General features: G+C 36.7%; 6 protein-coding genes and 1 long non-coding RNA gene across 13 annotated transcripts in view; 4 read left to right on the plus strand and 3 right to left on the minus strand.

The window, feature by feature from the left end:
- Positions 1–1,459, plus strand: part of LOC131529043 (cation channel sperm-associated protein 1-like) — a 9,087-nt gene extending 7,628 nt beyond the window's left edge. For all 5 annotated transcript variants that reach the window (XM_058758552.1, XM_058758550.1, XM_058758555.1 and 2 more), the window contains one exon: positions 696–1,459. In XM_058758552.1, the coding sequence (XP_058614535.1) occupies positions 696–767 (72 nt within the window). In that variant the 3' untranslated portion in view covers positions 768–1,459. The remainder of the gene's footprint in view (positions 1–695) is intronic.
- Positions 1,460–9,047: 7,588 nt separating this feature from the next.
- On the plus strand, positions 9,048–61,578 carry ammecr1 (AMMECR nuclear protein 1). The gene is made up of 6 exons (XM_058759019.1): positions 9,048–10,616; positions 24,966–25,076; positions 36,959–37,073; positions 47,212–47,302; positions 47,806–47,902; positions 57,209–61,578. Exons 1-6 carry the CDS (start codon positions 10,171–10,173, stop codon positions 57,321–57,323), a joined length of 975 nt encoding a protein of 324 aa, XP_058615002.1. The 5' UTR covers positions 9,048–10,170; the 3' UTR covers positions 57,324–61,578.
- Positions 61,579–61,610: 32 nt separating this feature from the next.
- On the minus strand, positions 61,611–82,266 carry LOC131529358 (transmembrane protein 164). The gene is given in 7 exon segments (XM_058759020.1): positions 61,611–63,212; positions 65,544–65,644; positions 67,551–67,629; positions 67,765–67,831; positions 74,938–74,987; positions 81,245–81,297; positions 81,300–82,266. Coding segments are annotated over 7 exon segments (939 nt in total). The 5' UTR covers positions 81,682–82,266; the 3' UTR covers positions 61,611–63,005.
- Positions 82,267–95,287: 13,021 nt separating this feature from the next.
- On the plus strand, positions 95,288–99,857 carry fundc2 (fun14 domain containing 2). 2 transcript variants are annotated; one of them, XM_058758827.1, is made up of 5 exons: positions 95,288–95,419; positions 97,171–97,318; positions 97,399–97,474; positions 97,572–97,700; positions 99,046–99,857. In XM_058758827.1, exons 1-5 carry the CDS (start codon positions 95,407–95,409, stop codon positions 99,121–99,123), a joined length of 444 nt encoding a protein of 147 aa, XP_058614810.1. In that variant the 5' UTR covers positions 95,288–95,406; the 3' UTR covers positions 99,124–99,857. The 2 variants fall into 2 exon arrangements, with proteins under 2 accessions (XP_058614810.1, XP_058614811.1); XM_058758828.1 differs by lacking the exon at positions 95,288–95,419 and adding an exon at positions 96,272–96,417.
- On the minus strand, positions 99,858–101,790 carry cmc4 (C-x(9)-C motif containing 4 homolog (S. cerevisiae)). Its single transcript, XM_058758829.1, has 2 exons — positions 100,270–101,790; positions 99,858–100,174 (listed from the first exon to the last, which is right to left on the minus strand). The coding sequence occupies exons 1-2, from the start codon at positions 100,325–100,327 to the stop codon at positions 100,032–100,034; spliced, it is 201 nt and encodes a 66-aa protein (XP_058614812.1). The 5' UTR covers positions 100,328–101,790; the 3' UTR covers positions 99,858–100,031.
- Positions 101,791–102,093: 303 nt separating this feature from the next.
- On the plus strand, positions 102,094–105,999 carry brcc3 (BRCA1/BRCA2-containing complex, subunit 3). Of its 2 annotated transcripts, none has more exons than XM_058758826.1 (8): positions 102,094–102,331; positions 102,425–102,544; positions 103,846–103,933; positions 104,028–104,116; positions 104,210–104,265; positions 104,576–104,707; positions 104,798–104,841; positions 105,165–105,275. In XM_058758826.1, exons 1-8 carry the CDS (start codon positions 102,227–102,229, stop codon positions 105,176–105,178), a joined length of 648 nt encoding a protein of 215 aa, XP_058614809.1. In that variant the 5' UTR covers positions 102,094–102,226; the 3' UTR covers positions 105,179–105,275. The 2 variants fall into 2 exon arrangements, with proteins under 2 accessions (XP_058614809.1, XP_058614808.1); XM_058758825.1 differs by having other exon boundaries at positions 102,095–102,331; positions 105,203–105,999.
- Positions 106,000–138,635: 32,636 nt separating this feature from the next.
- The window catches only part of LOC131529166 (uncharacterized), a 10,735-nt gene continuing 5,191 nt past the window's right edge, over positions 138,636–144,179 (minus strand). Inside the window, exons 2-3 of the long non-coding RNA XR_009268016.1 lie at positions 138,961–139,019; positions 138,636–138,869 (exon numbers count right to left, since the gene is read on the minus strand). This is a non-coding gene — a long non-coding RNA (uncharacterized LOC131529166). The remainder of the gene's footprint in view (positions 138,870–138,960; positions 139,020–144,179) is intronic.

Genomic DNA, 144,179 nt, shown 5'->3' on the forward strand with positions numbered 1-144,179 from the left:
CACTCCTTTGTTGCTTTGGCCGTGTGTTTTGGGTCATTGTCATGCTGGAATACCCATCCATGACCCATTTTCAATGCCCTGGGCCTGACGGTACATGGCCCCATCCATCGTCCCTTTGATGCGGTGCAGTTGTCCTGTCCCCTTCGCTGAAAAACACCCCCAAAGCATAATGTTTCCACCTCCATGTTTGACGGTGGGGATGGTGTTCTTGGGGTCATAGGCAGCATTCCTCCTCCTCCAAACACGGCGAGTTGAGTTGATGCCAAAGAGCTGGATTTTGGTCTCATCTGAACACAACACTTTCACCCAGTTCTCCTCTGAATCAGACGGGCTGCAGGATTTCAGTCCTTCACGGCGTAGTGTTACCAATTGTTTTCTTGGTGACTATGGTCCCAGCTGCCTTGAGATCATTGACGAGATCCTTCCGTGTAGTTCTGGGCTGATTCCTCACCGTTCTCATGATCATTGAAACTCCACGAGGCGAGATCTTGCATGGAGCCCCAGTCCGCTTTAAAGCTTTATTTAGTAAAAAAAGGTAAAAGCAGGTAGCAGGTAAAATGAGCCACAAATGTTCACAAAGGTTCAGCATTGCTATTTTAGAGACACTTGCATTTGATTTAATACTGTTACTCTACACAAATACAATAGTACTATGAAGAAATCATCCAGACAACAAGTTGTTTTTTTGTGTTTAGGGACCTTCCTTTTACCATAGAAAGGAAGCAGATGAGGATGAAGATGAGGATGAGCAACATGACAGCCAGTGAGAAGATGGTCTCAATATAATTTAGTACATGTGTAATATATTCTTTATCTCCATTATAATATAGCATGTGAGTGTATATATATTATTTATCTCCATTAAAATATAGCATATGTGTATATACTCCTTATCACCATTAAAATATAGTATATGTGTGTCCATATATTCTTTTTTAGTATATATGGGATTTTGAAAATTGTGTTTATATAACAGTTAATGTGACTGAATTTGTGTGTTTGAAATAATTAAAAATAATCTGTTCTATTTGTGTTTAGTAAGTTAATGAGATTAAAATCATCTGTTTGAAATGATCAAAAGTAGTCAGTTCTGTTTGTGTTTGTTCTCCTCTTTTGGCCTAATGTAACGTTTTGCACAAAATAGCTCAAATATCCCCTAATGTTAAACCTGGTCTTTCTGGATCTTTATACATAATAAAAATAGTTCATCTAATGAACAAAGTTCATTCATTTCCAAAAATGCTCAGTTTTTCTTCCGCTGGCTTTTTCATTTAGATGGTTAAATGTGTGTTTGTGTGTGTATCTTTCATGGCTCTCCAAACAGGAAATGCTGTCAACGGAGAGCTTGTGTTTATGCGAGTGATGAGCGTTTAGCGTGTTTGCTGCTCTACATCAGTATGTGGGAAGCATTGATTTCAAGAGAGTCAGCATCATTCATATATATCTTCACAATATCTTACAACCCTGTAAAAATGGAGTTAAAGGACTGATTTGACTGCATTATTACTGAGATCACCTGATCACATATCAAATTATGAAATTAGTATGTTATTGTATAAACTTTATTGTCAGATGAAGTCAATAAAATTGTATTTTATTTATTCATTATTTTCTGTGTGTGTGTGTGAGACAAAAGCCAGGCTTACATTACAGGAGCTTTGGGCCGATTTATGCCCGATTTGCTTGATCTGTTACCAGGGGTGTTTCTAGGTCTTGAAAACAAGGGCTGTAATTCTGTGAAACTTTATCTTATTCACATATGTTCATATTTATACGCCAAACAGGGACTGTACATTTACTATTAATTGTTATACTATTATTATAAATAATAATTATTATGATGCCTGTATTAAAAACCTAATTGATTCAATGCAATTAACCAAAAATCACAGTATAAGAAATTGTAACCATTGCAAATAGCAAACATATCAAATTATTATAACAAAATTATGACTAAAAATACATTACACAAATAAAACAATAAATAGGAGAACATATGAAAAGTACACCTGTATTTATTTTTTTCTAATTGTATTCAATATTTCTTGAGTCTTTGGAGATGGATATTTACTATCCCTAATTAGGCTCATTATTTTAAGCAATAATTTTGAGCAATTATGTGCCTTCTGCAAATGTAATTGCAGAATTGTTGAATAATTGTTTAGTTGTTTCTTTTTTACATACAGGGTGTACTTTTACATATGAACTTTGGGTAACGTTAAAAACCCTGTTCAAGCCCTGCATATGGCAAAGAGTAGGATTATTGGTTAGTTCATGCTATAATCTTAAGTGTAATAAATCACCTGGCAATGATGGCTCTGCAGTAGAAATCTATAAGCAATTTACAGACATTTTTGCCTCTTTTCTTCTAAATATCTTTATTTTTGGCAATTGGCACCCAATAAGTTTATTAAATAACAATTATAAAATTCTGGCTCTTATACCTTCCAAATGAAATTCAGGAAGTTACGTTTGGATCACAAATGTTATTCTAATTTAAGAAGACTGAATTCGATGATTGAAACCAAAATATAAAACAACTGTTTGAGAAAACTACACCGCAAACCTCTCTCAAAATCAAAAAATTATTCCAAAACACTAACAAATGTTCTCTTCCAACAGGAACATTAAGCCAATCATAGCACAATGTCATAAATACACTAACATCAGACGGAATTACAGAAACTGCATTATTTTATGTCAGTGCCCTTATGGACAGTATATATTGTATTGTGTTTTGCACTGCATCTTCCTCTACATTTTTGTTTTGTTGGATTTAGTAAATGCATGCATTGTTTCTTTTGCTGCAGAAATTCAATACAAAAAATTAATGACCCATCTCAGATAGCTTTATAGAATGTACGGTTTATGAAAAAAAGAAGACAGAGATAGAAATGCTGCAGTAAAGAATTTATTGGATAACAAAGATACGCAATACAGTTGTCATTTATTATGTGAAAATATAAAATATACAAACAGGAAAAAGCCACAGAAGAATAAAAAATACTTCTAATCTGCCCAGTCTTCTGGATTTGATGAAAGATGAAACAAACATTTAGTCATATAATCTCTATTATGATCAAATGTGAGGATAAGAATAAAACATCTGAAAGAAATGATGGAGATGGTATTTTAAGTTTGTACCATGTGCCTGTCATTCATGTTGTAATAAAGGCTAATAAAAGTCTTTTATGGGTCTGGTGAAGGTGCACAGATATGCTTCCCTTTCACCACCACCTGGAGCACATGAACATTTCAACTCTGTAAAATTAGTGACATAGATGCACAGTAAATATAATCATAAGATGTAGCAAATGACAGAAAATTATGAGATGGACATACAATGACAAGTAAACCCTAAAACGCCCCTTGTCATTTTCTTTTTCATCTTTTAATCTTTCCCCAGTTTAAAATGCAAGTTGTTTTTCTTCCTTTTTGACAGGAGACAAGTATTTAACAGAGATTGATATCGTAACTGAACATACGACCTCATTATCATAAAGTGTGATACAATTTCAATATTTTTTTTTCTAGCCATATATATGAAAGGTTTTACGTAATTTATGTAACTTTGTTACCTGATATTATGTTCCCTCCAGTTCTCTAGGGTGAGTAAGGAAGAAGCACTTCCATGACAGGGACAGGGCAGGGAACTCTGGTCCCATGACTGTGATTTTTAACTGTAAAAAACTGTGAAAAGCTACGGTAAAAACCTGTTAAATGGTTAACGGTAAGTTCCCCTAATATATACGGTGAAAAACTGTAATAGACATTTCAGACAATTTTACGGTGAAATACCGCTTTTGGAAGTGAAAAAGAATGTAAAATTTACAGGGGAAAACCATAAATTGACGTTCCCAGAATTCCCTGCTTTGCATTTCAAATTTTGTTTGAATTTGATGTTTTTTCTTTGAAATAACTAGGTTTCTTCTTAGTTTTTTCTTATCAGTTATGTTTATTATGGTTGTATGTTACATATAATGTTGTTAAATTAATGTTTATTGCATATTTCAGTTTAATGAGTCTCACCATGATGGTGTTTAGTGTTTGTGTGAATGACACTTTGCACCTTCTATATATGTTATTATTTAAAATCTGCTTGTGATGGGCTTTGGTTCATCATGTGACTTTCTCATCACCTTCTGCATTTGGTGGTTATCAGTGTATTTCAAAGGTACAAAACAGATTTCAGTACTTCAATAGGTTGGTATATTTAACATTATATCAGTTAATGAAATTACGGTATTTAACTGTAAATTTAAGTTAAAACCTAAAACGTTGCTACTGTATATTTTACGGTAGAATTCCGGCAACCACAGCTGCCGGTTTTTTACCGTAAATTTTACGGAATTTTTTTTACAGTGCAGGGCAGCTGATACAGGAGCACTGGAACAACGTCTTATGTAGTGACCTGGAAAAAAATAAGTACATTCTATCAAAAATAAACAACACAAAAAAACTAATAATGCAAAAAAAAAAAAAAAAAAAAAAGGAAACATTTTTAGTCAGAGAATTTTTAGAAAATGTATTTCATAAGGTTTTAACATTTTTTATTTGCACCCCTTTCATGATTGGAACACAAAAGGGAATTCTGGAACTAACGCAGCCAAAACAAGGAGCTCTGGCACAGAGAGCACTGGGACAGGCATGACAGGAGCCTGTGGGAACCAAGCACATATCACTAGGAGCTCAACCTCTGGACAGACATTGCAGGAACCTTTGGGATGTTCATGGCAGGAACTTTTTGGGACCTCTTGTATTGGTGCAGCCGAGAGTTCTGGAACTGCTCTGGAGCAGTGCAGATGAGACAGGGACCTCTTGGACTGATGAAGTCATGCTGTGAAGGCAGAAATGGGACAGTGACATACACATCCTCAAGTGAGCAGTACCGCCAGACGCAAGTACTGCTGCTTCAGGGCATGGCGCAAAGACACAACCATGGCCTGCCGGCCCCGCAAGACGCAGAGGCTTCAACGGAGGGATGGAAAGTCTCAGCCTGCAAGACGCAAAGCTGACAGGAGACTGGGGAAATGTCTGGGGTCGGAGCTCCTTTTCTCCATGACTTTTATGGAGACCTGAGACAACACACCAAACAAAACATTAGCCTAATTGTGGCTGATCTTAGGCTCAGTTCCTGAAACCAGACTGAGCCGCTGCTTAAGTTTATGCTGCAGGAGGCTACAGATCAAACGGCAGCAGACTGTGCAGAAACACAGAAGCAGTATCTGATTATGGCCTGAAGATTGAGCATTTGTATGATAATTGGATTCAGATTTCTTTTCTTGCTACGAAGAGCTCACTTTTTGACAATCCAGGCTCTGACCAAAGGTTTAGTTCAGTCTTGGGCAGGTTGGAAAACGGCCACACAGCATCATGAACAAGATGACCTCAAGAGACCACGGCACTGCAGACTTTGCATGGTACTTGCCCTTGACTCTGTTCTCAGGAGGGTAGTACTCCACGGTGCCTGGAGGAAAGAGATTTCATCTCGTATGCAAGTTTGCATTACCAAAGCATTTTCTCTGTCAGCTTTGAGGAATAATACATAGCATACAATGTTGCGTAGGCAGACTTTCTCATGAGATCTCCACACCCAAAGTCAGTCAATCTGACCTGCTGGGTGTCCTTGCTCACGTTGAAGCTTTCCAACTTTATGTCACCACGGAGACAACATGTGCAGACCGCCTGCTTTGCCTGCCGCATGATGTGCTGAACTAAACCTTCATCGAGCCTGCCTCTGTGGCCCTCCAAGGAACTAACTAAGTTCTCGCAGGCTGACGGACACTCGAGGAACATGACAGCTGTCCCACAGCTTTATAATCTCTGGTGCGCTGGGTCCCTTGTTGGCCAGGAGTGTAAGGGCGATCTCCACAGGTAGGAGGATTGGATGATCAGGCTAGAAGATGGACAGTTTTTCTATAGAAAAACCATTTGTAGTCTGCGATTAAAGTTAATTTGAGATGAAAATAGTGATTGAGTGCACATGACTTACTATAGTTCTTATAGGAAACTAGATTTTAAAAAAGCTTCACGCTATTATCATAAAAAAAATATTATCAATATATATATATTTTTTAAATATTTAGTTTTTGAAAATCATCCTAAGGGACAGTATTTATTTATGCAATAATTAATTATGCAATTAATGGATACTCGTGTCAAGGTTTGTTTTTTTTTTTTTCTCACACATCTCACACGGTTTTATCATTTACCATCACTCCTCTGGGCGGCTCATCTCGCGGGTGAGCATGTTGCTCCGCCGGGTGTTGGGGGTATACAATAATGACTGTACACCTCGCCATCAATCACCGGGATAACTAGAGAAATTCGCTGTCTCATCACTCTGAAAAACGCTAACTCTCGTCTTCGACCACTAATGTCACAAACCCACAACATGTTTCACAGAATTTCCCGCCTTTACCGCGCGCGCCTTTCAACTGCGCTCTGTGGCGATACTGCACTGTCTTAATGATGATGATTTCCTGTCAGGAGAAATTTCTATTAAAAGTATATTTTAAAAGATATTAAAATTATTATTATTATTATTCATTTTTTTCCTGGCACAAATACATTTTAAAGTTGAAAGTCTATGCTATGATATGTATATTTGCTTCTCCCTGCAAAATTAATAGGATAGTCCGCTCATTATTTAAGAAGGATATTGTTATACCAGTGCTTATGGAGTAATGCAGGAATTTTTCTAATTTTTTTAATTTTTTCTTAACCAACAAAGTAAAACATTTCTTACAAAATAATTTACAAATAGAAAAGTTTAAAAACGATATTTCTTCTTTTCTCTTTTGTGATGATTCTTGTTGATCATTTTTTAGAGCTGTCCGTTTATCAAAAGTTTTTGGCTTGATATTTTAGGTTTCCGAATGAAATTCATATAGCCTATTGTTTTGGAGTATTATGGGGCATATTACAGCTAAAATGGCGATTTATCCGATATATCCTACAGCTTAATAATGAGAGGTAAAATCTGGAAATCATCTCAAAAACGATTACTATATGCATGATAGCGCTGTATGTATCTATAAGGGATCTGCAGCCTTCTAGTGGTTAAACAATGACATTACGTTTGACTTTGAATTTTATTTCCCCACCAGATGGCACCATTCTGCCTCTTACGATGTACATTTGGCATGTTTTAAAACTTAAATAATGCATTAAGTATTAACGATACATCTTTAAACATATTTTAATAATTTTAAATACAATTATAAAAGCTTCACTGAACACATTTGTTTATCACTGTACAACTCCCTTAGCAACATAATCCATGTATAGGCTACTGTCAAAACTGTTTATTTGTATTATGTATTTCAGTAAAAGCTCACTGTTCGTTACTTATTTGATGAAGTATGAGTGACCGCTGCTGGTGTTTTGTCTGCGTCATTCACCTTTAATTTTGAGGCTGTGTGAAAGCCCACAGTTGTGTAGTTTAGAGGTTAATATAGTCTAAATACCATAATTGTTGTAGTTACATATTACATTTTTTTTTTTAATTATAGTTTCGAGTTATATTTAGCCACAAACAATACATGTGATTTCTAAACACAGATTATAATACTTAACAGATTGTTAGTTTTCATAAGATTTCATTATTCATAATTTCATGGCTATTCATTTTGGATGTTCATGAACTATTTAATATAATGCATCATGGGTTAAATTATTAATTGTAATTTACAAAAACAGAAATATCTTTTTTGAAACATGCATGTATTTTCTGATGTTTTCTTTATTTTAACATTTTGGGAATAGCTAAGTATTTAGATCTTGACCACATTTAGTGACAGAATAAAAGTATTTTTTTCATATCAAGTATTTGCTTATTTTCTTTCTTTCTTTTAATTATTATTTATTTAAGAAAACAAATATCACAGGTTTCTGGACCAATTCATGGCTGTCTGTGTTTTCTGATTTTACAGTCTGTGCAACTCAGCTTCACAAAACAACACTGTCATCAAGAAATGACTCCTACAATGACAGGACATCTGCATAATGCTTTCTTAATGCTTTAAATGTCTTTCCTTGTCAGCATTTTCAAAAAATGTCAGATAGCTCAGTTTCATTAGCCTGTTTTGTTTGTGCTTTGCTGCTTTCATACAACAAAAATAATTTTACAGCCTACATATAAGATATAACATTCTCTTCTTCTTCTTCTTCTTCTTCTTATTATTATTTTTATTTTATTTTTTTGCTCTAGCAGTAATTATGCATTTATTTATAAATGGTCTACATATAGACTGTTGTGATCACGGAAAACCACCACATCCTCCCTTCTTCATCGTCACTTTCATAATATAATCAATGTAATAAACAGTGACAAATGTTTGCATACATTTTGGGCATAAAAAACAAGTCACTTCAACATTAAATAGCAGTGTGCCAAATGATTTTTAATAGGCTACAAATATAGCTTATCTAGGTGTCCAAGCGCAGAAGATGCAGAAAACCATTTTTGTGTTTGTCCTGATTTTCTTAATTATATTTTCTGCCAGGTGTTTGATAAAAACAAATGTGACCCTGGATCTTAAGTTGCTGGGGTATATTTATAGCAATAGCCAAAAATACATTGTATGGGTCAAAATTGAGTTTTCTTTTATGCCAAACATCATTAGGATATTATGAAGATATTTTGTAAGTTTCCTACCATAAATATATCAAAACCCAATTTTTGATGAGTAATATGCATGTCTAAGGACTTCATTTGGACAATTTTATCAATATTTTTTTTGCATTCTCAGATTCAAGATTCAAATATATCTGCCAAATATTGTCCTATCCTAACAAACCATACATCAATGGAAAGCTTATTCAGCTTTCAGATTATGTATAAATCTCAAATTCTAAAAAAATGACCCTTATGGCTGGATTTGGGGTCCAGGGTCACAAATGCACTAGAAAAAATAAAGACATTTTGACTTGAAATTAAATTCCATTATTTTTCTGGAAAAGTAGTCGTCATTTGAAAATCCCCTAATATTCCTAGGGTTTCCATTGGCGTGGGTGTACGCGTTTAGACAGGGTGAGGACATTCCTATTGTCTGGTGAGTTTGGAAATAAAAAAAAAAAAAAAAAAACAACACAATGAGTGCAGAGACATCACTTCGGCTTGTTCGGTGACTAGAACATACGCGGTTCGGTCACAGACGGGATGCTGGGTCACGGTGCTCTCTAACGGCTCCATTCTTTCTCCATCAGGTCGAAGACTAGAACGAAGGATGACGAGACCATAAACGGATTTATGCGAATAACAAATGCGGGATGTCTGCGTCCCTCGGCGGAGAAACGGCGCCGTGATAACGTAGTTCGTGAATAGGGAGAAATGCGTATGACACGCAGGAATCTGTCGTAAACTACGTCCTGGGCTCTGTACTCCGGCGTGAAAGTAGAGAATACTAGTCTGAACGCTTCAGATGATCGCATAGGATATTTTCTCCACCGCAGCCGAGCTAATGTTAGCAGCCGCGAGCGCAACACTCAGCGAGACCGGGGGAATCCGCGCCTGACGGAGGCCATGCTATCATGCCGCGCCAAAATGCACCCAAATAATCGGATGACAGCGCTCCGATCCGTCGAAGGAAAACTTTTGGGCTCGGTTTACGCGGCGGGCTTGCATTAAAGCAGGTCGTGTGGCTATGGTGCTATCACGCACGCAGCCGAACCGCATCGACTGAAAGCCGCTCTGACTGCGTCGCTTCTCGGGTGAGGCGTGTATGGGTCCTGCGTACTCGAGGTCCCCACTCCCTCAGAGGGAGACCTGACTCTACAGGCCATATATTTGCCTAGGCTGACTGTCGTTTCATGTATGGATGGACGCGTGCATGCTTTGACAGAATCCTGCGTGCATCGTTGCAGTTGGCACAGCGCATCCCAAGGAGGGGCTGTTACTCTAGCAAACACACATTGGGTCCGTCGAAGCCTTTAATTTGTCTCCCTAAGAACATTACGTAAGGCTGCAGCGTACGCTACGTCTTTTCGAAGGAAAAACATCGGGTGACATTGCAGTCTCTCCCCTCGGAGAGATATAACGTAAGCTCCTCTCGGTTATTACGTCCGTCAAAGCAAGGGAAGGTGGAGCATTGTCCGTCGTACGTGCTGACGCAGTGGGATTTCTACGTGTGGTCTGCGTTTCGGCCCGCCCTTCCCGCGGTGACGGTGATGGGTCGGAAGCGGTGTGTCGGTGCAGATTGTTCGAAGATGGCGGCAGGGTGCTGCGGGGTGAAGAAGCAGAAGTTGTCGGGATCCCCCGGGGCTGGGGGTCCCGGCGGGGCGGGCAGCGGAGTAGCCGGGACCGGACATTGTGGATCGGAATTGGGGATCGGGTCGTCGTCGACTGTTGTGGCCGGGAACGTGAATCGGGTGAACGGCCTGGGGGGTCCGGGGGGTAGTAGTAGTAGCAGCAGCAACAACACCAATGCTCTGTCCCCAGCTCCAGGAGGCTACAACTCCACCGGCCTCTCCCCGACTCTCAGCCCCGGCCCCGGCTCCGGAGCCAGGAAAATGGTCGTTTCGGCGGAGATGTGTTGCTTTTGCTTCGACGTGCTTTATTGCCATCTATACGGATACCAGCCTCCTCGAACACCCAGGTTTACAAACGACCCCTAGTAAGTAGCAAGATGGCTATTTTGACCCGCTTTGCTACAACAACAGACGGTGTGTTTCCCGTCCGCTGTGCTCGAACCGTGAAGTTTGGTCTTCGCGATCACGGGCGAAGTTTTGCTCGTGTCGGTCTAATGCCGCCGTTGTCACGATAATGACTTTGTTTTTGTGTCCATATTAAATGCAGTAAATAATTGTTGACTCGCTAACCTAACGTTAGCTTAATCCAAGCCCTCTCGGTTGAAAAAAAAAAAAAATAAATATATGTGTATATATATATAACTTATATATAAAAAGCGCTAATGTCATGTTTCCAAACTCAAAATTTCTAATATTTTCTGTAAAATAAATGCTGTCAATTAATACATACTCTCAAATATAATTGTTTATATTAATTTTATTAATAGCTGAATTACTGTAGACGGTATACATATTCGATTAAAAAAAATATATATTATGTGGGCTTAAAAGTTTTTTTAAATGTATAATTTCATAGTCTGAGTATAAAATTAATGCGTTCGTTAATTGGGTAAAGCTGCGGTGTGTTTTTTTTCTCTGAAAGAGATTAAATGGGTGTTAGCCTGCTCTTCTTTATTCAGAAAGAGCTTTATTCAAGCTTCTCTGCAAGCTAACATGCTAACCGACGCTAGCCAACAAACAAGATTCTCATTCGTCGAATATTTGCCTTTTTTCCTATTAAGCTCTCAGTTCTCTTTCTTTTCCTATTTAGTTAGATTTTTTTCCCCCAAAAACACCGAGTGATATTTCTTTTTGATTCATTTGAAGCTGCTTTCAATGGTTAGCTGAGCTAGTAAGCTAACAAAGCCCAAGAGTTGTTTACTTTTCCCACCGATATTTTCATTCGAAACCTCTTACACAACTGTTCATTTAATTTGCAGTCACAAGCTTATGTGAAGGTACAACAGTAAAGTGATGTCGGGACACGAAATAATATTTACATGTTAAGTGCTAAAAATACAACGGTTTAATATTCTGTTATTTTGTCGCTCGCTATACACTGAATCTTTGTTATCTAGGACATTTTCAGGTAAGCTTTCTCAATGACAACTGGTGTGTTGTAAATGATTATGTATTTGTACGGACAAACAAAGCGATTTACTCGAGCCACAGTTTGAGTGCTGGGTTATAAGAGCGTTAAAGGGATCTTTATCTTATCCGGTTAGTCAAGGTTCGTCGAACTAGGCGATGAATGAATGTCTTCACTGCAGTTCCTCACTCTGCTTATAGTAACACTGCCCCTATTTGGACTGTGCTCACACACACACACACACATACACACACACACACACATACTCATACACACACACACACATACTCATACACATACACACACACACACACACACACACACATATACACATACATATATTTAGGCAATGTATACAAAAATATGACGTTGTTTTGTTAACACAGTGGTGTTGGCCATTTATGGACCACTGCCATGTTCTATACTGTGCCTTTTTTGTTTGTTTTCACAAGTAACATTGATAATTTTACATTTATTAATGTAGCTCACACTTTTATTCAACATGTTTTTCATGAAAAATGTCATATTTGATAGAAATTTTGTCCAAGAGCCAATGATATGCATTCCAACTTACAAGCAATATCACTTCCCATACATTAAAATAAAAGTAGCTATAAAAACGTAGCGCGTTATAATAACTTCATTGATAATTCATTAACAAACATTGTGTAATGTTTAACAGATTGTTAGTTAATATAAATTAAAATTGCTACAAGTATGAAATAATATGCATGTAAATGTTTACACAATTATCAAATTATTTACAGTTTTCATGAACAAACATTATATAATGCCTTACATATCACTAGTTAATATATCCAAGTAGCTACAAATATGAAATTGTTTGTAAAGCTTTATTAATTGGACTTTAATAAACTGTAACTAAGCTACTGTAACTAAGTTTAAGTAAAAGATGATTAAGAATATGTATATTCTTGATAAAAAGACACCAACTAAGCAACCACACACAATAGTAATTTGGGTGCCAGTATCGATTTATTGCCTCAACACTTACAGTATACTGTAAACAGAGGATATTCTTTTCATCATACAGCAATATGAAAAAAAATGAGAGAAAGAAAATACTTGTATGTAACAATATTGAAAAAATGCATTACATAATATAGGCTATAAATCATTTTAATCCATTTAGACAACCAGTTTAATGGAGTTTGTAATGCATTCAAATGTACATTAGTAAGCTGTTAATTGGGTGTATAAAATCAGTTAAAAATATTTTTTCATAAAGTGTATGATCATAAATGAAAGTTTAATAACATTTGTATGCATTTTAATAAAAAAATGATCTGTTAGTCATTGTAATGCTCAATAAATTCATTATTAAAAATGTATAAGCACATTTCATATTTGTAGCTATTTGAATATATACTAACTAATGATCTGTTATGCATTATATGATGTTTATTAATGGTGTATAAATAAGCTATTCTAAAGTTCTTAATGCCCTCTGTAAAAATTTTTACTGTTGTAAGATATGTGATCTTAGTACATGTGGCGTATGTGTGGACTAAATTTAAATTTAAATAAATGTTGTCATAGGACAATTTTAAATCAATGCGATTTTATTTGCAGATCAAAACTTTATTTGTCTGAAGCTTTTATGTTTTAGTTGAAATGCCTGTTAGTTTATCTTAAATATTAGATATAACATGTTAAGGTTTAAAGCAAGTCTGTTTGATAGGCTTTTTCTCAATATGCATTCCATTCTTAAGCGATCCTTCATCCTTAATATTAATTGATTAATTTAATATTAATATTAAATACCAGAAGTGGCGCATTCCACGGACGAGAATCCATGAAATGCATTATTAGACTGTCTTCCAAGGCTGCATGATATATTAATCCCATTTAAAAAAAATCATACTAAAGTGTAATGCTATTGTGAATTCACAAACGCTACGATTCAGTAAATAAATAATATTTACATGTGTGTATGTTACGTACATGCGTGTACGTGCTCCACACGAACTGTTATCATTTACATGTGTGGAGCGTCTCAAGTCTGCAGTCATTTGTTATATGGTATGCGTAATGTTTATTAGCTCTATTGTTCATAATACATTATGTATGTAATAATTTTGTTCAATAAAACAAAATGATAACTTGCTTTTGATACTTTATTTGAACTAATTATTAATACCTAATTTCTATTATATATGTATTTTAGTCATTTTAAAGGCTATTGTTTGCTTAGGTCTATTGTTTGTACCACGAAAAAATTAATTATAATTATCTGATTACTCGATTAATCGTCAGAATAATCGGCTGATTACTCGATTACCAAAATAATCGTTAGTGACAGCCCTAATATCGAGGATGCATCAAATGCAGACTAGGGCTGCACGATATATCGTTTCAGCATCGATATCGTGATATGCACATCCGCGATAGTCACATCGCAGGATGTGCGATTTTTAGTATACTGACCGTTATATTTATACTGATCGTTTTCGCGACAGCTATTGCATCACGCCACCCGCGACGCACTGTCTTCACTGGACGCGGCGACCGTTGCAAATCCTTTGAACTTTGTGTCAGTACGTCATAAAAAGAATGAGGGATTTACTCGCAAGGATTTGCCGTGTCGCGCTGCATCCAGTGTAGACGGCATCACTGATTATAATGGGTTCTATTGTATTTTGTCAGCGCCCTTTGTAGACACGGTGAGAGTCACTCAGATATATGTGAACACTGAATTCCATTCAGTTCCGTGTCTATTTGTGCCTGAAATGACACACAGGCGCGAAACTGTCAAAATGCATGTCTCTGCAAGTAACCTTGTAAACACAGTTGCTTATGGCTTAGGTGAAGGTAAAAAATTTATAAAGAAAATGGATAGTATAGGCTCACAGCAGTTTAATGTTCCTAAGGCTTTCAGTGTCATGAATGTTAATCAAACAGCAAAACACAGAGAAAAATCACTTTTGTAGCTTTAACAGATTTATTAGATTTAATTTATACAGTGTTATTTTACATTTGATTATTCAACCAGTATACCTGAATACTGTTAGACTTACTGGAAAAAATATAAAGCACTGTTATATCTTTGTTCTATTATATTTATCTATGTTTGTAATTTGTTCATTTTTCTATGCTGATTTACTCATCTACAATATTTTTTTTCCAAATAGAGCTTTTCAAGTCATCTGGAGTTTTTTTTTTTTTTTTCATATCGCAATATATATCGCAGAAATACAAAATATCGCAATGTGAGTTTTTTCCAATATCGTGCAGCCCTAATGCAGACTGGAGACAATCGAAATCTATAATTTCAGTAATATGAAATGTTTTATTAACTTTTGTGACAATATCAAGTATTTGTGCATTGGTTGCCGTTTATCATGTACTCCGATGGCTCAATTCTCACAAAGATGCGTCTTCACATCCTTCTGAGTTTATTCTTTCAAGGTAGCCTGACAAGACCAGTCTCCATGAGAGTGCAAGTCCATTCTTTGCGTTCTTGGAATTGAAATTTAATTTTTAGCCCTTAGGGTTCCAAAGTTATGATCCAAAAAAACTAAACAAATTGCTTCATTTTTGTGCCTGCTAATGTCAGACAGAGTTAGGTTGACAGTGTTAGAGTTTGTTTCAGATTGTTTATTTTAAATTAAATGTTAAAATGCTCTCAGAGCAGCTCTGAAGATGAAGTTGTGATGGGATGATGAGATGGCTGATGCTGAAAACACCACAAGTATCGTGTGCTTAAGTATGTGTAGTAGACAACTGTGCCACTAAAGTTCAAAGTTCACTTCAGTTTTTCCGCTTACGCAAGAGTCCCCGTACAGTGTGAGCGACGCAGATTTCATCACCAGAATATTATGTGTGTACTGTACGCACACCACCTGATTTTTGCAACCGTGCATATTTTGTACATGCGCATTGAATTTGTTTTGCACCAATCAGTGGTTCCACAAGGGGGCAGCATTGTCGCGGGCCAGTGTTTTACAGTAGAAAATTTAACTAAAGAGACAGAACAACAAAGAAATAGGGGCGACCGCAACAACAACGGATGTGCACACTATCAAATGAAGTGTACTTTCAAAGGCTACATGTTCGACTGTACGCATACAAAAACAAAGTATACTTTGAGATTAATTCACCCTGACACGCAGAACTTCATATAGCAAATCATAGCATTTTCAAGCTTAGTATCTAATGCCAAGCATTCTCTTGTTTCAGTCTACAATCTTATATATATATATATATATATATGTATGTGTATATAATCTTTTTTTTTTTTTTTTTTTTTTAGATTTATTTTTGCAGTTTGCTTTATTATGATAGAACAGTATAGTTGACAGGAAGTGAAGTGGGTGGGTGGGAGGGAGGGAGGGTGGGGCGGGATCAGAAAAGAGCTGGGATTCAAACTCGTGATTTACAGTGTTGCCAACTTAGCAATTTTGTTGCTAAATTTAGCAACTTTTCACACTACCCTAGCAACTTATTCTTCCAAAAGCACCTAGCAACAAATTTAGCTATTTAAAAAATTTATTTGGCCATTTTTAGCAACTTTTGATAAGTGACTCAAAAACGATAAAAAGGCACACAATTTCCATCTAAATTACACAAAATGAAGAAAACAGAAATGCCTAGCGGTACACACACATCATGTGAATTAAGTTAGCTGCTATTTGCAATTATTCAATTTTTTTATAATAATAACTGAATAATTGAATAATTGTTCATTTATGATAACCTTAGCTTGTACCTGTGATTGTTGATCTGTTGGTACACTGTAAGAAAAACATCTAGGAAAATGGAAAAGCTAGTAATTTTTCAGGACATTATCCGTTATCCATTATCCAAAAAAATGTGAAAAATCAATACGGAAAACTACATAGTAGATTATTGTGCCCTATTTTTACAGACTTTTCTTAGAGTGTAGCATACGAATTACTAATATACTGCTTAAAACTATAAATGTTCAGAATGTGTAGTTTTACTAGTTTATTAGCTAATAAAAAAATAAATCTAATGGTTCAAAACTGTGTAAGTGTTCGATAATTCAATGTTGTATTTAAAAAATAGTTAGAATAGTTATTTACATTTTAATAATATATAATGTATTTATATTATTTTACAAACAAATCTAAATTAACATATAATAAAATTTGATGTAGTGACATTTTTGCGTCGTAATAACGCAATGACGTCATCGTGCAATGACATCACAATGTCATTTAGCAACAAATCGACCTTCCTTTAGCAACTTCCCCTGAAAATTAGTTGGTAACACTGCTCGCGAAGCCCGAGACATAACGGTGCTATGTGTCGGCGTGCTGCCCACAGTGCTTATTGCACACATAAAGGTTTAGTTCAACCAAAAAAAAAAAAAGAAAAAAAGAAGGAATCAGTGTTCAGGGGGTTCCTGTGTGGAAAGATCAAGGAACTGCACATATGACCTGTATTGAGATCTTCACAGAACGGAGTGTATAATCTAAAACATCATGTTTAGCATATCATTGAAAAAATAAAGGCTAAAATTCCCCATTGCTGATTTTCCTCATTTTATTCTCCATATTTAGTGACGGGCTCAAACACATGCCTTCATGAGCATTATGATATTGATATATACCTGTCGTTAAATATTTCATTCACAATATTCCCCCTTTCAAACTGGTATAACATTTTATAATGATATTGGCCCTCATAATCTGTTATTACCTGAAATGTGTAAAAGTCTCCATCCCTGGTGATAGTCGCAATATGAGAGTAATGCTGGACCTTAAAGTATTTTATTGCTACCTGACCTCAACATGCATTTATCATTCTTGTAATGACCATAAAAATGCTCACCTTCACCTTGAACCTAAAGGATTTTATATGACTTCAACACTCAACATAATGCCTCATGAAATGCAATTCATTTCTAACACAAATTGATAAGAACACAGTGGAAATTATTACAGCTCAGACATAAAAGGAAAGCTAATATCTTCTGTTGGTTTAAGGCCAATTAAGTAAATTCAAAACAAAGCAAACAAACCTTAAACATTTCAATAATTAAAGCTAACAGATTGTAGGATATTGCATGAAGTACAGCCAAACTGAACATTGTATTTTGTTATTCAGTGTTATCTCTGCCTGGTTTGGGGTGGGTAGTTGATTGTGATGGTTACCCCAATTTCATTTCCCACCACTAGAGGTTGTTCATTTGGGAAAGTGCCTATATTATACATTCTATTAAAGAGAAAAAAGCATCCTGAACTAAGGGGGCTGGTAGCAAGCACGGTCAGAAGTATTTTACAAATTGACATTTAATTAAGTTGCATTTTCAGATGCTTAACTGAAGTGTTATGCTTCTGTTTTTCTGAGGAAAACAAAAAAATCTTGTTTGGAGCTTGCACACTACCTTCAAGGCACTTTAATTAAGTGTTGTAAAAGCAAAGTGTTAAAAAGAGCCAAAAGGACTTTCAAAGTCTGAGGAGGTGATGATAGGATTTCACCACATGCCTTACCTTTCTTTCTTTTCTTTTTTTTTCGTTTTGTGAATTTTCCGTGTCATTGCATTCCACAGGCTGTGTATTGCTTTCTACATGTTTAACATTTTTTATTTGTCATTCCATTGGTTTTGTCACTACTCAGTTGCTACAAATACAATGCATTTATTGTTTCCCGCAGGCTCATATACTCATTGACGTTTTGTGTGTTCATACCAATGCATAAAAAAGAATGGGCTGAATGAAAATACAGATTCACTCGCTGTCAGTGGGGCGCTTACAGAAAAGCAGAAATACCCCGGGTTGCTACCTTAAATAAAGCTGTATGTAACTTTCCAATTCTAACATCTGCTTGCGCGACAGATTAAAGTGGAAAAGTAATTACATGTTTTCAAACAGCTGTTCTTTCTTTTTTTTTTTTGCTCAAACAACAGCACATATGAAATGGTCACCGGTTTGAAGACAAACCACGATAAAAAGTCTAAACGGAGTTAGTTTTACTTTTTCAATTTTAAATGATCATTAAAAACAGTATTTGATTATCGCAATTTGAAAAAACTTAAATAGGCTACTGCTCAAGGTTAAACTTTGTAGGAAATTGGCCCCCGAGGGCCAGAGTTAAGAACCTGCTTATTTGTGTTTAGTGTGTGTAATGGATAGTGCTAATTGAATTAATACACACAGAAGGAATATTGTAGGGTATTTTTGTTTTGCAGCATGCTGGAGTGTTTCTGAGGAACTGTCACTGATCCTCTACTAGTTCTTGTTGTTTCCATGACAGCAGTGGCTTTAGTCTGACAACTGTTCCTATGAAAATACTACCTTTTAGACCTTTTGTCTCTCTCCAGAATTTGTATGGCTATTTGTCTATTTAGCACAATGTCTTCAAGGCAGCCATGACATTTTCACTGTATTTTCACTCAAATGTTTTTGTGTACTGCTGCTGTTTTCCAAACTTTAACAAAGGTTGTTATTTAAAAAATATATATTTCAAACTAAAAATGACTAAAAAGTCATAAAGGCCTGTTCACACCAAGGACGATAACGATAAAGATATAGCTCTAAAAATTTGTTCTCCCATAAAAACAGTTTCTCCCATTCATAAGTATAGGAGTGAACCGTCTTTGTATTTCTATAGTCTTTGATTTGCACCTTCAGTTCTTGGCTCCTAACTAGTGGTCAAAGGTCAGAGAGTGGAATTTGACACTCTGAAATGGTCAGGGTGAGAGCTTTTGAAATGTTTACTATAGCAATTCAGTTGCTATCCATCTTTTTTCTACACTCCATGGTACTTTGTGCGAATTATGGGAGTAACTTGTTATACTGTAAACAATCAGAGAAAAGTTTGCAGTATGAATGTGATAATAAAACACATTCAAAAACTGGGCTCAATGAGGTGACGGTTTTTGGTGTTCTGTCCCCAACTAGAGCTGTCCCTGTTTTACTAATATAATGCAAAACAATCCTGACAAACATAAGCGGCTTGTTACCAGAGCAAATGTGTAGTGATTATTTTCACCAACAGAGGGCTGTTACGCTGATTACTTGTCCACAAAGAACATGGAAAAAAGTCTATTATCATCATAGTCTGTTATCATATGTGACCCTGGACTACAAAACCAGTCATTAAGGGTCAATTTGTCGATTCAGAATATAGAAGCTTTCCATTGATGTATGGTTTGCTGTGATTGGGCAATATTTGGCCGAGATACAACTATTTGAAAATCTGGAATTTGAGGGTGCAAAAAAACTCAAAATACTGCGAAAATCACCTTTAAAGTTGTTCAAATGAAGTTCTTGGCAATGCATATTACTTAATCAAATATTAAGTTTTGATATATTTATAGTAGGAAATTTACAAAATATCTTCATGGAACATGATCTTTATTTAATGTCCTAATGATTTTTGGCATAAAAGAAAAATCAATAATTTTGACCTATACAATGTATTTTTGGCCCAGCGACTTAAGACTGGTTTTGTGGTCCAGGGTCACATATTATCATGCCATTTATCATCAGTTATCAAAAGAGACACCGTTAACTGTTTGAAGGTAGCCATATACTAACTAGCCACCTTAAATTAAATAATAGGCCTACTGTTTGTATGTAATGTATAACAGAGCTTGAACAGGGTGCGTGGATTGTTTTGTACATAATTTTTAACGTTATCTAAAGTTCATGGGTAAAAGTACACCCTGTATAAAAAAACAAACAAAACTAAATTACAAACTGTAAAAAATTGCTGATTATCGCAACGTAAAACAAGTAATAATGCCTTGTTTTAACTTAGTGTTCATGCTTGACTTAAAATTATTAGTTATCTTAGTTAAGTTATAATTTTGTTGTTTTTTTGGTCTAATTTGAAGTTAACTAATTGCAGCAGCATTTTTTACAGTGCACAAGCAACAATTCTGCAGTTACATTTGTAGAAAGCTTGGAACTTTTTTTTTATTGTCATGGACACACCCTTGTACACAACTACAAATAAATATATACCTTTATATCTGCAATAAAACACGCTTATAGATGGCAAACTTAAAACTTGTTTTGCATGTCACCAATACTTTTAATTTCCTCAGTTATGCCCACTGATTCAGAATAAATGCTTGGGATGTCCAGGAAAAAGTGCTTCTCAGAGTTGCTTTGATACAACCTCATCTTTTTATCTGTATGATGTGTCACTGTCCCTGGATTTAAGGGTCAGGAGAGAATGCCTGATGCTGGCAAATGTGACTGAAATCCAAGTGTGGATAGCAGATGGTTAGGTGGGATTGTGTTTATGCAACAAAACTCCTCTTTCCACCCAAAGGAAACATTTTCATGGATTCATTCTGCTATTCTTTGATTTTTTTAAAATATGCTAAATAGGTAAAAACTGATTTTAGTAGTTGTTTGCGTATTTGTGTGCATGTAAATGTGCTCACTGAGTTTAGCCTTTACCCTGATTTTTCCAGCACATTAAAAGACTGTTGCCATTTTGTTCCTGGCCAAAGGGCTTAGTCCTTAAATTTCCATCATGATCAACTGATATTCAACTGGTGCTTTAAACAGCGGCCTAAATGTTCTGTCATGGGAGCAGTTAAATATTGACAGCGACCGCAGGCCATATATTGTTAATCCTTTTTCTCATTAACTCCACTTTAATGTTAAAGGTAAGATTAGAAGTCTTGCTAGGATAGTAACCATTGGATAGATTGTAAATTTACAGAAGATGGACAAGTTGGAGAAAAATGTCTGCGCCAACACCCTGTACTTAATATTTCATACCAAAGCAAGAGAAATGAAAACAAACAGAATGCTTTAACATAAAAATGGTGTCTTAAGAAGAGTGAGTTAGAATCAGTTGCTTATGTTTAAGATCAGTAGTTCAAGTATGCATCTCCTGAAAGCATTGTGAGGTACATATAGACTGATATGCAGATGGAATTATAGCTCGATAGGGAAAGTGACCGGTAAGTCAACAGCCTGTTGGGCCTGGTGCATACAATCATCTTGGCTAATATAATCAATAATATTGTAAAAGTAATATCCTTCTATATGGTGCTTTTTTTAACATACTTTTAGAAGTTAATGAGCTGCATCAAAATGTACAGAATTTTTAGACGTTTAAATTTTGTGATATACAAAAATTGCATTTAAAACATTTACATTTTTCTGTTGTTAAAAGGGTCATGAATTGCATTTTTCTGTATTTTGTAATGTTCCCTGAGGTTCACCTCAAGATTCTTTGGGTCACACTTTAAGGTCCGATTCTGACTACTAACTATTAACTATGACCTTGCCTCAATAATAAACTCTTATGCATGCTAATAAGCAACTAGTTAGAAGTGAGAAGTGGTCCCTTTTTTTTTTTTTGCTGTTGTTTACCACGTTACCGCCGTCTTTCAATACTATACCCTGTTACGTCTCAGGGTTGGTTGAGTTCAGCAGATAACAGTAGAGACGTTGAAGTCAGATAGTGAAAGATGGAAACTGGAGAGCCACAGGGCTAGGGCTGAGCCTGTTAGCATAAGTCGCACCGGCAGTTTGTACTCCTTTTGCAAAAAAAACACATTTTTGCACATAATGTTTTTATTTTTTTATTTTTTGCACTAATCTTAGGACGCCAGTGAAGTACAAAGCTTTGTTTACAATATAATTGGTTAGCAGCCAAATGTTACATTGTGGCCATGGAAACATTTCGATTTTTGCCAAAGAAAAGCAGTATGTGAGCACATACGTTTTAATTAAGTCATACACTACTTTGTTCTGTTTTCAGAACAATGCACTCATTGTTACAGAAAACGCTGTTAGCCAAACTTTTTTTTCCTTCAGTAAGTTTCAGCCTATTCAATTAATTTGTTGACACATTAGACCTTAATGTTCACACTATTCACAGGAACTGATACCTTGTCTCATTGGTTTCAGTCTTTATCTCTTGAGACTAGAGGTCGACCGATAGTGGATATTACCGATAGCTAGGTTGGACCACACTGGCCGATACCGATTAATCAACCGATAGTTTTCAAAATGGATACTGAAAGAAAGTATCTAGTAGCTAGTGCTTTACTATTTTTTTTAAAAAAAAGCACTAACAGTACTGAGCCATACTTTGTAAATGAATAAAAATATTAATATTTACTATATTGATCATTAAAGTTATTTCATAGCAAAAAAAAAAAAAACGGGAGTGGGAGGGAATGGGAATAATTCTTCCGGGAGTGGGACGGGACGGGATTTTCCCCCGTTTTTTCGTGGGATTGGGACGGGATGAGATTTTTTTTTGTGGGAGTGGGACGGGAGAGGTTTCAAAATGCACTCCCGTGTCACCCTCTATTCTACAGTTTTCATTAATGCTACTAATGGACTCTTATTGTTAAGTGTTACCATTTAATTTCAACAGTCATGCTTAAAGATGGCCATTTTTAAATATCTACACAAGGCCATAGCATTAAAATTACATACATATGGATATTGTATGTGTACTAACACACTTTATTTGCTTCTATTTTTTCACACTTGATGATTATCTAATCGAAAAAAAAAAAAAAAGGTTAGTCACACACCAGGCAAAAGCGCAGCGCCGCATCTAGGAGAACTCAAGAGATATCACACACACACACACACATCAGACGCTTTGCGTTCAATTCAAGTGGCGGTCTAAAACAATTTATTTAATCGCCAAATGGACATAAGTTTGCTTCAAGAATGAACAATGTGGCATAAATGAGTTTGAAGTTCGGTGTTTAAAAAAACAGAGAAAGCGCGATCTATTACAGCTCTCTATATGAAGCATACAGACTCTATTAGAGCCACAGAAAGACAAACGTTTTGCTGAAAAATGCACAATACATAATTTATAGCCTAGGGTGAAGTCATTATGTACATTCACAACGATTTGGGACAAATATAATGTGATTTAATAGAAAACTATGTGAATGTCGCTCTGTTCCGCGGCAGGCTTTTCTGTCGGCTGTATTTAAACGCGCGTCTGGAGTTTACTGCTCTGTGCAGCACGCAGTGTCACGTGTCAAAATAAACAACACGTGCTGACAGTGATTTCCGCCTCTAGAGGCCGCTCTCGTACTGTATAATGCCAGCGGACCCTTCTCAGCCGCTCCAGAAACGGTTGCAAACCGGAAAACTATCGGCATGGATTTTTGCAGATAACTGATAGTTACCGATTAATCGGCAAAACCGATGAATCGGTCGACCTCTACTTGAGACATTCATAGTTTGTGCTTGTTAAGCCCGAAACACACTGCACGATTTTCTGCTGTCCCATACGAAAGATTGGCATCGTGAAACAATTGTGACAATTTCTGTGATCGTGGCTCCTAATCGGTGGCCCTGTGTCGTACAGTGTACAGCATGACCATCACACTGTGTTTGCTGGTACAACCCACGTTTAGTGACCAGCCAATAAAAATGCAATATGAAATCAATGCGACATGGCGCTAAAACATAAAACGGCTTATCTCAAGCTCTTATGCCTTCCTCTTTTGCTGCTTCCACTTTTTTCATCACACAAAAACTACAGCAGCTAGAGTGTGATTCGTCATGCTCTTTTTTTAATTTAAATTTTTTTACCTCTAGTGCATGCTGATGTTTTATTCTTCTATAGAAACGTGCGTCGTATCGTCTGAGTCAGTAGGGGTCATCATCGTACAGTCTACACACATGTCGTAGCCAAGTTTATTAGATCCATGTCGCACAGTGTGACATGCAGTGATCTTATAGGATTGCTAAAATCGTGCAGTGTATCTCGGGCTTTAGACAAGGTAAGGCAGTCAAGTTTATTTGTACGGAGCCCTGGACATGACGTGGGGGGAAAATGAAAGATAATGTGGCCACGGATTAAGAACTTGTTCCCTCATTTTATTTAAATCATGGTCGAACTATGAATTAGAAATTTCCACAAGGATGCGACGAGAATGCGTTTTTGGATGCAGCCCCTGTCTTTATGAATGGATCACTAAATCATTGGCTCGCTCAATTAGTTCAAAAACAGATTAATTTAGGATCAAAACACCAAAGTGTTTCCCTGAGATGCACAAATGCTCTGCTTTATTTTGTTTGAAACTATTTCCATTGGCGAAACAGCGAGAAGGAAAAAAAACACACACACACACAATATTGTGCTTAAAATGTAACTCAATCAATATTAACTACTTGTTTGGTGAACTGTTATACTCACGCTTCTATTTAGGAAAACTGCACTCTTGCTTGTATGATAGTACTTAATTATATCATATCTAATAAATATAAAATACAAAAACCTATACAGGGATATTTTTTCTTTCATAACTTGAACTATATGCGCATTCTAACTGCTTTCTAATAGATGTTCTTTTCTTTTCCAACAGCCCACTGTTTGTCACTTGGAAAATCGGCCGGGACAAGCGGTTAAGGGGTTGTATAGGTACATTTTCTGCCATGAACCTGCACTCAGGACTCAGGGAGTACACCCTTACCAGGTTTGCCACATCCCTCTTTGAAATTCTGCTTTTCTCTTTCTAATGTGTCTTCTAATGTGATATTATGTATGATAATATTTATTGCCAAAATATGAGGATTTCCTGTTTTAACACCACATTACTACATCTTGAGTTCACTTTTCTTGAAAAAAACTTCACTGAAAAAAATAAAAATAAATTTAAAGTAGTTTTTTACTGCACCTCTAGTGGCACCAAATAGAATTGCAATAAATAATATAAATACATTTAAAAAAATAATAATAAATAACAATAAAAAATAATAATTAAAGTGTCTCTGAACAAGTTTCCTACACCCCCATCTATCTCCCTTTCTATTATTCAGTTAACACATTGTCCCACCCCAAACTCACACCAATGGTTGATCCAGAATTTTATTTTTAAAATATGTTTTGAAGGCACCACAGTGTCTATACCAGGGCTGTTAAAGGCTGTGTTCAGACTGCAGGAACAGGTGGCCCAAATCTGAATTTTGTGAGTCACAAATGTGACTCGGATAAATGTGAAGAGCACAAACCACATGAAATCTGACATTTTATTTTCTTTCGATTAGTTAGAATTTTAAACCTAAATTTAACATGCAACACAGCTACGTGATTTTTGTTTGTTTTGTTTTGAGGTTTGAGTCTACTTTAAATTTTTCAGGTTAAGGTGTTAAACTTGACAATGTTTTGGTGGTAAACTCGATTTAAAACAATTGCGAGTCTCGCATCCAGCATGCCATTTGGTTGTTTTTTGCTTTTTTGTAATTTGAGCAAAATTGCAGTCTGTACTGGACTGACACCATTTTACACTTTTCAGGAAGAAGTCAGCCCTGCTTGAAGTTGCCTATGCATTTTAACACTTGTACATGCATTGCCTGTTAAGAACATCTTAGACGTCTCTTTCTCAAGCAGTCGCTTGACCTTGCTTCCAAGCTAGTCATCCATCTCTAGAACTACAGCCACATTCTTCCCTCAGCAGGAACGGAGACACCAGAACAGATGCTTGTGTCTTGGCTCGGCTCAGCCCAGCATTTGCTGCCAAATTCCCACTTCTCCATCCTCTTGTTAACTTTGAAGCAGCTTATATAACCAATAACAATGTTGTTAACCTCCAGGCTTCCACATTCGGTTTGTGAATCAGTCTGGTGTCAGAGGTGGCAATGAGTAAAGTAATGAGTATAGTAATGCGTTGTTGTGTATAGAATTAAGCATCACAGGTGCTGCTGCCATACACTTTTTAATCCATACAATAATATTTTGGTGCGTGCAAATAAAATGTTGAAGTTCTCTATGTATAATAATGATAATTTACAAAATAAACTCCATGAGGCCATCGATTGGCCAATCCGAACTAAGTATTATAACAAGTCTTGCACAAGCTCATGCATGTTTTCGTCACCTAGCATTAACATCCATTTCATATCTGGATAGTATTTAGATATTTTTATTTAGGATGACTTTAATGTGGTCTTATTTGATCCGATCACAAAAATGCATGATAATTCCAGCTGCAAATGAGGCCAATAAGTGCAATGCCAAGTTCAATTCAATTTTCAAATTCTTAGAATTTTTCCCCCATATTTTTTCCAAGCCCTATTGGATATTTTTGGTCAGTCATTCATGAGGGAATGTTTTGTTTTTATATCCTGCATGCCTATTTCCTGAATATGCCTAAATGTGCCAAGAGCTTACCAAACAGTCTACAAAAACTGAAAAACTGTGTTGTGGATCGTTTTACATTTTAGTGCTGTATGTCATGTTCTTTGCACACACTGATGGAGAAATAGTGAAGCTTTAATCAGCTTAATTGCTTCTCATGGGTAATGAAGTAGTGGTGAAAAACACAAGCAACAGTTGACATCTGGGAAATGTTCTCATGGGATCTGTCAGCATCAGGAAAGCTACATGGAGTAGGGAGCATGTGATTTGAAAGTACGTGTGTTTTGTCTGTGATGTTACGAGGAGAACAGAGCACTCAAAGGCAGAGGATTAGATGCAAACAGTAGGTTTATTTTCCAAAGGTGAACAAAACAAATAAAACTAACAAAAATCAGGGAGCAAATCTCTGGGGTAATCCAGCTACGGTCGGCAGTGAGATGCGGACCCAACGAGCTGATTACTGCCCAAGACCAAGCACTCGCACAGGACCAACCACCTAATACCGTGTCCTAACTACATGCGACATGACAAGATTCCAGCGACAAGCAATTTGGGTGTCCACACCAGACGTGACGCGACACAACAGAATCAATTAAATATCACCGCCAATCAGAAGCGTGTGTGGGCACACTGCTCTCGCAACGAAATGGATACATTTATAATGAATTCATAAATATTAAACCTTTTTAACATCATTAAATATACATACTGAGTGACTGATAACGTCTTGTCATGTAATACGCTTGGTTCGCAGTGAGTCACGGTTTTAACGTACATCTTTGCTCAATATTCTCAAGATCTGAGGTAAATTTATCTATTGTTGCTTTCAATATGGCTATAAGGTCATGCAATATGATATTTAAACTAGGGGTCGACCGATATGTGTTTTTCAGGGCCGATACCGATTATTACAGACCAAGTGGACCGATAACCGATATTTTTAACCAATATATTATGTCTGATGTAAAAATGAAAATTAATGACAAAATTAAGAATAACAAGCTAGGGCTCTGACAAAAACTACCTTCCCTGGTGTTGATTGCACTTCTTACTCTTGTCATCCTCCATGCATCCATCTACAATAAGGGTAATATAAAGAGAGAGTTAAAAGTGGGGCCACTGCATGCTTCATGATTAAGCCTATGAATACTGTACTACAGCTAAACAGCTTGGGAAATGTAAGTATTTGGCTTCAATAATTTACATGTTAGAAATGTATGTGTAATAGCATAACCTCTCATAATTATAATATAAGTGTAAATAATTTAATTGTCTTCATAGCTCCATTGTAGAAGTTGTGAAGAAGTTATATTAAACTATAACACTAATAGCCTGTTATAGGCACACTTTGTTCAATAGCATATTGAAATGTCACAATTTATGTCGTCCTAATCTTGGCCTATGTGACAGTATCTTAATCTTGGCCTATGTGACAGTAATTTCGATTAGTTTTAATTTACAGTGCAGTGCTAATGAAGCCATCAAACATTAATTTCAGTTATCTTTTAATCAAATGAGTTAAACTCAATTTTTTGGCAAACAAATGGGTTTACCATTAAAATTAAAACATGGAAGAAATAGCGTATTGTGTGATTATTCTTTTAAACAAAAGTTGTTGTTGTAGTAGTAGATAAACCAAACTTTTATTTTGACAGGTTGCCATGAGGACCTCTTAAGTTTCTGTGTATGATATGACGATCGTTTTACTCAAATGAAATGGTCAAATGCTCATGAAGCAACTCTCAGAGCTGTTCTAGGGATGTTGTTCATGTATTTATGTCCTCATTTAGTGAGACGGCAGATGCTGAAAACACCGCGAGCATTGCACGCTTCAGTGTGTGTGTGTGTGTATAATAAAAACCGCGCGTCTGTGCCATTCACATATACAGACACGCAGAACATGCAGAATTCATATTTAAATGAGTCTTTTTGCAGCTTAATATTAACAGATACTAGTCCATAGCGCGAGTCGATTTAAGTGTACTGACCTACTTTTGATTAATTCATCCAAACTTTGACGAACTCCGTGACTCCGCGTTATACAGTAAATTCCCTTTATATGACTGGATTCCGCGATTCCGTTTGCGTTTTCCCCATCGCGGAAATCATAAATAGATAATATTGAAGTGCTTTGCAACTTCAGTGTAGTGGATTGTGATTTATTGCAACTTGAGCAACGTCTGCTGCTTCCTTTGAGAGACAACTGATACGTGATCACTGAAACTGTAGCAAGCGCTTTCAGTGTGAGAGTGCCTTAGTCTTCCACATTGATTGGTCTGACTCGTGACTCCCAACAAATCAGATGCGCGGTGGGCAGAGACTGCTCTAGGCCACAGAGTGGTGAGTTCTGACAGGCTGAATAGGGCGTTTCAAAATTAAGTAATTTTATCGGCACATCGGTTTTGAAAATGACCGATACCGATAATCATAAAAATGCTTAATATCGGTGCCTAATTTAAACTCATATTGGACACGTTTAATTTTGAGTAAAGCACATAATCAGCTGAGATTATCTACTGTCATATACTTTGTATGTTGTTCCAGCCTAAATTAGAAATTTTGTGTGTCGCCATCGCGGCTAGTTAGGACAAAAACTCAGATTAACATGGAAAAGATGCCTTTTATCGCGCATCGTTGCGCCACGTCGCTTGTAGTTAGGACACGGTGTAAGAGTGGAGGGAGGCAGAGAGTGGCAGTCCTTCTCTCTACGCGTCCTGGGGTACAGACAAACAGACGTGAGTGTAACACCAGAGCACAGAACACAAAACGATCTACTCCCAACAAGGACTAGTCAGAAGAGAAATATAAAGGAAAGGGTAATGAGCGACAGGTGGAATAGAAATAGCTCGTGATATTCGCAGCCCCACTGCCAGATCAGCGCTGATTGCACCTGTCACGAGCTCCCGAAAAAGACATGACAACACAGACAGCAGAGGCAGCCAGGAAGGCACCCTGACCCGTGACAGTACCCCTCCCCTCAGGGATGCCCCCTGGCGTCCCCGGAGGACTCACCATGACACTGCTGGAACTGGTCGATGAGAGTGCGATCCAGAATGTTGTGAGCCGGAACCCAGCATCTCTCCTCTGGACCATGACCCTCCCAGTCTATCAGGTATTGGTGATCTCTACCACTATGCCTCACATCGATTAGCCGCCATACCGTATAAGCCGGCAACCCCTCGATGAGGCGGGGGGAAGAGGTCTGGGACTGAATGGGGGAGAGAAGAACGGGCTTGATCTTAGATATGTGAAAAACCGGGTGAATATTCTTAAAAGGAGGGGTTAACTTGAGTCGCACCGACACCGGACTGAGCACCTTAGAAATGATGTATGGTCCAACGAATTTGGGTCCCAGTTTACGTGAGGGGAGTCTGATGTGAAGGTCCTGAGAAGACAACCAGACCTTCTGACCGCACGCGTAAAGTGGGGGCCTAGTACAGTGACGATCCGCCGACGCCTTGTTCCTCTAGCCAGTCCGGGTGAGGGCTTCTCTGGCGATCCTCCAAGTACGGAGGCATCTCTGAATAAACCCATGCGCGGACAGAACAACAGCGTTGGATTCTTGGGAGGGGAATAATGGTGGCTGGTAGCCTAAACAGCACTGGAAGGGAGACAAACCCATAGACGAGACCGGAAGGGAGTTATGTGCGTACTCGACCATGGTTAATCTGGAACTCCAAGACGACGGTTTGGCAGACGCCACACAGCATAGAACCCTGTCCAAGTCCTGGTTAGCACGCTCGGCCTGCCTGTTAGTCTGCGGGTGATTAACCTGAGGATAAACTCGCAGTTGCCCCCAGCTGTCGACAGAATTCTGTCCAAAACCTAGACACAAACTGGGGACCTCTGTCAGAAACCACGTTTACCGGGAGGCTATGAATACGGAAAACGTGATCTAAGACAACAGTCGCTGTATCCCTTGCTGAAGGTAATTTGGGGAGGGGAATGAAATGAGCCGCCTTACAGAACCTGTCCACCACAGTGAGGACTACCGTCATGCCACTAGACGGGGGTAGGCCAGTGACGAAGTCCATCACTATGTGTGACCAGGGCCGCGAAGGGACCGACAGTGGCTGGAGTAGCCCTGCTGGGGGTCGATTGGAGCCCTTCCCTGCAGCGCAAACCGGACAGGCCGACATGAACAAACGGGCATCCCATGCCACGGACGGCCACCAAAACTGCTGCTTGATCAACATTCAGGTACGAGTTGCTCCTGGGTGGCAAGCTAGTTCGGACGAGTGGCCCCACTGTAGGATGCTAGTTCGGACTGACTCAGGCACAAATAACAGACCCTCTGGGCATCCCGCGGGAATAGTAGTGCCACGTAGCACTATGCGGACCTTGAACTCCACCCCCCCAGGTGACCGCCACCACCACCACACATTCGGGAGGCAGAATGGGCACCGGGAGGGTGGGAGTAGCCTCAGTCTCAAAGATCCGCGACAATGCATCAGGTTTACCGTTCTTGGACCTCCTGCACCTCCTGCAACAGAGAACAAGACATCACAGGGGAAAATGCAGCACCCAAACATTGAGCTAAACAGAAAGGGCTCCAAGCCAACATGGATTTAAGAGCCCAGTCAATGTGGGGGTTGTGCTTAACCAGCCAGGTGTGTCCCAAAACCACAGGAGTGGTGGGTGAATGGATGAGGAGGAAACTAATCTCCTCAGCATGATTGCCGGAAAGTGTGAGTGTGGCAAACTTAGTGGCATGAGTAATCCTGGTGAGAAGGGTGCCGCAAAGTGTTCTAGCTGATGTAGGCTCAGCCAGGGCAACAGATGGAAGTCCCAAGCGTGTGGCCAGCCCAGAATCCATGAAATCGCCCTCCGCTCCCGAGTCAATCAAAGCCAAAACCTGATAAACACCCCCATTGAACAGTAACGAGGCTTGGAACTCACAACGACCACCAGAGGGCAGTTAAGTACTAGTGACGCTCACCGTACGTGCTCCCTTGAGCGGGGAGCGCCGCCTTGCTACAGGGCACGACGCTGCCACGTGACCTGCTTCCCCGCAGTAGAGACATAGTTGGTTGTCCAGGCGATAACACTGCTCTCTTACAGTCAACCGTGCTCTCCCAACCTGCATCGGGAGAGACCGTGGAGAAAGTGATCCCAAAGAGCCTTGTCGTTCCAGCCACAGGACGCCACGAACGTGCGAAACTCGGTTGAGTTACTGGAAACTGAACCCTCTCTCTGCCAAAGCTCATGCCGCCTCAGTTCCTTGAGCCGAGCGATCAAACACCTTGCGTAGTTCCTCCTAGAAACTCTCAAAGGAGGAACAGCAGTTCTGCTTGTTATCCCAAATGGCCGTTCCCTACTCTCTCGCTTGCCCCACCAAGAGTGTGATGGTGAAAGCTACCTTAGACTACTCCGTGGGTAAACAGCACGGCTGCAGCGAGAAAGTCAGAGAGCACTAGGACAAAAAGGAGCGACGTGTTGGGCTCACCCGAGTAAGGGGCAGGAGGATTGAGCCGTGGTTCAGCGCGACGGTTACTCGTTCCATCGGGATCAGGAGGAGGGGTTGCCGTAGGAGCCGTGGGGGGGCTGGTGTGCAGCTGATCAAACCGTTCAACCAGCTGGTTGAGCTGGAGAGAGATCTCGGAGTAAGCGCGACAGGAAGCTGCAATCTCCTCCTAATGACGACCCAGAAGAACGCCCTGCTGCATAAGGGCTCGGCGCATCTCCTCCTCCTCTGCTGTGTCCATGATTTGGTGAGTAGATTCTGTGACGGGACGAGGAGAACAGAGGACTCAAAGGCAGAGGTTTAGATGCAAACAGTAGGTTTATTTTCCAAAGGTGAACAAAACAAATAAAACTGTAACAAAAATCAGCGAGCAAGTCTCTGGGGTAATCCAGCTACGGTCGGCAGTGAGATGCGGACTCAACGAGCTGATCACTGCCCAAGACCAAATGCTCGCACAGGACCAACCACCTAAGAGTGGAGCGAAGCAGAGAGTGGCAGTCCTGCTCTCTACGCGTCTTCGGGTACAGACAGACAGACGTGAGTGTAACACCAGAACACAAAACAATCTACTCTCAAACTTTGACAACAAGATAAACTTTGCTGTCATCCGTTCAAAACTTCTGAAAATTATACCATTTTAAGTTGAGTGATATTTGTATCTCCCCTATTGCAATACTCAACTGTTTTTTTTTTTTTTTAAAGATATTTTGAGATAAAAACAAATGTGGTAGGGGTGTGCCATATCATACCGTCCACGATAATAACGGTATAAATTTTTACATGATTAAAAAAAGTGTCATATTGCAATATAAATGATATAATGACGCAATGACATATTTACTAGGGATGCACCGAAATGAGCAAAAAGACCGAATAAATGGTACCGAACAATGACCTGACACGATCAATGCTGCAAACATGACAGCAGTGTGGAAGCATTTAAAACTGTCTGAGAAAGATGCAAAAATCACTACAAGCACCGACAGTGAGAGACTGCTTAGCGCTGCATCTCATGTCTCCGATGAGAAGAGGAAGGGGTGGTTGTTGCTGGCTATTGTATGATGATTAAAATCACGAAATGGCCTTAAACAATTAAATACATTGCAGAACGTTATGTTTTCTAATACACGCATGAATCGCACGATCTCGAGGCGCTGTCTCGTTAGCCAGGGTTCAAAGTCCAAACCGCGAGGCAAATCTGAGCTGAAACTGTGTTACTCGTCATAACATTTATACTCGTAGTAATAACATTTATGAATTTTTACAAGGCATGTGACAATGTGATGCGTGTATCTTCCCAAATTAGTAATGAGAATAATTTACAAATCTGCTGCTGTCAACAAAAAGAAGCACTGATGACTTCCTGCGGGTTTCCATCAAAATAAAAGCTCCATCAACATTCAGAAATGTTAGTATTGTAATATTACTGTTGTTCTGTTAAATAAAATTAAAGACAATAATAATAATTGCAACAGCTCTATATTAATACATTTATTATAATGTTCACACATAGTGTTCAAATTGGGATCTAATATTTTCTAATGTTTTAAAATAATTCCCTTCTGCTCAGCAAGGCTGCATTTATTTGCAAGCCTGATTCAAGAAGGGGGTCTCAAAAATGGCCTCAAAATATTATTTTACTAACTTATTAATTTTAAGTTAAATTGTGCTTTGTTGGTATAATGTCTGCTAGAATGTTAAAAAACGTTCAGTGTTAAAGTATTTTTGAATTTTGTATTAGTGTACAATGTTTAAAAATAATAATTTATTCCATGTAGTGTCCATTTCATTCATTTAACATTTAATATTGGAGGCATCCAATTAGGTAGTCTGTCATCAATGACGGTAGCTCATTGGAAAAGGATGGAAAATGCCCTTCATTGTGTTTGCACTAATAAGTGCTATTGCCTGCCAGCTGCAATCACCAATAAAATGTTGTTCCATATTTTTTTTGCATATCGTCATAAATATCATTATCGCAAATATTCTTGAAATATCATGATATAATTTTGAGGCTATATCGCCCAACCCTAATCTGTGGTTCTTTTATTTGTGTCACACAATAGGACATTACGTCCCACTGAAGGATAGAAATGGTAGTTATTAAAGTATTTCTATTTAACTTTGAACATGTCAAAGGAGAAAGAAAGTTTAATTTTGATATAAACATCAACATGTTTTTTAAACAAAACAAAATCATTTGCATCATCAAAATTCAGTCTCTTTCAATCAGTATGTTACTAAAACCTTTATAGCCCCCCTGCATGTGCGGCACAGCTAAATATGATTGATATTCAAACTATCTTCATTAAGATGTGAATTAATTTTTGAAAAACTATATAGCTATTCATTTTAAGGCATCATTTTTATTTGCTTTATGCATTGTTCTCTTAAGATCTCCTCCTTTCTGGTGGATCCCTGTTAATTTTCTGTCTATATTTCTGTGTCCTCTTTCTTTCACTAATTTCTCTCCCTCAATTCTTTCTGTTTCAAAAACATAGGATCACATTTTATACTTATTTTCATGACACTTCATAACATTACAAGTTTTCTGTAAAATAAATAGTTTAATTAATGTAATTATTGCATTTAAGAACACTGAAAATGATCAAAAAAGAATAAAAAGGAGTTAAATCTTATTTAACTTTTTAAAATGCTTTTTAAAGAGACTTTGTCCTGTGGTGTGACATCTTTGTCTTGTAGTGTGACAGTGCAGGACTTCAAACCGGAGGACATTTTCTGTTACACCATAGGACGGTTTCAGCCTTTTTCTGTCAATTAACCTGTCATTAGCGGTTTGCAAGACACGTCTGCATCATTTTACATGATTATGTAGCTTAACATACATTTTTTAATTTAAAAAATATATAATTTAGGGGTGTCACACCTAAGGACAACAAAATGTAAGACTTTTGTACTGGTTCCAAAAAAGTTAAATATTTGAACAATTCTGAGACAAAATTTGACCATGTGCACATGTCATGGGCTTCACAGGGGGCTTCAGTAACATGATCATGAATGGGGTCCTTCGGCAATTCCAGAAAAAACTGTAATTAGTTGATTTAAAATCAGGAAATGGTGTCACACCATAGGACATGGTTTTCAAAAATGTATTAAGTTCCTACACTTTCAGAAATATATAGATGAAAAAAATGATTGCCATTTACTAAAACAGACACTTGTACAATTATGCCAGGAATATTTATTAACATTTTTATGCTTTTCTTTTTAATTTATAAAAATTGTAATTTACTGAACCATGCTTGAGGCAGTCATGCCATAGGACAATTTTGACATTTGGCTCAAAAATTAAAAAAATCAAATAACACTGCAGCTTTTTTTAACAACAGTTCCATGTAGGACGAAGAAATGTTTAATGATTTACAGCATTTTAAATAATGACAATATTAATTATACTTATTTTTATCCTGTAGGACAGTGAAAATGCCATGTCACGTCAACAACCCATATGTGTACAATAGTAGTAGTTAATAATAATAATAATAATAATAATAATAATAATAATAATAATAGTAGTAAATTAATAATTAATGATTTCAAACAAGTACTTCATTTATTTATTTATTTTAATTTTAGTTTTTTCAACAATCAATCCTGGAATATATTTCAGAAAAATGTATAAAATATGCTGTCACAATGTTTTTTTCCCGTATCCTACAATATTGTTATTTATCAAGATATTACTTTATCATTAATGGGAAAGAAATGCTTTCCACATGTTGGTTTGAACTTGAGAATGAAGGTAAACATAACTAATGGTGTCTAATGAAATGAATTAACACTTTACCAATTTAATCAATCATTTAGGCCTAAATGAAAATCAGTTTACAACAAAACATTGCATTTTTATTTTGTCAGATAAGATGCTGCACAACAGAACTGTATAAATTCATAATAATAAAAAAAATAACTTGGTTGTCGTGAAGGTCTTTCAGTTTTACTTTAAGTTTTAGTGTGTGTTTGAAGGTGGTGTTTCTAAAATGAGATGGTGTAAAGCTGTTAAAATGACTTTCAGAGCAGCTGTGGAGATGAAGTTCATGTGTTCATATCCTCATATATTATGACACTGAAATCACAGCGAGTGACGTGTGTTTTAGTTTGTGTATCAGTCCAAACCGCGCCATTCATTCACATGCAGAACATGCAGACTTATTACCGTCAAGCACTGACTGGCTGCTGTCGTGTTTGTTTCTGCTGTGTGATAGGATGTTAGGATTGATCCATACAGTTATTGAGTAAAAATGTCATAGTTTATCATAGTTATCATAGTTATCCACATAAATTTTTATTGTGATCTTGATATGACATTGTTTATCGCCCAGCACTAATTCAGACTATTTATAGAACGTGCTTGGCGGCCGACTCAGAGACTCCAGGCAGGCTACCTGATTTACAAAGTTTTCCAAAGGAAACCCACTTCCTTATTCCTTCTCTCAATTTAGATTTTTCTTTGGTGATGGGTTTTCCTTATGGAGTCTTCTCTTTCTGAGACATTATCACCTCGTCTTTTGTGTCTGCCAGTTTTTGTCTATGAATCTAGATCAACTCACTAGTCAGCATCACAACTAGTCATTCTGACCAATACCTGTTCATACTCATAAATACTTGTTCATTGCAATTTTTTATGCTAGATTTATACCTCAATTTTTTTTTTTTTTTTTTTTATTGAATGGTGTTTCACACTGTACCCATGGGATGGCTTTGTCCTAAATCTTGCCTTCATGTCGTCTTCACAGTGCCCTTAAAGACAGTCGCTTTCCCCCCATGACGAGGGACGAGCTGCCGCGCCTCTTCTGCTCAGTGTCTCTGCTCACCAACTTTGAGGATGTTGGTGATTACCTAGACTGGGAGGTAAGAGCGCAGAAGCTATTACCATCTGTTATTTACAAAATTAAACTCTCTGTACACTTCAGGTTTTTTTTTCCCTGCAAACGTTTTAGTTATAAATGCCACTTACCACTAAATCACTGTTCCCTGAAGGGGTAAATAGGTATCTGTTCACTGAATTATTTGCATGGGTTTTTAGGTGTTGCCAGTTTAAACATTTACGGTTGGTCTTATGTGGTCCACCATTTGAAATGGGAAGTCTGAACCGCTAACCTGACCAGGTCACTAGAAAAAAATATTTAGCGTTAAACCCTAACATGGAATTTCACAGGGCTGGGTGATTCTTCTGATTACCGATTAATTTGAATTTAATATAATTAACATTAATATGTTAATTATAACAGTTAAGAGAAAACAATGATCCGACCTCATGACGGTGCACGAGATTTGAGTGCAACGGTCAAACGCTTCCATCATGCACATTTTCACATGATGGAAAAAGCAGCACAGTGGAATAAAAAAAAGTCCGATATTTCATGTTTGCATGATAGTAACAGGCTGAAACTGTTTGAGTCATTCTGAAATTGAATTTCCTTTACTTTTGAGGCTTTTTTTAGCATTCTATTATTATTTCTGAACATATGTTTGACAAGTTTGAACAATATGTGCCTTCATATTGCATGAATCTTTTCTGCTAAATATTTAACAAGTGAGTCGAGTTACATTTAGACCATGTTGAGCACTTCATGTGTGCTGCACTTGGAAAAGAAGTTTCTTCAACTAGATGGTTAATAAAGAAAGTGTTAATTGAATAATGCTGTAATTGCATTTTTTAGTTGACTAGATAAATGTAAAAAAAAAAAACCGCTAATTGAAATCTGTTAAATGTTCTATTTTTTTAATTAAATAAAAGCTGCTTAGTTGAACAAGTGTGACACTTGCAAATGTTATGCTGATTTAAAGAGTCATAAATGAAAAAATAGCTGCAAGCAGCAATGATGGGCACAAGCATGGCTTTAGGAAAACAATGCACAGTGGGCACATGCATTTAACCCTCTGCTAGTTTTTGGTTGGTATTGATGAAAAAACATTTAGTTTACATTTTTCTAATAATCAGAATGGTTTGATACTTCATGATTGTAGTCACACTTGGGAAAAGGCTAATTGGTCTTAAAAAGCCAGGTAGCCATACCTGTATTCTCATAAGTCTAACATAACACCAGTAGGAAATGAAAGGAAATGTATAAACATATGTATAAACATATGTTTAAACATATGTTTAAACATATAAACAAATCAAGTGTTCACCACAGAGTACACCGCAGCTCAGTCTGGAGCTCAAAACAACTTCAGAGGTGAGACCCTTTCAAGATCTGCCCACATACACACAAGCGCAGCCCTCAGCCTACAATGTCAACAAATGGTCTGGCCACTGCAGGACAGCTTGCAAATCTGGGATGTGCAGAATTAGCTACTCACCGCATACTCGCTTTCAAGCGAAGCACAAGCTCACAGATTTAGCCTGGCTTTATACTGTGCAAGCTTGATGATTCAGGCTGTGCAAACATACACATGGGCACATACTGTCCTTAGTGACCTACAACAGTGCAGACAGAAATGCGCCCTGGGTGAGGAGTGACGATGATGTCTTGTGTATTGTGTGTGTGTGTGTGTGTCTTTTTTGTAGTGTTAGCAGTGTTTTTCCTTACTGTTAGCTGACTGAGACTCTCATGCACGTACTGACTGAGAGACTCATGCATGTATTTGGCTTGCAGGCATTTAACAGCCACATCCAGATAATAGACAGTCCCACCTTAGGGTCACACTTTAGTTGTTTAGAAAAACTAATCTGGCTTTCGCTGCATCTTTCTCTTAAAATAGTTTGATAGGATGTTTCATTCAGAGAGCAGTCACTAATTCTCTTGCCACATCTATTCTGCGTTCTTTTCCTGTCTGTTCACACAACCATCTTTTGTTCAGATCCTGGAGATCAGATAGCAGGTCTTCATATTATGTAGTTCTGCTGCCATTCTATGTGTATTCATCCCTTTTGTCAGCAGTGACCCAGTTCGTAGCTAGACTGTGTTTACACAAGCCCAGAGGCAAAGTAGTGAACCGGAAGTGTATCTCTGCTTTAGGAATCCTTCACTAGTGGTTTGTCAGTGCAAGCATCACTATTGCTCATACCTAGGGTTAGGGATTTAAACAGTCTGATTTCTTTAAGTGATGAAACAGACGAAAAATCGTCTTGCACAAGAATACCCTGGAATTATTCTGAACTCTTCATTATTCTGATTATGTAAACATCATGTAAAAGCATTAACCTGATTGTCATAACCAGATTAATCCATAATTCCAATTTCTATCTGAATAAGACGGCAGGTTTATATTTATTAGGGATGGGCATTTCAAGCAAAAATAATATTAGAAAATCACTGGTTATTATTCGAAAATCGCACCCCTCCCCCGCATGCACGCGTTTAGGCTACACACCCATAAACGGAGAGAGAGGGAGACAATTTACACTTTCAATCTGCGATAACCGTTTAATTCATTAGTGGATAGGCTGTCTTAACTCAACCCGTATAGTGATTGAAACGTATTGATATAGTAAACATAACCGATTGTCCATACTTAATAACATAACAGTCCGTCGATTAGCATAAATCAACCACTCATAAGGCTAGTGCTAGGACATATCCATTTTAAAAAAAGGAGCCCCTAAAGGGAATAAATACAAGATATGAGGAAAAATATATATTTCAATATTTTCTCTTGCAATTATATCGTTGGATAATTATACTGTAGCCTATATAAACTGTGAGCATTAGGGAGCCGCTATTAATATGCGGAGCGGCAGAAATGACCACACATTTTACAAGATTAGATGTTTGTGATTAGTGCTCAGGATCTGCAAATCATTCTCCATCGTCCTATCAGTCATCTCTCTTTACTCTGTTTATGTGGCAAGTGAACTTTTATGCAGGATTACTGTAATGTAACAGGCTACCGCTAGCCAGGTTAACCATGTCCCTTTAGGGGCTCCGTAGAACACGTTATTTGTTTTCTGTGCATGTCTTTCTGAATACAGGTCCCAGGCGGGGTATTTGTGGTGTGCACAGAACTCTTATTTGACATCGTCCCAAATGACCATACCCTTATTTGCCATTCAAGTGTGCACGTGAGACAATGTGTTCTTCTGTTGTCTTTGACAGCTTTTAGGTGCGTTATTTGCAGCGCTTCCCTCTGCTTACATGAACGCGTCACCACCGCATCAGCACCGAAAACATGGTGAAACTTTTTTAGATGACAATCGCACAACCTATTCGATGTTCTATAATTAGAATAATCGTGACCCATCCCTAATATTTATAGGACCATATTTTATATATACATACATACATACATGCATGCATACACACACACACACACACACGTGTCTGTTAGTGTTGTCAAAAGTACCGACCGCGATACCATTCGGTATTGAAATTTTAAAAACATTTCCTGCTAAGATTTGAGCGCTGTTGAGCAGATTCTGAAGCAATGATCAATGAAGCCAATCACACCCTTATCTGTTGAGCACGTGAACACAATGACCAATCAGTGCTGTTTAAGAATCTGCTCAACAGCGCTCAAATCTTAGCGGGAAATGGATGCTTTTAAAATTAAATTAAAATTAAAATACCGAATGATATCGCGGTCGGTACTTTTGACAACACTAGTGTCTGTATGCATGTATAATAATGTAGACGTATACTGAATGAAGACACTGGTAAATATAAACATCTGTTACAATGGTAGACACTGTAAACCAGTGTTACTCATTGCGCGGCTCGCCAAGCTTCAATTTGTGGCTCGCATGACAGTAAATAATACAATGATATGATCATGCAATCAATACAGATATTTCATAAAAACATTAAAAACAAGCAGGGCTATAACATAACCCATTAAAAAACTCACACAGTGTCTACACCAGACGTGTGTGGCGTGACGCGCCATGACAAAAAAAACAATGGAACCCATTATAATGAGTGATATTGTCTACACTGGATAGTAAACTGATGCCTTGTTCTATTTATGACATACTGACACAATGTTTAAATGATTTGCAAAGGTCGGTTTGTTGCGTCCAGTGTAGACAGATGTTCCAGCGCAGCGCGGAGCTACACAACAACTGTCGCGTCCGGTGTAGACACGGTGTCTGCTTTTGTTACAAATAATTTATGTATTTTTTAAAATACCTACACAATACAGTAATACAGTGTAAACAGACTGTGTTGTCACACCTATGAATATGGGACTATTGATATAAACTTCTTGTATTTTGTGTGTACAATAGAATAATTGCAAGAAAAATTAAAAAAGTGGAGATAAGGTTAGAAAGCATGAAGCTTGCGGTGTTAGAATGCCAGCTTGAAGCAGGACGCAACCCATAGTAACACATTATAGCAATATCTATTATAGTCTGATGCCAAATAAAAATAGACAGTTAATAAATGACTTTCAAATGGTTATTTTCTAAAGAGTGTATTAAATATCGGAACTGCACAAGAACAGTCCTTGTTAGTTCTTGAGCATCATGCTCATTTGAGCAGCTTTTTTTCCTTTTGATGGGGTTAGCAAAAAACCACTTGAAGGACATGACAAAATCAATAATGAGGTGGCTTTGACAGTTACAGATTTGAAAACAAAAAACTGGAAAAAAGAGCCCTAAAAAGTATTGTCCCGTCCTCTGCTGGGAAGGAAATATAGAGATTGGACCTCTTGGAACTTTAATTGAATACCCCTGCCATAGATTCCTTACCTCGAAAGTAAGGGTACAAAGCTTCCATCACAAATAACTATTAAAGACTAATAAATTGACCAGGTGAGAGTTGCCTTTTCTGAACCTTTTTTTTTTTTTTTTTTAACACAAGCTATATATATGTAGATGGATCATTTCTGCTTTCATTTCTGGGGCTTGATTGTGCCTCCTCTGGGCTTTCAAAGTCTGTCCAGAGTAGAGCTTAAGGTGTGATCAGGGCCCAAGGCAAAGATTATGAAGGAGAGGGATAATGCTGCTGTTCATTTCTCATTTTTTTTCATATACAATTTGAAATAACTTGCATTCCGATCAGCTTGTGAGAAATATGTTTTTATGCAATGCTAAATGTTATGTATGCTAACCATTGCTATAATACTAGAGATGCACCGATTGAAAATTTCTTGGCCGATTCCGATTATTTATTCATTTTATAAGTGTGACCTGCCGATACCGATTTTTGCCGATTCCAATTTTCTAAGAATTATAATTGACGACATACGCAAACAAAAATCTACTTTTTTCAATGCAAAATTTTTTTTTTTATTAATTTACATAATAAAAGTAATTATTAAACATTACAATTCCCCCAATTTGTACAAAGTTACAGATGATCTCTTACTTAAACAACTTCTGTATACAACAAAACAGATGGTTCCCACTTGGTTTATAAATGGTCATATTTTCCCCCCAACCTTATCAAATGCCATCTTTCACACATCTTTGTATTGAAAATACAAATAAGAAAGGTTGGAAAAAATACAACAATACTTTTATGCAGTGGTGGCCAAAATGATTAGAACACTAGTATTTTCACCAGCTAAAAAATAGTTTTAAGTCCGTTATTTCTATCTTTTGCCAATTTACATCAGGGCTTGAAAAAAAAAAAAAAGGCAATCGGTTCACTCAGAGCAGAATCGATATTTTAAAGCTTCTGTTCCTGCGTTCCTCTGTATTATTACCGTTCCGAAACCGGTTCGAGTAGAAAAAATGTTTTCTTTACACAAAAAGAAAAAGAAAGAAAGAAAAAAAGCAGGAAGAGATGGCTGCGCTTAGTCACAGCTAATACAGCATCATCTTTTCTAGATTTGCCTAAATGAAGGCTACTAAACAAAAGAAAAAATCTATTAAAGGGACACTCCACCCCAAAATGCAAATTTGGTCATTAATCACTTACCCCCATGTTGTTCCAAACCCGTAAAAGCTTCATTCGTCCTCGGAACACAATTGAAGATATTTTGGATGAAAACCGGGAGGCTTGTGACTGTCCCATTGACTGTCAAGGCACAGAAAAGTATAAAAAACATTGTCAAAATAGTCCATCAGTGGTTCAATCTGAATTTTATGAAGCGACGAGAATACTCTTTGAATAAAAATAACGACATTTATTCAGCAATTTGTCTCCTTTCTGTCTCTGTGTCAGCGTAGCGCCATTTTGAAAAGCATCCAATGGACGCAAAGCATGTACGCTATTCTCTGATTTGAACGGAAACAGCGTATCCATGCGTTACTGATGACAGAGAATAGCGTACGCACTTTGCGTCCATCGGATGCTTTTCAAAATTACGCTGCGCTGACACAGAGAGACAGAGAGGAGACAAATTGCTGATATATTTAATACACGAGTTTCAAAATTTGAGTTGAATTACTGAAATAAATTAACTTTTCCACGACATTCTAAATTATTGAGATGCACCTGTATATATTCCTTTTTATGTAAACCTATAGTTTTATTCTGTTTTGTCCGTTCACAGAAGCGCTGCAGGTGTGTGTGATCTGTTGAATCCATCTTACACTATCCTCGGATAAACTCTAACGTTGGTGCATTGCCATTGCGACTTACCTATGAAGAGTTCACAGATGAGCGCGAGCATTTCATTCGTTGGATGTCAGCATTTGCATAGTCCGTACTACTTGAATTCCTGATTGGTTGACAACAAATTTCAAATATTAAATGGAACGATAAAATGATATTATTAACCGGTTAATGGCCATTTCAAATTTTCGATTCTGTTCGGAACTATAAAATTTGATTTAGTTTCTGGTTCTGTTCCAGTCAAAATTTCGTTTGTTTTCGTTCCTTGAACCGGTTCAGAGCCCTGATTTACATTTCCAAATACTCATTTTGCCATTTTTTTTTTTTTTTGCACAAGGAGTCTGAAAACAGCCAGTGCTCCACACAGAGATCTGATCTCATCTTCATCCAGTCTGTCTGGAATGTAGGTCTGCTCCCTAATTGTCGACTAACCGTTAGTCGATCAAAAGAGGCTAGGTCGACCAAAATGTTATTAGTTGCTTAGTCACAGAAAAAGAAAAAAAAAAATTAGGTTAGAAAGAGGTTAAAAAAAGGTTAGCATTTATACAGGCGCCTCCACTACTGCGGAGATGAGTCAGTGTCGCTGACTTCATCTCTTAATCTAAAACCCAAGAAAGCATTAGTGTATCAATACATTAAAATGTTAATGCAGCCTCCTTACTGTTTTTCCCTGATGCATTCATAATCATTACTTCTGCCAGTGCACTGTGTCACGCTTTATGCGTGTACTTGAGCACTTATTAGGCTATGTAGGCAATTTAAAGGCTTATTATATAGGCAATTAAGGCTAATTATTTAAATGGTTTATTGACTAATGCTTCAAATGAATAACTACTAGTCGACCAGAAAAATCTTTAGTCGAGGGCAGCCCTACTGGAATGACATGAAGAAACCGAACAAACTGAGACAGACTAAATCCAGAAGAACTGTGGCAACGTCTCCAAGACGCTTCAAGAATCTTACATGCAAAGCTCCTGAAAAACTATGCGCAAGTGAACTGAGGGCAAAAGCTGCTTTAAACGCAAAGGATGCTCACACCAAATGTTGATTTCATTTAATAGAAAGTTAATAGAAGTTAATTGATAAAGAAAATCTATTCATGACATTTATTTTTAACAGCATACTCATTTTACAGCATTTTTAAACAAGTGCCTAAAACCTTTAACAGTATTGTAGCTTTGCAGGTAGGATTCTTGAAGCATCTTGGAGACGTGGGCACAGTTCTTCTGGATTTAGTCTGTCTCAGTTTGTTCTGTTTCTTCATGTCATTCCAGACAGACTGATGATGATCAGATCAGATCTCTGTGTGGAGCACTGGCTGTTGTCAGAAAGAAATCTCACTGCATTATTAAAATTAATGGCAAAATGAATGCTTGGAAATGTAAACTTATATTTCCTACAGACACACTACAGCAAAAGATAGAAATAACTGACTTAAAACCATTTTTTAGCTGGTGAAATTTTGTGTTAATTTTAGTTAATTTTGTCAGCAATTTTGTTAATTTCAATTTTAGTCTTAGTCCCGTGTTAATGTCCTTGTTAGTTTTTATCATATTTAGTCAACCTTATCCTATTTAGTTTTAGTCAAGTTTTAGTCGACCAAAAGTCTCAATATTTTAGTCTAGTTTTAGTCAGAGAAAACTTGACATTTTAGCAATCAGATTATTATTAACCGTACAGTGTTCATTTTGGCAGCCATTTTTTATTTAGTCTTAGTCTTACTCAAATGTACATTTTAGTAATCATATTTAGACAGCCTGTTTTTGTTTAGTCAAGTTTAAGTCAATGAAATGTTTGAGCATTTTATTCAGGTTTTAGTCCGCAATGAGGAGTGAGCGCGTGTGCATGGTTGCCAGATTGCTTAAAATAACCAAACCACCGGGCCGAAAATGTATCAATGTAACAGCAAAGCTCTGATTCGGGGATTTGAACTCTTGATATCTGGCAACCGCACTCATGAAAGCTCGTGTAGTAGAGGCGTGCAATAACATTTTGTCTTTTTTTTTTGTTTTTGTTTTTTGACAAAAATATAGGTTTTTGGTAAAGTTTTTATTTTGAATACATTTTAATCTTGTCTTATTTCATCAATAAAATTGCATGTTGATATCATAGTTATTATTTATTGACCTTATTATCATCTCGTCTTAGTCGTAGGAAAAAAGCTTGTCAACGAACATTTTTCGTCATAGTCTTCGTTAACGAAATTAACACTAGTGAATATACAAGTGTTCTAATCATTTTGGCCACCACCGTATATGAAACCAAACCACCTTTAAGTGGTGGCAAATGACTGTTTTAATGAGTCAGTCATTTAGTCATTCATTCAACCTATTCGTTCAAACGGCTGATTCATTCAGAATCGAGGCAAGTGACTGTCTTTATGAATCAATGACTCAATCGATTCATTCAAAAACGTGGATTCATTCAGTAACAAAACACCCTGTGTGTTGCTTGGAGACACAACAGTTCTGCTTTGGCTTTGATTTGGAAATCTTTTCGTCAGCGAAATTGAGCAAAAACAGTCAATATTGGTTCTAAAATGTAAGTCGCTAAATTTTAACTTCTTGTTTATTGAATGTACGATTGTATAAAATCAGTGTCAAATTGCAATCATTTTGCTATTTGGGGAAACATCTTGGTTGTGTAAATCAAATATTATACTTTTTTTTTTTTTTCTACCGCAGTAAGCATTTATAACTTTGTGTGTACTATTGCGCTCATTTGTTTTTATATCTTTCACACACTCACTCAGGCTGCGCGAGCCTCATGGCACAACATAAATACATTCAGTCTCTGTTTACACTTAATGAAATAGAATCAGAATCACTCTCGCGTAAAAAATTTTTGGTGGCCAAGTTTCAGTGCTTCCCTAGTTATTTTTGTTATTGACATTTTCATCAGGCTTCTTGTCCAGTCGGGCAAGTAAAATTTTCTCTCACTTGCCCCTTTAAAAAAAATCTACTTGTCCCAGACAAGCGTTAATCGAGCCCTGTGGTTCCCCCATGGTATACTTTGGCCCTACACGTATTACAAATTGCGAACTTTGTTTCTTCTTCACTCACAGTGAAGAACTTCCATCTCGACGACGTGTTTACATGCGGATGTGAGCATAGGTGTGATGTCAAAACAGACCGGCTCGGAATCGGCAGACTGACCGGCCGGTCACCGGTCCGGGCCGATCATGCGGAAAATCTGCTAATTCCGGTCCGTGGCCGGTCGATCGGTGCATCTCTACATAATACAGTAAATATACATCACTATAAAAATACCTAAGCTTGCTTGAAGATAAATTATAGATGATTATAATTGTTTATTTGGTTTCATAATTCATTTGTCAATATGTCTGTCTCTTCCCTTGTGCCTCTGAAAGAGAGCGGGAGCGGAACTGATTGCAGTAAACACATGAAATTTTTCCCCACTCAACAAGCTATTCTCACAATTTTAATGTCATTATTAGCACCAAAGTAACAGTTTGTCAATTACATGTAGGTCAGGTATGGAAAGGAATAAATATGATTATTCAAAATGTCTTTGTTTTCTAGGTGGGTGTTCACGGCATTAGGATAGAATTTTTTAATGAAAAAGGATCAAAGCGCACCGCCACCTACCTGCCAGAGGTTGCGAAGGAGCAAGGTGAGAATAAGGGTGTATTCACACCTGGAAAGTCCGCTAGTTCACTTGCTTTGGTCCAGACCAAATACGATGTTGATTTTTTTTTGTTTGGTGCGGTTCGCTTTCACACTGCCCTTTTTGCAAGTGAACCAGAAACTGTAAACAAAACCACACGTGTGCTTAAGGTCATCCATTCATTGGTTCATCCATTCAACGTACCAGAGTTTGTTTGGAACCGAACTGAGACCACCTCCTCAGCTGGGTCTTGGTACGGTTGTTTGGTCCGCACCCGAGTGCGATTTGCTGTATTCACACCTGCCCAAAAGATCCGCACCAAGGGGCGAAACGAACTAGAGTTTGATTCAATTGAACCAAACAAGACAGGTGTGAATACACCCTAAAATACACTTGCCTGATTTCTTTCCGTGATGTCTTCAGTTACACTGTAACAGCAGAAATAAACGCAGACCAAAAAGCAACAATCAGTATGAAAGAACATAATTGAATTTGTTCTGTCTCTATAGGATGGGACCACATTCAGACCATAGATTCCTTACTTCGAAAGGGAGGTTACAAAGCTCCCATCACAAATGACTTCAGGAAGACTATTAAATTGACCAGGTGAGAGAATTGCCTTTTCTGAACTTCTTTTTAAAATCACTGGCTATTTATAAGTGGATGAATATTTCAGTACTTGTGTGCAGTGCCACAAGACAGTGTTGGGGAAAGTTATTTTTAAAAGTAATGCATTACAATATTGTGTTACTTCCCAAGAAAATAACTAATTTCGTTGCTTAGTTACTTCCTATGGAAAGTAATGCACTGATACTTTTGCATTGCTTTTTCTCATCTGGTCTGTGCTTGCTTGTTTTTGATTATAAAAAAAAAAAAAAAGTTATATTTTTGGAAAATGTCAGGCTGAAGAAAATGTAAAAGTTCAACACTCTTCAGCAATAAAAATATGAAACATGTCTTTTTATCTAAAGTCATTTTTGCTTTTTAGTGTGGTTGAATTGGATCATCGAAGGTCAGCAGCAGAGACAGTGGTTAATAAAATGTGCTTAAATACATGAAGGATATTTGTGCTATTTAACTTATTTAATTATTGCAGGTTTGTGTCATATTCAGAGTTTGCATTTCAATGTATTTATTCATTTTGAGAAATACTGAATCTGTTTTTGTTCAAGGAAGATGAGTAAATGCATGTTGACATTTAGTCTAGAACTACAGTAAGCATCATGTTCACACAGAGCCTCTGCACTTACCCCCGATTTCTGTCAACATGAGGACAGGAGAGCTGTCAGTCAGTAACTCGCTTTACTTATTTGAAAAAGTAACTCGGGTATTTTCTTGTAAATTAAAAAGTAATGTTACTTTACTAGTTACTTGAAAAAAAAAAAGTGATTACATGATGTGTTACTCTAAACTAGGCATGTGACGGTATCAAATTTTCATGTAGCGATAATTACAGAGGCTTTTTCCCAGTATATGGTATCATCACAATAATGAAATAAGTTTCAAAAAAGTGTTTGTGACACAGTTCGTAGATACGGGGAGGAGAAACTGGCGAACATTTAAACACTTTAATAATTAAACAAACAATAAAATGAAAATAAGCGGCAGCACGCGAAACGCAAAATAAAGTCCAGGCCTGGTCCTCTCTTGTCTTCCACAGTCGTCACTCCTCCTTTTATCCCTCCAGAGCTCCTCCGTGGGACTCGAGACCAGTGAGTGGCGCAGGTGTCGCTCATTATCATTAAACTCCACCGGCCTCGCTTCGCTCCAACAGCTCTTGGCCCCGCACCACTCGTCACAGTGTTGTCTTAATACAGTACAACATGTTTAATAAGTTTTCTTATAACAAAAATAATTGAATATTTAAATACAATAAAGCGATGCACAAAAAAAAATTAAGCAAATGTTTCAAACAGATGAAACATAAAGATGAATGGGTAATACTTTAAAATAAGATCTCATTAGTTAACCTTAGATAATGCACTAACATTAACAATGAGCAATAGCTACATTTGTTACAGAAGTTAATTTTTGCTAAATGTTAGCTTGGGTCCATTAAAGTATAATACAGTTACAACTTTTGATTTTAATAATGTTTTTATATTTTGAAATCAAGTAATGAATGCTTTAGAAAAAAAATTTAATTGGCAGTTTACGTCAACTAATAAATTAACTAACGCTAACTAATGGAGCCTTAATGTAAAGTGTGACCAAACAATAAAGAATCAAAACATTTTCAAACTATATCTAGGGAATGTTGTAGTCTAGATTAAAATGTAAAAAATAAAAGTTTGAAAATAAATAGCCTATTACGTCTATGTAAGCGTTTGCTACTGTGATGAGCACCATTGCGAATACAAAAATCTGAATGACTGTTTTAATCATTTAAATCCTGTTCAGAAACAGAAAGTAGGGCAGCTGTTTTGTTTACGGGGTTACCAGGGTTAAGGCTGCATCTTTGCTGTTCTATCAGCGCCATCTGCTGTCAGACAGTGAATGTGCGCTGTCATACAAAGCGTCTCGCGCATTCCGCCATGCGCTTCTCATCCGTCTTGGGCTTGTTTATATCAGAGTACGCATTCGTCTTTGACACAGCATACAGCAGTGTTGTGCATTTTAACCAGTTGATGGAAAAAGTACTCTTAAAATGTGTTAAAAAATCTGAATAATTTGTAATAAATAATGACTCGTGGTATTTGAAGTGCCCACGATAACAATATTGTGCATGTTCATAATCGTGATATATCGTATTACCGAATACTGGCACGTCTACTCCCAACACTACAAGACTGTCTTACGGGCATTTGACACTGGATGTAATGAGCAGCATCTTTCGTGGCGATCTTTCCATCACACACATTTATTTAAAGTAGTGTTGTCAAAAGTACAGACCGCAATACCATTCGGTACTGAAATTTTAAAAACATCCATTTCCCGCTAAGATTTGAGCGCTGTTGAGTGGATTCTTAAACAGCACTGATTGGTCATTGTGTTCACGCGCTCAACAGATACATCAGTGATTGGCTTCAGTGATCAATGAAGCGCTTAGTGAAGAGCTTGAATTGATGATCATTGAAGCCAATCACAGACTTATCTGTTGAGCATGTGAACACAATGACCAATCAGCGCTGTTTAAGAATCCACTCAACAGCGCTCAAATCTTAGCGGGAAATGGATGTTTTTAAATGGATTGCGCATGGATTTTTGCCGATATCCAATATGCCGATAATTTTCAACTCATTTTGGCCGATGGCCGATACCGATATATAATTATTTTTTACATTTTGGTTAGTCTTTAACAAGAACTTATTTGTTAGAATTAAATAAACAACAATACAGTTATTTTATAGTGACAGTACATTGAAGATTTGAAAATAACTATAAATAAACTATATATTAATCACTGCATTTTTAGCAGAAAGATGCAGTGGTAAAATTAACATTTTATTCTATGATTTAACATTTGTAAATGATCTAAAGCAAAAGAGTTCTTTTAGAGCCCATAATTTGTTAAAAAAAAACATATTACACATTATTGAATAAATCAGTATATATCAAATTATTTAATTTAAGTGTCATGTTTGTGATTTTTTTATTATTATTATTTTTTTTATTATTAATTTATTTTTCATGTAATCTATAGCTTCTGACCTTTTAAATCAAAACATACTCATGATTTTATGGCATCAGTTACTGCTTTATTTAATCAGAAACGGTCTAAATATTATTTGTGTATTTTGCTTTAATTTCATTCGAAGTAGGCCAACAGTACCCCCTACGGAATTAATATTCCATACTGAGCGGGCATTAGGACTCGGGGTAGGCTGCCGCTGCACGTGCTATTACTGTCTACTTTATCATACACCGAACGGGTCATTCTGTACGTGCATTCTCAGTTTAAATGCAGCGATCCAAAACAGTGAATCCAATCACCATTCAGGCAACACTTTGCTTCAAGAATGAGCCACAATGCTGACGTGATCTAATCGCTAGCACACCTTGGGCACATGTAAGTTAAGAATATTCCTCTTATCGGCAAGGAATATCGGCATACTTTTTCACATCGGGCCGATGCCGATATTTACATTTTAAAGCCAATATCGGCCGATTCCAATATGGGTCCGATAATATCGTGCATCCCTAGTACATACCTCGGTTTTTTGACGTCACTGTCTAGTTATGGTTTAGGTACAGCAGGAGGAAAAAAAAATTATATATAAAAACACTATATATACACACATATACATACATACATGCATGCATACATACATACATACATATAGTCATGGCCAAAATATCGGCACCCTTGGTAAATATGATCAAAGAAGGCTGTAAAAATGTATCTGCATTGTTAATCCTTTTGATCTTTTATTTAAAAAATCACACAAAATTCTAACCTTTCATTGGAGAATAAGAATTTAAAATGGGGGGAAATACCAGTATGAAAAATGTTTTTCTTAAATACATGTTGGACACAATTACTGGCACCCCTAGAAATTCTTATGAGTAAAATATCTCTGAAGTATATTCCCATTCATATTCACAATTGTGAGCACTCCAGGGTGATTATGAACATGAAATTATCCAGCCTATGGCTTCCTGTTTCACAGAAATATAGATAGGAGGGAAAACAAAGCCCAAATTCCTTTAATCATCCATCACAATGAGAAAAACCAAAGAATATATTTCTGATGTGCAGAAAAAGATAATTGAGCTTCATAAATTAGTGAAGTGGCTTTAAGAAAAGAGCTAGAGCAGTGAAAATTCCCATTCCCACCATCAGGGCAATAATTAAGAATTTCCAATCAACATAAAATGTTACGAAACTGCCTGTAAGAGGACGTGTGTCTATATCGTCCTAATGCACGGTGAGAAGGAGAGCTTGAGTGGCTAAAGACTCTCCAAGGACCACAGCTGGAGAATTCGAGTCTCGGGGTCAGAAAACCTTAAAATAATTGTCAAACAGCACCTACATGCCCACATGTTGTTTGGGAGGGTTTCAAGAAAAATTCTCCTAGCTCATCCAAAAACAAACTCCAGCATATTCAGTTATCAGACATGACTGGAACTTCAAAAGGGACTGACTTCTATGGTCAGATGAAACTAAAAAATGAGCTTTTTAGCAGCACACACTCAAGATGGGTTTGGTGAACACAGTGATAAAAAGTACAATGAAATATACTGTGAAATATGTGTACAATGAAATGTACTGCTGTATTTTTGATGTTGTGGGCCTATATTTCTGCTGGAGGTACTGGACATCTTGTTTAGACCCATGGCATCATGGATTCTATCAAATACCAACAAATAAAAAATCAATAAGTGACTGACTCTGTTAGAAGTCTTATAATGGGCCATGTTTGGATCTTCCAACTGTACAATAATCCAAACATAAACCTCAAAAACAACACAAAAATGGGTCACTGAGCACAAAACCAAGCTTCTGCTATGGCCATTAATTGTGGCCAATGTGTATTAGAGAAAAACATTTCGTAATGATATTCCCCCCCTCCCCCATTTTAAATTCTTATCCAATGAAAGGTTCGATTTTCGTGTTTTTTTTTGTTATTGTTTTTTAAAATAAAAGATCAAAAGGATTAACAATGCAGATTAATTTTCACAGCCGCCTTTGATCATATTTACCAAGGGTGCCGATATTTCTGGCCATGACTGTATATATATATATGTGTGTGTATGTATGTGTATATATATGTGTATGTGTATATGTATATGTGTATATATGTATGTATATGTGTATATATATATATGTGTGTGTGTGTGTGTGTGTATATATAATGCAAAATTTAAAAATCAGGAAGGAGGCCAACACTTTCACACCACTGTACACACACAGTGGTGTGAAAGTGTTGGCCTCCTTCCTGATTTTTAAATTTTTTGCATGTTTGTCACACTTTATATACACACACAGTGGTGTGAAAGTGTTGGCCCCCTTCCTGATTTTTAAATTGTTTGCATGTTTGTCACACTTTAATGTTTCAGATTATCAAACAAATTTAAATATTAATAAAAGATAACACAAGTAAACACAACATGCAGTTTTTAAATGAAGTTGTTTTATTATGAAGGGAAAACAAAATCCAAACCCACATGGCCCTGTGTGAAAAAGTGCTTGCCCCCTTCTATTAAATCATGAAAGAACTGTGATTAACCACATTATTTTAGAAAGCTGAGTTAAATTTCACTAGCCAAACCCAGGCCTGATTACTGCCAGACCTGTTGAAAATAATCACTTAAATAGAACAAGAAATCACTTAAATAGAACATGTTTGACAAAGTGAAGCACGTTTAAAGAGCAACACATCATTTTGTGATCTTAATAAATTCATAAACAGATGAGAATCAAAATAGTTCACATGTATCAGTCTGGAAAGGGTTATAAAGCCATTTCTAAGGCTTTGGAACTCCAGAAAACCATGGTCAGAGCTATTATCCACAAATGGAGAAAACTTGGAACAGTGGTGAACCTTCCCAGGAGTGGCCAGCCTACCAAAATTACTCCAAGAGCACAAAGACGACTCATCCAGGAGGTCATAAAAGAACCCAGAACAACATCTAAAGAACTGCAGGCCTCACTTGCCTCAATTAAGGTCAGTGTTCATGATTCAACAATAAGAAAGAGACTGGGAAAAAACGGCATCCATGGGAGAGTTCCAAGGCAAAAGCCATTGCTGACCAAAAAGAACACACAGGCTCGTCTCACATTTGCCAAAAAATATCTTGATTATCCCCTAGACTTTTGGGAAAATATTTTGTGGACTGATGCGCCAAAAGTTGAACTTTTTGGAAGGTGTGTGTCCCGTTACATCTGGCGTAAAACCAACACAGCATTTCATAAAAAGAACATCATACCAGCAGTCAAACATGGTGGTGGTAGTAGTGTGATGGTCTGAGGCTGCTTTGCAGCTTCAGGACCTGGATGACTTGCCATAATTGATGGAACCATGAATTCTGCACTCTATCAGAAAATCCTGAAGGAGAATGTCCGGCCATCTGTTCGTGACCTCAAGCTCAAGTGCACTTGGGTTATGCAGCAGGACAATGATTCCAAACACAGCAGCAAGTCCACCTCTGAATGTCTCAAGAAAAACAAAATTAAGGTTTTAATCAAAGTCAAATCAAAGTCTGGACTTAAATCCAATTGAAATGACCTTAAACAGGCCATTCATGCTCTCAAACCCTCCAGTGTGGCTGAATTAAAACAATTCTGCAAAGAAGAGTGGGCCAAAATTCCTCCACAGTTATGTGAAAGACTCATTGCCAGTTATCGCAAACGCTTGATTGCAGTTGTTGCTGCAAAGGGTGGCACAACCAGTTATTAGGTTTAGGGGGCAAGCACTTTTTCACACAGGGCCATGTGGGTTTGGATTTTGTTTTCTCTTCATAATAAAAAACTTCATTTAAAAACTGTATGTTGTGTTTACTTGTGTTATCTTTTGATTTAATATTTAAATTTGTTTGATCTGAAACATTAAAGGGTGACAAATATGCAAATCAGGAAGGGGGCCAACACTTTTTCACACCACTATGTGTATATACAGTGAGGAAAATAAGTATTTGAACACCCTGCTATTTTGCAAGTTCTCCCACTTAGAAATCATGGAGGGGTCTGAAATTGTCATCGTAGGTGCATGTCCACTGTGAGAGACATAATCAAAAAAAAAAAATTCAGAAATCACAATGTATGATTTTTTAACTATTTATTTGTATGATACAGCTGCAAATAAGTATTTGAACACCTGTCTATCAGCTAGAATTCTGACCCTCAAAGACCTGTTAGTCTACTTTTAAAATGTCCACCTCCACTCCATTTATTATCCTAAATTAGATGCACCTGTTTGAGGTCGTTAGCTGCATAAAGACACCTGTCCACCCCATACAATCAGTAAGAATCCAACTACTAACATGGCCAAGACCAAAGAGCTGTCCAAAGACACTAGAGACAAAATTGTACACCTCCACAAGGCTGGAAAGGGCTACGGGGAAATTGCCAAGCAGCTTGGTGAAAAAAGGTCCACTGTTGGAGCAATCATTAGAAAATGGAAGAAGCTAAACATGACTGTCAATCTCCCTCGGACTGGGGCTCCATGCAAGATCTCACCTCGTGGGGTCTCAATGATCCTAAGAAAGGTGAGAAATCAGCCCAGAACTACACGGGAGGAGCTGGTCAATGACCTGAAAAGAGCTGGGACCACCGTTTCCAAGGTTACTGTTGGTAATACACTAAGACGTCATGGTTTGAAATCATGCATGGCACGGAAGGTTCCCCTGCTTAAACCAGCACATGTCCAGCCCGACTTAAGTTTGCCAATGACCATTTGGATGATCCAGAGGAGTCATGGGAGAAAGTCATGTGGTCAGATGAGACCAAAATATAACTTTTTGGTCATAATTCCACTAAACGTGTTTGGAGGAAGAAGAATGATGAGTACCATCCCAAGAACACCATCCCTACTGTGAAGCATGGGGGTGGTAGCATCATGCTTTGGGGGTGTTTTTCTGCACATGGGACAGGGCGACTGCACTGTATTAAGGAGAGGATGAGATTTTGGGGAACAACCTCCTTCCCTCAGTTAGAGCATTGAAGATGGGTCGAGGCTGGGTCTTCCAACATGACAATGACCCGAAGCACACAGCCAGGATAACCAAGGAGTGGCTCTGTAAGAAGCATATCAAGGTTCTGGCGTGGCCTAGCCAGTCTCCAGACCTAAACCCAATAGAGAATCTTTGGAGGGAGCTCAAACTCCGTGTTTCTCAGCGACAGGCCAGAAACCTGACTGATCTAGAGAAGATCTGTGTGGAGGAGTGGGCCAAAATCCCTCCTGCAGTGTGTGCAAACCTGGTGAAAAACTACAGGAAACGTTTGACCCCTGTAATTGCAAACAAAGGCTACTGTACCAAATATTAACATTGATTTTCTCAGGTGTTCAAATACTTATTTGCAGCTGTATCATACAAATAAATAGTTAAAAATCATACATTGTGATTTCTGGATTTTTATTTTTAGATTATGTCTCTCACAGTGGACATGCACCTACGATGACAATTTCAAACCCTCCATGATTTCTAAGTGGGAGAACTTGCAAAATAGCAGGGTGTTCAAATACTTATTTTCCTCACTGTATATATATATATATTAGTTTTTTTTGTTTGTTTTTTTTTGCTTTGATTGCTTTTCCTTTATATAAATTAAATTGCAATTAAAATTTACTTGGGGATAAAATTACATTATTTACACTTATACATTACTGTAAGGTTGCAATTGACAACAGAGCCCAAACTTAAATTCAGTTGCTATTTATTTTAATGGGTTTTTTAAATTAACTTCTAAATTATAGAATTTCTATTTGTTGTTGAAATATAATCATTTACACAGTGGCTGTCATAACTTGTTTCATAAAAGATTTATTTAAACATACATTAAATAATTAAAATATGAAGTATGTAGTCTAATATTTTGCGAAATACTCTTCTCTAGACTTTATTTCTCTAGCAAATAACAAGCTATAGACATTGATGACTTGCCTGAGGTAAATGAAATGCAACGTGAGTTTAATGATTTGTTTGGCATTTGTAAATCTTCTAAAGACATAGTATAGCTTTGTGCGAGGCTGCTCCAAATTTAAGTTGCTGTTGACTAATAATCATCCACTCTGCCATAGCTCTTCAGCATATTCAATCACTCATGACATGCAAATGATTAATTAATGACATAATTAGTTTTTGAAGACACATACATTTACATTTAACTTCTTTCATATAAAATTTACTGCAGCATTCGGAATTCGGAACGATTCAATCAATTACACATCGTTGTCAGTGCATCACTTTTGTATCTTTACATGGAGTCTTTCACTGTTCTGACGCTTACCCCCTTTTTCACCATTGTTTTAGGTACCGTAGTGAAAAGATGACCATGAGCTACGCAGAATACATCGCCCACCGCCAGCATCATCACTACCAGAATGGCATCGGGCACCCTCTCCCTCCGTACAACCATTATTCCTGACAGCGAGCCGCATGACCAGTCACTGGACCTCTCGGCGGACATCTTCCCGGGAGAGCCCGCCCCCTCATGGTCTAGCTATCTGTACTACTGTACCATTTTATGATGATAGTTTCCGTTGCCATGTCGACAGTCCGTTGGAGGCATGGCAGCGGGTGGCAAATAAGCATTAGGTGATTATAAAGCGAAAAAATACAATTCATTTATTTTGTCATTTTTATTCTTCGTATTAATTTAGTTTTTGCAGCATATATATATATATATAAATATATATCAACCCCTTCCCTTTTTAAGCAAATAAACAAGTACTAATTTTTTTTTTTTTTTTTTCTCCAACAAATTTCCTAAAATCAGGTTTCTCAGTCTGTGGATGGAAATAAGTCATATTAAATGATGGGCTAGTTTTGAAGATGCTTTTTATGTACGCTCAGCTTTAGTGACTTGCGCAATTTTGTTGGTTGTTTTTTTTTTCCTCTTTTATTGTTTCTTATTAGTTTGACTTTTATATCATATAGGCAACCACAGGGTTTAAGGGATTCTCTTTCCTCTCTGTGCAATTCCTCTGATCATTTTCTTTTGTGCGTGGTGATTTTGTTTTCCTTTCTCGTTTTATCGTGAGCATTGTTGTGGGTTGTAGGGATATGCAGTGTGGCCGAGTTAGAACTAGTCAAGTCTTGTTTTTGTTTTCCTCAAATTCTCCGATTATTGAAACCACTATCTTAAATTAGTTTTTGGGTACCACAGAATATTTTCCCCATAATGCAAAAGCCTGTTGCTCTTAGCATTACTGGACTTGATTCGAACTGAATTTACTTAGATAAACAGTTAGGCCCTTTTTTGTGTAGTGTTGCTACACGCGTATTAATCTACGTGTCTCTTCTTTTGTTGATGTGTTGTGCTAGTGTCGTTTGTGAGGTTGAAAGTATAGGTCCGTACTAAGGGTGTAACTGGATGAAGGCTTTTCTAGTCAGTTGAGCTCACAACTGAAATTCGTCTGTTTCGTATCGCTCCTATTTTGTCACACAGAGAGGAAAACCTTTGTGAGAGACCAAGGTCAAATGACAGGGACAAGCTAAAAAAAGCCATACTCTTTTTAACACATGCTGTGGCAGGGTGGTTGCTCTAAATGGCTGTTTTTAATTCATTTCTCTCCTGGTCTGTTTACCTGGCACGGGAATCTTCACTCTCAGGAGGATGCTTCAGAAAGCTCTTTGTTTTGTTTTTAATGATATGGTCTTACGGATGAATATGTCCATTTCTGTCTCGCATGGCAGCAATGTTTACACCTCCATATGAACGCGTGAACTTTACAGTGGCTGTAATTGAGAAGATAACTTACGGATCCTCGAGTCAAGCTGCTCTGGTGGTGTCTGAACCCCTCCACATCTCGCGGTGAAGCTTGTTACAAATAATGTCGTCATGTCATACCAGGGAGTTTTTTAAACTACGGTTGTAAGTGTTTTCATAGTTTTCTCACAGACAGTTTATTAGGCCCATTTTAAACTCTTGCTCTGAAAGGTGTCAGTGTTATTTGTTTTTGGTTTTTTTCCAAAGACCAGGATGCAGACGGAATGTCATGTGTCATATTGTCTGTAGGAGCAGTGGACTCGCTTTTGACCACTTTTGAAAGGAAAATCGGGAACGATTTCTGTCTTTTGTTTTCATATGCAAGATGTTAAGGGCTTTTGGGGTTCCATCCACAGTCATTATCCAGCTCACTAAAACCTAAAAAAAAAACCTGATTTCAGTTGTTTTGCCTTAAAATGGTTATGAAGTGGACCAGCAAATGTTTCCCTGAGTGTTCAACTACTTTGAGACTGATCATTTCACAACATGAAGGTGAAAGTTTTTTTTTTGCCTGTTAACAGTCAAGTGTTTATTACTGCCCAGCCAAGACTGTTTTTCATCCGTTTAATCTATATTCTAAACCCCACCTACCATAAAGTAGGTCACAGTTATGAAAAGTGACACATTTGTTGTCTCTCGGTCTTAAACAACCCTTTAAATATCTCATCTCATTTTTTGGCTTCAGTTTTAAGCCTGGTTTTTGTTTTTCTAGTTGGACGTTCAGGGCCTCGTTTGTTGTTCCATTAAAACAGCACAAACTGAACATTTTTTTCTGCTGCAAAACCAACTCTTTGCATTTGAAATCGGATGTATTGACATTGGCAATACATTTGTTGCATGAATAGGAGGCCTCCTGTTAAACATGGCATGCTTGTTTCACTGCTATATAGATATGAGAAAAAAAAGACTATATAAAATGGTGCTATCAGACCTCATGTCGGGGGTGGTCGCAGTAAATGTGACTGGTCATGCGGACTCATTGATCATATCAGACTTTATTATTATCCTCAATATATGCAGATCTGTTTTACAGGTGTTTTTTTCCTACCAGTGTAACAAACTCTCCTGCAGGTTTGAAAGGACAAGTAGTGACGAGTCTAACCCCATCTTTCCCTCATGGCCTGGGGGATTTGGGCATATGCTTAACATCTCATCCGTTATAGACGTGCACATTTACGCAATACCCTGGAGTCTCATTCTTTGTTTCTGTCATTAAATGCTGTGGATGTTCACGTTCATGTACATTGCCATTTAGAACAACGGCCGGCTTAACTAGCCGAACGCCGTTGCCTAAATATGGCCAAAACTACAGCGATAATGATGTGCTGAGTTTACTTTGCTAACAACATTTGTTCAGATATCATCGGTTCATTCGATCACAAGCGACGCTGTCCCCTGAAAGACACGTCGGTTCTTTAATTTTTTGGTTCTGTCAGATAGGTCTGTACATTTTAAGTTTTACAAAATCGGTTTTCTGTCTAATTGTGAAAAGACTGCAAATGGATAAGAGTATTTTCATGATTCCTAGAGTAGTTTGAACATCCACTTTGAGGACATTCGCAATCCCAGGCACATTTGAACACTGTTTAAACTCTCAGAACCTGTCCTGCAGTTACGTTGCTCAAAGACAAGTTCAAAAACCATTTTCACGCCATGTCGTCTTTTGAGTTTCTGTCATTTCTAACACCACAACTGGGATTAGTGTTTGGTATGCATAGCAAATGCTCATTTAGGCATAAATGTTGGGTTGTAACACCTACGGACGAGCTTGGCACTCGCTGTCGAACCCATCGTCGTTTGGCTCATGTTACCTTTGTGTGTTCAACCGAACCAAAGATGCCTCCAGCCATGTCCAAATGCTGCTCTACAGACCTGCCTTCCTGTCCTTCCAAAAACCTTCCCTGCAAGAGAAATGTCTTCTGTTTCTGTGTATGTTTTTTTTTTTTCTTTTTCTTTTGTACAATTTCTAATATTGTTTTAGGTTTTTAGCTACCTAAGTTCAATGAATTTTCATTGTAGCTGTCTTTGAGACCTTGCACGGTGTCAATGACCGTAATGCTAGGTTGCACTTTTTTATTTTGTTTTCATCATTGTTGTTATTATTATATATTTTTGTAAAGAAAGAAAACCCCATAGCGTGCCTCTTAGATTTATGGGTTTCTTAATGTTTTTTTTTCCTAAGACCAGCAGTTATACTTTATACAAAAGATGAGTTAATCCTTATTTTTAAATGCCATTTAAAGAAAAAAGAAAAAAAAATGCCTCTTTTCTTTACTCTGGACCCAGTAGCTGCACTGGCATACAATCGCACTGATAGATATGGGGGGAAAAAAGTATAACTAATAATAATAATGATGATGATGATGATAAAAAAATAATGTAAGAACTACAATAAATTTGTTTGAAAACTTTTTTTGTAAAAAAAAAAAAAGTAAAAAAAAAGAAATGTAAAAAAAAAAAGTAAACACAATGACTGTTTTTGTATATCGAGTTAATTCTTTTCAAAAAAAAATATTTTGGACCTAGTTTCTAAATTATTTTAGTGGTTTTCTATGTTCTGGAACTTTGAGAAGATGAGCTTTGAACGCGCCCTTCGATGACTGACAGCTTGCAGTGTTGTCATTGCGGGCATCGGGGTTGCCTGGTGTAGCCCCGTATGCCCACCTCTTTTTGTTTCTGTTTTTCAGTTTGGATTCTTTCTTCCTTTCAGAACTTAAAGTTGTTAAAGTAACGACTTGGCAAAAAAAAAAATATATAGAAAAACAACTCCCCTGTAGAACTAGATCCTTTACCCCACTGAATTGCTGTTAGTGTGATGAGACTTGAAATGGGCATTTATTATGAATATGGTAGTATGGCTCCAAAAAAAATGACAAAAATGACAAAATCTACACAAAAAAAAAATAATGTGTTGGGGTGGCAAATAGATGGGTTATATGTGGGTATGTGAGCTATGGCTGTGGCAATGATAATGTAGTTTCAAAACATTATTGTTATTACCTTTTAAATCATTTATCCAATAAAAATAAATTCTGAAAGAAGCACTGGGTGTCTTTTTATGCTTCACAATGAACTTCACAATGAATTATTTTGATAAACCAAGGCAATCTTCATCAGTGTTACATGTTGGAGAAGACCTTTAATATAGACCATAAAAACATATGTACAAAAATGACACCAATACAGACAGGTTTCCCTTTCAGTCAAGTTACTTACATTGAAATGAGAGTGATCCCAATATCAAATCAGTATTTATTACACGACTGCAACAGCCACAAAATGGTTCAGCAAATCTTAGTTTCTGGGTTTGACATGCAAACAACTGACTACACTTGAAACAGAGCAGTTTTTGGGATTGGACAAAAGATGCAGCCCTCATGTGGCTGATAATATAACTTATTTATCCTTCATTTGACTACATACTGGAATTGTTTGTGCGTGAGTGTGTGTGTATGTTTATTCACCCATTTCTAGATAATTGTGTTAAGCTTAAAATTGAGATTGTAAAAAAAATTTAAAAAATGAAAGGAAAAGAACCTTAAATTCCCCCAGTAAGAAACAGCTAAAGAGCATCTCAGTTGAACAAATAAAAACGGACAAATAATCTTTAAAATGGTCATTCTACAAACAATGGTCAATCTGCTATGATAGAACACTGTCCCTTCCCTTAGATAATATCATCAGTAGAGTGTGTGCGTACTTGATCAAATAGCAAATGGAATTAAACGGATACTTTAAGCCAACATAAAATATTTTGTGGATGTGACCACAGCTAATAACTTCAACTAAAATTTTAGTTCTATTTACATACAAAAAGACTGCCATGGGCTGGAAACACTGGAAAATCTCCTAGACATACAGTACCACTACATTTACACTTTCCACAACAGGTCTACAATATTAACAAAATGTCATTTTGAGACAGTCTTTTAAAACCGCCTCGTCACCAGCAAGCAAGGAAATGCAGTGTTTTTAACTGCGCATCAGCTATTCGGCAAACAAGTAAATGGAACTGGGTTGGCCCCCCGTTGAATGTAACTAAAGAAGGCAACTTGAGAAGAAAGGTTACGTGTGTTCTGAGTTCAATGAGTGTTCATTTTGTTAAACACTAAAACTAAAAAAAAACAAGGCAAGGTTAATGTTGCTCGAGTCCTGCTCCTACGGCGTTAAAACAGTCTTTCGATCTAATGATCCAGCTTTGAGAAACCAGGTTTGGACCAAACAACAAACAGAAAAAAAGGTGCTAAAATTGTTTAGCTCTATGTACTACACTTTTGTCTAGAATGCTGGACAAGTTCCAGTTGAGGTTTTGTCCATGCAAGACTGCTGATAAAAACACTAGTCCAACTTCTTGTTGCGTAGACGTGCTATATCCAGTAAATAGCGGCACGTGGGAGCGGTGTGCTGCGAGAGCATGGTCAGAGCCTTGCCGTGCACTAACGTCAGGGCCGTCTGGTGGCCTGTCGCCCACACTCGGTACCATGGTCCATAGAAGGGGTCAGAGACAGCAGGACACAGCATGTTATTCAGATTCACTTCTGTCAACTGGTGGGAAGCAAAATACAAGACTGAGTTAGCATAGGGCCACGATAACTAAAGCAAAACATGCATATGTAAAACAGAATGGTAACACTTTAGGGATCAATTCTCACTATTAGTTGTTTAATAGCATGCATATTACCTGTTTATTAGTATTTATAAAGCACATATTAATGCCTTAACCTGCATGATCCTATTTTACATCCCTTAATCCACCACATACCAAAACGTAATTACCTTCCTAACTATTAATAAGCAGCAAATTAGGCAAAATAGTTAAAAAGTACATAATCGGACCTTCAAGTGTGACCGCAAGAACAGAATGCAAACATTTCTTATTTAAGAATTGAAGTTATACATCAAATAAAACATTAAAGAGTAAAGACTGTGCAAATTGCATGCATGCGCTTTAGTTTTTGATACAATCAGGAACCAATTAATGCTTTTAGTAACATTTCCAGTCCAGAGAGGATTATTCAAAAATGATCATCTAAAACAAGTCATGTACTCCTGGTTTGGGTGTAGTTAAACTGACAAGCCACCACAACATTAAAATGACCTGCCTAATATTGTGTAGGTCCCCCTCATGCTGTCAAAACAGCTCTGATGCATCAAGGCATGAACTCCATAAGACATCTGGACGTGTCTTGTGGTATCTAACACCAAGACATTAGCAGCAGATCCTGCAAGTTGTGAGGTGGGGCCTCCATGGACCAAATTTGTTGGTCCAGCACATCCCATAGATGCTCAATCGTATTGAGATCTGGACAATTTGGAGGCTAAGGCGACACATTAAACTCTTTGCCATGTTCCTTAAACCATTCATGAACAATTTTTACATTGTGGCATTATACAGCTGAAAGAGTTTTGCACTCGTCAAATGACTGGTATTTGCGCCATTATTTAACGCCCCCAAAAAAGCATGTCTTAAAGCAGGCGGTAATTTGCGCTGCTCTTGGTAGATTGTGCTGGTCATTATGGAAATGATCTGGCTGCGTCTGTGTTCTTTAATGTGCGCATTGTTAGCCTCCCATTGGTGCTTTTATGGAACTGTGCTCTAATGCTAATTTGACCTGTTTAGTAAATTTGGCCTGATAGGTGTTTTCGACGATGGACAGGGATCATCATGGGTGCCATCAGTCTGTGGCTATTCAGACTACACCCCACAAGACCTGCCAGTTTGAAGGCGCTCTGACCCAGTCTTCAGTGACATATGAAATAAGTTCAGTAAAAACATACATATTAAGTAAATATCTACAAACATTTAATAATACTACTGTCTCTCTCCCTCTCTATAGGCATATTGCTATTCTCTAGTATTCCCATACATTCTATTGAATTATTAGGAAATTGTCTGTTTTTAATGAGAAAAATCACCTAACGAGTCAGTCATTTTTTTAAATATGCAAACGTCCTAATGTTAATGCTTATTTGTTTAATGTCTGGAATTTCCCCTGCTTTCATTACAGTAGCAAACAATTTTGAAGCAGTTAATGTCTAAAGATTAAACAATGGTTAAATTAATATTTCAACGGCACCGAATAAAAAAATAAAACATGGTAACTAACTTTTTCTCTCATAATTCTGACTTTTTTTCAGAATTGAGATATATACTTTTTGCTTGGAGTTTTTTTTCCCTCACAATTCTGATCATTCTGACTAATTGTGAGATATAAACTCATAATTGTGAGTTATAAAGTCCACTTCCGAGGAAAAAATCTTGCAATTATGACTTTATTTCTCAGAACTACGTTTATATCATGCAGTTTTGACTTTATAACTTATAGGTTTTATTATAACGAATTTATCTCTTAATTCTCACTTTTTTCCCTCAGAATTGTGAGTTTAAATCTCACAATTCTGGCTTTTTTTCTCGCAATTGTGAGTTTACATAACAGTTCTGAGAAGGAAAGAAAATCTAATTGCGAGAATAAAAAGTCTGAATGATGAGATAAAGTTGCAATTACTTTTTTAATTTTTTTATTCAGTGGCAGAAATGGGCTTCCATATATAAACTTGACTCCTATGAAAGCTCAAGAAAAATGCCATAGAATTTGCGCTGCATAATGTACTGCTTACTGTACCACTTAATGCGATGAGGTCATGTGACAAAGCAGTGGAATTTTGCAGAACAATGTCTACCGTTTCACTTTAAAACAGTGGGAAGTATGCAGTGTATACTACACAGTATTCAATAAACAGTAAACTAGCATTCCATTTCTAACACAGTCATAAGCTACCAACTCTTTCTATTTCTTCCATATTTGTATGGCAGGAATACAAAGTAGAACACTAGTATGCTATTCTGATTATCACAGTAGTGTTTGATTGTCGTACCATTCCAAGGCTCTGGAGGAACAAAAAGTGGTAGAGGAAGAGGATGCCCGTGGACAGCAGTGCCCACCACATGTCTCCGAGCGGCTCTGGCTTATACACACCTGACAGAGGAGACACATGACACAGTCTTTAAAGATGCATGTGGAGCCCAGATCTCTCTAAGTCAGGGAAGTATGTTTATCTAGATGCTTGAGCATTTCTTTTAAAGGAATATGCTGGGTTCAGCAGAGGTTAAGCTGCATCTGTTACCACACAGAATTTCAAACAAACAAAATTGTGATTACAGGAAAGCACTTGCAATGGGGGCAAGACAATGCACCTGGATAAACATTAGTGTTTCAAAAATATCACCACAAAACTTAAGCACTATAGAGTAAGATGGGATATACAGTATAATAGTAACAAATACTGCTTTATTTTGTTGTGACAAGTTAAAGTCAGGATATACATCTCTGACAGAACTGGGCCAGAGTGATGCTGTAGCTGATTTGATTAAAAAATAAATAAATAAAAGATTAAAAGTCAGGGAATTATATATTATTCCCATAAATTACATGTGCATCTTAAATGTATACATTATTAATCATAACCTGTTGATGATTGAGGTGAATCATTCAATCTGAACTTAATCTATTTCTATTATGATATCCTTTCAATTAAAATATAGGCCTGTATCTTCTGGATAATGATGATTGGTAATGATTTACATTCATATTTACCAAAAATCAAATGAGAGTTTTCATGATTTGACTATAAAAATGCTATTACAAGTAAATTTGCAAATGTTTCTATTTATTTTCCTTAATAATATATTAAATGACGAATCATTATTTTATATATGCAAAACTATATAAAAATGTTACAATTTAGCAGTGAATGCACACTTAAAGGGGACTTTTCTATAGTAATACAACTGCTCAATAATATTAATAATTTTACTTCACATGACAGTAGTGAAATTACAACACTTCTGTTCATTTCTTTACATGCAAGCATTAAACCCTCAAGCTTTTTGAGACTTTTCATAGAGACCTTTACATTCGTCTGAGGTGTGCAAAATGGATACCTGCATTATTATTGTGGACTGGATAATCTGTTTTAAACCATTTCATAAATAATATCTTGGCCAGAATAAGCTGTAAAGATGGACTACTAGACATCATGCAGATATTAATTTGTCTAGTTACACTTATATATATATATATATATTTTTTTTTTTTTCTTAGTATTTATGCCTTGTTTTCCAGTACAAATATCGAAACATTCTTGAATCTAGAAAAAAATATCTGCCAATGGGGCGAGAAAAATAATCTTGTTTTCCCTTTGAGTCAATATCATTTTTCTTACCCAATTGGCAGATATTTTTTTCTTGTTTTAATCAAAAACGAACAATATTTTGATACATTTTTCAGAAAACAAGGCTTAACATGTAAAAAATACAAAAAGTAATTTTGCTTAAAGTAAATATGTCTATTTTCAATAATGTTTAGATATTTGTTCTGGAAAACAAGGCAAAAAACATCTTTTTTTTTTTTGCAGTGATACATAAACGTTGCCCACTGTTGAAACACATTTTGTTACTCCTGTACTCTACTAAAGGGCACATCCTTACAATTACCCAACCAACAAACAAACAAAAAAACTAGACACGTTAATAGTTGTTCTTATCAAGTTTATTTAGGCCAATGAGGAGCTGTAGTAATCCTTTCTGAACATTAGATGACACTCTGGGTTTATTCATTTCTCTGAGCGTCATTGCTGTTCTGACATATACTTCACTCGGGGCATGTGAAGTGTCCTTCTGACGTCAACATAACTGTCATTTCACAACTGAAATATCGGTTGGATGAGCTCTATAAATAACAGCACTGATTTCAAGAGTACTATTGCTCACATTTCAACTGAAACGTGTCAACATGGAAGCTGAAATGATATTGTGCACATGGATGACGGCAGATATGATCATGTGCAATAAAAGCTCCAGCACTACAAACTTCAGAAACTCACCTCCTTTTCTGAAGAGGTAGACTGGCACAAGATACAGCATGGAGTGCTGAATATAATAGATCTCCTTCTCAAATGGAAGCTGTGATGGGAGAGAGAAAAAAAGTATGTTTAGAAGACAAAGCATACAGACATGTTCCAGCCTTATTTGGTGTCAGCATGATTTGAACAGAGCGCTTAGCTTAAGTATAAATACTAGAGATGGGAATATACTCACCAGTCGAGTGTTGACTACTGGGAAGAGAAGAGCTAGAAGGGCTCCGTTCAGCATATGGACCTGAAGCCTTCAAAACAAAAAAAACAAAAAAGAAAGAAAGCTCTCAGCAACAATATATCTGAAACAACAGTACAGGATCTACATATCAACTGAACAAGGGAAAACAGTGACATTCTATTAAACTGACAGATATCAGAAATATCATTCAAAACATGAAGCTATTATAGGTCAAAGGCACCTGTAAAACAAAACTACTTTAATCATAAACAAACCTATTCATCACATGCTGTCTTAAAGCAACAATGTATGCATCCAGCATAGAGACGGCAATCTCTAAAAATATATTTAAGTTGATGGTATGAAACGAAAAATGGTGATATATACACATTACTGAAATTTAAACATCTGATTCATGCAATACTGAAAAGTATCAATAAACAATATAAATTTATGCTAACACTTTAGAATAGGGACCAATTCTCACTATCAAGCATAACACATTGGCTGTTTATTAGTACTTATAAAGCACATATTCTGCATGACCATATTCTACAATACCTAATCCTACCCAATACCTAAACGTAACAACTACTTTACTATTATTAAACAGTAAATTTGTAGTTTATTGAGGCAAAAGTTGTAGTTAATGGTTTATTTATAGTGAGAATTAACCTTAAAATAAAATGTGACCATATAGATAGATAAATGGTGTTACCGATAGACCTCTTTGTTTGTGTTGGGTGTCTTTTGGCTTATTTATTATGCTGTTAGATTGGCAATAACTTTAATCACCTTATTTTTTTCCAATGTGGAAATAAGCTATTTCATGTGAATGTGTAAGACTACCGTTTCATTCACAGCCATAACTAGAAGAATTACAAAGTGCAGTAAGTGGTAAAACTATACGCACTACAAACCAAGTGTGTTTATCATTACAATAATGAATTAATATACACATAAATAACAAACGACATAGTAAACTTCTTAAACAAACATTCTGTAATCAAACTTATGAATAGGCACAGCTGAAAAATACAACAAATGAACAACTGAAAAAGACAATAAATTAAAATAATAGAATAGCAGACATTATTTGGAAGGGGGACTGATTCTGTTTACTATTGTCCTTTTGCATTATCGACACTATTTTCCTGTTCATCACTGTAAAGCTGCTTTGACACAAGCTGTTTTGTAAATAAAGGTGACTTGACTTGACTGTTTGGGAGCAGAGCAGGGTCGGAAATTAATGGTGACTTGTGGTAAAAACGCCACCAAAAATGAACAAAAATGCAGCACAAATTCAAGACAAACGGCAAAAATTGCCCCTGCGCAATTAAACTAAATAAATTGCGGCTGTCACGATTAAAATGCAATGTGAAAATGAATGAAAATCTGCATGTTGCATCAGATTGCTTTTTATGCATTATTTTTGTACCGTTGAGCACCATCACAAACATTTCTGTTGAGCTTATGAATGCAATGGCTAATTATAGGCATTTTTCAGCGCTGAAAATGCTGGAAAAATGACTGCCTGCCAGATTATGACTCTCATTCATGTTTCAGATTAGAAAAATTGGGTAGCGGCTTCGACGAGCGGAGTAATGAATCGAAAATTCGACACTGGCTCAAATTTAACAGCAGCCCACTGGAAACTCCCGGATTCTCCCGATGGTCACTCTGGGCCTGATAACATATACCGGTTAAACTGCTATGCTGCTTGATGTTGCTATCTGGACCAGTTTACAGCATCAAGCAGCATAGCAGACTGTTTCTGCACAGCTAAAATATGTGGAAGTGGCCGACACCGGAAGCCTTGTACACTCATTTTGAGTCACTTTGCTTCTAAATGCGGATAGATTGTTTGGTTCATTGTGTTAGTATTTTACTCACTTAAGATGTATATTTTGCAGCCAGGTGATTGCCAGGCAAAATAAAATGCATTGTCTTCTGTCAGTGCATGTCCATGCTGTCTGTGTAATGTTGATGTAATGTTGATGCATTGATAAAGAACTCTGGCTTATTTGTAAAATATTTGTACCATTTCAGAATCTTCCAATTGTTTAGCTACACATATATCTGTGCATGGCATTGCATTAGTGTTTTTACCAGCTTTTTTCTAATCTTATTCTACATAACAATGCCACATGTGCCAACTGACATTTTTAATGGGACCTTTTTATATTAATCTTTGCATTTGATACAGTTTGTATAAACGACCCCAAATTTCCAATGAATTTCCTTTAATTCCTGTAAATTCCAAAACTTGGAATATTTCCAAAATTCGCCACTTTAACTTCCCATGGAAAGTTTCCGGAAATGTACAGGAAATGTTCTGCCCCTTGGCACCGCTAATTGTAAATGTTAGAGAGAGATACTCACACAAAGAAATTACAGTCTGACAGAAACAACTGCCTCTAACAAAACAGAAGTTGTTTTCCAGTTGGACAGGAAATTATTTTCGCTGGGTGTTTAAAATACCTCACTTCCAAGAGTTACATTGAGTCGAGTACAATGGCAATAATGGAATGGTAGATAAAGCTGTAAAAGGAGTTGAAATGTGTGGAGCGAGAAAAAAGGCTCACAGTAGACTAGAAAGGGTTGACAGTGTTTCATCTGGAACCCCTATTTTGCAGTTACATGTCAATACAGCTCTAGGTCCTGAGGTAACTGCAAGACTTGCTGAGAAATTTAGCACATACTCATTTTTTTCTTAGTAGATCATAGTCCAAAAATATGTGACACTTTTACATGTCACTAGCTGAAGTCCCCCAGTTCTACAAAAAACTGCCCATTAGCGTTTAAGCAAAATAATTCACACAAATTCACCATTTAAAAGTTGAGCTGCACAACACTTCATATTAATTCGAAATTGTCTGATGACATCTTATGACATGATATCTAAATTTAAATGAGTCCACACATACACCAAATATCTTATGAAACAGTTTTACAGAGGGGTTTTGGCTTCAAGTCAGTTGTCACTTCTGACACCAGTGTGTTGTTGTAAGCGGTTCCATTAAACCCTAATTTATCGGTGAAGACACAAGATGGACTTTGCTATAAAAACCACATCATTAGACACATTTCAGTTGGATTGCAAATCATCCACATGGACCCTGATGATTACAGCTTGCAGCTATATTGCTATTATTATAATTTTACAAAACAACAGTAAACTTACAATACTAACATTTATGACTGTCTTAATTTCTTTGCATTCAAACACTAAACCATTGCGCTTTTATTGTGGCGGAAAACCTCGTAACACTTCTCATTGTTGCCAACAAATTTATAAATGATTCTCATTACAAATTTGAAAAGATTGCTGGCACATTGCATTCCCAAATGCAAATTATTAGCGACTCACAGCACTGGCAGAGTTCATGAGGAGTAGGATTTACTGTGAATCAAAATTGAAAATGAACCCAGTGCTTCACTCTGAAACATGCAGCGTGCCAGACTATTATACAAATAATAAATAAATACAAAAAACAAAACAAAATCACATTCCTGTTGACAGTCAGAATTCAATGATTTTGAATTTATTGTAGAAAGAGTTTCAGCAAGGAAGCCAAACGCGTTTGCAGAAAGAGATTACTATGATTTAGAAAGCATTAATTGGTCTGAGGGTAAGTATCACTAGTTGTATGCAGAAGATGAAGCACTAAGATACAGATGATATAGATTTAAATTAAATTTAAAAACAAAACTCCTAACTTTATCACTAAAAGAAACAGGAAACCGCTTCCAGATTCTCACAATCGCACTTGTAAACACAACACTGATGGCTTCCTTTCTTCACTGTCAATCAAAAACTCAGTAGCCAATGAGAACTGACCACTGCTAGCCCTGCCCACACAAGGGATTCAATTCCAGCTTCATGGACATTTAGTGCTTTCACTTTTAAGCTGCATGGTTCTTTGTAGTATATGTATCATGCAGTTTACATGATATGAGTTTGTATGTAGTACATTTTTTTACTTTTTTCTTTTAAAGAACTATCCATCTTTTAACAAACTTTGTGACAGAAAAAATTGTAACTATTTAAAGTTACAAAACTGGAAGATGGTAATGTTACAAAGAACAACAACAATACAGGTGAATAGACTAGTGGTTTAAATTTGCATTAAACGAGAGTTATTAGAACTCTCGGGGAGACTGTGGGAATACAAATGCTGTGGTTAAGTTGTCACCTCTGAGTCTGTGTATATGAGCACCACCTTTAAAGCCTGCTCACTGAATGCCTATGAAATACAACGCATGCTTCCCTTAAGGCCAGGACACACCAAGCCATCATCAAAGAACTAGCGGCAATGAAAGCTGACAGTGTTGCTGCAAACTAGCAAATAAAGCAGTGCTTACCGTTTTGAATATCAGTTATGTTGATAACTTGTTGTTATAAAACATGGTGAATCGAGCAACTGCCGTCAACGAGAGCCTATGTGTGGAGCACACCAAAAATAACTAGCTCGACAGACGCTCGCCGACTGACCGTTGACTTGGTGTGACTCGGCCTTTAGTTAGACTTCATGACCACAATGTGAAACAGTATGTTCTCAATAAAAAAATTGTGCTGAAGAGATACCGGAGTCTCCTGGTCTTAGCTTCTCATTTTCGTAGAAAGCACTACATCTGTTCTTTAAGTGTATAGAGAAAAGTAATTCAGCAATGTTCTTAAACTTTAAAGCAGTTATATTACTTTCAGCTACGTTTCCACTATTTTCTACATAATCAGTTGGACTTTTCTGAAACACGTTAGGAACATGAACAGCACTGCTCATGTTGAATTCAAGTCGGATCACCTCATTAGCACTCATTGGAAACATTGGAATCATGGCCACTAGTTCACATGGTAATACACACGTTAATCTGTGATGTATAGGATGGTGTTTTGGTGAATGAATGGTGAGTTACGTAACGAGTTGAGAGTCACAGCAAACATCTCCAAAAGACAAAGTTTTGCTAGTAGTTTTTCACATTAAAATGTAGAAAAGCAAGGAACCAAACCTAATGTTATTCATTTTGATAGAAATCAATTTATAATGTGAATAATCTGTGATGAATCTAAAATTCAGGTCATCTCTGGGGTTGTTTACAATGTATTGCCATCTGGTGACATTACCAATTCAGCATGTCTCACATTCAGGACATTAACAGGAATTTAGCCCCACCCTGTCACTTAGTCAAAACAGGGACATTAGCACCGCTCTGTTACAATGACAAAGGATTTACAAAAGGGCTTATGTTTATGATTTCATATTAGTGAGCATGCATCATAGCAATCATTCACTACTTATTAAACGTGGTATAATATTAATTATCAAGTCATGTTAATTTATATATCGCTTTATACAATACTGATTGTTTTAATTAGATGTCCTAATTAGATGCATGTGATAAAATTCCAATGACAAGCAACATTTAGATCTCACACTTAGATCGACTGCCCGGGTAGTTATGTCAACAAAAATGATTCATGTATCTCAAGAATTATTTCATTGGGTTTCATTTTGATGTATTCAGGCATTTGTGGACAACAAACAGATGCCTTTTGCTTTTGAGACGAAAAATGAATCCACAATAAGGTTTATTACTTCCAGAGAAACTACAATTTATCTTTCAATAAGATAATATGTAACAGCTACAGTAACATCCAACTCAGTCACGTGCATTTTTAATCTTCTGCACTTTATCCATTCATGATATGCATCTAGTAGTTGTTAGTTACCTAAAATCCATTTTATTACACTTGTGCCTTTTTTGTGCTGATTATAGAGTAATAGGCTCTGAGTTAATGATATGTCACAAATCCTTCAGATTGGTCAGCTAACAACTACCTCTAATTTATATAGTTAGACTTTACATTCAACAGTCTTCCATGACTGTTTTTTTACTGGTCAAGGTGAAATGCCCGGCTGGTGCATTTATCTGACACTCTCACACTCACCTTAAGTGACATGTGACCAAAAACTCAATATTAATATTAATATTTAAGTCTAAAATCATCACACTTTTAAGGTTGAGAGGGATGCCTCAGCCGTAGAGTCAGCCAATTCTCAAAATGAAAAGCCAAATTAAGTTTTAGTCCATTTAAGTAGACACATCCTATCCAAAGCTATTTACAGTATAATAACAGTGTTGTTTGCGGTTTCATTCGTTAAGTGCTTTTGCTCAAAGGCATATTATTGATTGCTTACTACCTTCTAGTCTACAGCAACTATTTCAAGGGCACATTATTGGAAGAGGTGATTATATAATATAATTAATATGATTAAGAAACAGATGTTACCTGGATTGTCAGACAGAACAGATTAGACTACCACCAGCAACTGATAAACAGTGTTGGGGAAAGATACTATTAAAAGTAATGCATTACAATTTTGCTTTACTCCATAAAAAGTAACTAATTGTTAGTTAATTTTTATGGAAAGTAATATACAGTATTATGCTATTTTTGCTTAACTTTTTCCTCATATGGTCTGGGCTTGCTTGTTTGTTTTTTAATATTAAAAACGTTCCGTTTTTGGCAAATGTAATATCCCTTTTACACCCAAAGTGAAATGAATAAGCCTCAGGCCTCATTTTTGTGCTAACGTTTAATTATTGCAGGTTTGCGTCAAATTACAAGTTTGCATTTCACTCTTTTTATCCATTTTGAGAAATACTGAATGTGTTTTTGTGCAGGTGAGATGACTAAATGCATGTTCACATTTAGTCTAGAACTACAGTAACCCTCATATTTACACAGCGAACCCAACGCCTCTGCACTCACTCCCGATTTCTCTCAACATGGAGACAGAAATGGGGAAAAAAAGAAACTGGCATTACTTATTTGAAAAAGCAACTTAGATATTTTCTTGTAAATCAAAAAGTAATGTGTAACTTTACTAGTTACTTGGAAAAAGTAACCTGATTACGTAACTCACATTACTTGCAATGCGTTACCCCCCAATACTGCTCATGCATTCACAGAAAAAGGTGTTGAAAGGTTGAAAGGCTATTTTGGGAAGAGTCTGGTGCATATATGCATAGGTTTGCATTCCTCATATGCCGAAGAGGCCAAACACTATAGTAGTTACCGTCACTAGACTTAAATTGCACATGAAGACCAAGAGTGAAGGTAATAAGAAATCTCACAGCTCTCTGCAGTGCAACCTGTTACTGAGTACTTACCTAAAGATAACCATGGCAGTTTTACAAGGGGGACATGCAAGCAGGAAGATCTGCAAAAGATAAAGTGATAAGCTCAATAACAATTACTCTTTTGGACAAAGCACATATTACATCAAGCAGTGAAACTAGTAATGCAAACTACTAGTCATGAGAGTAACTGATAACAGAAATTTTACTAAGTCAACAAGAGGACAGCAATTCCAAATAAATGCTGGAATACAACTCTTAAAATAGAACAGAACAACCATTGCTGCAAAGAAAAGGCTGCTCATTCAAGCCATTATAGCTGCTGTAAATGAGGGCTCTGTTCATTGTCACATACTGTGTACCTAGGTGTTGGCGGTATATAAATGCAGTCTTTTGAACAAGCGCCAAGCCGTACATATCTTATCAGAACAAATTTATCACATTTTCAGACATTCAGCTACTGAAAAATGGAGACCTGGAGATAACATGAGTTCAGTGTGTTGCATTAAGAACTACTCCCAAATCAACACTTTTTTTTCTCTGATCATCTTTATTTTCCTTATTTATTCTCTGTAATGCACCATTTTGACAATACCATCAACATAAACTGTTAAAATTACAGCTCTAAAACTGAGCATCTGTAATTGAGCGGTTTAAATAATCTTTAAATATTGCAAGCAACTTAAAATTATAGAGATATTTGTTTATGATAAATCAATTTTGTACTGTGCTGTTGTTTTGATCACTAGTGAGAATGTTCTCTCGGTAGTGATAAAGGCAACTAAGGACAGCAACAAGCCATATCTAATCTACAGTAAAAGAGATCACAAATTTAGATAATTTAGTATCTGTTGGGAGGGTAGCCAGTATTTCCCTCTTTGGACAGAAAGAGCAGTCTGGGAGCAGGACACAAGAAGGAAGGAAGTTGAATCCTGTCAGCAGATATCCTTATCCCAGGCAGTCAAACTAGAGAAGAATCTGACATTGCGTTAGAAGATGAGAACACGTTCACTCTTGTGTAATATGCTCACTCCAAGGCACAGTGAACAATTAGGATAATACTGTTACAGCAATTCAAATACAGCAATTTTTTTTCCCCAAGCGCTTATTTAATTCAATTATAGTCTAAACTAGATCTGGACATTTTCTGAAGAATATGCGAGTGGTGTTTGCCCATACAAAACCTGCTTAATATGATGAACAGATTTAATTTAGCTGTTTATTCACATATAAACACATATACACAGAGCGAATCAGATATGGTAAACATGGAAGCTTGTGCACAAACGTCACTAGTTTTTGTGTACCATGCCGGCATGAGAACCAGTGAAGTTTATTCCAGTACAGGATGCTATGGGATGCACTCACAAAGCCTAAATCAAATCTGTAGGCCTATATCATATAAAGCGATCACATCGCTTATATTAAACCCCTTGATTGATATGGATTAATTCTGCAATGCCTTTATAAACTTTTTGAATCTTAAAAGTTTGGAATCCATGGACTTTCAATGGATGGACAGAATATCTTAATTTGTGTTCCGTAGATTAAACAAAGTATTATGGAATTGGAATGACATAAGGGTGAAAATATAAACAGCTTTTTATTATTATTATTATTTTAAATTCATTAATAGTTATTAGATCTTATCCTGATTGTGTAAATAAACTTTGTTCACTTATGCCTTACCAGGTAATAAAAACCATGCAACAGTGATTAGTGCAATGTGATGTAAGAATGTTGTATATGTGGATAACTGTTCAATAGGTTCATTTGACCACTAATGTAACAATATAACATAACTCCAGAGACATGTTATGAATTTAAAAGCAGAAAAAGTGAGTGTACAAACACTGAAGTGAGTCATGTCTACATTACCACGAGTAGGAAAGTATTTTATTCAGTCTACCTCTTAAAAAAAAAAAAAAAGATGCCTACGCAACTATCTCCCTCATAAATCAGAATCTTTTCAATACCAAAATTACTGCACAAATAATTTTAAAGATATTACATTTTAAAGAAATATCAAAACTGGTTGAAGGAATTGGTAACCCAAAACTCTCATGTTGTTTCTAACCAATTTTGTTTTGTTTTGTTTTTCCCTGGCGCACACAAGAGTGCATGTTCTTTTCCATACACCAGGCCCATTAATAAGTTTGCCAGAAACTGAAATGTAAGATATTATTCACACCTAATCTTCTCCATCAAATCCCATTTGCACATAATCAAATAAATGCAAACATCATTGGTGTGCCGTCTCCTAACTGATCATGGCATTAGCATTCAACACAAATTTCAGGATATCTGAGCAACAAACCAGTTTTATATTCTTTTTATTTTTATTTATTTATTTTACTGTACAGCTGGATGAACTCTGCTGAGCATTATATTGATCTCATCCTACAAAACAACACATAGCAATTATCTTTATTACCGAGTCCTTGTATCTACTGTACATCAATGTCTTCTGCTTAATGCTGCTCCATTTGGCATTTATTGAGTAATTCTGCCTAATGTGTCCTGTCAAATAAGTTTGTTTTTCCACGAGGCAGAGGAGAAAATATTGCAACAATACAGTTTGCAGGAAAGATGTAGGCCTACTTACATTAAAAACCTGCTATTTAGCCATTGCTGTTTCGTTACTTTCTGTATGCACTGAAGGATTTATAAAGCATGTTACTTTCCACATATCTCCCTGTGTATTACTGTTATTATTGGTTTTGCACTCAAATTGTGTGAGAGTTCCATTAAGGCTGTTTACAATTCCCAACTATTCCAGCTTTAATATTTACCAAATCATAAGCCTGTGACCTTGTTCAAATACTGTAAGACTTGCACAAATAAGTTTATTGACATAAGTGGAGCCATAGAGTTACTACAACATACTGCGCTTGAGAAGACATGCTGAGTTTGCATATTTGAAGCCCGGTAGCATGCCATAAAAGACAGGCAATCTCGGGCTGGACTCCGCAAATGAAGCAAGGATTTATCTAGTTGTTTAATATGGGAAAGGCTCACCTTGAGAACAGGAACCATCTCGGAAACCTGTCATGTTACAATAAAAAACACTTATGCCCGAGTAGGTTGGGCAATATATAATTATTTACACCTGATTTAGAAGGTGATTAAGCAACACTGACGATTTCATGGTCCTTCTTATTTGACCATTCACTTTCACAGATATGAGATCTGTGCTTCTCTTCACCTTTATTTGTATAGTCCTTTATACAATTGAGATTGTTTCAAAGCAGTGTTTCCAGTAAACAGGGAAGCAATAGAAGCAATGATGCAAACTTTATCAAATATGTGGCAAATCAAAATCCTGCTGTCAAGCAGCTCTAAAACAACAGTGTCATTCAACAGTGTTGAAACATGAAGGTCATTTAGCTAGAAACAAACTGGCTTATTAATGGCCATGAACGTGCAATATGATAACATCAAGACAGAGAGATGTTCCAAAGGTTTGCATGAGGCAATTTTCTGATATTTATTATTATATATAATAATATTATGTAGTAGTATTATTACAGTGTTTTATTAATAATTAAAAGTATTTTAGCATAAATTTAAAAAATAAATACTAATAAAAAAAAATGTTTTTGCCATTGCTCAAAATGCTTTGCATAGGTACCATTATTCATGTTAAAATGTTTAAGTAACATTTTAGTATAGAAAATGTTTCAGTAATAATTTGGTTGCAAAATACCACAACTAGTCACAAATGTCGCCATATAAAAAAGTACTGATAAAAATGCATGTAGGTACATGTTTCAGTAATAATTTGGTTGCAAAATACCATAACTAGTCACAAATGTCGCCATATAAAAAAGTACTGATAAAAATGCATGTAGGTACATGTTTCAGTAATAATTTGGTTGCAAAATACCATAACTAGTCACAAATGTCGCCATATAAAAAAGTACTGATAAAAATGCATGTAGGTAAATGTTGTTTATTACTAGTTTATTACTAGTATTACTGTATAGTTATATTGGTGCATTTAACAGTAACTAACAATTCTGTTTTTCTGTAAATGTGTTTAAAACAGCATTTATTCATCTAGGTCAAGGGTTCCTAAACCTTTTTTGTCAGTGGAAACCCTTAGAAGCAAAATATTTACTTGAAGTACTCCCTGTAATTAAGTTAATCCCAGGCATATATTGAGATTTGAACTGTGATATTACTTTCAATTCTTATGAAAAGTCTTGCTACTGCTGTGATGAGACATCCAGACACAAAGCACAAAGACTCTACTGCTAATGGAAAGGATATTCATCCATCAGTCTTCACAAATACCAACATGCTCCAATACAAATATTTGTGTCTTAGATTTGTCACTTTCAAACATTCAAACATGCCAAATCCTCCAGCTTTCATTTTGGCTGAATATTAGTGAAGTGCTACGCTGCAGATTTCTGTCAACAAATGTGTTGGAAATTATGCGAATGTTAATCAGTCACAGATATTTAGCAGAATATTGGTTACCAAACTTTAGAGATTGGCTTCCATAGTATCCATATTGCCATAAACAATTTAGTTACCAATGTTCTTCAAAATGTCTTATTTTGTGTTCAACAAAGAAAAAACTCATATGGGTTTGGATCAACTTAAATGATAGAATTGTCATTTTTGGGTGAACTGTCCCTTTAATGCATTTGCTTGAAGTAAGCTTTAATGAAAATGTGTGTCTTCAACATTTACCATGTAATAACCACTTTCAAAAATCAATAAGGCACTTAAGACCTAACTATATTAGTGAACACTGTCACTCAGCTGCACATTGTGTTCAAGCATGGCTTTAACTGTGACTATATTCATCATACAACACTGCTGCTCGTTCCTTCTTACTGAAATAATACACTTTACTTTGATTTCTTTAATCTAAAATCTTTATGGTGAAATAAAAGTTAATGTTCATGTTATTTGTTAAATACCCAAACAACCTCTGTAATTATTTTTGCCAAACATGTATGATTTTCTTGTGCAAATGCCGTGAGGAGATAGACCAGCAGTGATGAAGGTGGACAAATATACAAAGAAAATTTACCATCTAATGTGTTGTCAACTACAGGCCTATATTTATAGGCTCCCAGTCCCAGCACAATACAATATTTTGACTGCAGCCCTTTCTGGCCTTCGTGTATAATTTTAAATTATTCATTATGATGGCCCTACCTGATGCACACAGCATTAAAAAAAAAAAAAGTGTATTTTTAATTGCATTTGTAACTGTTAAATCCATTAACAAGAAAATGCTTTTTATCTACTCCCTTTGTACTATACTCACTGTACCCTTCAACTGTCTGAAAAAAAAAACAAAAAAACATAAAAATAAATAAAAATGTAAAAACTTCTCAAAAAGTTATAGCAAGTAAAATAAATCGTTGTCAATCACAACTGGCTTTAAATGAGTCTCTTTCATATTTATGGCTCATATCAGTTCAGATGTTTGGTTGCTGACTCTTAAATATTTCATTTACATCTTTATTTAAGACCTTAATTTCCAAAGCTCCCAACATTATGCATGCTTTAAATATATTTAAAGTGATACTCCACCCAAAAATTAAAATTCATTTTACTCACACTCCATCCCAGATGCCCGTTAGAAGTGATGCACAAGCACAAAAGACCTTCACAGCACATTTAAATCATAATGTGCTTCATAATGTGCAGATGTTCATAATGTGAGTAAATGATGACAGAATTTTCATTTTTGGGCGAAGCATACCTTCAAGGACCAGTATATTTCTTTATTTTAATTTTGGGATGTAATATGACCTTGACATGTTTTGGAAGATTCAATTGAATAAGTTTTCATGTCAATAAAAAAAAAAAAAACACAATATGACTGAATATAAACTCTTAATTCACCTGGTAAATCGAAACTGTACATCGGTTTAAACAGCTGCAAAAAAGGGGCACAACAATACTTCCTCCTTTTCAGAACTGATCTCTTTTTTTTTTTTTGAACGTGGTGACAACTCTCATTTCCTTCCTATGTTTGAGAGCCAGCTAACTGTCGATAGGAACCACAAATGATAAGTTCAGAATTGCACCTAGGTATGCGTGTTGTGCAATGTAAGAACATGTTTCTCAAATTAGCAGGGCATGCACTGACATTCAATGCTTGGAAACGAAACGGTGTACAGCTTCAATAACTAGTTTACGCAAAGCAACTTACTACTCACTAAATACAGATGCTGCTTAATGAAGTAATCTGAAATTGAATGCTTTGTTCAGGGGATTTTGAAACTGCACAGCCTTTCAGTTATCAGCCCATATCTTGTCAGAACCACATCCGAACAATATTTTTTTATGATTCTATCAGAAATATACTTACTTGCACCATTGTGACCACATGACATGGATTGAGGAGGTAGATGACAGTTTTGTGGCAAACTTAAACCCAACCTCAACTCCAAAAGTCATGCACAGCGCCACAAGCAACAGGTTCTTGCCCCAGGTGTCTTCCTTACTCCTCCTGCCATCTTTCCCCACATCTCTGACCTCTTTAGGAACATTCAGCTTTTTGATGGCCACCACCACTTCCAGGATAGAAAAGAACACAATGAACAGAGTCTCAAATATTCTCTGCCGGGGAGAGAGGAAGGCTGCGCACTCAGGGCCTCCATTGCCCTCAAACATGGGGTCCACCCCTCCATACATCCAGTCCAGCAGACTGTAGATATTATACCGAGACATGTTCCTCTGCTCGTATTGGAAAAGGTACGAACAAGACGGAATAAAAGACAGGACACCGACCTCCTGGCGAAACATTAACGTCAAATCTGTCTTCGGTGAACGAATGATGAAATGACCGAGGAGGTGGGCAGCCTCAGCTGTTTAATCAGATCCACATCCTTTATGTGAAAGACACCTGTGGGAGAGATCTGGAGACTATATGATGCAATGTATTATTCACAGATGGTCAAGTTGTAGCTATCCAAGAAGGAAGACGCATTTCCAAACGTGACGTCTTGACTGGAAACCGATTCTCAGCTAAGACAAGAGTCCAGAATATTCCTTGCCAGAGCGGATCATTACATAAAAGCTTCAAAGAGACCCTTGATCAACGCCGAGAGGCCTTACATTTATAAACACAACTAAAAAACACGACTACGACCGATACGTAAGAGATGTAGCTGGCTGTTGCAATGTATCATCCGAAAAATGCGATAAAAGCAGACGCAGAAGGTGCGATGTGTCTGGGTCCATGTGGCGTATTAAAGACCTCCTCACCATAGAAACGCCGCCCTGTTCACGCGGGCCCCCAAATCCACCCACACCGCAACACGCGTGCGCGTTTAGTTTCTCCCGAAAACCATCAGCAGCATATTGATCTGCCCGTTCATTTCCCGGAAAAGGACCAGAGCGCGGGGCCCCGCCTTCTTTGAGCAAGTATGTACTTGTTAACTCCCTCACTGCCGGTGTAGCTGTACATGTGATGGTTAAATTTTCGTAAATGAAATACCTCACAAATAAACAAATAAAAAAGTTGAAGGTAAACTACCTGACAAAAGAGTAATACAAAAAAAAATTAAATTAAATATTTTAAAGTTAAATAAAGCCCAGAAAAAAGCCCACTGCCCAGTCTAGAAAAGAGATTTAGACGAGTAAAACCTTACTCATAATAGGCTAATAAACGAAAGCTGAAGGAGCCTAACGAAATACAGACACGTTTTCTCTCCACTTGATGGAATATTTTTTATCCTTCTTGCAGGGATAGTTCATTCAGAAATATGAATATATAACATAATGTAATAAATTATTATTTTATTCATAATATTATATTAGCCTATTAGACCTCAATGCGCCTTCAAAACCATTTGGCTTTGTTTCTTTTCTCCCGCCTCTCAGCTGTTGGTGTCACAGGTGTTGATCTTTCTTGGTTTTCCACCTGTCTCTCTGTTAGACAGTTCTACATCTCAATGCATACTTTTCAGTTGCCTACTGTCTCTCTGAAGCAAGGTGTTCCTCAAGGATCTGTTCTTGGACTGTTACTATTTTTATCTATACACAGCCCCTAGATCAGTTTGTACATCAACCTGTTTCAACTACCACTGTTATGCAGATAACATTCACTGCCTGTAAACCTGTCATCTTTCACTCACCCTCATGTTTTCAGAAACCCTGATGACTTACTGTCATTTGTAAAACACAACATAATATATTTTACATCTAAAATGAAAATGAACATCAAATTCAAATTTACTAGAATGGAACTAGGCTTGAATTCAAAATACATTTTTAATTCAATTCTGAAATATGTGCAACTCTTAAATTAAAACAATAAATGAAAATAAAATAATGAAAAAAGACCCAAAGAGAAACAAACAGTTATAGAAAGTTGTACACGTACGTGTTAACATTCTGGTTAAAAACATCCTAAACTAGCCTAAACTAGATTGATGGTCCTAGAAGATGGTCTCCCAGCCTGCCTTGTTATAGAAGGGATTTGACCAGACTGTGACATTCTATCTAAACTAGCTAAAACATGTTTAAACCAGCTAGGACCTTGCTTAAGATTGAGATGATTTCATTTTATTCACTTCTTGTTCTTCGTCACAATTGATGATGAACGTTGGTTTTTAACATAATGAATCATGAATTAAAACACGTATGCACTTCATATTCATCATCATTGTTGATGATAAGCTTTGGTAACACATTGAATCATGAAATAAAACACGCAGCACACACTGGTTCCATAAGCAGTCTATTTGCATAAACACTGACTGTTATTAGAGAAGACCATTTATTTTACGCTAGACGTGTTTGGGGCGTTTTACACGTTTTAAGTACAGTGCTAATAGATTCATGATAAATTGATTCAAAAGCGACCCCTTGTGGTAAATGTAGTAACGACACTTCAGTGCAATATTTTGTCTAATGTTTTTTTTTTTTCATTGTAATTTTATTGTTGATAAAATGGGTTTTTCAAGGATTGATATTCTAATTTTACTAGACCAACTCTATTCTGTATTCTTATATTACTAGACCTCAGTTCACCTTTGAAACCATTTGTCTTTATTTACTTCTCTCCCGCCTCTCAGATGTAGATGTCACAGGTGTTGCTCTTTCTTGGTCTGATAGAGAGATCTACATCTCAGTGTATACTTTTTAGTTGCCTACTGTCTCTCTGAAGCTAGGTGTTCCTCAAGGATCTGTTCTCAGGCCGTTAATATTTTTATCTATATAGTACCCCATTGAAGCTGTTTCAACTACCACTGTTATTCAGATAACATTCAAATTTGCACTCCCTGTAAATCTGCCCCATCCACTCAAACTGATTCAGTTTGACTGATTCTTGCATAAATGGAATAAAAAGATATCTTTTCAATGAAGGCAGCATAGATGTATTCTATAATTTCCCACAATCGTGTGTATTCCCACAATGCCTTGACAGTTGAGCTAAAAAATAAAAAAGGCTTTTTTAAGTTGGGGTTGGTGGTCAGTTTGTGTGAAATGTTTTGTTTTTGACCAATCCCCCATTTTTCCAATTATTATCATTTTTTTTCCAAAAAAATTTTTTTTCTACTAACAAATTAGTATTGAATTAAATATTAATTTAGTTAGCACCAAAGCTCTCTCTAATTTATTGTAGATCTTTAATGTGTTTGTAATAAATGTCAAACCAGAATTTAACGTATTTATTTATTTACTTGCTTACTTACATACTTCAATTTGGTGCAATTTTAACATGAAAGGTGTAGCTATATTTTCAAAGCTCTTTGCAACAAAAGTCCCAAACTGATCACACTGCTATTCAATCTTTCAAAACTCTTATGCTTTCATTAACGTTATGTATGTTTCAATCCACATAATCCTTAGTTTAATTTCAAAACAAACAAACAAAAAAATCTTTGTAATATGTAGCCTAATGAGAACAGTTCAGTACTCTTAACAATCCATTAATTAAACAGCAATCAAGCAAGCGAGTACATTGTAAACTGTGGGAGTTCAGTTTCTTCAACAGTAAATATGACCATCATTGGGTTTACTGGCATTGGCTCCTCTTGGGTGGGGAGAATACTGTGTTATTGTTTTTTTCTTTCTTTCTTCTAGTAGAATTATTGAAACCACAAATCTGCCCCTACTTTTGAGCTGGGAAAGTCTGGGGGGAGAGCGTTGCCCACTGCACTACTGAACCTTCTTGAAAAGTCTATCAAGAGTCTTGACAGGACTTGACCAGATAAACATTTTATTATTAAATCTGATTCTGAATCACTTGATGCATTTCAGTTTTATGACAGTCAGACATTCTTTTCTAATGACATAAAAATAAAAGTTAAGTTAAAATAAAACAACATTTTCTGAGACTTCTTTTATGAAAACGTCATTCCCAAATAGTGTTTAAACACACTAAAGATTAGACAGGCTGTCAATTCATAGTGATCAGCTGTTTACTCACAAAAGTCAGTATACCGAAGTATTTTTTTCTTGCCTGCTTTTGTCTTCCCTGAATTGTGGGAGGAAAACAGTATGTGAGAAGAGCAGTATGTCAGAATTCACAAATATACCTGGATGACTTACTAATTACTACTTTTTAGATTTAGATGAACTCTCTCTACTTTATTACCACATGAGGTCACAATAGAGGATAATGAGCACATGAAGAATGTAGTATGTCTGGATTATATTACATACATTCATACTAGAACATATATATGATGTAATTTTTACAAATTAAAAAATATATTTATTTTAAAATGAATTAATTAATTACCTATTTTAAAATGTAAAAATAAGCCACAATTGCCTCTGGTTCATTAAGGGACTAAAGGACTAAAGAATTATGGAATAACTTTCTGACAGAAGGCTGGTCACAAGATCACGGTGATGATGCATACAGCATTACACTATAGAAATCCAATCTGTAAATCTGCTTTGAAACTATGTGTATCGTGGAATGCATTATCTAAATAAACCTGACTTGAAATCTGTCCAGGCAACATCAAAGACAATACACAAATAAACAAAAAAGGCCCCGCCTGCAACTTAGGATGACGGATGGTGATGAACATTGCGCTGATTTCCTGTACACCATACTCACAAACTTTGCTCTGACTTCCTGTATGCCACACTCCCTCTTTTAGATGGCAAGGAACTTTATGATTCACCAAAATGTTTATGCAAATAGAAGCCTTTTTGGGGACAGTTAAGATGAGATTTTTTTTAGCAGAATGATGACATCAGTGCAGAACCCACAGAAGGTCAAATAAGTACAGAATGATGAGATACAGAATGATGTAATGGTCTCACACAAGACATATACATTTGACAGTAGATATGTGTTTCTCATGCTTTTCTTCACCTTCGATATGAGACAACATCGAAAGTGCTTTTCATCATCAAGCACATTAGATAACAAAATTGTTTTAAGTATGGGTTCATTCTTTGTTCTGTTGTCTCAATTAACAGAAAAACATTGAAATTTGAATTAATTTCATACCAACATTTTTGTGTATTTATTTATATTTAATGTGATGCAATTCTTATCTACACTTTGATAAAATTGTCATATGAAAATAGTTTATTGTATTTAAAAAGAGAATGTCTTTCATTTCAATTTGTTCGTTTATTCATAATTATTTTTGTACATTTATTTTTGATTTATTTAATAGTATACAATTCTTGTCTTCTTTTGCTAAAATGATCATATGAAATAGTTTATTGTATATAAAAAGAGAATCTTTCATGTCAATGTGTTTGTTTATTCATAATTAGCCTATTTTTGTACATTTATTTTTATTTATTTAACGTGATACAATTCTTGTCTTCTTTCGATAAAGTAATCATATGAAAATAGTTTATTGTGTTTAAAAAGAGAATGTCTTTCATTTCAATTAGTTTGTTTATTCATAATTATTTTTGTACATTTATTATTTTTAATTTAATGCTACAATTCTTGTCTTCTTTCAATTAAATTATCATATGAAAATAGTTTATTTAAAAAGAGAATGTCTTTCATTTCAATCGGTTTGGTTATTCATAATTATTTTTTATTTAATATGATACAATTCTTGTCTTCTTTCTGTAAATTATCATATGAAAATAATTTATTGTATTTAAAAAGGGAATGTCTTTCATTTTAATGAGTTTGTTTCGTCATCCAATTAAATAAATACATACATACGTATAAAAACGAAATAAATACTCTTCACTCGTCGATCTCCAGATGTAATTAATTAGAAAAAAGGAGAAGCAATATTTTGCTAAAACTCTGCGACTCTTTTGTTGAGAACTCTTGCAAGAGGTATCTCAGCGTGGACCCCGTCCATTCATCTTTAGAAGTGTGCAAGAGTCCCTGTCCAAGGTATTGCCTGCGATGCTTATTGAAAGTGTTGCTATCATCAAAAGGGACTGTCCCTCGTAAGGTGACTAACACACACACAATTCCCAGCCAGGTGAAGGGAGAGACCCAGGGGAAATTTATAGAGGGCAGATAAACTCTGGCCACCCGCACACACGACACACTCTCATAAGACGAACAGACAAGCACAAAGCTCTGCCATGTGCAGGCACAACACGCTGTCAAGCTCTTCTGCAACCAAGGAAGTCGCTTTTTCCGTATTCTTAGAATTCGGAGTAGACTACAGCAGAGGAAGGATGTGGAGCAATAGACAGTTTGCGTGAGACGTCAAGTGAGGAGTTCAGTGGAAATCGGTATAGTGGTAAAAAGGTATGGTTCTGAGCCAACAAATGTCTTTGTTATAGCGCTTGAACAAGCAGTCAAGAGCTCAGAGATGTGCAGCGCTGCAGGAACAAGACGTCGCAACGCTGGATGGCTCACTGAGATGAAGTAAGTCATTTCTAGAGGGACTTAAAAGACCTCATCTACTATCCTCAGAAAATGAACTACTAAAAACAAGTAGTTTTTAAATTCAATCTCAAATTTAGTCATCAAATTGCTGTTTTACCTTTTCGAGAGCTCTGTTGATTATAGCTGCACAAACTATTATCTTTGTTAACTTCCTACACAACCATTTCTGAAAACAGACACTGTCAGTTTATGAACAAAGAAAGGAGTTTTGCTGAAGAAGCGTCATATAAGCAATGTTTGCTCTGCATAAAATCTCCATGTCACAAATATTGTGACAGACACATGAAGAATGCTTTTTCTGTTCAGTTTGTATTAAGTAAGCGTGGATGCTTTTGGGAAATAACCTTATATGCATGCATAATAAGGACATGGTATTCCCCCCAACAGACACCATCAGTTTCACTTTTTCTGAACAGCTCTTTCAAAAAGAGAAAAGAAAAAAAAAACAGAGAACAGCCACAGAAGAATATGCGAGACTTCGATAGCTGTCGAGGTGGATTATTATTAGCGGACCTGTTAATTATTTACAAATACATTGGTTGCATGATTATAGGACGTTTTGTGGACTACACAGCTGCTGTTATCTAATGGAGAAATGAATATGTGCTGGATATGATCAAGGATTGCTCTGATATCATTTGCTTACTCAGTACTCAGTGTAGAGTCTGTCTAATATCAAAATGCAGCTACATCTGATTACTGGGTCAGTAAAGATTTCACACACTTCAATCAAAAGTTCTTCAAGAAAACTACAAACTATATTTTGTATTTATGAATTTCTATGTCTTTCTTTCTTTCTTTCTTTCTTTTTTTTTAAACATATTTCAACATGAATAAAGTGACCAGGACTGCTTTTGTAAAGTTATTATGCTTTATATTCCATGATGCAGTATACACAGTTCATGTAACAAAATAAAATTTTGTCAAAAACGAGTCTTATACAGTCATTTCTATAGACTCAAATGTTGATTCTAATCACAATTAAACAGACAAATGTTCAAGGAACCCTTTTCATGGTTTTAGAAGCATACTCATTTCTCTTTTGCAAGCTATATTCAATAACACATCTCTGAAAGAAAAAAGTAAACTACTAAATCAAACAAGCAAATGAAGAAATTATTTTATTGAGAATACAGGAAAATTGTTCTAGATTGTTTTATTAAAGTAATAGTTGATCAAATTAAAGATATTGCTTAAAATTGACAAGCCAGATGATCATATGACAATTTTAGACTGCTTTGTTAAGTGCAGTTGAAAAATAAATAATATTAATAACAGCAAGTGTTTCATTCCCTCATTGTGTGAGTGATATGGAAGCCTCTCTGAAAACGGAAAAACTGATCATGGAGGGTCAAAGATGAGACGTCCCATTTTTTGAATACACAGATAGCATATTAAATGCAAGTACTGTGCCTGCTTTAATGTTTCAAGTACCTTTTGTGAACGTAAAATGTCAAAATATGGGTGAAATAGCTAATGTTCCATCGTCATTCGGTGTAACTGATATATTTGTAAAAATGAAACAACATTGTTCTGACCTGTACTTATTAAAATACATAAAAGGAAAAGTGCTCATACTAAATTTTATTGTATTTTAAATGATTAAAAAACACTTGCTGATGGGTAAAACCTAGTGATTTGAAGGATAGTTGTAAAGACTGACAAAGATTTAAAATGACAATGAATTAGTTTTTAGGGGCTGTACTGTGTTCCTGAAATAGAGACTTTTAATGTCTTCTAATGATTCTGGTTCAAATATGCCTGAGTTTTTGCCATAGTCTGTGTCTTCTGCAAATCATGGTAAAAATGTTTGATAGTCAGTATTTTTGCACAAGAAAAATAAAAATTAAACAGGACACATTCAAATATATGGGGAAACTTGGTCACACTTTACATTAGATGGCCTTAACTACTATGTACCTGCATCAAAAAATAAGTACAATGTACTTATTGTGGTCATATTGTATCGCAAAACACTTTTGCTGCTATTGAGGTGTGATACGGGTAGGTTAGGGACAGGTTTGGTGGTATGGGTAGGTTTAAGAGTGGGTTAAGGTGTAAGGTACGGGTCAACAGTGTAATTATGAATGTAATTACAGAAATTAATTACAGATGTAATTACATATAGGTATTTTAAAAAATATAAGTACAATGCAAAAACATGTATGTACACAATAAGTGCATTGTACCAAATGATTTATTTAAATGTAAGTACACAGTAGTTAAGGCCACATAATATAAAGTGGGACAGGAAACTTTTTTAAAGCTGTATTAAACTTTTATTGCTTTGATGCTTGAAAACTCCTTTTGGTGTTTGGTGTTTGACTTTGTGATTAAATCTTTGAACCCAAATGATATGGTTACATTATTATAGACACGGTGAATGTATATTCTGTAAACCAACCGTGACAACATCATGATGTAAAATTAGGGAAATTGTGGACATGAATGTAGAACAGGGAATTCCCACAATACCAACCGGTTCATAATATAACTGCAAAGGGTTTGAGAGATTGCGACAAATATAAAAAACAAACCAACAATCAAATAAACAGATAAATGAAAATAATAGATGAATAAATAAATAACATGTACAATCAAAATAAAATACAACTCTTAAATAATATTACTCTTAAATCTTAAATGCAAAGCTATTACATATACTTTTTATATGTAATAGGGTGAATTCATGTAGTGGGCCTTTAAACTTGATTGCACTGTGCTCAATGGATTTGCACTTTCAGAGTATAACAATGGTCTTTAATTAAATGGACACCATTTCTTTAAATGATCAAATAAATTTGGCTGAAGCAGTATGACCTTGTTGATTGTGGCTACACCTCAAAGAAGGACTCCCTCATCATGAAAGGAAGTATAAGCCCTCTGATGTTCATATTTTCATTTCTAGATTATACGGTTGCTCACTATATGTAAACCGATATTCCTGTGACCTTGAACCTTCACTAATTCTACTCACATTCATTCAATAAACCGATAATCAATTGTTATTTTATAACTGACATGTATAAATGACTTTTTACATAACAAAAATGAATATGCAGTCAGGAATATTAGATACAGAGGAAAAGAAAGAGAAAGCAGAAAGGAAAGCAAGACATGAAGTTGAAGGGGTAGACTCATTCAGTCATCTGGTTTTAGCCAGGTTTCTGTCAGGCATACAATAGAACATTATGCTCTGTAATAATATCCTTTACAAAAAACACTTTCGTAGAAAGGGATCTAATATTCATTAAGCCAAGCTTTATCAATTGTACTAAATTACAAGTTTAACCAAAAGTGTCCCACTTTACCTAAATTTAGATTTAGTTTATGGGCAGGTTAGAGAACTGCTTTAGGGAGTATTTATCATCTTCATTGTTACCTGGCTATATAAATAAATGAAAAATTTAGTTTGGCAAATAAAATAAAGGGTTACACTTTATTTTTAAGGTGTCCTTGTTGTGTAATTATACATTTAAGTACTGAGTAATATATGGTTAGGGTTTGGCTTAGGGTTACTTGCATGTAATTGTGCATAATTCATTGTTATTATAATAGTAAGTGCATGTAACGTGAAACAAGGACACCTTAAAACACCTTAAATTGTTACCTAATAAAGTGAATGTTCAACTTGTTAACTTAAATCAGTTTGGCCTAAACCAACTAAATCGTGTTGACCCAAACAGATTTATTTTGAATTAACTAAATTGAATGTGTAAAAACTTTCTTCAGTTAAGTGAAATAAGGGAAATTCATTTTTGTTTTTTTTCTGTGTTTTAACAGTGCTAGTCACTCTTTCAGAACCTTATCTCATGAATTCATTGCAGTTAGATATATATTCAGTCCACATTATAATTGTTTCAAAGCACAAGATCTTTGTAATATGTAGTGAGAACATTTGGTTTAATCACAAAAACACAGTATGATATTATTTTAGTTTAGTACTTTTAATTCTATGCAGCAAACAATGCAAGATGCATGTTTCAAATCAGTCATGTTGGAGACCATGCAGTTTTACAGGATAGTTAAGTCCATATACAGCTGCATCTCAAAAAATTAGAATATCGTGAAAAAGTTCATTTCTTTTTTAAAAAAGTGAAACTTTCATATATTCTAGATTCATTACATGTAAAGTAAAACATTTCAAAAGTGTTTTTGGGCCACACTTTATATTAGGTGGCCTTAACTACTATGTACTTACATCAAAAAATAAGTACACTGTACTTATTGTGTTCATACTGTATTGCAAAACACTTTTGCTGCTATTGAGGTGTGATACAGGTAAGGTTAGGAACAGGTTTGGTGATATGAATAGGTTTAAGGGTGGGTTAAGGTGTAAGGGATGGGTCAACAGTGCAATTATAAATGTAATTACAGAAATGAATTACAGATATAATTACATATAGGTATGTTTAAAAATATAAGTACAATGTAAAAGCATGTATGTACACAATAAGTGTACACAACACTATAAACTCCTATACCAAATGACTTGCGTTTTTTACGAGTCTCACGAGTCACGAGTCCAAGTCAAGTCCCAAGTCTTTATTTATGTGACTTAAGTGTGACCAAGTGGCAGACTCGAGTTTCCATCTCTGATAAATTCTGGGTATCTCTTGTTCTTTGAAACCACAATAATGGGGAAGACTGCTGACTTGGCAATGATCCAGAAGACGAACATTGACGCCCTCCACAAAGAGGGTAAGTCACAGAAGGTCATTACTGAAAGGTGTGGCTGTTTACAGAGTGCTGTATCAAAGCATATTAAATGCAAAGTCGACTGGAAGGAAGAAATTGGGTTGGAAAAGGTGCACAAGCAACAGGGATGACCGCAAGCTTGAGAATACTGTCAAGCAAAGCCGATTCAAACACTTGGAGAGCTTCACAAGGAGAGAACTGAAGCTGGAGTCAGTGCATCAAGAGTCACCACGCTCAGACGTCTTCAGGAAAAGGGCTAACAAGCCACTTCTGAAACAGAAACAACATCAGAAGCATCTTACCTGGGCTGTGGAGAAAAAGAACTGGACTGTTGCTCAGTGGTCCAAAGTCCTCTTTTCAGATAAAAGTAAATTTTGCATTTCATTGGGAAATCAAGGTCTGGAGTCTGGAGGAAGACTGGAGAGGCACAGAATCCAAGCTGCTTGAAGTCCAGTGTGAAGTTTCCGAAGTTAGTGATGATTTGGGTGCCGTGACGTCTGCTGGTGTCGGTCCATTGTGTTTTATCAAGTCCAAAGTCAATGCAGCCGTCTACCAGGAGATTTTGGAGCACTTTATGCTTCGATCTGCTGACAAGTTTTATGGAGATGTTGATTTCCTTTTCCAGCAGGACTTTAGCACCTGCCCACAGTGCCAAAACCACTTCCAAGTGGTTTGCTGACCATAATATTACTGTGCTTGATTGGCCAGTGAACTCGCCTGACCTGAACCTTATATGGAATCTATGGGATATTTTCAAGAGAAAGATGAGAAACAGTCGATCCAACAATCCAGACGAGCTGAAGACTCAATAGTGCCTCAGCAGAGCCACAGACTGATCGCTTCCATGCCACGCCTCACTGATGCTGGAGTTTGTGCTAAAGGAGCCCAGACCAAGTATTGAGTGCATAAATGAACATACTTTAAAGAACTTGAACTTTTCTGTTTTGCAAATCCTTTTTTTGATTGATCTTTTTTTGATTGATCTAATATTTTGAGATACTGGATTTTTGACTTTCATGAGCTGTAAGCTCTAATCATCAAAATTAAAACAAAAAACTTTTGAAATAATTTACTTTACATGTAATGAATCTAAAATATTTGCAAGTTTCACTTTTTTTTTATTTTTAAAGTTTAACTTTTTCAAGATATTCAAATTTTTTGAGATGCACCTGTTGGACAAAGGTGCAATTTTTGTTATTTTAGCTGTTGACTAAAACATATTCAAGTTACAGTTATATAATGAATATGGGTATGAGCTTTAATTTGATGGTATTCTCATCAAAATTGGAGGAAATATTAAGGAATTACAGTTTAATATGTACCTCCCCATTTTTAAGGGGACCATAAGTAATTGGACAATTGACTCAAAAGCTGTTTCATGGACAGGCGTAGGCTATTCCTTCGTTATTTCTAGCATATTAAGCAGGTAAAAGTTCTGGAGTTGATTCTAAATGTGCCATTTGCATTTGGAAGCTGTTGCTGTGAACCCACATCATGCGGTCAAATGATCTCTCCATACAGGTTAAACAGACAATTGTTAGGCATCTAAAACAAAACAAATCCATCAGAGAGATAGCAGGAACATTAGAAGTGGCCAAATCAACAGTTTGGTACATTCTGAGAAATAAAAAAGATCACACTGGTGAGCTCAGAAACATAAAAAGGTCTGGATGTCCACGGAGGACAGCAGTTGTGGATAATTGGAGGATCCTCTCCATGGTAAAGAAAAACCCTTTCACAGCATCCAGCCAAGAGAAGAACACTCTCCAGGAGGCAGACATGTATATTGTGTAAACAAAATATTAAAAATGAACATTTTATTTATGATTATATTTATTTGTCCAATTACATTTGAGCCCCTGGAAATGGGGGTCAAAATGGTTGTAATTCCTAAGCATTTTATGTTATATTTTTGTTCAACCCCTTGAATTAAAGCTTAAAGTCTGCATTTCAATTTCATCTTGACTGTTTCATTTTAATTCTATTCTGGTGGCATACAGAGCCGAAATTATGAAAATTGTGTCAGTGTCCAAATATATATGAACCTAACTGTTTATCTATAGAAATGTACAGATTTACCAAATAATGAATTAAACTTTCATAGACAAACATTAAACTAAATGAGAAGAGAGCTAAATTAAAAGTTTGATAGCAATATGATTTACATTTACAAAGGCAGTTACTGTAAATGAAAAGTTTGCATAGATGATTTGTCATCACTTATTTGTGTTGTGAAAAAGAAACTTGAGATTAGTACTAAGAGTTTTGAAAACTTACAACTTGCCTGTGAAAACTGCACCAATAAAAATAAATAAATAATGTAACACACACAATACATCTGATCATATTGCTGCAAAGAACCTATATTTTTTGCATAGCATAGCAGTTTCTACCAACAAATCATTGTAAATAAGAAATTTTATGCATTTATAACATTTAATACACATGCCAATTTGCCCACATGACAGTTATAAAAAAGGACATTTAGTTTGGAAAGTTTAATGTTTTTTTTTTATTTTTTTATTTATTAGCCTATTTTTGATTTTGATTTTTGGCAACATTTGTGCAAGTGAACTTTGACTCAAAACCTCAGAAAAACTTGATCCCGCTATTCCAATTAGATAAAACAAATACATGAATGAATGAAATAATATATAACTTTCTGAATTTCAAGACAGCCAAATACTATCTGCAGATACCATAGAAATGAATGAAGCAGTGCCCTAAACTGAATATTATCGGTTGCGAAACTTTTCAATATATAGCTCACTCCAAAATAAACATTTGGCGCAGACCGATCGGTGTTTGACATCAAAGTACCGCGAGAGCATGCGGCTCCTTTTATGCATTCGAATCACTCTCGCGGTACTTTGATGTCAAACGCCGATCGCCGCTTTAAGCCGAACACGCCCACTGTTAAGTTCACGTGACGCAGAGGATGCGCACGAAAATTATCGTCCGGATAGAAAACACGCAGGAAAATGTCTGAGAAGGGTAAGCACCATGCTTTTCTTATTTTATCACTTAATGCACATTTAAATAATACTGCATATTACCAAATGTCTGTGTTTGACGTTATAACAAGCCTAATCCTCACGAAAGGACCTTCAGAGTTGCTGAATTACGATTACACACGTGTAAACACACGTCCTTCAGTAGGCTATGTAGAACAGTTTACATTAAAATACATATTTTAACCGCGTATAGAAGCAATTTAAACGATAAAGAGATATTATTTTAATTGCATAGCATTTAAAACGTTGTAACACGCATATTCACACACTAGCAAAGCACAGAAAGTCACATGCAAAACCAATTAATGTTTGTGGCGTGAGTCATGTTACCCACACACCCCTCGTCCTTTATATGTGATTATATAAGAGAAACCTTGGATGTGCCTACTAGAACAGCAAAAATAATGAGCTCCTAAAAGCCTGCTGGAATTATCCTGTCAAGGACAGAGAAACATTTGCTTGACACCCAAAAAGATCAGTATACAAACAAAATCTCCAAAAGCTTTTTTGGAGATCCACCCTAAGAAGAAGACTTCAGGCTTTGCATTATTAGCAATGATATAGACATTGTGAGTGTTCCAAGTCATACTCAGGACATGTTAAACTTGTTTTGTCATGACATGTCAAACTCATCTCTCTTTACTTCAGATGCATGTGAAAGCGATACTGTGGTCTGTCTGTTGGCTGCAGTAGCGTGCTATTTCTGTGACTGGCTTATGTCTGGAATCCAGCAAGGTTAAATCATTAGCCAGGGTTATCACGTAAAGATGCTGAGTGCTCACAGTGATAGTTCTCTCTGGGAGCTCCTGTATCCCACCTGGATGGAGAACAGTGCCATTGCATTTAATCTGCTTGTTTTTCTGGTTTTTCTAACTGCTTTTCTCCTTGACCTTGCGCTGTATCAGCCAGTGTTTCTACCCACAACAGTACATTAAAGTAGACTTAATGCTTACTTTAAACTTGCTTCTACGCCTTCAGGTATGACTCAACATAACAGCAACAATGACATGCATGCAATTAAAAAAATATATATATATTCAATTCAATTTTCAATTCAAGTTTATTTGTATAGCGCTTTTTACGATACAATCGTTGCAAAGCAGCTTTACAGAAAATTAAGTTTTTACTATACACATATATATACATATATACATACATGCATACACATATGCACACATGCACACATATATACACATACATGTGTGAAGAAGAAACCCAATATATTTAAGTTATGACAGACTTAACTTGGTAATTGTGTATGTTGTATATGTAATATACATACAATATAAAACATACAATATAAAAATTTGAATAGGTTTTCAATTTCTGTTTTAAAATGAATTGTGATATTTTTATGTAGGCATAAAGTAAATACATAATGAAAAAAAAAAAAGAGTCTCATTAAAATAAACTAACAAATTAAATTCTTCAAAAACAAAAAAACCTTACTAAGTAGTTTGGTATAGTCTTTTACCAAAAAACAAATAAATACATAAAATTACAAAAAGCAATAAACAAATGAAAGTATAATTTAAATAAATAAATACATTTAGAACATTTGTGCTCAACATCAAAGAGAGGCAAGAATACATTTTGCTTTTCTTCATTGTGGTCTCATTTGTCACCCTTTTGTAGCATGAAACAGCCTTATCTGGAATATTGAAACTTGTGGTTTGTAAGTCAGTACTAATTTAAATGTTACATAAATTGGATCTTCTTGTGTTATGACAGACACTGAAACCTTTGATGTGATGGAACTGGCAGAGCATGTCAAGAAACAAAGATGGTGGAACAAAATGTTCGGCAAAAATAACTCTGGACCTGTTGCTGAGAAGTACTCCGTTGCAACACAGTTGGCCATTGGAGGAGTGAGCGGCTGGTAAGTCATTATGAATGTTGATGCGTATCAAAACACTGAGTAGAGTATAAGTAAACCGCTTGCTCTTGTGCTTCTATTAGGTGTGCAGGGTACTTGTTTCAGAAAGTTGGGAAGCTGGCTGCATCGGCTGTCGGAGGCGGCTTCTTTTTGCTCCAGGTAAACTGTAAAAACCAAGTGCTTATCATAATTATGTTGAGAGTGTATATTATTTATGATTGTTTAAAGATATAAGCAATCTCCAATACATTTTCAGATAGCTCATCACACAGGCTACATTCAAATAGACTGGAAAAGAGTTGAGCGAGATGTGAACAAGGCAAAGAAGCAGCTGAAGCTGAGTTCAGACAAGCCTCCTAAAGAAGTGAGAACAAAGTTTAATGAGGTAAGAAAATACTGTTGGAATTTGTATTTGCATTTATGTAATTGTAATATTCTGTTTCCTCATGTGCTCCAAAACACACACACTCATTGTAAACCGCTATCACGTTAGATCATGGTATTGTAATTGATATCAAATTGTGTATATTTGCTTATTGAGAAAAAAAATGCAACCGAATGCATAATATTGTATGCACTCCTTTTTTCCCCTCGACTGCCAGTCAGACTCTCAACAAGCCACACACACACACACACACACACGCATATTGAAGAAAATGTCAGAGAGGCTGATGCCAGTTCTTGATATCAGTTCTTAAATCCCAAGTCTAATTTTTTAGACTGTGCCTTTTTACATGAGTAAAACTTTCAGTAATCCAATCCAGAAATGTACATTTACCTCAGAAAAGTTGTCCAATGTTTATAGTTTAATTAGCTAAAACACTAAAGAGTAGCTTATTTACTTAAACTGTTAATTATTTGTTTACGCATGTCTTAAATGTCATGATACGTTTCTTATAATACGTGTGGGGTATTATATTCATAATTGTAATTTTAGTATTACATTAATGCACCAAGTAATAGGGTTCCCTGTATAGTTTACAGCATTAGTTGATTTTTTTCCACTAGGAGATTTTCATATGTACCTGAAGTATTTACAAATGAATCGATATCAGATCCATTTGTGTGATACCATACACCGTGATAATTTCTCAGATGGTTACCCTGAAAAATCTAAAACCCTAATCTAAGAAAAAACATTCAGGTCATATTAAAACTTTTTTTAAAATATTTTTGCCCCCACAACCGCATCAGTGAGAATTTGGGTGAAATGTTGTTACTTGGCATGTCAACTACATCAGAATGGTCCACAAATTAGTCGTCTTTTTTTCTAAGCAAAATACAATTTCTTACTTTTTTGTTCTCTTGATTTTGGGGAGAAAATAAGGTTTGACTAGATTGACCCAGACATTATTTGCCAAACATTTCATCTGATATTTGTAATGCTGCAGTCACACTAGGCTTTGTGCACATGAAAAGTCACACTTTAAGTTAACATATAATACACCCAACATGTAAAAATATGCAATATATTGCACTTTACTGCAAAACTTGCAGCTTTGGTCACGTCTTTACGTGATGTGAATTTGCTGGTCAGAGTTCACCATAAATAAATTTTGGAGCACAGTGAAGTTTGAATGAACTTTGCATGAGTTTCCAGTCTCCTGCCTTCACATGTGTATGAATGGACATGACTGGGACGAAGAGTGTGCTGATACCTACTGTCATTGATTTTCAGCAGGGACTGTGCCCTTGTGTTGAATTAATTTAAATGTTTTCTCTCCACGTAGGTGCAAGTTTTTGTCAAGAACAACATTGTTCTCACAGGAGGTTTCGCTGGTGGATTTCTGATTGGTCTGGCTTCATAGGATCTCTCTCATTGTTACGTCTTAAACTCTGAGGATGTCATCAAACATCAGATTACAGCTTATGTGTGATATTGCAGCTTGTATTTAACTCAGCACTCCTTTATTAGATCAACAGTAGAATGTTAGGACGTGATCATAAGGAAACATTTAAGAATGTATGCTTTCAGTTTTTTTGATTGTGCATTGATTTAGTTTGTACTTAAAGCCCCTGTTACATTTTTGTTTATTTGAACATTTTGCTATATTATTTTGGTACAAACTATTTTTGACACAAGACTTAAGTCAGTTTGTTTAAGCATGTAAATAGTTAAAACATTTGAAATTGGCCCTTTAAAAACTCATATCTAAACTTGCGGTTTTATGTCATTGTGATTAAGCTAAGTGCATTTAATTGTTCAAACTTGATGTTCAAACTTTTTGTATTAAATCTGGACATTACTTCAAAGACCAAGGGGTCAATAAAAGTTGTAATTTTAATTAATAATGACAGAAATGTTCAAAGTAAATAGACAATCAGGTTTTAAACAATTCTGGTTTGCCTTTTCGTCTTTTTTTTTTGTTTTGATTGTTGTATTGATATTTATGAAATACATTTCATCTATTTTCCTAAATTGCAGCGAATGCTCAGCACATCATGATATAATATTCCACCTATATTAAGTCCAGTTAGTATTCCAGATGTTGAATTCATACCTAAACTGTATTACTAGGTTGAATAAATAGTGAGAGCCAGAGACAGTTTGATGATTTAATGAAAGTTTGATTGTAAGAATGAAGACACAAGTGGAAGATGACAGTGATCAGTCCACACAATTATATAGTCTTTGAAGAATATGTATTCCATATGTCCATGAAAGTCGTCTCCGATCTCTTGCAGCAAATATACATGCGTACTGTTTAGCTTTCTATTAAATGATTGTCTTTGTGTCTGTAGATTTGTGTTCCTTGGCAAATCCAGAGCAGCAGACAGAGTTTTCTCCTGCATGGACTTCACAACACTTCCTCATGGCTTGAATCACATCCTCACAAAGGCTTTCAATGTATTTGTTGGCTGTTAAAAATACAAAAGTCATAAAATGGTTAAACTGCTAGCCTGTAGTCTTCATGCAAAGCAAGGTTAAACTGACACCGAGATCATAAAGCTACCTTGTAAACATTTCTGTATGGCACATGCCTGTTTTTGACAAGGATCTTTCTGTGGCATCTTATTTTAAGATACGTACAGCCAAACTGCAGCTTCGAGGAATAATTCCAGTTAAATCTGTCACTTTTTGGTAAACATAAACAGCGACGTCACCGGCGTGCAGCTGACGGTGCAACTCTAAATTTCTTCCGGTTAGAAAACACCCTCATCTTCAACATGCTTGACATTAACCATTCTTTTTAGATTGATATGTTTTTAGACTTTACAAATAATAATAATAAAATGCTGTTTTATAAGAGAAGTCACGGACAGTTTTGCGACAGATAGGATTCAGGATAAGAGCCGCAAAGTTTGCCATCTTCCAGTAATAAGACTATCTAATAGTGATCTCGATTTATGTTGAGGGAACAACACTCCTTTTTGTGGCTTTTTAAGCTTATGCTTTATTATCAGCGAAGTAAACGGAACATATCAGAACTGCAGGACGTTTCACATTCGGTGTAGTGGCTCTGTGTTGCCCTCTAGTGCAGGAGATATGCGCTACAGCATCATGAACCACGAGCAGTGTTGACATCTGTAGCGTTTCTTAATGAACATAAAAATTATCGGTCATAATAATAATAATAATAATAACAACGATAAACTGTAAGAATAGCCTACACAAATAAAGAGGAAAAAAAGAAAAGTAAATCAGGGTATAGCCTACGTGTATACTGGATTATATGTCATTCATCATTAATTCATTCATATATATATTTTTTTGTTGTTGGATACATTAAGTGTACAATGAGCCAAAGGTGATCCAGTGACCTTCAGTAACTGTTGATTGAAGTCTGGACAAAAATATTTCAGACCTAAAAGACTATGGGCATGTAGTAATGTCATTGCTACAGTATTTTCATGTTTAATAATGTTTGTTCATATAATGCAGGGTTTCCCAAACATATTTGTCAGTCAAACCCCTTTGACATTAACTATTTACTTGAAATATTTAAGGAAGTTAAAAGTTTAATAATTTAACCACACATTCACACGTTTACAGTTCAATGTTGCTTAATGGTCACATTGACATACAGATGAAGTTCAAGTGTTTAAATTGATTTTACATTTTTATGATATAATTAATTATTATTATTATTTATTATTATTATTATTTTATCAACTCACACTGCAGTTCTTAGCCTACATTAAGCCCAGTTTTGGAAACCCATGGTTTAATGTAATGTTTAATGCATTTTATGATGTTGATATGAAAAAAAATTGAATATATTTGATTTGTCTTTGCTTTTTATATCAATATGATGTGTTTAATAGTAACATTAAAAGAGTTAAATAAAAAGAAGCCTAGATAATCGAAAAAGTAGTCAGAATACATTACCTAAAATGAGTAACCTGGATTATATTACAAACTACAGTTTTCAATTACAATGATCAACTACAATGTGTAAGTAATCTACCCATCTCTGTCTGTATTGTAAAAAGTGCTACACAAATAAAAGTGACTTGTGGTATGTCAGAATGGAATTTTAAATAGCCTAGTATTTAATTATTTGAAAGACCTATCTGTGAATGGCAAGTTACTGTGCTATTTTTCTAGTCAATTAAGATTTGCACTTTTTACTAGCCGAAATTCAAAATTTGATATGAAGAATTTGATGTCTGTGGGTGAAGCCATTGTTCATATCAAGAATTTGAGTTTTTTGCTGGTGATATCAAGAATTACCATTATGTGACAAGTAAAGATTACATTCCTGAAATCAAGAATTATCATTTTAATAAAACATATGTCCCTTCCCGGTCACCGTAAGTCAGCTGATTGCCATGTGATTTTTCCCCCTCCGGTTTCCTGTCGGAAGGAATTGAATGTAGCGCATGCGCTTTGCTGTTGTGGAAGTGTTGTACAGTGATAAACGCAAACAAATCAGAGGAAACATAAAGTGTTAGATTGTACTTCATATAATGGCAGTGAACGCTGTGCATTTAGAGTCAGACGCATTTCTAGTCTGTATGAATCATGCTCTGAGCACGGAGAAAGAGGAAGTAATGGGGCTCTGCATTGGCGAGGTTTGAATTTCTTGTGCTTGTGATGTGTTGTTTTGTATAAATTTGCGTGAACGACAACAGCTGTGTTTATGAAACTCTGTAAATGACCAACAGGTGGACACAAACCGCATTGTGCACATTCATTCTGTCATAATTCTGCGTCGATCAGACAAGAGGAAAGACAGAGTGGAGATATCACCAGAGCAGCTGTCAGCAGCGTCCACCGAAGCGGAGATATCCTTCACATACTCTCTCTTACATATAGTATATGCATTATTTTTGGTTTAATAATCTTTTTACATTTTTTTATGTTTTTTTTCTTATTATTTTTCTTCATTCTGCAACACATAAACATTGTAGTAAAAACCTGGTTCTATAGCAGTAGCATGCTTTTGGACAAGTACCACGGTAATACCATGGTATTTCTTAGGCTGAAGAACCATGTAACTAACTACATTACTTAGATGTGGTAATCATTCAGTACCATGGCATGCATCAAACACTACCACTGATTTGTTTTGAAATGTATAATGTTCTAGGTAACCGTTTCAATAATAGCTTTCAATACCAAACATTGCTATAATATTTAATACTTTTTAGCAGAAAGTCATGAAACTTTGACTCATGTTTTCATACAACTCCATTTGGGACATTTTGCAACATGCAATAAAAGCAAGAATCTGTGATTAGTTAATTATTTTTAACCTCAATTTAACTGAAAAAAAATATATAAAAAATAAAGTCCAGATCTGTCTCCTGTTGAAAATGTATGGGGCGTCGCAAAGAGGAGAACAATGATGACAACGGACTGTTGAGCAGGTCAAGTCTTGTACTGGGCAAAAATTTCACCTGCAAAATTGCAGCAACTAGTATGCTAATCAGAAACAATTAAAAATGGAATTAAAAGGAACAGTGATGCAACGCCGTTAAAATCATGCCTCTGTGCCAACTTTTTTTGGAGTGTGATGCAGCCATTTCAATCAATTTTTTTTTTTATATTTGAAAAATACAATTAAGTTGGTGAGTGAAAGCTTGGGAGATGTTTTCTCTGAACTTTTGTCAGTTAATTAAAGTTCAAAGAGAATGAACAAATCACAGATTCAAGTTTTTATTGCATTTTACAAAATGTCCCAACTTTTCTGGAAACAGGGTTGTACAGAACGCATAAAAATCTAATATTCAAAATGTAGTTTATGCTTGTAAATAAAGAACATTAGGATTTTGAAACTATATAAAAAAAAAAAGAACTGTGATGCAGTATTCTGCACTATTTCTAGGTCACCAGTCAAGCAAATTTGTAACATTTACAGATCACGCTGAATAATAGAGACTGAAATTGAAAGTTTTTAATTAAAAGATTGATCACTAGTTGACTAGTGGTTTCAGACATTTGGACCCCATTATGTTCATATATCAATGCACATCATTTACTGATTCACAAAGCCTTAATATAATGTTCAAAATGATTCTTAATGAAATATGTCATAAAGCATAATCCTGATGTTATTTTAGCCCATTTTCTTAATATGAGGCACAGGTTGGCTGAGATGACAGGACGTCCCATGAGAGTTGTGGGCTGGTACCACTCTCATCCACACATCACTGTGTGGCCATCACATGTTGGTAAGTTTTTTTTTTTTTTAATTAATGCATGGAATTATGCATTATTATCTTCCCTTTATTTGAATAAAATTCCAATTATTCTTGCATTATACAGATGTTAGGACTCAAGCAATGTATCAGATGATGGATCAGGGTTTTGTAGGACTCATCTTCTCATGTTTTATAGAAGATAAAAACACAAAGGTATGTGAAGCCCATCATCTTGAAGAGATTCTGAAGAGTTATTATTTTATTGTCACGTTTTTACCATGACTTTTCTTTCTGTTTCTCTTGTAGACTGGTAGAGTCCTGTACACCTGTTTCCAGTCAGTACAAGCCCAGAAAGGCTCAGAGTAAATAATCTGCTTTGTATTTAAATGAATAACTGAAAGCTTTACATTTTTAGATTTGCAACTCAGATCCATACATCATACTTAGACGTAATTTGTATTTGTCTACAAACTAATTTCATGCATTTGAGCATGCGACTTTAGATTATTCGTTTATTAAGTTCCATAAACAAAAATCTAAATGTGTGTGTGTCCACACTTGACTGGTAGGGCATGTTTTGTTTATCTGATCTCTCAGTATTTGATGAGAAATAGATTTTGTGCAGTGTTTTTGCTCATAAATATGGAAATTGCATTCTTTGCTTATGACAAGGTATGAGCGGATTGAGATCCCCATTCATGTAGTCCCACATGAAGCCATCGGGAAAGTATGTCTGGAGTCTGCCGTGGAACTGCCCAGAATCCTCTGTCAAGAAGAACAGGATACATACAGAAGGATTCACAGGTATTCCTTGTGGATATGTTTCAGATTGTTTAACTTAGTAAATGGTTACTCGGGACCTCATGCAATCATTTTTTTGCATCAATATTTCAGTTTAACTCATCTGGATCCAATCACAAAGATACATAATGGATCAGGTAATTATGAAATCTACTTTGTATTTCCTGAAGGAATAAAATAGTCATGACACTTGTTTTCTTATTTGCACACAAATGAATGTGTTACAGGATCTTTTCAGTGTGAAGCAGCTGTAGATTGTTAAATAAGATCAGTCAAACACATTCCATATGCAAACGGCATAGAAGATCAATTATTCAATTAATAATGCAAATTAGTTTTCAAATAAATTATAATTTGTCAATTAATATATTATTTATATTGTTGTGTATAGTGTGGGACTAACCTTGTTTATTTCACAAATGTGAAGTGTGTAACATTCAGAACCATTTTTTTTTTACAGTTGTGCTTTTGTAATTTGCATGTATGTGTGCTTCTCAGTGTTCACTAAAAACCTGTGCAGTCAGATGTCGGCCATTAGCGGCCCGCTGCTGCAGTGGCTGGAAGATCGACTGGAACAGAACAAACAAAGTATCATCCAACTCCAGAAGGAGAAAGAGCAACTGACACAAGAACTGGCTTCATTATAAGGAGAATAGTTCTTTTTTTTTTTTTTTTTGCATTTCTTAAGTTTTTGCACTGAAAGCACTGTTTTTTTCTGGCCTGCTGCCACATTTTGATCAGGAATCACTGGGAGGGCAAAGACAGGATGTCTGTAATTTTACATTTTGGCACCTCAGCGCATATATATATATATATATATATATATATATATATATATATATATATATATATATATATATATATTATATATTATATATGTGTGTGTGTGTATTACATGCTGGTATCTCTAGTAGTAGTATGTATACTCACTGAATATTCTTAAAAAGGTTGTTGGTTGCTTTATCTTCTTTTTTCTCTATTACGGATTTGATTTTGATGGTTCTGTAAACGTGACAGTGACAGACATTATTTAATGAAGCTATTTTTTCTTTTTTATATATAAGCTGTAAATCTCTGAATGTACATACATGCCAATTTAAAATGACAGTGTGAAATAAAAGGGAGAATCTCTAAATATTATGATTCTTTAAACAATATATGATCATGAAATCTAGAGCGACTTACATTATAATTACAGAATATTTCTTTTCTCTCCTTAACTAAATTCATTTTGGAATCTGTGTTTAGAAATCAAACCTCTAGCATCTTAAACTCTGTAACACTTTGAAAACATCTATATTCATTTTTGTCATTTACATGCAGATTTTCAGTCTAGACTTGTTGCTGAATGTTTCTGTGAATGTCAAGTAGCTTCCTGGTTGAACAGTCTGGCACTTAGACTAGAAGTAGAAAAGGTGTCATAAAGATTAGCTTTTCCAGATGAAATACAGATATGAATATTTTAGCTGGTAGTTTGGAAGAACTGAAAGTGGGTTGAGGGTTGTTTTAACTGTAGTCCTGTCCAACACTCTGTTGTTTTTAGAATATTATTTAGAATATTAAGTTAAGCCACACTAATCTTTACTTACTGTATTAATGTAAAACTAATTGCATAGCATCACTATGTGTGGCAATAAAACGTGACCCTGGACCACAAAACCAGTCTTAAATCGCTGGGGTATATTTGTAGCAATAGCCAAAAATACATTGCATGGGTCAAAATTATTGCTTTTTCTTTTATTCCAAAAATCATTAGAATATTAAGTAAAGATCATATCCCATGAAGATATTTTGCAAATTTACTACTGTAAATATATCAAAACGTCGTTTTTGATTAGTAATATGCATCGCTAAGAACTTCATTTGGACAAATTTAAAGGTGATTTTCTCAATATTTTGATTTTTTTGCACCCTCAGATTCCAGATTTTCAAATAATTGTATCTCAGCCAAATATTGTGCTATCCTAACAAACCATACATCAATGGAAAGCTTATCTATTCAGCTTTCGATAAATTGGCACTAAAGACTGGTTTTGTGGTCCAGGGTCACAAATATGATTCCAACTCGAAACCCAATAGTCACATGTGGTTTTATTTGTTGTCACTAGGTGGCACAAGTGTCCCTCGTTCAACTGCAGACAGTTTTATTGAACAGACAGACCGGAATCTTTTTAGATGTGAAACTGGTCAAGCAGAGCAGACTGAATACGCTTACCTAGAGGTGTATAAAAATATAATTATACGTGATCAATAATGATAACATTTTGTGTCTTTAATATTTGTTGTATTTACTGTTGTATAAAAGCAGTAAGTCACTCAAGGCTGGACTATATCATTCACCAAACAGATACGAGTGCAGTTGAGTTTCTTCATGATATTTATTGTTGGAAAATGAGCTGTGTTTTGATGCGATCAGTCTGAAGCGATCTCACATTGCTCTTGTGGTGACAGTGGTTTATGGAAATGGCCCTCATGCTCACATACTCTTGACAATATTTTTACAGCACTTCTGTCCTCGAGAAATGAAATCTCACGCACCGAACCAGGTCTCTAGATATTGTCCAACATATGGAAGTGCAAATTCTCATATAGAGTAAATATCCTTTATTTTATCCGATATTGCTAGGTACAGTGGACCGTAAAGTTATACCATTTTGTATCAAGGCGAGGTCTAACACTCCACTGAAATAGAACGGCTTGTGTGTGTGTGTGTGTGTGTAAAAGCACTTATCCTGGGATTGGAAGCAAGCAGATAATATTAAAGATGTGCTCTGAGACTGATGGAGCGAGCAAAGACGTCTCTCCCTCCTTGCACATCAACATACTGGTTATTACTCCTGGCAGAACACTGCCATTTATTTAGTGTGAAGGCAAGTTGACTGTAAACCTGAAGCCTCTATAAATCTGAAATGGTGGCTGGGGGAAGGGGTTCTGTCTGTCTGTGTGCAGGAAGTAAGTTTATGAGTGTGTGTTTGGAGGGCATTGTGTTTGATGAGATGCCTAAGGGACCTTGGGCCCCTGGATATATTTATGGCAGAGGGGCCAATGAGGTAGTGGACAATGATGTCCCAGAGGCTGACAGTGTTTAATTAACACCTCCAAAATAGGCAGGACAGAGCTCATACTGTTTCACCAGCCCACCAAATAGGCTGGTGGTTTGGATCTTGTGATCTAGACATATGAGATCTGTCTCGCTCCTTTTTTAAAGCTGCTGTGCATAATGTATTGTATGTTAAAATACATTTTCCTATTCTAGTTCAATATGCAGAGACAACTGTATGTAGGTTGACTTTCTGAACAGTGCAAACTCTGTGACTGAGTGGTGCTATCAAAAGTCTGAAATGGGCAATTTTAGGTGGCTATTTTGGGAATCTGTTTTTTTTTTTTTTTTTGTGTAGTGGTGTTTAAATTCTAAAGTAATTCCCTACTCGTTTATACCCACAGTGCACTCTAATTAGAGTACACTCACCAAAGCACTATTTCTTAAAATCCAACATGGACAGGACTAATGTACGGTGCCCGGGAGGGGCCGTCTTCGGTTCACATTAGCCTGCGTCCCAATGTGCATAATATCCACCCTATCTGCCCTAAATAGTATTGAAAATACTATTCAATACTAAAAAGGATGGATAGTATGCACATTGGGAGGCAGGGTTAGTTTTGTCGTGGCCGCGAGATATTAATTTGTGGGAACGTCATATTAATTCGTGGGAACGTGATATTATGTCGTGGCCACGAGATCATTTTGTCGCGGTAACGTCATCCTTATGTCGTGGCCACGGCTTCTTGTGTTGAGGGAACGACATATGTTTCTCGTGGCCACGAGTTTAATGCGTAAACAAACCTACGTGACCATAGCAACCCGGGATTATCAGAGATGGATAAAACATTTTTATTAACATTAAACATTTAATTTAATATTTGTATATTATTATTAGGTTATATTAACTTGTTAGGTCTATATTTTTATATTTATTTCATATAAATATAATATTTTATTATTTCCCCTTTCAATTCGTGTATCGCTTTACCTAATTAACGTTATGTATAATTATGCTATTTGCTACCATATATTTTGCAAATACTGTAAACGCTTGACAATTATGCCAATACTTTATGATTGTAGGCTATTTATGCCAGTGCGTAATGATACACTGCTGAAAAAAACAATAGAACCCTGCCCAAAACACAATAGAAAATGTAATGGTTTTAATGGTTATAATGGGAATTGTATTGGTTTTAATGGAAACTATAATGGTGTCTACTGGTATGTGATGGATTCTATTGGTGGGATGTTAAATCCTATTGGAAAAATGCTCAAAACACACTACAAAAAGGAATTTTGTAATGGTTTTACTGGAAAAAGCTAATGGTTTATAATGGTATTTCAATGGAAAACATTGGAATTTCTGTGATGGTTTCTATTGGGCTTCTATTGTTTGTTTGTTTTTTTTAGCAGGGAAATGAGCGTGTTGTGCTTTCATTTACAAATGAAACTACGTGAATGATTCATTCCTCAACGAAATACTAGGCAGTAGGCTATAATATTAATAATTATTAATTCACAGAAAAAAAGAAAATAAATATATGTTAAATTCAACCTTTAAACTGCATTTCCAATAGGCTATAAATTCCAGTCAGCATAATCAAAGCTTTATGTCGAGCATTTACAGTAGGCTAGTAAAACTAGTCAGAACGTTATGTAAAGAGATCGAAATTAAGGGGAAAAAACGAATATAAAAATATAATAATAGGCTAATAATAATAATGATGATGATAATAATAGCTATTAATAATATACAAATATTACGGAAAAAGACGATCAGTTAATGGACATACACAATATTAATGAATCCCTGGTAATCCCGGGTTGCTATGGTCACGTAGGTTTGTTTACACATAAAACTCGTGGCCACGAGAAAAATATGTTGTTCCCTCGACATAACATCTCGTGGCCACGACATAACATCACGTTCCCACGACTTAATATGTTGTGGCCACGACAAAACGAAGAGAGTGTTTATAATGTTTTAAATGTTTTAAAATGTATTTCGAGCTAGCTGTAGTTTTTACCAATTGCACGACTCAATACTTGATTAAAAATATTTAAAATATATAGTGATAATTTATAATAATGATAATATAGTGAATTTTAAAATTAAGTGAAATTATATGGATAATAAATTGCTTAATGTCATTTGCTTCTTCACTAACTAATTTGCTGAAGTTGCATTGTTAACTCTTTGTATTGCATTATTGCATTGTTAATATGATAAGGAACTGGTTATAACTTATAAGGGAAACTACCATGCACTATATGGAGAATATCCTGGGGACCCCTTAACACTGTGGATGTCTCCCTCATTGCACACACTATATAACTCTGAGTAAAACTTCAAAGGAAAGCATATTTAGCTAAAATTAACATTATACATTAACAGGACATAAACAGAAGATGCAGAGCAATCGGTACAGCACATAAACAGTATTTAATTAGGAAATGCACAGTCAAACAGATGTGTTTCAAACTGGACTTAAAGGTAGTGACTAACAGGGCACATCTGACATCCGCTGGAAGCTGATTCCAGCTGCAGGTGGTATAATAGCTAAACAGCATCTCACCATGTTTTGAATGAACCGTAGGTGTTGTTAACTGACTGATCTTTGCCATCTGAGAGCTCTATTTAATTTATATCCGACCAGCCAACATATCTGCTAGGTATTTTGTTCCAGGGCCATTATGGGATTTTATATACAATTAAAAGTACTTTAAAATGTATTCTGAATAAAACTGTAAACCAGTGTAATAACCCAAGGACTGGTGTGATATGTTCAGTTTTCATGGTTTTGGTCAGAAGCTTGTCCGAAGCGTTTTGTATTAGCTGCAACTAGACTTTTTGGGAAGACCAGTAGTAAGTCCATTGCAGGAATCTATTCTGCTGGTAATGAGTGCATGAATAAGCTTCTCTAGGTCTTGCTCGGACACAAAGGATCTGGATATGTTTTTTTAGATGGTAATAGACTGATTTAATAATTGCTTTGATGTGGCTTCTGAAGTTAAGATCAGAATCCAGAATGACACCAAGTTTTCTGACGTCATGTTTACTTTTTAGACCCCTGGAGTCAGGGTATGCATTCACCTTTGATATTTCATCTTTATTGCCAAATACAATGACTTTGTCTTTATTTAACTGAAGAAAGTTTGGCACATCCAGCTGTTTATTTCATTTAGGCACTGGCACAGGCAGTCTATGGGACTGAAGTCATTTGGTGATAGAGAAAGGTAGATTTGAGTGTCATCTGCATAGCTGTGATAAGCAAAGTTGTTTCGAATTATGTAGCCAAGTGGGAGCATATACAAATTAAACAGAAGAGGCGCAAGGATTGAGCCTTGTGAAACTCCATGTGTCGTGGCAGTCCAGTTAAATTCGTAATGCCCTATGCTCACAAAGTAGCCTCAGACAGCTTTACTCACCTTTTCCAGCCTGTTGAGGAATATGTTCTGGTCAACAGTATCAAATACAGCAATTAGATCAAATAATACCTAGGTTGAAACTGATTGAAAGCAACCTTCTCTATTACCTTCTCAATTAAGGGGGAATTTGTGATAGAATTTGAGTCTATAGTTGTTCAAAACGGAGTTATCTGGGTTGTTGTTCTTTAGGAGATACCTAAAACCTAATTTTGTTTAAAGACCTTGGAAAAACGTCAGAATGATGTGAAGAATTTACTATCTCTAGTAGGTCAGATCCCAGACAACTAAGCACACTTTAAAAGAAAGATGTGAGTCAAGGCAGCAGGTGGACGTTTTAAGGTTCTGCACTGTATCATGCAAAGTTCTGCAGTCAGTTGCCTCGAAGTTAGCCATAGTAATTAACTTCCTATGCTGCTGTGGTGGGGGCTGTCTAATTTCAGAGCTACAGTACAAAAGTATTTTATCACTGATATGTCAAAAAGGCCAGAATTGGACTCTAATTAGTTCATTCAAACCACTCAGAAACTGTTAGGACATATGCTTATGCTCTCCAGGAAAAGTTGGAGAGGGTTTTGAAAAGAGACAGCAATCATGTAACTTAACCAGAAGTTGTTCTGAAGAAACAGCTGGTATTGAGTTTGTTTGATCGCTGGGAAATTAAAAATGACTGTTAAGAAACAAAGGGGAATGTCCCTCAAGGATGGGAAAGAAGCTGCAATCACCTGGTCAGAGTAAGGTGAAAATAATGTGCCAGGCCCAGCTTTAAGTAGTAGCAAGACCAAAGCCACAGTGAGTCCTTCTACTGCTGTGGAAAAATCACCTTCACTCAGCTTAAAAAACCTGCACAGGGTTATTAAAATATTAGCAGCCCCTCAAGAGGAGCTGTTTAAAATGGTCCACCTTGATAAAGAAATGAGGGTAGAGTCAAGGTAAATGTAGCTTCCAGTCCCCACAGAATGATAGTAATGGTAGATATATTTGATACTACTGTGGCCAGCCTGGCCACACAAGTCGCTGTTGTGACCAAAATCAAGAAGGGCAGCTAGGGTGCTGGTGACCAGGACTCTGACCATATTGAGTCAGCATGGTGATAGTATGTGTTTAGATATGTCAGCATTGATTCATCTTCGGTCTGCCTCATCTGAGGCCTGGGGCCACCCAGTTACTAGTCAGGCATTTGATAACTGCTTGCTATTTATGCAAAAATGGATTGGAGATCCCAGTGTTTGATTGTCTGGAGACTAGTGTGGAGTGTATGGGGCAGGCCTCATGTAAATGTGCGTTTGTTTTTAAGGATTCAGAACAGTCAGGAGAGGTGGAAGTTCCTGGCATCATTGGCATGAACATATTAGGTGACCTTATGGGACAACTTATGGCACACAAAGAGGTGACCAAGCTAAACTGCCATAGAGTGTCTGGAGAGGATGTCTGTGTGAAAAGGGTACTGGCAAGCACACAGAGGAAGACAAACAATATTGCTCCAACAGGTAGAATAGGTTATGTCAAGGTGGCAGGGTGCAAGAAAGTTACCATTCTGCCATACACTTGGGTAATTGTACAAGGGTGTTGCCGAACTCCAGTTAAGAGCCGTTGTCAAGCTTAGTGGAGTCCACAACAGGGGTAAGTCTGCCAAGTGGGGTTCTGGTTGCTAATGTCGTGACCCAGGCAAAAGAAGGTGCCGGTTTGGATATTAAATGTCACTAGAAAGTTAGTTAGGCTTCCACTCAGAGCTAGGCTTGATGAAGTTCATTAAACCGGCAGGGATCTACCTGAAAGACCCGATCATTTTCGAGGAGCAACAGGATGCTCTCCGTGTACAAGTCAAAAATGGTCAAAAATGAGTAATCCAGTTCTCATGATGGATTATCTGACCCTTTACCAATCCCAGTAGGGGTTAATCTGGAAATTTTGCTGGCCAAACATGTGTTTAAATTGAGGGCACTTCTAGAGAAACAATGTGTTTTTTTAAGCCAGAGAGTGACTATTGGTCACACCATTGCCTTTACTCATTGCATCTCTATTGGTGATGCCCAGCCCATAAAGTGACACCACTGGCATATCCCACCACTAGTCTTTCAAGAAATCAACATGTACAGGACCTTGTTTCCCAGAGCATCCTTAAGTAGTGTTACAGTCCATGGGTTTTCCCTACAATAATTGTTGTTGAGAAGGATTTTTCTGTGATTACAGAAGGCTGAATCAGGTAACCTGTAAAAATGCGTACGCTCTCCCTCGAGTGGAGTAATCATTTGATGCCTTGATCAAGTAAAGACATCAGTAACTACTCTATTTGGGTTTTTTGAGTGGACCTGCAGGCCATTTGGGTTATGCAATGCCTCAGCGACATTTCAATGCCTAATGGGGGTGGTCCTTGGACATTTGACAATAGACATGCTCTCTCTTCAAGAAAAGAGTCAAGCTTCTAGGTCATGTTATGTCCAAATAGGGTACTCAAGTAGACCATGAAAAAATGCATTTTGGACCAGCTGGAGTTTGTTTATTAAGCGTGCAGGGAAACCACCCAATAAAGCATTACAATAATCTAGCCTTGAGGTCATGAACGTATGAATGAACTTTTCTGCATCTGACATTGACAGCATGTTGTAATTTAGAAATATTTTTAAGATGGAAAAATGTACAAATGCTAGAGATGTGGCTTTCAAATGAAAGATTGCTATCAAAGAGCATACCCAGATTCCTAACCGACAGTGAAGACAACAAAGTGCTGCCATTGCTAGATGACATTAGGGGACCTGTTAAAACTCAAATGGCTTGCTGAGGCAATAGAGATGCTGCCTCCCACTGTAACTTTAACCACTGGGGTCGCTGTTGGAAAGTGTTGGATAAATTTGTTTTTAAATGTTGTATTTGTATGATGTGCCAACATCATGATAGGGAAACTCATAATAAATCATGATGTGACAAACATAAATGTATTGTCATGATTTTAAGAAAGAAGTGCTATAAAAATAGATTTTGATGTCAAAGAGAGTGGTATAGGGACAAGCTTGAAATATTTCTTTCATCAAACAAGTACATCTAGAGTTCTGCATAATAAATCTGTTCTAAAGCTGTCAATCATGTCAGATATGTAATTCCCTGAGTGTTTCAATTACCATCACTATGCAGGTTGGGCGCCCTCATTGCTCATGTCAATCCTGCTCCTGATCCATTCCTCCCTACCTCCCACACTTGGAGAGTATTTACATCTTCAATTCTGCTCCAAGATTTATTTGCCTTGTACAAAGAGTTCTTATTTTAATGATCGTAACAGCCGACTCCGAGGAATCATAGAATACATCACCACTTCTGTGGCCTTCTGTGTAATAACCTGTGCTGATTCAATAAATCATAGTATGCATGGGTACAAAAAAGATGAATGTGGCAGTTATAGGCAAGAGCCGTAGTTACATAGGTGGGAGGGTGGGTTTGGTAGTGAGTACTGAATCTTGATTGGGTAATTGTTGTTGGCTAGTGGTGCTGGGGCAGCATTTCTTTTAGGGTCATTTAACAGAGTTGTTGATTCTATGTTCAATACATCCTAATGTAGAATTTTGACTGAGTCATTGCACAAGCCAATGCATGTGTTCAGTCCTTTTAGTGTGTCTAAGGACACTGACTGTTAGTAACCGGAGCTTCTAACAGCAGATGCAATGAAGTGATGAGTTTACCAATAGACCACTTGGGAGAACACATCACAGTTACATCACTGCAGTACTGCACACACTATCGTGGAAGACGAACAGTGGTAACAAGTGGAAGAAAATGGGTGAGATCCACTGAATAAGGAAAAACTTAAAGTCTTGTGCCTTTGGATATCAAAATCAGAATGCAAAAAAGATGGGTGCAATGGCACCTATTGTAATTTTTAGTGTTTTATTCTACTTCTTTCACCATTGAATCTATGGCAGCTCATAGAACCACTTATAGGAAAGTTATTAAAGGTGCTGTATGTAGGATTGACACCGAGTGGTTGAACTAGGTATTGCAGTCCAAATTCAAAATATTGGAGACGGTTATTTTCACCCGTCCCCTCCTCCTCAGACTTGACGCACACGCAGGTTGCCAGATTAACGACATCAACAGGAAGGAGCGTACATGACGATGAATACAATTAAATACGCTGTGTTTTCCACCAACTGGCGACCCGCGGTGCCGAAATACAATTGGGTAAACTGGCAGTGGGCGGGTTTCACAAACCATAACAAACACAGACATTCCGGGCCGGAATACACATTTTCAAAGGAGAATAACTGACTGTAGCATTGTTTTTCAGATAAACAAGCATGTTAATTTAGCATGTTTCTTAAATATCTGCAAACGTATTATGGTATTTTTATGCTTTAGTAGAGTCAAAATCCTACATACAGCACCTTTAAATTTGGCACACAGATGGAGGACAGTCTGTACATTAAACACATCAAATTTGTGGTCTTTAAGTCAAACCCTCTAGTGCCCAAAAATTGCTACTCATGTTTATGCAAATAACTTTTGAATCACAAGGGCTAGAAACAAAATTGACCCTTTGACGTTATTTTCAATCATACATTTTTTTTGAATTTTTAATTTTCAGAAAAACCTACTTTTTAAAACTTGTCCTAGAATCTTTATCTGATTTTCACCAAAATTGGCTCAGAACATCTTCAACCTTTTTCAAACCTTTAAAAAGTTTTGAAAAGATTTTCAGTAGACCAAACAGTTTACATATAGTGCATCTACCAATGTGACGAAGAACACACCAAAATGGACATTAGGCTGTATCTCTGCAACGCTTTAGCGTATTTAGACCAAACTTGGTACCCATTATAACAACCTTAATCTGAGGGTACATGAGCAGTTTTTTGGCATAGCGCCACCTACTGGTTAAGCTGTTAAAATGAACACGCTTACATGTTGCTGCATGAAATCTGTTTGGAAAGCTTACATTAAAGTATGATTGGTTATCCAAAGAATCCACAGTGGAATGTAAGTGGAAAAATTCCCTCATGGTTGCAATTTAACTAAATTAAAACAAGCCAATTAAGTAGTACAGTGTATCCACAATTGAATTAAACTAGGGAACAAATTAACAAGTCATGGGAACAAATTCATAATTTGTGACAACGTTGTTGTCAGGGTTCTGGACTCTTTTTTCTTTGTTTTTCCCCTGTCCTTCCTGAGTTTCCTTTTTTGGTTATTTTCCTGTTCTTGTTAAGTTAATTTGATTATTCCTAGCACCTGTTTCAATTCTCCTTGATTATGTTCTATGTGTTTATAAGTCCTGAGTTCTTCCGGAGTCTTTGTCCGTTCACTCGTTCATTTACGTTGTGTTTCCTGTGTTTCCATTTGATCTATTAAAACGAAGAAAAAGTACTTACCCCAAGTCTCCTGCGTCCTTCCCGCCACACAACCCGTGACAGTTGTCTTTGATTTTTCCATTGTATGTCATGTCCAGGGCTCTGTAGAAAGGTAATGCTATTTTTAGTACAGTGTTGTTGTAGTTGTAATTTCTGTCTGTCCATATAACATGTCAGTGGGTGTGGTTTAAATGGGCAATAAAGAACAGAGAGCTGCAGTGATTGCAGATAATACACTCTTTTTCACTTTTTATGCCCTTCTCTCACTACCTTGCTTTCATGTTGTGGACTCGAATGCATATCATTACTTACATTGCATGACTGGTAGAACCCTTGCAATGGGTTGAACTGGAAGTTTTAAGTCCTTGATCACTTGGTATACGCAATGGAGCTGATTTATTATTTACATTTTTCTCTTATGAATTAGTTTGATGCACCTTTTTATATGCCTATAGGTATGCTTGGGACATTCTATAAAAATATATAGGTTAAGGTATCAAAATAATAAATAAATATCAAATATATCATTCACTAAAGTTGTGTTGGGTGAGGGTAAATTAAACATGGTCTGCTGTTAAAGGGCTTTATAAATGAAGTACAATTATTTGGTTTACAGTAGACAAATAGAATGCATCTACCAAAATGATGTTGCATTAGGCAGCACAATGCACCATTAATGTAGCCCTGTAATACTGATGACAGTCAATGCACAGTACACATATTGTTCTTTTTTGGCGTTTTTATATGAGCACCTTCAGTAGGTTCCATGGGGGAAGCAGCAGCCGCATAAAAAATAATTTTACAGTGAGTGAAAGGAAGGATAGTCTGGCAGAATATTCTCAGGTTCATTTGTTCATTTAAAAAGGGGCTTTACCAAGCAGATAAATAAAAGATGTTTTGCTGTATCAGGCATTTTTGACAAATTAAATTCAATATAGCGGAACGCCCCATCTCGAGGAACCGTCTGTTCCTGTGGCGATGTTGTGGAGCAAAGAAATGCTGAGTGATGTCACTGATTTTATTTCACTGGTTTACTAAGATGCTGCTACACTTATGAAGGCAGAGTTATCAGGCTTTGATTTACTTGTGCAGAGTGTTATGGTGAGCAGTGTGTTACTGATAGACATATATCAGTAACATATATGTTACATATATACATATATATATTTTTAAACATAATTGAGAATCTCATCAAGAGTTGTATTCTGTTTATAATAGATTTTTAAAGATGTATTGAAGAACATAATGTTACACCAGCTTCTATGGGATATACTGTACATTAAGCCCATCATTATCACAAAGTAAAGCGTGTCAGGATGAGCCAGACCAGGGTCTTGTATCACTCTGCTTATTACATGGATGTATACCAAATAAATAAATTAACAAGAAGTTAGCTTACACATTTATCTAAATTAAAACATCTCTCTCATACACCTCTTTGTGTTTCTTATGGTACTTGTTCTTCTGAGACATATTTACTTTTTGCTTTAACAAAAACTGCTGAGCTTCTTGCCATCTGTTAAAGGCTTCATGCTCACTATATTCTGTAAATTAAAATGATTACTGTCCTCCAAGGCCAGTTATAATATAGTTAGTTACTGTAGGTTCCAGTGGCGTGCAGTGTTCTGAAATGCGGAGGCAAAGTCTTCATTATTTTTAATCTAATGTGAATTCATGTTCCTGTTATATTTAATGTTGACACATTTTCAAGGTTAAATAGGCATTATTCACCCCCAAATAAATGAACAATAAATGCTTTATTTATTTAAACCAATTACAGTTCTTATCATGATAGTGCCTTTTAAGCATTTTTACATTTATTGCAAAATAATAATCATAAGAACACAGTAACAAATTTCAAGTTGTTTTTCAAGCCATTTCAGATTTGATTCTGATGCAACATAAAGCAGTGATATCTAAGTGGGTGAGTTGTTTATTTACTTTTTAATTTGTCTTCATATTAACATCTTTATTTTTTCATTTTGACAGATTCTTGGGCGTGTGAATCATGTGAACAGAGTAATAGCCCAATCATAGCATGTATTGCCTCCACTCATGTGATTTTCACCCTAGCACGCCTTAGGGGGTCTATTAAAACTCAATGGATTAAAGGGAGGCAAGAACCACTGGTGTTGGACAATGTCTTTTTAGAAGAACTAGTGATTTATACACTTTTTAATGCCATATTTCACAATACTTTCATCTTTTATTTTATCATCCAATATTTGAGGAGGGTCTCCCTCGTCTCATCTGATAGTTATGAGTTGCAACATAAGAAAGCGGTAGGGCAGGAATACACACCCTGAACACCTTGATTAGCAGGTTCAAGTGTGTTTGATTAGGTTTGGAGCTGAAATACAAAATGTACACACAAAAGGTATGAAATAAGCAACAGTATGTCAGAAACCAGGATAAAATAAATAAATAAATAAATAAATAAATAAAAACTTTAAAAAAAACTTATTTGACCACTTAGTGCTATAGTTGACCAATTAGAATCAAGTATTCCAGAGAACCATGTAATAAGACTGATAAGAATGAGGGTGCTGTTTCTTCAAGGGTGGGTAGGATAACAGGACAGGTGGATTTTAAGGTCTCCTAACGCTTCGTAAGTTAGCATTTGGGTCATTGCAGAAGTAAAATCACATGACCGCCACTAAGCTTAATAATAATAATTGATTAGCAGGCAGGGTTTTTATGGTGGTCGTGGGATCTGCTGGCTGAGGCCTTGTCCACACTAATATGTTTTCGTTTGAAAACGCATCTTTTTCTGTCTGTTTTGGCCTTCCATCTACACTGAGACAGCGTTTTTGTCAAGGAAAATGGAGCTATTTGAAAACGCTTTCCTAAGTGGGTAAATTTGAAAACGCGTTTTTGCATTGTAGTGTGGACTGTGAAAATGGAGGCTTTTGATGACGCATGTTTAGTCATGTGACACATATTATATCGATATATCCTATATATATTTATTTATACCGGTATTGTGCCTGTTACGTGCTATTTACTTTTACGCTATTGCTAAGATTTGTTACTTTGTACACTCTTCATATCACAGTCCTGCAAAGATGACAGAACATTTACTCGTGATTGCTGTTTGAGGCAAAACATGAGGGCAGTTGCGTTTTAGATCAGGCATACAATCGTGAGTGAGTGCTACCTGAACGGTGAATGGTGAGATATTTTCCTAAATAATATGATCCTGCTAGAAGAATTGCATGAAAATGTATCATGTCTGCTCCGTCTGTATCATCTCAGTGAGTTTTTTTTATAGGCTTTACGCATGTGCAATAAAGTGAATTTAACATTTTCTGACATTTCAGTGTGCATGAGAAACTTTTGGAAAATGCTTGAAAACGGTTGCGTGGACGGAGAGCGTTTTAAAGCGAAAATGCTGTTTTCAAATGTATCCGGATTAATGTAGACGTAGCCTGACATGAGCGAGGATCGACACGGTTCGTGTCTACGGTGGTCGACATAAACTGGTTTGTGACTGGATCAGGATGATGAGGCAGTTAAGGAAGATGATGATAATGGAATTTGATGATTGGAATTCAGTGTGTAGTGGGAAAGGATGAGAAAAAAAAGAAAAAGTAGATGAAATGAAAGAAACATTAGTTTGGATTGTTTCAATAAACCAGTTTTTTTAAACAAATTGCATGGCATTGCCTTTGTTTTTGCTTCTGATCAGGGCCTAAGGCCCTTTCAGGATTTGAAAGAGTGTTATAATCTCCCTGGACATTCCTATTTTTTTTGTATTTCAGGTTTAGAATGGCAGTTTATAGAGTATAGAGTACCATGGAACTGTAACCTGGACTCTCATCCTTTAGTGGACTGTATGAATTTCTCTCAAGAGCTGTCATTTATCTAAAACAGATTACTCAATCATGCCTTCAGCACACTCCACTGCGACTGGATATGGGAAAGTATACCTATAATGTCTAAAAACCCTGCCCATCAACTTTTATACTACAAACTTCTCCACATATGCTGCTACATATGTGTTTCACAAATTTATGTCTGTCTACTCCCTTTGTTCTTTGATTGCCAAGTTATGTGAGAGGGTTATTTCTAGACAGCACAGTCTTTGTTTGTTGAACGATGATGCTGACCTTAATTTGAATGCTAATCAACGTAGGATTTTTCACACTGTACTAACTGCTGCCAAGAAAGTAATGTTTAAAATTTTGTATGAACCTACATTTTGGGCAGACAAATTGTGGCTTTTAGAACTCAAAAATATTGCACTGTTAGGGGGCTCAACAGTGAGAATTAACCAAGCAAAACCAAGGGCAATTAAGGTATGGTCAGAATTTATTGAGAAACTCTCTTATATCTCAATAGGGCAATATTTAGGGTCATACACTTTTTGCTTTATTGAGCAAGGAAAAGAGGGAGCAGTATCCTAGGTGTACAGTGTACCTTCTTTTTTTTTTTTTTTTTGATTTGTAATTCTGCAAACCCTGGTTTTGCATATAGTTTTGCATAAAAAAAATCATCTTGTTAAAAAAAAATATTGGTAAAATATATCAATTATTTGATAATATTTGTAGAATTTAAAAATACTATTTGTCACCATGGCTGTGGTTTAAAATGTAAAATCAGCCATTTACTTTCAGGTTTCAGATATCCTGAAATGCAATTAATTACCATAATTTGTGTAAAATCACGATTTTGTGCTAATTCCCTGATCCTGAGGGGCTTAAAACAGAAGCTTAAAACAGCTGTTCTGTCTGAAGAATTGAGAGGTACGGTCACCAAGAGCTTGTAAACAGTAACTTCAGCTATTCTGTGTCTTAACTTCTGTATAACATTAAGCCGACAGAAGAACATTAAGCAGACAGCAAGCAGTGTCGGCCCAGATCCGGCCCACATCTGGCCCGCATGGATTTCACAAGGGCCAGATGTGGGCCGGATCTGGGCCAACATTATGTTGCTGTCTGGGCTCCCCGAAATTACAGTGGTTACTAAACCAATGCTAGAGTTAGCTGTGATACCAACAAAGCAGAATCATTCAAAAGTTGTGCACGTTCAGGCCTCAAGCACCTACCCCAATAAACTCAGCTATATTTTAAACTCATGAAATTGGGTGTGGGCAGCACATGTTTCCCCATCCCATTCTCTGGAATGCGGCCCCTTCTCAAAATTCACTCCCTGGACTAATTTCCAGCCCTGTCCATAGTGTACTTTCATGAGTGCTTAAAGTAAGGCTAAAAACAATAAAAGTGCTCAGTGAAAATTCTTAACGCACTCCCTTTTCATATTTTTGTTCTCTAGACCAAATTATCTACACAATGGTTTTGTCTTTATTTCTGCTTTGGTGAATCATTTCAGACAGGCCTCCCAGCCTTACTCAGCAGGCAGACAGGGAAGTCGCAGGGAACCATTGGGGACCTGGATCAGAGACTACTGCTCTTCCAGAGAGCCTCAATCTCTCTAATGCAAAGCATTGTGAGCTAAACACCATGTAATCCATGAAATTTGGCCATGTTGCATGTTGTGGTCAGCACATCAGGAGGTTTTTAGGTCAGCACACAATACGTGAGTGCTCTGTTAGGCCTGTTCTATATTTGTGTATTTATTTGTGAGAATCAGAATGCAGTCTCTCATTGGAACGGCTTCCACAGCCCTCTATTATTTGCATTTCTGTCCATGAGAAATAGAGTATGGGGGAGATTTATAGTAGCTCAGTCCTAAAACATAAATTTAATCAGAAAGCCATTGGGCAGCCTGCTCATGTACTGTATGTTAATTGTCTGCATTCAATATTGTTGAATTAAATAATGATGGATGGTGTAAAGAAGAAAATGACCTTACATTGGAAAGTTAGATCTATTACACACTTTTTTGAGGTGACAATCTCTGTAAAGGGTGAGTCTGTTTGTATGTGTGCATTTAAAACTTAAAAAGGTTCTGGGACCAGACAGAAAGTAGCCTTGTTCTAATTCTTAACACTGGTGTACTTTGTCTTGACTGGCCCCTTTTATATATTGTCTGGAACATGTCCAGACTGGCAATGCTGGCTGAAGTGAGTTTGAGGACATTTTATTGGAGCCCAATTAGAGCAGTGCTTCTAAAATCTGTCATGGGGACTCCAAAAAGTGGTGTGGGGTCCCCAGAACAGATTTGAGAGGCACTGAATAAGAGGATCAGAATGCTGAAGAAGCTTCTAGAACTGGCGTGTCTACTATGTGCTGACCTTCCGCAGCCACATAGCATTGCAAACCTATAAGACTTATGTTCATATTTTGAACACAAATAAAGATATATTTTTTTCATATTCTTTTACCGTTTTTGTCTATCAGTTTGAAAATTAACGCAACCAAAATTTTCAAGCTTCAGAATGTATATAAAAACATTGTTAGAGTAATCCATTTTAATGAAGTCTTCTGAAGAGACTTAGTCATTTTATATGATGCAAATACATTAACACATTTAATTCAAGGTTTGCACATTGATCAATGCACATACATATAGCACTCGGCGTTGCCTAGCATCCATCTGGCGAATCTACGCTCTCTACCCAACAAAACGGGCGAACTCCTTCTGCTCTCCCGGACAAACAAGGATTTTTCAAACTCTGCTCCTCTGTATTTCACGGAAACCTGGCTGAATAATGCCATACCGGACAGCATGCTACATCTGCCTAACTTCCAGCTGATCAGAGCAGATCGCGATGCAGAATCAACAGGGAAATCGTGCGGTGGCGGGACGTGCTTTTACATCAATGAGAGGTGGTGTACAGATGTAACTGTGTTAAAGAAGATATCACTCTGTTCCACGGGCAGCTTTAGGACTCTCTGGTCACTGTTTAGTTCATCTCATACCGACCTACAGGCAGAAACTTAAATCTGCTAAACCTGTATTAAGAACTGTTAAAAGACTGACTAATGAAACAAAGCTGGTTTTACAAGCCTGTTTCTCTCTCACTGATTGGACTGTTGCTGCTGCAAACGATCTGGACGAGCTCACAGAGACTGTAACATCTTATATCAGTTTCTGTGAGGATACTGTGCATTCCTAACAAGACTCATTTAACCTACAACAACGGCAAACCGTGGTTCACTGCAAAACTCAGACAGCTCCGTCAGGCCAAAAAAGATGCTTACAGAAAGGCGGGATAAAGTCTTGTATAAACAGGCCAAATACACACGGGAAAAGGAGATCAGAGTGGCAAAGAGGAATTATTCTGGCAAGCTAAGGAACAAATTCTCTTCCAGTGATTCTGCTTCAGTGTGGAAAGGTATGAAAGATATCACCAGTTACAAGAGACCATCCCCCAGCACTCTGGAGAATCAACAACTGGCAGACGATCTGAATGAGTTCTACTGCAGGTTTGAAAAAACACCCCACACCCGCCATGAACACCTCTCCACACAACCATTAACACCTCCAGCAACCCCCCTCTCCCCCACACCTGCAATTCAGATCAGCGAAGATGACGTGTGCCAGGTCTTCAGAAAGAACAAAAGAAGGAAAGCACCAGGCCCAGACGGTGTGTCACCAGCCTGCCAAAAATCCTGTGCTGACCAGCTGGCCCCCATCTTCACACAGATCTTCAACAGATCAATGGAGCTGTGCGAAGTCCCCTCATGCTTAAAACGCTCCACCATCATCCCCGTCCCAAAGAAACCGAAAATTACTGGATGACTACAGACCTGTGGCTCTAATGTCTGTGGCTATGAAATCATTTGAAAGACTGGTTTTGGATTATCTGAAGAACATCACTGGACCCTTACTGGACCCCCTGCAGTTTGCCTACAGAGCAAACAGGTCTGTGGATGATGCAGTCAACATGGGACTGCACTTTATCCTGCAGCATCTGGACAGACCAGGGACTTATGTGAGGATCCTGTTTGTAGACTTCACCTCCGCTTTTAACATCATCATCCCGGACACCCTCCAGAATAAACTGATACAGCTCTCCGTGCCCACCTCCGTCTGTCAGTGGATCACCAGCTTCCTGACAGACAGGCAGCAGCTAGTGAGGCTGGGAAAATACAGCCCTCAGGGCTGTGTTCCCTCCCCACTGCTCTTCTCCCTGTACACCAGCGACTGCACATCTAAAGACCCCTCTTTCAAGCTCCTGAAGTATGCAGAAGACACCACAGTCATCGGCCTCATCCAGCACGGTGACGAGTCTGCTTACAGACAGGAGGTTAAGGAGCTGGCTGTCTGGTGCAGTCTTAAGAACCTGGAGCTGAACACACTCAAAACAGTGGAGATGATCGTGGACTTCAGGAGAAACCCCCCTGCTCTCCCCCCACTCACCATCATGAACAGCACTGTGACTGCAGTGGAGTCATTCAGATTCCTGGGCACCACAATTTCTCAGGACCTGAAGTGGAACAATCACATTGAGTCCATTGTGAAAAAGGCCCAGCAGAGGCTGTACTTCCTTCGCCAGCTGAGGAATTTCAACCTGCCACAGGAGCTGCTGAAACAGTTCTACTCCGCCATCATTGAATCCGTCCTCTGCACTTCAATAACTGTCTGGTTCAGCTCAGCTACCAAATCTGACCTCAGAAGACTAAGGAGGGTAGTCTGGATTGCTGAGCAAATCATTGGTACAACCCTCCCCACTCTCCAAGAACTGTACTTATCCAGAGTGAACAAAAGGGCTGGCAAAATCATTCTGGACCCCTCACATCCAGCACACTCCCTCTTTGAACTGCTGCCGTCTGGTCGATGCTACAGAGCTCTGAGCACCAGAACGACCAGACACAGAAACCGTTCTTCCCCGCAAGCAATCCATCTCATGAACACTTGACATTAAACGTGGAACACACAACACTATTATACATTATTTATTCACCACACATACTTTTTTTTTTTCATTTCAAACTTGCACATATCAGACCTGTACACACATAATTGTATATATTATATATTGTGTTTTTTTTTTGTTTTGTTTTTTGTTTTTTTGCTATTTTGTACATTGCCTATTTGTATATTTTGTGTCCTGTCGCTGACTTTCTGTTGCACTGTAGAGCTTCTGTCACTATAACAAATTCCTCGTATGTGTAAACATACCTAGCCAATAAAGCTCATTCTCATTCTCACTTCAAATATGGTAAACAAAAAGCTCAAATATGCATGCTTGTGTGTGCTTGCAAACAAGTTTGAGCTTCAATAAGAACCAATGAGGATTGTTCTCTTGCATCAAGCATATACGGTTGAGCTTCAGTTTACCCTATTTGATGTGCCATATTCAGCATTTAAACTGTGAATGTGGCTCTCACTGATAAATATTTCAGCAAGTCTTGCCATCTTGCTCAAGGGCTTTTTGGCGGTTATGGCACTTTCATCTCAACTGCTTTGCTGCTAGCGTGCTGAAAGGAGAAGCTCAGTTCTGCCTGGTTCAGAGTCAAACCCTGTAGACATGTCCACTGTACACTGAACCAACACATTTGGTTCGCATCATCACTTGTGCCGCAGTTGACTCCTGTTTGGCACATGTTCAAATCACGGTTGATCTTTAACCCTGTAGTGATGCCTTCAATGAAGCATAAAAATGTAATTAATTTTATTTATTTTAGTTCACTGAGATGAGCAGATTTTATAGCACTTGGTTTTATAGACAAGACTGCCTTCAATGCCTCAGGATTTATAGGTCATAAAAATCCAGTATGGGAATCTAGAGCATGTGCTAAATCATGCCTTTGTGCTTGGGGCTCCAGATCATGTTACTGGCTATTCACCAAAATGATATAAAGTGTCCATATAATTAATCATTTTATGCACACCAGAACCTTTTAAAAAAAAAAAAAAAAAAGCATTTTAAAGGGGACCTATTATGCAAAAATTACTTTTATAAGATGTGTGAAAACATCTAGCCTATAATGGTAAAAATCCACCTTCTCAATTTTTATAATCCCAATAAATCATAAACAGTCTCTCAGAACAAGTGATTCCAGATTCTCCCAGATTTTCCCATCATAGGGAAAAAGCCCCGCCCATTTGTGAGGATCTCTGCCTTATTAGCATAAACACAACCCTGAGTGAGAAGCAGCAGTTTGCGATTACTGTTTTCTTGCTGTAGCTGCTTGTCAGCGCCAAAGAGGCATTAGAAATGTTGTGTTTTTGGGGATGCACAAACGGACATAGGAGTCTCCATAGACTCCCTCCATCTGAGCTGCTGAGGACACTAAGGTTGAGTTTCATTTTCAGAGAAAATGTCCCAGGAAAAAATCGGTAAAGTCCTATTTGACTGTGCCAACCATTTTATACTGGACTGCCTCACAAACAAGGGACATTTCAATGCTGGATTTTCGCAAAAGTTGATTCTGAAAGAGGGATCAATGTGTGTGTTAGGCGAATGTTGCTAAAGCTGCTATTGTCTCTGCCTGTTTTCACTGATGCTGCCTTCATGTGCTACCAGAATGTTCGTAAATAGGAATGTGGTAGTTAAAAATTGCAAATGAAAGCAATGTGAAGTCGACCACTTGCGAGTTTCCAACATTTTCAGTGCTGAAAAGGGGGCCAGGAGCACCCGCATTTAAAGGGACAAACACAAAAATGGCACAATTTGGCTCATACCCTAAAAGTGGCAACTTTTAACAAGCTATAAAAAAATCATCTGTGGGGTATTTTGAGCTAAAACTTAACATACACACTCTGGGGACATCAGAGATTTATTTTACATCTTGTAAAAAGAGGTATAAATGGTCACCTTTAAGAATTCACAGTTTACATTATGTGTACAATGCAGCAGCAAATAACTTGTTTACATGTCTAGTAACCCCCCAAACAAAACAAACAAAACAAACAAAAACAAAACAAAAACCCCTAAACCAACCACCTTTACCTGACTGCATATACCTACTACATTACATAGATCCATTCAGATTTACTAAACACAGTAACATACACATGAAAAATTAAAACATTATCCAGAATGTGTGTGGAAACAATGTGAATGTCCTGAAATGTGTCTGTGCATAAATACAATGTGCGATCAATGCGTCAAGAGCATACATACATGGTTTGTTTGTGCAGCAATAAAACTAAGTCATGCATGCATACAACTTCTGTACGTCACTGCAAACATCTTTGCCTTGATTGCAGTCCTTATCCATCAAAACTTTACTAGTGAAACGCTGGATTGCTTTATCCAGCCGAGAAACGTAGTTTGCATATCATCTGGCCATACATCTGTGGGATACTTTGATGTTCTGTTCAGTCTGTATTTCATACAACACGATGTGTGAGGGCTCACACTCTTTAAAAACAATCACAGAATATGACAGAGCTTGTATTTTAGAGTGAAACACTGGATTGAAGAATTAACTTCAAAAACAATTCCATCCTCTCATGCCATTTCTGATGTAATCAGCCTGGTTTTCTTTACACTAGCACTGTTTTGGACTGATTGTTTGAATGCATTCACTTACTGGATCATTGGAATGAAAACTGTACCAGAGTTTAGCAGCTTAAAATGATCTGACCACAAACAGAAAAGCAAAACTGGGCTAAAGGAGTAAAATAGAAATTCCATCTACCAGGGTTACAGATGACTTCCAAGATCATCTAACTGTGTGATGTAAATTACATTAATGACACAATTGCTCATGCTTCAGTAATTTATTTTCATTATTTGCATATTTGTCCTTTTTTTTTTTGATGGGTCATCCCCTTGGTCTAGGTGCTGGGCGGGTGGGGTGCTTCTTGTGAAAATCCTGAATCAGGGAGGGGCCTAGAATATCCTTGGAAGCTACCCAGGATATATCCCCTGTTCTGCATCCTTCTCAGTCCACCAAGTATTGTATCTGGCCCCTTCTTTGCCTAGACTCCATGATTTCCTTCACCAAGTAGGCAAGAGATCCTTCAATCCCCAGAGGTGGTGGAGGTTCCGTTTCTGTGGTTTTGGGGCCAGATGCAGGGTGGACCGGTTTGACACATAGAAAAAAAGGAGAGATGCGGTAGTTTGCAGGAATCTCTAGTCTATAGGTCACTAGAATTTGTTTTAATGTTTTATGTTTGCAAAAGGCTTGCAATACTCTGGATGTGAACTGGGGTCCATTATGAAGATGCCGAAGCAATGTCCTCTGCTCATCCGTAGATTCTGAAAACTTGGTTGAACAAGGCTTGAGATTTGGATTGCTGTGGGGAAACCTTTGAGGGGAATGATAGTATGCCAATTAGAGTTAAGGTGATCAGTTACATAGTCTACAGATCAGGGTCTCAACTTCACAGTTAAGAGAGTTAAGATTGTTGAATGAAGTTTGTGCTGATTCGGTCCATTGTAACCTCTTAGGACTGCCCTTGAGAAGTGAGGTAAGTAGTGCTGTTATAGTGCCATTTATGATGGTTTCTATAGATTCTGATGAACCATCTGTAGAAATTGGCAAATCCCAGAAATCTATGTAGTTTCTTGACTGTTGAGGGGTCTTTTACACTATATGAGTCTATCTGCATGCCCTGGTGGCTGATAGTGTAGCCCAGAATGGTGGTACTCACGGTGTGGAATTTGCACTTTTCAGCATTCGTATAGTTGGTACCATCTTGGCATGTTGAATATGTTGGTCTCTGGTCTGGGAGTATATGAGGATGTTATCTATGTAGGTGATAAAATGCTTTAGGACATCATGGAAAATTTCATTTACGGCTAGGCTGTATGGTAGGGTTCCTTAAATCTTGCCCTGGATGGCCAATGTACTGCAGAATTTAGCTCCAACCCTGATCAAACTCACCTACCTGTGATTTTCTAAAGATCCTGAAGACATTGATTAGCTTGCTCAGGTGTGTTTGATTAGGGTTAGAGCTAAACTCTGCAGGAAAACTGAAGCAAGGGCCTCCTCAATGTCCATGGTGAGAGTTTCCAGGATTGAGAGTGGGTACACTTTATTTTTAGGAGGGGCTGTGTTAGGTTGGAACTCTATGGTGCAGTCCCATGGCTAGTGAGGTGGTAATTGGATGGCCTTGGCCTTGCTGAAGTCCTCAGACAGTTGTGTGTATTACTGTACCGTGTGGTCCTTTTGGGACTTTCAACATTGTTGGTTAAGCACTGGAAATGGGGGTCAGGTTTAAAGCCCTAAACACACTGCACGATTTTCGGCTGTCCTAGACAAAAGATTGGCATTGTGAAACTCATGGCGATTTCTGTGATCACGGCTCCTAATTGGTGGTCCTGTGTCGTACAGTGAGAGAGGTCTTGCGACCAAAGATTGCCTACGATACAGCGTGATCATCACACAGTGTGTTTGCTGCTACTATCCATGTTTACTGAACAACCAATAAAAATGTGACATGAAATCAACGCGACATGATGCTAAAACGTAAAACTGCTTACCTCAAGCTCTTATGCTTCCTTTTTCGCTGCTTCCACTTTTTTTCAGCACACATAAAAAATACAACTGCTAAAGTGTGATTTTATCATGCTCATTTTATTCTTCTATAGGAACGTGCGTCATATCGTATTTTATTACGATATTTATTAAATCCATGTCACACAGAGTGACATGCAGTGATCTTATAGGACTGCTAAAATCGTGCAGTGTGTTTTGGGCTTAAGAATATGGGCTGACAATATGTGGACCAGCGATTGAGTTCTCCTTGGTTCCAATAAATGAGAGGGTGGCCAGCCACAGGTGTCCCAGGATGATGGCATAGAGATATGTAAAAACCACATTTGAATTAATATTCTTGGTGTCCCAAAATAGCTCAGCTGAGTTCACTTAGTTGATCTTAAGTTTATCTTAAGAAGTACTAAATAATCATTTTTAGTTTATTAAGTACAAAATTAGTGTGCGAAAATAGAGCACTTTCAGTACATTATGGAAGTGTACTTTTTTTTTTTTTAACCTGGGATTCTTTGTGAAGGAAATTATGCACAATGCAATGTTTTCTGTGTGCAGTTTAGTCTACAGACCGATGGGGATGGTCTGCTGTGAGACGCCCTTCCTGATGGCTTTGTTGTGAACTGCGGTTGTGTGCATGGTGAAGTTGGTATTTTTAGACTTTGTACCACTTTGTCATGCATTAGGTTCACTATAGCTCCAGAGTCGACTAGTGCTGTAACATGGTGTAGCTCATTATTAAATGACAGTAACTGGTAGAGTAAAGCTATGAATAGTAAGGCTAAGGGGATTTCCTGTACTTTTCTTGTTCTTATTAGGCAGAGTCTGTTATAGGCCTGGGGCCCGTTCTTCGTATGTCACTCATTACATCCGAGATCAAATGACACATCCAAGATGATATCATTGCGCTAATAAGGATCTGGCTAATTCGGTTCTTCGAACTCACTTGTTGTTGATGATTAGTATGACTGGATTGAGTTATCTGAGATAATTGCGCGTTCATGGGTTGGTTTAAAAGGGCAGATGTTTCGATACTCGAAATCAAGATCAGCAATGCAGCGATTGGCTGGCAGCAAGACAGCAACGTAATGACATCATATAATTAAAAAACACACGTGACGAAAAAGTTGACAAATTTCTGGACCTTTATAAGGAAACAGCCAAGCGAACAAAACTACATAAATGCTGTAACAGATAAATTAAATGTGCACTGTTTTTATTTTATTTTATGATTTTATTTATTTATTTATTTTATACACTCCCAGTTATTTATATTCACCATTTCTAGTATTTATACAGGCTTTACATTCATTTAATTTTATCTTTGAAGCAGATTTGTTACGTGACAGCATTAAATAAAGTGTCAAGTGTCAAGGGTCAAGATCAATTTATCTGCATCTGCTGCACTCCATCAAGCCCCTCCCATAATATCTGTCACCACTCAAATTAATGCACGACTCTACATTATCTGTATAGCATGTGTGTAAGACTCTAATACATTTATGAAGTAATTATTTTATGACGAATAAATCTTTCAGTGAGTAAAACTGGCTGTGTCTATAGTATTATAGACTACACAACATTATTATATTATTTTCAAATTAATTTTTAAATTATTATTATGTTGCTATGACAGCAAGTCTAGGATGAGCTTCGAAGAACCAATGATCCTAGATCAAGTGAAATCGGCAACAATCAAATCCAGCTAACTGAGTTAGCAACGTACGAAGAACGGGCCCCTGGTTTGAATATGCTGTAAACAGGAAGTGGGTGGTGCAGAGACGGGTTCAGTCAATATTCCAGAGAGGGCTCCCTCTGGCGGTTGGATGCATGAGATGTCACACAAGTTATGATAGTTGTCAGTGTGACAAACAGGGGTATGCAGAGAAACAAATCAACACAGAATTACCAAACACAATTAAAGAAATTTGAAAATTATCTTCTGACACCCACATGATCACTTACTGAGCAGTGGCCAACTTTATGTCTTTAATTCCATACTGTTAGTCATTTTGTTCATTTTTAAGTTAGTTAAGGAGTTAAATAGTCCTGTGGTCTGTGATTTTTGATCTCTTATATTCTCTTATAACTCTTATATTCTATTTATTGCTGACATTCACACCTATTTTCTCTACATCTTTCCCACAAACATGGCACCTCAGAGTAAATATTTATTGCTCAGAGGTAGCTTTTCCTAAACTCAGACGACTTAGAGGGGATTTTCAGATCTCGTTTTGGCTTCAACAGTGTCTTGACTGTTTCTTCTAAAATTCCCCAGTAGAAATAAAAGTAGTCACAAATTTCATGAGAACGTTCTGAGTAGAAGAGTCAAAAATGAGAATGTAGTGTGGGAAACATGGGAGGTATCATTATTGTTTTGCTGTTATCTCTTTCAAGACTTCATTATACAAAAGTCTCTAGCGAAGGAGAAAAGTCTGAGCACAATGCTTAATTTTCTTGAGATCTCTTCTAAATTTTAAGAAAGAGGAAAGGCTTTTAGAGTATTTTTCATGTGAAACAAGTGTGAGGCAAAAGACTTCATTTGATATTCATGTCTAGGAGAAACATTTCAGATGTTAAAAGGATCTAATTTTTCTTTCCTCTGGGACAATAATTATGAAGATGTAGCTAAAGATCTCCTGTTGCATTTTCATTGATGATTGAGTGCTTCAATATTTGCATTTAGTCCCTGAAGGCGTAATTCTTTTCCTTTTTTTAAATGTCATTTGCTCACAGTGCTGGTTTGTAGCTAGTAGGTACATCCTACCAGAAGATGCTGCTATTGCTCTGTGTTGTATTTGTAGACTTCTGTTCAAGCGTTTTCTTTCTGGTCCCTTCTTACGTAGATAAAATGACTTTGGTGCATCAAGAGTTTCCTTGTTATACATCCAAGACCTTGCTAAATGTTTTTACTAGCTTTGATGGTATTGTAGAGGGCAGCTTAACATGAGACTGTGACATGGGTAAGAATTGCTGCTGTTGAAAATGAAACAACTGTAAAACTGACCTAATTGAAGCAGTTTTAATCTAGCTTCCAAAACAAGGTAAAAAAGATTGATTTTCCTTCTCAAGTGAAAAGCATTCATGTGATGCTTCTTTTGAAATGCATAAAATTACAGTGAAAGCAAAAAGTGAAGCATTTAACAGGTTGTCAAGACGCAAAAGTAGATATTCATAGTTCCTTTGGACTTTTTTTTGTAAATTGGTATAAAAAATTCTAATCTAGCCTCTCTAAGGCCCACAGTAAAGTTGGAGACCTGTGGGCAACCACAACTTGCCAAGTTAAAAAAGTTGTTTGGAAGAGGTTTTGTATTCAGGAATCACTCAAGTATAGTCAGCTAAACATCAGTCATGTTTGCAAAGCTGTCATGGAGCAGAATCATGCATGCTATTCCTGTAGGAAGACGTAGGGCAAGAGAGCTGTACAAGAGTAACTTCAATAATACAGACCATGCTACTTCTACCAATAGGCTGTCATCATTAGAAACTGAGTTTCTCTTACCAAGTTTAATCTGTAATATCAAAATCTTTATTAAGCTCTGACAATGGGCTAATGATCCGATAAGTAATTAGTAATGTGTGTGGCAGTTGTGAGAGTAATTAGTCTTCTGTTTAGACTGGTGTAAGCAGGTTTTATGGGAGCTCTGTGCTTGATGAGTTCCTGTAATCTGAGAAATTTTAAGAGTCTCAGTGGGTGCAAACTAATTTTTTATATTTTGCAAAACTAATGGGTTTTCATATTTTACTCCTGGAAGTGCAAAAGTTGTTCACTCATCGGTAGAATACAAATGTCTATTACATAATACCAATAGGCTCTTTGATGGGAAATGTGTATGTTTACTGAACGACTGGGAAGCATGACATGGATACAACAATAGTGAATATTCATTGGTTGTTTATTCAGGTATGCTCCTCCCACCCCTTGTTGTCCTCTCCTGACTTTCCTCATCACAAGGACATTGCACAGCTGTTGGAATTTGCTCCATGAGGGACGCCTGTCTTAGCAGCGGGATGCCTGAGGTTATTGCTGCACAAATAATCCAAGGTTTAACATCTATATCCGAATGCTATCTCCAACAGGCTTGGTGACATTGTGGAAAGACCAGCTTGCGCGGTCTGCATTTTTCTCCCTTCTCACCTGTGACTGTTCTGAACATCAGCATTACCTCATAAATCACACTGAGAGAACATCAAACTCTGCCAGAAATCAGATGTCTCAACTGTGCATGTCATCAGGATGGATTGGTTATAAGTTCCAGGCTGCCTTATCCTCTTTCAAACACAATCTCTCATGCCGAGAAGTTGTAAGGGACAGTCAACATTTCAAGAGCGATAACTGCATGAAGATAGTTTGAGACAGGGAAGAGTTGTGCACCCTTAATTGCAATCTCCCTGCCAAATTGGGCAAACCAGGGAAGGAGGCTGCTGGCTATCACTCCCGCCAGATAATGATCCACCGCTGATTGCGCTTTAAGTGTCAGACTTCAAAATAATTGGCTGGAATTGCTGTAAAGGCAAGAGAGTGAATAAACAACACCTTGCAGCAATTTGTCATCCACTGTTTTGGCCTCTGTTTCTGTAGAAATATGCCCCAGGCCACAAGGGACCAATAAAAAGTTGTGTCAAGGTACAATAAGAAATTACTGGGAAGAGAGCAACAGAAAGAGAGTACCATTTTGTACTCAAAAAGTAGTCCAGTTAAAACCAATACGACTGAGCTTTCTTGACATACTGGGTTTAAGACGTGAAGCGCTACGGGTGTGACAGTGAATTGAATACGCCGCAGGCCACAGATAACATATCCCTCACTTTTCGATGTTCACTAGCCCACGTTCTTAACTATGACCCGTTCATGCCTCCTCCAATCCAAGACAGAGTATGAATCTGCACAACTTGCTCTAAAATGAGTTGTCATGTTGTGAATATGAGTATCACTTCTTGACAGGGCGGCTGTAATGCAAGTGACTTGATGAATCCGACCTGACAAATCTAGGTCACTAAGACCCGGTCTTGTAAATGTACTTTGCTTGTGGAAAAGGCTGGGGATAATGCTGCAGGCAGGGGCCTTAGGTATTCCTAACTTAAGTAGTCAGACGTAAGGGGGAGCTGCAGAGAAACCAAAAGAACAGTGTGTGCAGTATAGAACATATAATATTAACCGACTCATTGTCTAATTTAGTAATGAATTAAAATTGAGATCATTATAGTAATCGTAGACTATATAGACCTGTTAGATCTACTGTTAGATAATGAAATGTCCACCCATGAAAGCTGACATTTTAGCAATATTTCACACAAAAGTCTCTATTTGAACCAGCAAGTTTTGAGGAGTAAAAGCAAAAAGAGCCCCTTTTGGAACGATTTTTTTCATGTTTTCAACCAAGAAGGTCTAGATGTTCTGGAAACAGCTATCCATTAGCATTCTCATTCATCTCAATGGCATTTCCTCATTGTGTGCATACAACAACGGAAGTACACAACCTGAATGCCATATACAGTAATTAGTCTAGAGACAAATTAATACCTTGAGCTGACTGGCAAAAAAGAAAAGAAAAGAAAAGAAAAAAAAAATGCAGAGTTCTACTTAGGTGCAGATGTCCATATCTTCTGGTGCTCTTTGGATATGGGATAATTAATTACACCATTTTTTAAGCCAAGGCAGTCAAGTCCACAAATGGTTTAAAAAGCCTATCATGGCTAGGAATATTAAAAACAAGTACTAATGCCGCACACCCACACATCGTGGCTAGCAAGCCTTCATCAGAGTGTGGGAAATTAACACACTGAGAGTCCTTATGTATTGTGACTAATTGACTAATTGTAACACACATGCAGCATATATTTCGAAAATATTTACATGTATATAATTTACATCACATATAAATACGTTTAATACATAAATGTTACATATTTTCCTTAAATATATACATGCATATGTGTGTATTTATATATCTAATATATATATATATATATATATATATATATATATAATGGTTAAGGTTTGGAGGCAGGAGTGGAATTAGCATCTCAAACTATCTTTTTATTGCTGTATTTTTTTTTACTAAATTGTATTTTTCCCCTGCACGTTTCTGTATATTACCTTTAATATATTATATTCTCTATAAAATGGTTAGGTTTAGGTTTGGTGGATTGGTTGATGGATATAAAATTCTAAATCATTTATTGATAAAATTCTAGCAGTGCATCTATGATATAAAGATACATATTTTTTGTTTCTTTAGCTGTGAACACATAATAATGATTCCATTTTAGATGTATTTCCATTTTAGATTCAATACATACAAAATTGTACATTTCAGCATCTATCAAAACATACTATACATATATGTATGTTTTATATCTGTAAATATTACACACTAATACCTATGTATAAACAATGAGACCAAGACTGACCAATAGGGCACAAATCTTTCAAACAAACAAATGAATTAAAGCCAATTTTGAACCAGTTTATCAAAGAACTTACTTTACGTTTGGCCATGAGCACTTAAATGGAATCTTATTCAGTTTAGGCTTCCTAAAACATCCTAGTCTCAAATTGGTCCTAATAATTGCTTTTCAAGCTAGAAAATTCTTGAATTGTGAATGGTTGACAGAGCATTTTAAATTTGGTTTATCTTACAAAATGTGTCTCTGTTCTCATGGCATAATAGATGAGTCATGAATGTTAACAAGAATGGCTTTAATAATTAAGACTTTGCAAGTCAACTTGAAAAAGGAGGAATGGTATTTCATTTTTGTCATTATGAAATGCAAACAGGAAGCCCTGTTTGCCCATGAAATTGAATATGATTGAACTCAGCTGTAATTATTATTTTCACAAGTCTCAAATCATACAATGAGGTCCCAAGAGAGTAAACTTGATTAGACTAGTCTCACTGACAGTCAGACCACTATGCCTCAAGGTCTTGCTTTCTTCTTGTTTTTAAAACTGCCTTACTAATTTAATTAATCTATATTACAACAACAAAAAAAAGTATTTACACTCTGTCTTTTCAGGATTCAAATATTGAAATCATGCATGAATTTAACCCTAAACAAGACAGATATCATTTGATGGACACTTAGCAGAATTGTGCCACTTCCTTGCACTTTGGAACCATTGATTTAGAAATTTTAAAAGATTTAGACATGTTTCCTAGAGCATAACTTTATACAAATCAGAGGCTGTCTGCATTTTAAGATGGCTGCCAGCATGGATTTTAAGTTATCTCTTAGTAGTTTGTATGGATTGCCCTGAATGGAATTGGCATCATTAATTTGATTTAAGGTTTTCAGTGAACCTGGCAGAGATTGACAGGCTAATCCATTTAGTGTCACTTCAGCTGCGAAACGTGACACACATCATCCCTAAAGAAATATGATGTTAAATTGATGTAACAGACGGTTTGGTGTGATGACTTAAATTCATTAAATAGTAAAATATCAGTAAAATGGTGAGTTCGTTGGCATTGCCGTTCATGTATTGTTTTTGATTTTTGATACACCATGTTAGACATTTTGTTTGTTGGCTCTTTCTCCACCCATAATACTGTTTAGACATGATTAGTTTTCAAAACAACATTTGAATTAACACGGGTTGTCTGTCATTTCATATTCTATTTTACTGTGATCTCTGTATTTACTATTGTGCTGGGAGTGTCTGTTTTCTAGTAGTAGGTGTTACAAAAGGATGTGTGCTCTGGATGCGTGCATGAGAACACGTAAGGTGTACTGTTCATCATCATCCTGACATCCTGACCCAGTACACAAAGTCGCAATGCCAGGAATCTCAGCCCAGCTCGACCTCACGTGGGCTGCGCCAATGACCACAAACCTTTTGGTGAACGGCCTTTCTTCCTTTCAGGGCAATAAACCCAAACTCTATCCCCAAAGTCTCTGTCAATACTGTGGACATTGTATGCCCCAGCTCTCTTCATGCTCACATGTCTCATAGCCTCTGCAAATACTCCATACTTGGACCCCCTGGGATCTCTGGTTCAGGTGGGGATCCAAATACCAATTTTACTGGTGTTCAAAGCTTTTGGCCAAGCATGAAGAGAGCTGGTGTGCAACCTGTAGACTCATGAACTGCTGTCCGATAGGACAAGGGATAGCTAACTGTCCCAATCTCGCTGGTGTTCGCTATAACTAGCTGTGTGGACAGGGTATGATTGAACTGCCCCTCTGAGCCATTACTCTGTGGGTGAAGCAGGGTGGTGCAGGTCCTGTGTATTCCCAGGAGCCTGTGAACCTCTCTGAAGACTTCTGCCTCAAATTTGCATCCTTGGTGACTGTGGATTTCCTCTGGTGCCCCAAATCAGAACATTTCCTTCACCGACTTCTCTGCCATTGTAGCTGCACTCTGATAGGGTACTACATATGCCTTTGGCCAAAATAGTCCATGGTGATGAAGACATAACAGTTCCCAACCTCTGAGACTGGAAAGGGCCCTGGGATGTTGACTCCTACACACATTCCATAGGTGTCCCAACTACACTGTTAGACATTTCAAAGGGTTTTTACAGTGTTGCCAGTAAGTTACTGCAATTAAGATTTACAGTAGCAAACTGTCTTTGATTTATAGTTGCAAACTGTGCTGTTTTACAGTAAATTACTGTAAAAAAATCCAATTCATCAGTATACTACTGGAATTCATTCATTTTAATATAGATTTCATTAGATTTGATTATTTTTATATAGAATTCATTTTATTTTTACTCTACATAGGTACTACTGGCATTCAATTAAAAAAGACACAATAATTACAAAATATCAAATTCTTTATTTAAAACATTGCTTGTATAACGCTTAAAAATATAGTCTTCCAATGCTGGAACAGTGCATCTTCACCATTTCTCCTGTCTTAGGACGTTTTGCAGTGCATTACGTTGTGTCCTCCGGATTTATCCTCACAAAGAATCTTTAGGCAACAGAAACATAATGGGGAAAAAAGACAAACAGCCGAAGACAAACATCTGCAAAACCCAGGTGCTGCTCTAAAACGTGGCCATCACCTTTGCTCACCATCCACTTTGTTAGTGACAGAAATGTCTTCTCTGAAAAACAAGAAGTAGAAATGGCACACTTTTAAAAGGCAAACTCCATATAGAATACACAAACCTCTCAAAACCATAGTTGTTCTCTTACTATGAATTATGGGTGGCTGGCGCTTCTCCACGTCTTTCTTGATGCTTCATTGCAGTTGCCTTTAAAACACAAATACAAAAAAATGCAGTAAATCTTAAATTCCATTAAAAACTATAACAAACTAATTCTAAAACTAGAAAAGGCAGCTAGCCATAAAAATTGTTTAACTTAGCTATCATACAATTTTATTTTCTCAATAGGCTACTGGCCAACATTAACTACTAACAGAGCTGGGTAGATTACTTACAAATTGTAATCCGTTACTGATTCCAGATTACATGACAAAAATTGTAGTCAGTAACGTAATCTGTTACATTACAGATTTTAGGTAATGTAATCAGATTACTTTTAGATTACTTTTGATTTAACTCGTTTATCAAATTGATTTAAATAGCATTATCTTGTACCATAATGATGTAAAAAAATGCAAAAAGTAAGAAAACTTGTTCCATTCATTGTAATTTACAACATGAAGTGCATTAAACATTATATTACATCAAGGTTTCCCAAACTAGGGTTTAAAAGGAACCCTAAAGGAACTGCAGGGGGGTTGTGAGTTTAATGAAAAGCTGACAATTAATTAAATAATAAAATATTTAAATGAAAATAAATAATTTCAAAGGGGTCATATAATGCCCATTTTCCAGAAGTTTATATTATTCTTTAGGGTCTTAATGAAAAGTCTGTAACATAGTTTGGTTAAAATTTCTCATTAGTAGTGTAAAAAACACTTTTTTCACCCTGTCAAAAACAGCTCTTGTCAGAGCAACCGGTATTGTGTCATTCTCCTTTAAATGTTAATGAGCTCTGCTGACCCCGCCCCTCTCTGAGGGACTGTTTATTTTAGCCGCAGGCATCCAGCTGCAGCCCCGCAGACTCACTTCTTGCTAGACACCAGCGGCTGGACACCAGTGGATGGACAGCAGACGTCATTTCCGTATCTCATTCACTTTTCAAATTGACGTCATTTCCGTATCGTCATTCACTTTTCAAATTTGACGCGCCATGCAGATGTCAGCGGTAAGAAAAAATAATAAACTGTCGATGATTTATAGGTCATGTCAGAATTCAAATGCACAAACTAGCTAGTAAAAAAAAATCGTCTTGTTTTCAAGGTACTGTGTCGTGTTTTTTAAAGGTATTAGTGAACTCTGGTGTGCCTCAATTAACGTTAGGTTGCTACAATAGATATTCCAATTAAATCGTTCTTTGAGTGGTATGATTTAATATTGTAAATACGTTTTTTTTCACTTGGATGTGTGAAGATTGTACCCAGTTAACGAGATCTCAGAACAGTCTTGGCAGAGAATAGTCTAAAATGCTAGGTTGTCTATGCACACGAGAGTTTGCTATAGTTAGCTATGTTTTTTTGTTTTTTGTTGAAGTAGTACTTTTCCCTATGCACGTGTAAATGCCTGATGTTTAATGTGTTTATGATGATGTTTAAAGCGCTTTGGTGGCCATGGGTCTGTTGATAGCGCTATATAGCCTAAATGCAGTCCATTTACCATTTTACATATTTTGTATAGGAGAATGTTAACATTTATATAAGTTGTATAAAGCTTTTGTTTTTGTTACCACACTATTTTTTACAGTCCATCTACCACACACAACTTTTCACCTTCATTGTTCAATTCCTTTTTTTTTTGGAAAGTTATTAATTGGATTTTTGTAAACTCTTATGAATTATAAGGTACTACCGGTATTTCATATGTGTCACTATACTTATTACGTAAACAATCTATTAATACTACCCTCTTCTTTTAGGCAAATCACATTAGTGTGCGTAAAGGGACGGAGCTACCACAATACAGAAATGCACAGAGTGCTGCAGCCGGTATCACTGCCCGCTGTGCAAAAATTTTTAAACCCACAGACCGATACCGTGTAATCATTCATTTAAAGGCTCACCTTGCGAGATCTGTAAAATACAAAGGTGGGTACATTTTCTCAATATGACACATCATTTGTATATTGTTTGAATCTGTAGTTAATGGTTTTTTGTGTTTGTTTCCACAGGCTATTGCATGTACAAGTGCAACCTTGGTTGCAAGGCACAGGCTCACTTTCATTGTGTTTGTAAGTCAGTTTTTTTCCCATAAGAATAGGTTAATCAATCATTTAAGTAAAAGCCATTGTATAGCACCTGGCAAAGAGCTCCAAACATTACTACCAGGATATACCCTGACAGTGCTTACCAGGAAAGAGGCTGAGATATCTCTCACTGGAGATGACGATGGAACAGTGCTTACCAGGAAAGAGGCTGAGACATCTCTCACTCTAATCATATTGTACATCTGTTCTTGCTTTAGGTGTGGTGAATGTAAAAAAAAACTGCCCCAGGCTGTAAGAGACATGTGTGTCCCTTTTAAAATTGTGCAATGCAGAAATTGCAGATGTTTTTTCAAAGACTGGGTGGGGTACTGTGGAAACGGAAGATGTGGAGACCTGCGAGGGTTTTATACAGAGCCTGAATTTCCTGAGCATTGCCCAGACTGCCAGTTTTAGGGGGCAGGAATGAGGTGTGGTGTGCACAGTGTGCAATAGTTTATTTGGAACTGTTCATTTTTTTTTTTTTTTTTGTCAACTGTTTATTTTCTCTTGAAATAGAGACTTCCCCCACAACCTTACGGGCCTGACTGTGGCATCTTCATTCTGATGGTCTAATTTTACTAATTAGATTGTGTAATTTCCAATAAATATTGCAAAACCATGAAGTGTTAATTTGATCTGGATTGTTTGGTAAATTGTCTGATCATGTGAATCTACGTATATTTTAAAAACAGAAGTGGTTACATTTACAAAAAAAAAATCTGAATTGAATATCCAAATGGGCAAGGCAAAAAACTGTGGGCAATTAACATGTACAAGTCTGTTGTATTGACCAAACGTTATAGTCCATTGATCTAGGCTGAATTTAAGTCACAAAAAATAGTGATATGATCTGAACAATATATATTTTCAAGGTGGTTCTTGTGAATGCAGTTTGCATGAATTATTGATGTTATAATATTAAGTATATTATTTAGAATTGTTTCAATTAAAGAGATATGATAAAGATCATATTTCAATTTGCACACAGCTTTTATAGAATGCTGTCTATCCACTGGTGAAAACCGAAAATAAATATGCTGTCTATCCATAGGTGAAAATATAAATTAAATATGTTGTCTATCCAGAGGTGAAAATATAAAATAAATATATGTCAATCCAAAGGTGAAAATAGGAAATAAAATTGCTGTCCATCCAGCGGTGAAAACGGAAATTAGCGGCGAAACGGAAATGACGGAGAAAATGGAAATGACGCAGGCTGTCTATCCACTGGTGTCCAGCCGGAGGTGAGTCCAGTGTTGCCAACTTAGCGACTTTGTCGCTAGATTTAGCGACTTTTCAGACCCCCTAGCGACTTTTTTTCCAAAAAAGCGACTAGCGACAAATCTAGCGACTTCTTGGACAAACCTTAGCGAGTCTCTGTGATCGCTCGGACTGTCGCAACGGCGCGAGGTCAGCGCGTACACACCTCTTTCTCTGCATCTGCTCTGTTCAGCGAGCGGCTGAGAGGAGCAGCGCGTTCAGTTAAAATAGATATGTTGTTTCTCTAATTTTACATGCAAATATAGCCGATATCACAGCACAGAAATTGTCTCGTCTTTTGTGTATTTGATTTAATCAGAAGACGGCTCAATTATAAATCAGGATTTTTGTGCAGATTTTGTCTTGAAAGGGAGATGTAACGTTAGTCTTAAAGGGCAGCGCTTCAGTCACTATTTCATATTTTATTCTTTTGTCTGACATCAGAAACAGTAAAATATATAAATGAAAACAGTTATTATTAATTTGGCTGCATTAAAATACAGTATGTGAGCACAGAGAGACAAACAATGTAAAAGGCAATACAACGTGATGACGTCATGAATATGCTAATTAGCGTATGACGTCGTTTAGCGACATTTAGCGACTTTTCAAACTGGCTTTAGCTACTTTCCATTGAAAGAAGTTGGCAACACTGGGTGAGTCTGCGGGGCTGCAGCTGGATGCTATTGGGGCATTCATCTTGAAACTTGCTAATTAGCACATTATTAGGAAAGGCCATTTGCAAAGATTCATTTTAAAAACATTGTACTCACTTTTTCTGGAGGTGAAGCTGGATCACGAATGATTCGCGCGAACATGCATTTAGGTAGATGGAGGGCGCATTCTAGAGCTGCACGATCTCATTTTTAAATGACAACGATTCGCCTCTGTCTATTAAACCTTTGAAAAAAAATCATACAACGTTCAAATCTGCGTTCGCGCTGCCACTGACACTGACACAGAGATGTTTGGGTAAGAAACAGCTTCACAAACAGTCTTTTCAACTGCACAGTATTATTTCTGTCTTATATAGTCATTCATATCACAGAAATACTGGGATGAAAGTTTGAAGTTCAGATATAAACAGAGTTTACATGCACCCTCTTAATATCGATTTTGGCAATATTGCGATTTAAACTTCATGTAAACTCAATAATTCGATTTAAATAATGCGATTAAGCTCATAATCGCAGCAAGCATAATCGTATTAACATACGTACGCCGATTTTAATCGAAATATACAAGCATGTAAACACCTTAATCAGAGTAGCCTGTTGCCGCTCTGACCAAAGTGCGCATGCGCTGGTGACATGAATGACACGACACCTGTAATAATACGCAGATTAGAAACGATGGCGGGGAAGAAAGCATCGCATTTCTGGGGAAAACACAACTATCTGCCACCAGTCTCTGTTCCTTACCCTCATCCAGAAACGACGAGCAGAACGCGACGGCAGTGTAAGCAAACGAATTGCCATTACATTTCTATGGCGCCAAAGCATGTAATACAACCATACAAAAGTGTTTAGCATTAGACTTAAATAAATTAAAACAGCGGCCAGTAACACACCTGCTCTTTCTGAGTCCATCGTTTGTGCTGTGCAGTGGGGTAACGTACCCGAGGCAGTAAAAAAAAATAAAAATAAAAGTACAACTGGCTAATAAGCCTAATATGAGCCTAATAGAATAAAACTAATAAAGCATAATATGAAATTGCATGTAAAAGGGAGTGAAGAGCTTTGCTCTCGACATGTAAACATCATAATGCGATTAAGTCCTTACATTATTCGTGGGCATGTAAATGTAGTAAATAGAGTAAATCCCTTTTTGAAAGTAACGGGACATTCTAAAACGCTTAACGTGAA

This window comes from Onychostoma macrolepis, chromosome 21 (genome assembly GCF_012432095.1).
Source record: "Onychostoma macrolepis isolate SWU-2019 chromosome 21, ASM1243209v1, whole genome shotgun sequence".
In the NCBI taxonomy this organism is placed as follows: Eukaryota; Metazoa; Chordata; class Actinopteri; order Cypriniformes; family Cyprinidae; genus Onychostoma; species Onychostoma macrolepis.

Bases quoted from the DNA above. Each gene is read 5' to 3' on its own strand.
- ammecr1 (XM_058759019.1), top strand. From the start codon at position 10,171: ATGGGTCGGAAGCGGTGTGTCGGTGCAGATTGTTCGAAGATGGCGGCA. The intron at 37,074-47,211 runs GTAAGAGCGCAG...TTTGTTTTCTAG, and splicing joins GTGATTACCTAGACTGGGAG to GTGGGTGTTCACGGCATTAG. The intron at 47,903-57,208 runs GTGAGAGAATTG...CCATTGTTTTAG, and splicing joins AAGACTATTAAATTGACCAG to GTACCGTAGTGAAAAGATGA.
- fundc2 (XM_058758827.1), top strand. The intron at 97,319-97,398 runs GTAAGTCATTAT...TGCTTCTATTAG, and splicing joins ATTGGAGGAGTGAGCGGCTG to GTGTGCAGGGTACTTGTTTC. The intron at 97,701-99,045 runs GTAAGAAAATAC...CTCTCCACGTAG, and splicing joins TGAGAACAAAGTTTAATGAG to GTGCAAGTTTTTGTCAAGAA.
- cmc4 (XM_058758829.1), bottom strand. From the start codon at position 100,327: ATGCCACAGAAAGATCCTTGTCAAAAACAGGCATGTGCCATACAGAAA. The intron at 100,175-100,269 runs GTAGCTTTATGA...TATTTTTAACAG, and splicing joins CATACAGAAATGTTTACAAG to CCAACAAATACATTGAAAGC.
- brcc3 (XM_058758825.1), top strand. From the start codon at position 102,227: ATGGCAGTGAACGCTGTGCATTTAGAGTCAGACGCATTTCTAGTCTGT. The intron at 103,934-104,027 runs GTAAGTTTTTTT...TGCATTATACAG, and splicing joins TGTGTGGCCATCACATGTTG to ATGTTAGGACTCAAGCAATG. The intron at 104,266-104,575 runs GTAAATAATCTG...GCTTATGACAAG, and splicing joins CAAGCCCAGAAAGGCTCAGA to GTATGAGCGGATTGAGATCC.